Here is a 144,179-nt window from a genome sequence, read left to right as displayed (position 1 = left end):
GATTGATGATCAACTATGAAAGACTTGGTTCTTCTCAGCAGTTCAATGATCCAAAGCAATATCAATAAACTTTGGATAAAAAAATGCTATCTACATCTAGGAAGAGAACTATGGAGATTGAATGTAAATCAACACATGCTATGTTCATTTTCTTTTTTCCGTTTTTTTTCTCTCTCTTGGTTTTTCCCTTTTGTTATGATTTTTCTCTCCAAATAAGATGCATGAAGAAATGAAGAAATTAAACAAGTTAATATACATGTTTGACCAGAAAAAATAAAATAATTTTAAAAAGAAAAGAATAAAAAGAGTTCATAATAAAAATTATTTAAATGGTACCTTAAGCTATAAATAATTGCCCAATTATATTAGAAATATATTTCTTTCTCTGTGACAATGAATATGTGCATGTTTAAAGCATTGTAGGCTGGTTTCTTCAGCAATTCAAAAACATTATGGTTGTATCCTATTTATAGTTGTTGTAAGCACATAATTAATCTAAAAGATGATCATAAGCAATTCTCCTGAGGAGAAGTGTGGAGTCACAACCCATTTGTTTATTATTGTTAAAAGAAATTCTCCAAATAGAAAATGCTAGGAGACATTGTTTCAGTGTTCAGGGAACTGAAATATTAATGGACTTGCCTTAGGTCACGAAGTCAGGAAATATCAGATGTGGTACTAAAACCAAGAGTTCCTTACCCAAAATATTATTCATATGCTACGTTGCTTCAAGAAATGTCTAATCTTAATAAAGAAGAATCCATCAATCAAGGAGAATTTATTAAATGTTACTGTATGATAGGTAGCATTTTGGGAGTTGCTCCTAAGGAATATTCCTTCTACATAAGAAATTCTTCATTATTATCAATAAAAAAAAACTATCTGGTAGATGCAGATCATGTTTAATGATCACTACAAAGAGATTTTTGATCTGTGGTAGAGTTACTCTCAGTAGGGAAAGGGAAGGGAATAAAAAGTTGTTGATATTTAATATTTTTATTTTCCTCAGTTACACTAAAACAATTTTTTACATTTATTTTTCAAATGTTGAGTTCCAGATTTCCTCCCTTCCTTCCCTCCACTCCCAAACCCCATTAAAAAGGCACATGTGAAGTTATATAAAACATTTCCATAAAAGTCATGTTGCAAAAGAAAATATCCCCTCCCTCAAAAAATCCTTAAAAAAAAAAAATAAAGAGCAATCATGTTATCATTGGATTGCTGAAAATAGCAAAGTCATTCACCACTAATCATCACATAACATTGCTATTATTTTGTACACAGTATATTTTACTCTGCTTCAGTTCCTGAAGAACTTTCCAGGGTTTTTTTTTTAAAGCATCCTACTCATCATTTCCCATAGAACTATAATATTCCCTCATAATCACATACTCTAATTTATTCAGCCATTCCAATTGATGGGCATTCCCTCATTTTCCAGTTTCTTGCCCTGAGAAGAGAGATGCTATAAATATTTTTGTACATATAGGTCCTTTTATTTTTACTTTTTAAAAAAAATCTCTTTTGGGATTCATGCTTAGTAGTGGTATTAAGTCAAAGCATACACATGATTTTATACCTCTTTGACCATAGTTCATATCTTTTAATCATTTAACAATTAAAGAATGACTCTTTTTTTTTAATTCTATCCATTTCATTCTATTCATTTTGACTTACAGTTCAACAGCTATTGAGATTGTTATAAATTATGACTAACATCAGATGTTTTAGTTGCCTCTCCCACTTTCCTACATTTAAAAAATGTTTGCTTTTTAAAAAAATATGCATTGCTTTATGAATCATGCTGGGAGAGAAAAATCAGAACAAGAAGGAATAACCATGGGAGAGAAAAAAATACAAAAAAGAAGTGAACATAGCATGTATTGATTTACATTCAATCTCCATAGTTCTTTTTATGGATGTAGATGGTATTTTCTATCCAAAGTTTGTTGGAGAATGACTGTTTTTTGTTTTTGTTTTAAATAAATAAATTTGACTCCGTTCTCTCCACATTTGAGAAATGAGGCTTTCATCACAGAAACTTGTTTCAAAATTCTCTTCCCAGTTACTATTGCTAATTATATTCCCCCCCCCCCCACCGTTTATTCTATTCTTTCTTTCCTTTCACCCTGACCCTCTTCAAAAATGTTTTGCTATTGACCACTCCCTTTCCTAAAATTCCCTTTCTTCTATCACCCTCACCCCCCTCCCCATATTCTCTTCTCCGCCTACTTTCCTGCAGGATAAGATAGATTTCTATACCCATATTGAGTGTGTATATTATTTCCTCTGAATCAGTTCTGATGAGAGTCCCTCCCTCTCCCCTACTCTCTTTCTCCTACACAGTAAAAGTTCTTTCTTGACTCTTTTATGGCAGATAATTTATGCCAGGAAATAAGCATTTATATAACACCTCTCACACGTCAGACACTCTGCTCTTGGATCTTTACAACAAGTCTGGGAGGCAAGTGCTATTATGATGCTCATTTTACAGATAAGGAAATTGAGAAATAGAGATTAAGCGACTAGCCCAAGATCACACAGCTAGTCAGTGTCTAAAGCCACATTTGAACTCAGGTCTTCTTGACTCCAGACCCACAGTTCTATTCACTTTCCTAGCAGCTGCCTCAGTAGAAGCAAGAATCTGTTAAAGGTTAAAACACTCCAGAAAGGCAAGAGGCAGTTTTGTTTTAGTATCGGCTACACTAGAAACCTGGTTTAGTCCTGACTCTAGTCCGTAACTAAGTCACTTTGTAGGCAAAAAACCTAGTTGGGACAGAATACTACCCTCAGTGCCAGGGGAAGATTCCTGTCCCCACAGAGTTTACAAGAGGATAAGTCAAACACAGATGATTATAATATGCCCTTATATAAAATGCATTCAAATTGGTAAACCAAATCCTGTGTGAGACCTAGGATGATGACCCTTAATGTCTATGGGTCTCAGTTTCCTCCTGTGTAAATCGAGGAGGTTTTATGTGATGATCTCCTAGGGCCCTTCTAACTCCGGTTCATTGTCTTTCTCTGTTTATCGGTTTCCTCCTAGAGAAGAAGAGAACTGGACACAATGATTCAAGGTCCCGTTCAGCTCAAAATTCTATGTTTCTATAAATAAAAAGGGATTTAAAGAGGCATTTATCTGGAAGGGAAGAGATCATCCCATCCAGTAGCACTGAGTCACTTGGAACAGCTCAGGTGCCTCCTTGCCAAAAGAGGCTCAGAGGAAAGAGTGGACACAGGACATCATCAGTGGCCTGGAAATGTCAATCATGTGGGACTAGAGATTCGCTCAGAAGTGGCCAGACAGCAGGGATAAGAATTCGAGGATTGGGAAGATGAGAAAAGCAAAGCCAGGGGAAAATAGGAGCCCTTTGCAGGGGGAGACAAGAGGGAGGAGGGAGAGCACCATAGGAATATTGGAAATTAATTATCCGGCTTGGAGACTTCTGAGCCAAACTACAGGAAGAAATCTGCTCTTGCTCATCCCTATTCTCTCCTCTCCCTACATCCAACAATCCTATTCTGGGCCCAGGATTACCCTCTCTCATTATACAGGATTCTCCCCAGACTACGGGAGAGCCTTGCTTTTGCCCTTGGGAATACTTTGAAATGATTTCCAAAATCAATCCTGCTTTGAAAACTGGATCTGGGGGCAGCTAGATGGTGCAGTGGAGAAAGCACCAGCCCTGAAATCAGGAGGACCTGAGTTCAAATCTGACTTCAGACACTAAACACTTCCTAGATGTGTGACTCAAGTCACTTAACCCCAAGTGCCTCAGGAAAACAAAAACAAAACAAACAAAAAGAAAACTGAATCTGGTTTTTGACCAGGAGGGAAAGAGAAATTTGGGGTAGGAATCAGATAACTGTTAGTAACAACAGTGAATAATCCAATATATTCATAACTTTTAAATCATTAATGATCAAACACATATGTCCCATGATATTGTTAAAAGTAAAAGCTAAGAGATAAATAACTTCTATATATGCTGCCTAAGATACTGCAATGCATTATGTCTAAACTGGGCAATGAGAAAGATTGCAAATCTGGGTGGTTGGAGCAGTGAGATGCCCTTGACAGAGAAATTGCAGGAGGAATAAGTTTTGGGGAGATTATAAAGTCAGGTCAACAAATATTCATTAAATACCTACTATGTGCCAGGTACTGTACAAAGGGATACTGATATCAAGCAAGACAAAAACAGTCCCTAGCCTCAAGAAGCTCACAATTTAATGAGAGAGGCAACTTAAAAACAAATATGCCTAAAGGAAGCTAGGTGATGCAGTGAATAAAAACTCAGGAAGACCTGAGTTCCAATCCAGGCTCAAACACTTACTAGCTGGGAACCCTGGGCAAGCCGCTTAACCTCCGTTTGCCTCCGTTTCCTTACCATAAAAGGAGAATAATAATAGTACCTAACTCTCAGGATTATTGGGAAAACCAAATGAGATCATTGTAAAGTGCTTGGCACATAGTAGGTACTATAAAGATGTTAAGCTTGTCTTAGGGAACAAATGCTACACTCTCCTCCAAACATGAAAGTCAACTCCCATTCCAACTGATTTGATTCACTCCCAAGTCCAGGAGCAAGTAGAACGCAGCGCAAGGAGAGAGTTTTCATCCTGAACAAAACATGGAAAGATCTTAAAATGATTTTTAAGTTTACAATAAAGGAAAAATTAAATGCAAGGTGAAAATGCACAATTACCTCCAAGCTCATGACAGAAGTTGCCTCATAAAAGCAAAACTCCGATTGTTAGCTCTTTCACAGTCTTCCCTAGTCCCCGTTACCAGTGATGTTCTTTCCTATGGTCTCCCAAGTAGCATTTTGTTTTAGAGGAAGATTTATATAATATATTATAGAGTGCTGGACTGAAACGCTTTTATCTGTGTGAAGTAAGGACTTTACTGAGTCAATAAACATTTATTAAACATGAACATTATGCTACCAGGGCAGATTTTTGTCTTCTCTGACACTTAAAGAATTCCTCTCTTTTAATTATTTCCTATTTATGCTATCTATGATTTGTTTGTACTTATTTATTTGTTTGTGCCTCCTGATTAGATTGTAAATTCCTTGACAGCAGGTCTTTTCCTTCTTTTTGTTGTACGCCAGTGCTTAGAACAGTACCTGACACGTTGTATTCTTTTTATTTGTTTTATTTTTTTTCCGATTAAATATATACATTTTTTTTTTTTTTGCTGAGATAATTGGGGTTAAGTGACTTGCCAGGGTCACACAGATAGTAAGTGTTAAGTGCCTGAGGTCAGATTTGAACTATCTACTGCACCATCTATCTGCCTCCTACATTAATTTTCAAATTGAACATTTAAAATAGTGAAATGTGCCATCAAATGAAAGAGCAAAATGTCCCGAACTACCACCATTTCCATCTTATTTATCTACAACACTTTTAAATTTTTTTAAAATTTATTTATTTATCTTTAATACATATTGTTTTATGAACATGTCAAGAGAGAAAAATTAGAACAAAAGGAAAAAAACATGAGAGAAAATAAAAAACGGAGAAAAAGAGGGAAAAAAAGGTGACATACATGTGTTGATTTACATTTAGTCTTCAGACACATTGTATTCTTACTAAATATTTGGGGCAGCTGGATATTGTAGCAGATAGAATACTGGGTCTGGAATCAGGAAGACCTGAATCCAAATCTGGCCTTATACATGTACTAGTTGTGTGACCCTGGGTAGATCACTTAACCTTATGTGCCTCAGTTTCCTTTGTAAAATGAGCTGGAGAAGGAAATCGCAAAGCACTCCAGTATTTTTGCCCCCACCCTCCCACCCCCTAAACCCAAATGGGGTCATGGAGAGTCAAACTTGATTGAAATGATTGAATAACAACAACAATAAATGTTTATTGGCTGAGTGATCTGAGGATTGAAAATTTAAGTAACTTAATGTTACCCAGCCAGTATTTATCAGACGCAGGTTTTGAATCTAGATCCTTCTGATTAAGTCTCCCTCTTTAGCTGATATATCCTGCTGCTGTACCTCTATTACTTTATTTGATTGTGCACTGCTTGTGCACAATTTTTTTTATTGATAATGGATTCCAGTCCAATGTCCAATAAGGTATGGTCCCAGTCATAGACTAAGCCCACTTTTTGAGCATCAGCCAGATGAGTAGAAAGATTCACCACTACTAAATAGCTCAAACTCGAAGTCATAGATGAAGAGACTGAAATGTTCTTTAGAAATCAGCTGATACAATCTCCTCATTTTACAGATGGAGAAACCGAGGCCCAGAGATAGGACTATTTCCCAGAGTCATATAAGTAGCAGGATTCAAACACAAGACTTCGGCATCAGTAAAAGAATTCCTTTTTATTTTCAGCAAGCTCACAAAAAGCTCGCCATCGAGACATTCCTCTTGAGAAAATCCAAGAAGCTACGTGCAGCCCCTTCCCCCTCTCTCTGTTGGTCCTTCCCTTAGCTACCATTCCAACCCACTGGATGCAATCTAGGACCGCGTCACCCACAACGTTGGGCTCCTGTTCTCTGGGCTGGCAGTTCTCGGGCTTGTTTTCAGAAACATCTCAGTGCCAGTTTCGCAAGGAGATGATGGGATTTGGTTCCTGGAGGAGGACTCGGTGGTGAATGAGTCCTATTGTGCTCACCTCTGAATGAAGAATACCCCTTTTAAAGAAAGAATTCAACTGTTTTTCACAGAGAATGAAGACGTAGACCCAAGGAGAGGAGAGAACAATACAGATCATTCTCCTTTCATCTCCTTCATCCAAGTGGGGGTGACCGATGGGAGTGAGAAAGGCCAGCCCAGAAGAGTGGAGACAAAGTGAGAATTTCAGAAGGTCCGGACTGTGGTCCACTAGCCATGATAGTAATAACAATATCTAACAACAGTTTTTTTAAGCACTTTACAAATATTATCACAATAATTTTGTGATGGGAGTAGGGTTATTATCCCCATTTATAAATGAGGAAACTGAGACAGAGTTACACAGGGCTACACAGCTAAGATTTTAACTCGAATTTTCCTGAATCCAGGTCCATTGAGCAACCTAGATGCCCTACGTGTAATTGTTTTGACATATTCTCTCTCATTAAATTGGAAGCTCCTGGAGGGCAGGGACTGTTTTTTGCCCTTTTTTTATACTGAAATCACTTAGCACAACTGGCTGCTTGTCGGGTCACACTAAGTCTATGATATCAAGCAAGTCTCCTCTCTGGACTTTGGCTTTCTTTATCTGTAAAATGAATTTAATGCTAACTCCCATCAAGCAGTAGTTCTCAAAATGTGATCCAGAGAATCCTGGAAGGCTCTGCCACCCTTTCAGAGGGTCTACGAATTCAAATTTAATTTTTATTTCTGGTATAGTAAGTATCTATAAAATATAACCCACACAAGCAAAAACTCTTTGGACAGATTCTCCATAATTTTTAATAGCATAAAAGGATATTGAAGACAAAGTTTGAGAACCATACCTTAAAGAGTGAGAAGCATTTTGATAATAGTTGTTTTTTCAGAACTAAGGGGCACATAAAATTCTATCATTTTAAAACCTAACTCCCTTTAGCAGCAGTAGTTCTCAAAATGTAATCTAGAGAATCCTGGAAGGCTCTGCCACCCTTTCAGAGAGTCTACGAATTCAAATTTAATTTTTATTTCTAATATAGTAAGTATTTATAAAATATAACCCACATAAACAAAAACTCTGGACAGATTTTCAATAATTTTAATAGTATAAAGGAATATTGAAGACAAAGTTCGAGAATCATACCTTAAAGAGTGAGAAGCATTTTGATAATAGTTATTTTTTTCAGAACTAAGGGGCACATAAAATTCTATCATTTTAAAACCATAACTCCCTTTAAGCAGTAGTTCTCAAAATGTGATCCAGAGAATCTTGGAAGGCTCTGAAACCCTTTCAAAGGGTCTATTAATCCAAATTTAATTTTTTTCTAATGTGGTAAGTATCTATAAAATATAACCCACATAAACAAAAACTCTTTGGACAGATTCTCAATGATTTTTACTAGCATAAAGGAATATTGAGGACCACTCAGTTTGAGAACCACTACCTTAAAGCATAAGAAGCATTTTGATAAAAGGTGTTTTTTTCAGAACTAAAGGGGCACATATTCCAAATATTGATAGTCTAAGTGCTATACTGTCAGTAAATCAGTCAACAAGCATTTTTTAAAATTGCTTATTAAGTGCTGGATATTGTGCTAAGCATTGGGCAGCTAAAGAAAGGCAAAGTACAAAAAACTAAAACCTGCCACAGATTCCAATGGAGCATGTGTATAAATAGCTGGAGATATGTATAATAGATACAGAGTAGATTTAGATGGAAGGGAATCATTAGCAACTGGGAGGGACCAGAAGAGATCCTCTGAAGAATGTGGGTTTTGATCTAAGCATTGAAGAAGTAAGCCTCAAATGAAATAAAATATTAAAAGAGCTAAAGGAGGCCCTCAAGTATGTCAGGAAAGGATTTATGAGAAATAAAAGATATCTCCAGTCCTCAGCACAGTGTATATAGTAGGTTATTTAAAAATTATTATTATAGCTTTTTATTGACAAAACATATGCATGGGTAATTTTTCAACACTGACCCTTGCAAAAACTCCTTCCCTCCACCCCCTCCCCTAGATGGCAGGTAGTTCCATACATGTTAAATATGTTAAAGTATATGTTAAATACAATATATGTATATTTGTACAATTATCTTGCTGCACAAGAAAAATAGGATTTAGAAAGAAGGAAAAAATAATCTGGGAAGAAAAACAAAAATGCAAGCAAACAATAACGGATGTTATGTTGTGGTCTACACTCATTTCCCAGTCTTCTTTCTCTGGGTGTAGCTGGTTTCCTTCATTATTGAACAACTGGAACCGATTTGGTTCATCTCATTGTTAAAGAGAACCATGTCCATTGGAATTGATCCTCATATAGTATTGTTGTTGAAGTGTACAATGATCTCCTGGTTCTGTTCATTTCACTTAGTATCAGTTCATGTAGGTCTCCAAGCTTCTCTGTATTCATCCTGCTGGTCATTTTATAGTAGGTTCTTACTAAATGCTTCTCAACTTGACTTACACTTCGGAACTACAGGATCATTGATTTAGCATGTAGAGAGATTCCAGAATCTATGGAATTGAGCCCTGTTGTTGTACAGCTGAGGAAAGTAAGATTTACAATGTTGCAATGGATAAACAATTTATCTTTTTTGATTGTTAAGCCTCTCCAAACCTAAGTGGGCTGCTCCCTAGCTAGTTGACATTAAGACTGTCCTTGGGACTATATAGGAAGCCCTTCCAGTTTCTAGGTAATAGGCAAATTTGTGGTCCACCATCATGGTCTTCAAGGATCCAGGGTCATTTTCACACCAGGATGAGATGCTGGAGGACTTTAATGGAATGAAGGATGCATCCCAAGTTGAGTTGGAAGAGATCTCAGAGGTCAACTAATCCAACCTCTGCATATTACTGAGGAGGAAATGGAAGTTCCAAGTGATTTGTCCAAGATCAAAAATGGCTGAATTTGTTCATTCTTGATCCCAGATATCTGGCTGTAAGCATATATCTCAAAGAACTCAAAGGGAGAGGAATGGGCTTCATAGTTACTAAAATATTCATAGTTTAAAAAAAAGAAAACAGTGGATACCCATCCATTGGAGACAAATTGTAGTATACGAATATAAAGCAACATTATTGCTTGTAGGGCAGCTAGTGGTGCAGTGTTTAGACTTGAGCCTGAAGTCCAGAAGACTCATCTTCCTGAATTCGAATCTAGTCTCAGATACTTACTAGCTGTGTAACCCTGGACATGTCACTTGACCCTAGTTGCCTCAGTTTCCTCATCTGTAAAAGGAGCTGGAAAGGAAATGGCTAATCACTCCAATATCTCTGCTAAGAAACCCCCAAATGGGTCATAGGAAGTCAGACAATGACTAAAACAACTGAACAAACTTAAAAAAAAATACACTATTGCTTATAAAGGAAAATGTTGAAAAACATTAGAAATCTGATTAAAGCTACAATTGATACTGATTCCATAGGATTGCCATCCATTTTCTCTCTGCAGAGAGGCAGTAGATTTTTGGTCTTGAATGAAGCATACATTTTCAGAATTGTTAACTTTTCTCTATTTCTTCATTAAAGGGGAGATTTCCACAATCCTGATGATGTGGAGTGACAGCAACTTTTTGAAAGTATCATAATAAAAGTCACATATGAGGAATTCAGAGAAACTTAAGAAAACCTTTTTGAACTGATGCAGAGAGAAACAGGAAGGATTTAAAAAATGATATATAAATGACTGTTAACCTAAAGAAAAACAATACCAAAAGACATCAGAATTCAAAATGATGCAATACCCAATCTTGGCTATTAACCATTGATGATGAGAATATTTTCCTTCTCGCCTTAAAATGTGCTGAAATATGCCCGTGAAATAAATGCATTGTTAATTTGTTTTGCTTAATTTTCATTTTATGTCCTTTTGGAGGTGGGAGATGGAGGTCACTGGCAAGTGACAACAATTTTAAAAAGCAGAAAGTATGGATCAATTTTTTTGAAAAAGAAAAACAAACAAGAATCAGAGAATGGACAAGAGTGAAAAAATCATTGGTCTTGTTTGTTCTTCATTCTCAAAGAGGACCATGACATCGGGAAGGTGATGTGAATTCCAAGTGAATTGGGTTTAAATGAGGGAGAGCTGTGCAAGGTCACCAACTTCATTTTCTCCTCTAGAGTCATCTGGGTCCATGGCCAGATATGGAACAAAACAACTGGACTTTTGAGGTGATCTAGTCCAAACTCTTCATTTTTACAGATGAGGAAACAGAGCCCAGGGAGGTCACACAGGAAGTATTGTAGAGTGGGATTCAAATGTGGGTTCTGCATTATTTCCACTGCTCCAATCGGCAGTTATGATTTGCCCAGATAGAGACAGGATCGACAGCAATGAACTTATGAGTTTCCCAAAGAATTCAAGTCAATTTGTTAGGAATGTGTGTGAATTGACTTCCTTCACATATGTTGCCTTTGTCTTTCTATCCCAGATTCCTCTGAAGTCTACTCTAGCACCAGGGATAGATTGGAAGAAGCTGAAAGGCAGCCTCGTCTACCAAGGGACACAACCAATAAAACTGGCTGGTTCCCTGGTGCAGGATCCTTCCTATCTTACCAACTTTAGGGAAGTCTTGAAAAAAAAATGACTTCTCAGTCATTTCCAAAACAGCTTTCTGAATTCTGGCCTTCCTCTTCATCTCCCTCCTACTAGACTAAGCCTCTTGTTCTGGGATCTTAGTCCTAATAAGTGAACTTTTGCCTTATCCTGCCTATTTTCCAGCTTTGTTTTATAAATTATCTTCCCCCCCCTCCATTAAAATATAAACTCATTATGGGCAGAGGCTTTCTTGATTGCCTATTTTTATATCCCAGTATTTAGCACAATTCCCAGAATATAATAAGAACTTAATAAATATTTTTCATTCATTCATTAACATAAATTCTCGATGGTAGGTCCCAAGAGAGATTACAAAACATTCCCATATTTTAATTCAATTGTATTTTATTTTTCCAATTACATGTAAAGATAGTTTTCCGCACTCAGTGTTACAAGATTTTGAATTCTATTTTTTACTCCCTTATCTCTTCCTTTCCCAAATCAGAGAGCAATCTGATATGTTATACACGTACAGTTATTTTAAACATTTTCTTTTGTCATTTTTGAAAGAAAATAAGAACAAAGGGGGAAAACCAAGAGAAAGAAAAAGTATACAACAAAGGGTGAAAAAAAGTATGCTTCAATTGGCATTCAATCTCCATAGTTCCCTCTTGGGAGGAGGTGGCATTTTTCATCCCAAGTCTATTGGAATTGTCAAATTGCTTATTGTCCAATTGTCCAATTGTCCAAGTATATTGAAATATTGATCCAATATTACTCTGATACTGAAAAGATCTAAGCCTATCATAGTTGTTCATCACATAATCTTGCTATTACTGTATACAAAAATATTCTCATTTTCCAATTTTTTCCCCTTCTAGGACCTATTTGTCAAAAGTTAGTCATGACAGTATGAGAGTCTAACAGTAGTACTCTTGGATTACAATGAGAGATGAAAAGGAACAAACATTTATTTAATGCTTATTGTGTTTCAGGCATTATGATAAGTGTTTCCCGAATATTTCCCCATTTGAACTTCACAATAACTCTGGGAGGTAGTAGAGAGATCGCACCTCTAGAATCCCTCCTTTTTTGGTTTGGACCTGAAAATTGTTCATTTTGATACTGAGCAGTTTAAATGACTTGCCTAAAGTCATACAGCTAGTATACATCAAAGGTCTCAGTCTTCCTGACTTTGACACTAATTCTTTACCCCTTCCATTGCTGCTCCTCCAAAACTTAGAAGATCACAATCTTTCTGCTCTCTGCTCTGAACTGATAATAATTGAAGCATGGTGATCAGATCAGAGCACTATAATAAGAACATGGATGAACAAACCAAGAATGTCCAAAAAATGAGAATAACAAAGCAATGAGAGACCATTCCCTATAAGCAACAATTAGAAGGATTAAAAATATTTATCCTGAAAAAGAAAACTTAAGGCATATATGATGGCCACTCTCAAAGATGATTTAATTGGAGACTAATCATTTAATCTCAAAGATCAACAAGAAAGGGAATTAGATCTGTTCTGCTTGGTTTCAGTGGGTAGATCTATGAGCAATGGGTTTACATTGTAAAGAGCTGGTTTTCTTCTCCATGAAGGGAAAACTTGCTAACATCCAGGCTGTTCAAAAGTGGAATGAAGAATCTTGGGAGAGATTGGCTTAACTCTCACTTAAACTTGATGACCAAGTTTAAGGATGGAGGAGAGGGCATTCTTGATCATACATAAGTGGGATGGAGTGATATTCTGTGAAGTCATGGGGTCTTAGTATTTCAAACTGGAAGGGATGACTAAAAAATCATTCACTTCTAACCCACCAACATTCATGAAGGTTATGTAATGTGTCCAATGTCATCATAAAAACAACGAGTAGCAGAGCAAGGATCTGAAATAAGGATTCCGAATCCAGTCTTCTTTTTTTCCATTATACCACAGCTGATTCTTTTAAGTGATGTTCTAGATCAGATAAAGTGGGTGGAAAAGGGGGGCACTGTTTTGTAAAAAGAAGAGATAGTAGAGAATGTTCAATCAATCAACATTAATTAAGTACCTACTATGTGCCAGACACTGTGCTCACACTGTCCAGGCCTCTCTTCAAATGAGGTCAATAAGTTGACTCAATTTATTTATTAATATTATTTAATTTATTTATTAAGCTCCCATGAGAAAATATTCTGAATTGAGGAGAGAAAAATAAAAAACAACAGGTCCCAGCCTTCACACATAGAATCATGATGCCCATTTTATCCTCTTTGTGGCTTGGAATGAAGTGAACAAAAAGCTAAACACATTTTGGAAAGGGAACCCATTTTAGTGATCAGCTGATTTGATTTGGATCATGCTACAGGATTTGTCTGATTCAGATTTAGCTCATTGACTTGGACGTTAGTGGAAAGTTTCAGAGTGGAAAAAAATATAATTTAAAAAAAGAAAGGAAAAAAAAGTTTTAGCATGTACTTCAGTCACCATTCAGCTAGATGGCCCAAGAGAGAACACCAAACCTGGAGACAAAAAGAGCTGAGCTTAAATCTAGATCCAAACACTTGGAAGTTTTGTGACCCTAGGCAAGTTACTTAATTTCTGTTTGCCTCAGTTTCCTCATCTGTAAAATGGAGATAATAATAGTAACTGCCTCACAAGGTTGTTGCATGAATTAAATGAATCATTGTAAAGCACTTAATAGAGTGCCTAGTAAATAGTATATAAATGCATATTCCCTTTCCTTCCCTCTCTTGTAATTCTTTTATATTTATTTATTTGTATACCTCCTATATCCCACCAATAGAAGCTCCAAGAGGGCAGGAACTCATTCAGTTTTTGACTTTGTATGCCTGGTATTTAGGGTTTTTTTTTTTTTTTTAAACTAGACCTGTGATTTCACTGGTGTAGGGAACAATTATTGAGAAAATTTTTACCAGTACAGTTCAGTTGTCAATCCATGATTTATAGTCTGAGAATTGTCTGAGTAAATGAGAAGCTAAATGATTAGTTCAGGGTCACCCAGTCAGTGTGTGTCAGAAATGGGGCTTGAACTCAGGTCTTCCTAGGTCCACAGACAAATTTCTATTCATTGTTCCAATTTGTCTCCACTTTGCACCAAGTAAATGTTTCACTTATTTTTTTGTTGGATAAAATTAAATTAAATTAAAATGAGTATCTGTATCCTGACTCACGCCCTTAATAGTGTGGAAATAGTTGTCATGGCTGGGAATGCCCAATTGCCACTGGGAGATTTGGGCAATCCCTCTTTAATAATCTTTTCATTGTCTATTTTCAGGTAATCCAACAGGTCATCTGAAAACCTCCCTTGGTCCCAGGGATCAGACTTGTTCCAGGTCTTCTTTCCCTAGGAAATGCCTTTGGGGCTAGTCAGATAAAGGAAGCACTACTCATATTCAACTGCTCTTGGCATTTTCTTAATTCCACTCTCCCCCAACAGGGTTGGGTCCAAGGGTGAAAACTTGTTCTTGAGGAAATGTATTTCTCCAGCAAGGTTCAAAGTTGATATCCCTTTTGGAGAGTGAGGGAAATTTAGAAATGTTTCTGTTTCCTAGGAAATATTAGAAAGTGAATAAAGGTCACCTTTTCTTTCTGCAGCCTTTGCCACCTTCAGAATCCCTTACCACAGTACCCAGTGGTCTCTCATGATCGATATTCCTAAAACACTACCCTGATCAACAGTTTTCAGTGGCTACCTTATCCTATCAACTCTAAGATACAACTCTTGATCTTCAATCTGTTGTTCAGATACTTTCATAACAATATGGCACCCACCTGCCCTTTCAGACAGTTCTTGGTACTCCCTTTCATACAGTCTTTGTTCTAATCAAATGGGCTGCTGTTTCCTATATATAACATTCCCTCTCTCACCTCTGGGTTATTTCACCTGTGGCCTCTTCTGTCTGAAATAGAACTAATAATCCATATTATATAGTGTCTTTGAAGACTAGAAAATGGTGAAACACTCCAATGTCTTTGCAAGAAACCCCAAATGGGATCATGAAGAGTCAACATGACTGAATTGACTGAACAACAAAAAGAGCAAAAGCAAACTCTCCCAACTCTTTGAGAAGGTGTTTTTTAGCTTTAGGCAGAATTTGGGCATAGGTCTTCCTGATTCCAGTCTTTTCTTCTTTATGATATCCTGACTTTCTTACCTATGATACTCTGAATAATACACCATCCTATCATCTATAGAATGATAGTTTTGTTTCTTCATAACCCATTTTCATTCCTACAATTTCTTTTTCTTCTCTTATTGCTAAATCTAACATTTTTAGTATAATATTTAATAATAGTGGTAATAATGGGCAACCTTATTTCACCCTTGATGTTATTAGGAATGCTTCCAAGTTATCCCCTTTACATATAATGCTTGCTGATGAATTCAGAGACTTGTTACTTATCATTTTAAGGAAAACTCCATTTGTTCCTATGCTCTCTAGAGTTTTTAATAGGAAAGGGTGTTATATTTTGTCAAATGCTTTTCTGCATCTTTTGAGATAATCATATGATTTCTGTTAGTTTGGTTATTGATATGACCAATAATTTCCCTGATATTGTATCTATGTTGGTCCTCTTTTCACCTTCATCTCGTAGAATCCCTAGCTTCTTTCAAAGCAAAGCTCAACTGCTGCTTCTCCCATAAAGCCTTTCCTCAGTTAGTGTTCTCTACCTCTTAGAAAGTATATACTTTCTGGAAAAAAAAATATGCCCATCTTGTATCTGTGTCCATGTTGGAAGTTTGGTGGAGTAGTGAACTGAGTCAGAAAGATATGAGTTCAAATTAAGCCTCAGAAATTTATTATGAAACCCTAGCAAGTCACTTAACCTGTTTACCACAGTTAACTCAACTGTAAATGGAAATAAAAATAGCACTTAGCTGGCAGGGTTGTTTTAGGACAAATGAGATGATATTATGATGAGCAGAACCAGGAGATCATTATACACTTCAACAACGATATTGTATGAGGACATATTTTGATGGAAGTGGATTTCTTTGACAAAGAGACCTAAGTTTCAATTGATAAATGACGGACAAAAGCAGCTACATCCAAAGAAAGAACACTGGGAAACGAATGTGAACTATCTGCATTTTTGTTTTTCTTCCCGGGTTATTTATACCTTCTGAATCCAATTCTCCCTATGCAACAAGAGAACTGTTCGGTTCTGCAAACATATATTGTATCTAGGATATACTGCAACATATCCAACATATAAAGGACTGCTTGCCATCTAGGGGAGGGGGTGGGGGGAGGGAGGGGAAAAAAATCGGAAAAGAAACGAGTGCAAGGGATAATGTTGTCAATATAAAGTAATCATTAAATAAAAATTAAAAAAAAAAAGAGATGATATTATGAAAGTATTAGATACAGTGCCTGGCACACAATAAGTGCAATATAAATGCTTATTCCCTTTTCCTTCCCTTTCTCCTTCTTTCCAGACATCTGCAAGTTCCTTGAGAGTAAATTCATTTTTGTCTTTATATACCCAGTATCAAGGGCAGGACATTATGCATAAATAGATGCTTAAAAATAACTGTTTGGACATATATACATATATTGTATTTAACTTGTACTTTAACATATTTAACATGTATTGTTCAACCTGCCAACTGGGGGAAGGGGTGGGGGGAAGGAGGGAAAAAGTTGGAACAAAAGGATTTGCAACTGTCAATGCTGAAAAATTACCCATGCATATAACTTGTAAATAAAAAGCTATAATAAATTTAAAAAATAAATAGATGCTTAATGAATGTTTGCTGAGTTGAATTGGCCCTTCTGAAGAATTTGGAATTGTGCCCCTTATCCAGGCATTCAAGACTACTCCATTCTTTTCCTTCCCTTGATTCCTCAGCAAAACTCATCGACCCTGTGGCCTATTCTTCCAAAAGCAACTCTCTGGATAATCTGATAGAACAATCTTTTCAAAGGCCTTAAGTATTTTGTTACAACTACCAATAAAATGCATTTTGGTGGGATCCCCGAATACATTGAACCGAAGGAATAAACTCTAGCATGAATATATTCACATATATGCACAATATAGCTCATACCTGAGGACACACCTTTTCTAGGTCCTCCAAGCTCCATTTCTGTCTCCTTCCCTCCCATTGAAAGCACCCTTTACCTACCTCTTCAAGCCCATAGCTTTCTATATTCCCCTCACCTATGAAACCCCTGCTATCCAGAAATGTAAGGATGTTTATTTACATGGTTTATCCTCATGGCACTGTCCCATTAAAAGGAATTCTGGCCACAGTGGGAAGTACGGGGAGAGGATGTGAGAATAGATACAGAGATTTCAACAGTTCTAAAATCAACACTCAGACCAACTCTTCTGCCCATTCCTAAGGACTGTGGGGGTGGCTAGAAAATCTCAGGGGAGCATGGAGGCTACAAAGCAGTCTTGGAGGGTGCCCTTTTCTCTGGGTCCTGAATACCAACGGTCTTATGTGAGCTAGCCCAGTGGGACAAAGAGAGTTAAATCCTGGGTCTCAATCCTGTTAAGAAAATGTGCAATTTACCACCTAATCCTTCTGGTTTCATTTCTTCCCAGCCAGAAAGTATTGTTTGAGGCCACACACTTCACCACTAAGCTCTCTTTGCAGCCCCATCTGTTTGAGAACCAGCCGAAACAAGAGGATTATTTTCACTGTCAGCATTCCATTGAAAGCTACCAAAGAACAGTTGATGTGTCTGACTATGAATTGGAAAGCTTGCAAGGTAAATGCTAGTTTAAAAAAAATAAACATAGAACATTAGTATAGTCAGAATACTTCCTTCAGATTTCAGCAAAGTACGACCTTCTGTACAAGATCTTTTCTTGAACCTCTCTTGACTAGTAGTATTTTCTCCTCTACTCAAAGGTTTTTTCATCCAATCTGTTTTAGATAGATTTTATAGAAACCTATAACTATACATGTTGTCTCCACTATTAGGATGTGGATTCAAGGCAAGAAATGGTCTCATTTGGTGGTTGGATCATTGTAAATGCTTAATTAATGTTTATTGATTGATTGATTGAATGCCAAATCCTGTCTGTGACCATTGTTCATCATAGTGCTCCAAAACTTTTTTTTTTTTAATGGCTAGATCTACAAATCAGTGGGTAGATGGATAGATATATAAATGAAAGATAAATTAAGTCAAAGAGCACACAACATGCTTCACAGCACCTAAAACATTAAAGTCATGGATAAGGCTAGAATTTAAAGATTTTTCCAAATTGATACCTTGACTATTAACCCCAGGCTGACTTCCCTTCTTACTTGGATCCCAAGGATCAGTCTACAACACAGAGTCTACTCGTGAATGTGAAATGGAGATAATGTGCCTAGACAGTGGCTTATCTAGGGAAAAAAAGATGTGGTTTTTAGTGGATTGTGAACTTAGTTTCCATCTGTATGTTGTAGAGAGAATATTTATCAGGTAGCCATATAAACTTAGTTTCTCCTTGGAAATCTTCTGGCTGAGGTTTACATGATCATTTATTGGGGTGTTGTAGAGAGAATACTTTTCTGGGTGAGGAAACCACAAGTAGCCATTATGGTTCTGTCCACCTCTTAGATTCCGTGATTCTGAACCAATGAAAGAGGAGACACCAGAGTGGAAGGGGATGCTCTGAAGCTTGAACTAAAAATTGGCACATTGGTTGGCCAACACCCCAGCTTCCAAGAAAACCATCCACCCCTTTCTCAGATGACCAGAAAGGAAGGATTTGGCTCCAGCAGTTTTGATCTCTGCAGATGTGGCCCAGGTCCCAAGTCTGAATGAATGCCCTGTCACCTGTATGAGTTAGTTTAGTCACCAAAATGGATCCCCCTGGACATAGCATAGACCAAGTCCAGTGGTGACCCGCCAGTGATTTGGGAAGCCCCCCCAGCCCAGAGGTGTTTGTGTTCCTGCCAACAAAGCAAGAGGCCAAAAGTGGGCGTGCCCAGGTGCACCAAATAGAAGAGGTTACTTTTCTGCCCCTTTGAATTGGGGGGAATTACGCAAGAGATTGTGTATACACCTCTCTAGAGCTTCAGCTTTCACTGGATCCTTTAATCGCTCCCACTTGGCACTCAGTCCCGACTCATTTGTTCATGCTTACTCTAGAGTTTCTCACATGACAGCCATTCTGACCTCCCGGGGTAAGCCCAAGGCTGAGTAAATGATGATTGTCTGGAAGCTTGGGGTTTAGTTTCCCCTCGGCAGGCCTCCTGAGCCTTCTCTCAGCCCCAGATGCTTCAGAGTCTCAGCCCAGGAAGCCAGCAACGGGTCTGTGCACTTCAGAAAGGAGATACTGAGGCCACATGAACTGAGGGGAATCTCAAGGGAGGAAAGGTTAAAGCATTCAGGGACTGGGAATGGAAAGGAGCAGCAGCCCTTGGCCACTGTGAACTCAGTTTCAGTCCCATGAATTCAGAGTAGACTCATTAAATCTTAATTGGTGGTTGAATATCCTCAAGAGTGTTCTTTATCACAACATCATAGACAGAGCTAGAAGGCAACTTAGAAGCCATTCAGTCTACTTTATAAATGAGGAAACGAGGTTCAGGAGTTTTAATGATTTCCCCACAGTCCATTGATAGAGAACTATCAGAATCAGAATTTGAATCCAGTTCCTTTGAGTTTATCCTGAAGGGGGAAAGGATTTGTAATACCTAGATGCCTAAAATGAACTATGAACTCATTGGTTCAGACATTTCCTTCTGTGATGATGAACACAGCCCATTTATGACCTCTTATCCAAGTCTCCAATCCTACCAAAAACAACCCACTTTGCTTTCCAGATCTGTAAGATATCTTATATATGTGTAGCATGATATACTTTTTATACAGCTAGGAAGGTCTAGGGTCAGAAAGACTTATCTTTTTGAGGTCAAATCCAGCCTCAGACACTTAGTAGCTGTCTGATCCTGCTAAATCCCATAAATCCATTTACCTCAGTTTCCTCCTCTGTAAAATGAGCTGAAGAAAATGGCAAAGCACTCCAGTTTCTTTGTCAAGGAAGCCCCAGTGGATTCATAATGACTCTAAAATGGCTGAATGACAACAGTATACTTTTTAAAGCTCAATTGATTGACTGATCCAGGAAAGGATCCTTCAAAAGAAAGTGGCTGTTATCAATTTTATTCTATTTTAATTCAATAAGTATCTGTTAAGTGTTCACTAAATGTCAAGCACTAGAGATTCAAAGACAAAATTAAAACAATTCCTGTCCTCCGGGTGCATAACTATATATTGATATTTGTATCTATTAATTGATATAAGATACAATTCGAATCCTTTCTGGGACAAGGGAGGCTTTTGAATCTCCGTAGCCCAATTTCTCCCATTTTATAGATGAGAAAACTAAGATGAACAGAGTTAAATGACTTTTCCAGGCTTACAGAGCTCGTAAGTGTTTGGGGCTAGGTTTGAACTCAGGAAGATGAATCTAGAATCCATCTCTCAGTTCAGGCTTTTCTTTGGATGGTGAAAGCACCTCCTTTTCCCTGCTTAGAATTTTCTCCCTCCTCGAATGGCTGGGTAAATTGTGGTATATGAATGTTATGGAATATTATTGTTCTGTAAGGAATGACCAGCAGGATGAATACAGAGAGGCTTGGAGAGACCTACATGGACTGATGCTAAGTGAGATGAGCAGAACCAGGAGATCATTATACACTTGGACAACGATATTGTATGAGGATGTATTCTGATGGAAGTGGATTTCTATGACAAAGAGACCTAACTGAGTTTCAATGGATAAATGATGGACAGAAACAGCTACACCCAAAGAAAGAACACTGGGAAACGAATGTGAACTATTTGCATTTTTGATTTTCTTCCCGAGTTATTTTTACCTTCTGAATCCAATTTTCCCTGTGCAACAGGAGAACTGTTCGGTTCTGCAAATATGTATTGTATCTAGGATATACTGCAACATATTTAACATATATAGGACTGCTTGCCATCTTGGGGAGGGCGTGGAGGGAGGGAGGGGGAAAATCGAAACATAAGCGAGTGCAAGGGATAATGTTGTAAAAAATTACCCTGGCATGGATTCTGTCAATACAAAGTTATTATTAAATAAAATAAAATTTAAATTAAAAAAAAAAAGAATTTTCTCCCTCCTCTAACTACTGAGCTCCCTGGCTTCCTTTAAGTCCCAATAAAAATCTTATCTTCTCCAGGAAACATTCTCCAACTCCTCTTAATTTTAGTGCCTTTCCTCTATTAAGTATTTCCTATTTATCCTGTGTAAATTAATTTACTTGATTAATTTATGTTAATTTACACATTGCCCCTCATTAAAGTATAAGCTTTTTGAGGGCAGGAACTGCCTTTTGCTTCCTTTTATAGCCCTATCATTTAGCAGTATGTGCTTAATAAATGTATATTAATTGATTGGCTGATTCTAAATTTATCAGATCATACATGACCATGAGATATTTTGTCAAAAGTGGGCGCTAGAGATAAAAGCTGAAAATTAAAAAGTCTTTGACCATTTTGAGTTTATATTCTAATGGATAAAAAATGTGTAAAAATAAATATGACCTAAGTGATGAGGACAATTGGGATATATGTCTTGCCGAAGGATCTCAGGAAGGATTTCTTGGAGACAGGGCACCTGAGCAGAGCCCCTCACCCTCACCCTCCAGTAGTCAAAGCTCCTTGGGAGCAGGTTCAATGTCAAGTTCAATCTTTGTGTATGAAGAGCCTAGCATGCATTTGATTAATAAATGAATGGGCCAATTGTTTGACTGAATTGGCTGATGCTTTGGTCAGATGAATTGGTCAACTCAATTAAAAAGATTTAGATAGCTGAGCCCAAATTGAGCAAATGAAATATATTGCCCAAAGGCCTTATTGGCTCTACCTAGAGCTTATTAGCACAGTGGGAGCTGTCCCACTGATACCCATTTAGGTACTAAATGTTCTAAGAAAAGTAGAAACTCTTAAACACATTTTAAAAATAAGCAAACAAAAATACATGAAAGGAGAGGCCGTCTAGTGCAGCAGTTTGCAAACATTTTGGTCTCAGGACATCTTTACACTCTTAAAAATCACTATATGAGCACCAGCCCTAAAGTCAAGAGGACTTGAGTTCAAATCTGATCTCACATACTTAACACTTCCTAGCTATTCCTGGACAAGTCACTTAATTCCAATTGCCTCAGCAAAAAAAAAAAAATCACTATTTAGAAGAGCGTCACCCACCTAAGAGCTTTTGTTTATGTGGGTTATTATTATTGATATTTACTGTTAGAAATTAAATATCTTAGTATTATTATGAAAAGAGTTTTGACCTCATAGATCCCCTTAGGAACTCGTAGAGTTCCAAAACCCTTTGAGAACCTCTAGGATTTGGAATCAGAAAATCTGGATTCAAATACTACTGCTTTGGGTAAGTGACCTTGACTATCTGAGCTTTGTTTTTTTCTTTTTTAAAAAGGAAAGGTTTGGGATGACACGATCTCTAAGGTTTCTGCTAAATCTATTGAATTCAGTCCAATAGCATTTATTAAGCAGCATGCTGGTAACTGAAGAGAAGAAGGCAAATCAATTTTGGGTCTTTTTTGTTTATTTTTTAATCCCTGCCCTCAAGGAGTTTACATTATAGTATAATGACAGCTCACTATCAACTGTATGGTGATTTAGAGCTCCCTTTGCCCAAGATACCTCACTGAATCTCCACAATAATCCCATGATTGGTTTTTTTTTTTTAATAATCCCATGATTGTAATCAAGGCAAATATCATTCCCATTTTATAAGTGGAGAAACTGAAAAAGGTTGTGGCAGAGTTTGAATGCAATACCCTGATTCCCCTAAGAACTATCTTTCTTTCAGTGAGCACATCAGCAGACACTCAGCCCTATAGATGACCTGTAGCTGACTGAGCATTGTGTCACATACATTGTGATTTTAAAATGTGTTCCCTCTCTGCAGGGAGACCATCAGCTTCCCAGGATCCCTCTGGCTGAGGACCACAGCCAAGCGACTGCTTAGTCTGACAGACTGAGGGCTGTTGAGGATTAAGATGCAAAGGGAACTGTCAGCCAAGGCTCCTTCACACCCTGGATGAAACAGGACCCCTCTTCAAAGCTTACCTCAACCCAGCCAGAGCTTCCCTGACTTGTGTACTGGCAAGGGGAGGACACACCTGAATTCAGCCGGGGCTGGTGAAATTCTTTGCAAGATTAGCCTTGTTCCCTCCCGAGAGGGCTGGGCAAAGGGGACCCACACAAAAGCGCAACAAGGTGTTGGCAGGAGTCACAGGGAAGGAAGGAGCCACCAGGAAGGTGGTGAGAGTCCCTTTGCTCTCTGCTCTGAACAGACCCTGGCTGGAGTATACCATTCCGTGCTGAAAAGCCCTTCTTAGGAAAGACAGAAACCAGCATCTGCAAAAGAGAAGAACTAGGATGGTGGCAGGATTGGCTTCCATGCCATACATGAAATGGGTGAATTAAACCCCCTCTGGGGGTTCCCAGAGGACAGCTGGCTACTTCTCCACTCAGAATGCATTTTTGGGGGGTTCCAAGGGGCTAGGATTGTTATATGGTGCTCCAGCTCATACATACACACTGATGTATTTTCTCCATTGATTATCAGTTGAAAGTCATTACTTACTTATCTTTAAAGAATAGATAATATGGTAAGACCAATGGGTACAAGCATCCCCTCCTCCCAAAAAGGGCACAGTCTCTGACAAGTACATACAGGAACTCAAGATTTCCAGTACTTGTGACAAAGGGTGTACCTTACTACTGCCAGAAATCTTTTTCTCTCCTTCATGGATGGGGGCCTTCACAAAGTTCCTCTTCCACCCAGCATGGCTTTTCTGCTGGCCTCCTTGTAGAATCCTGAAGCTGCTTTTCCTCAGGGTTTCTTGATTGTATTCTAATCCTGATGTAGATCCCTAGAAAAGTTGCTGGGATGCTCACGAAAAGTCCAAATTCTTCCGGACCTTTGTAATTCATTAAGTCCTCTCCTCCTTAAGTGGAGGGGGAGAAAGAGGATGCTCTTCTTGAGAATCCCCAAGTGAATCCTTTTTAGGGACTTCATTTGGAGATGTTCATTTCCCAGGGCTGCCAGTCATTCAAATACCCAATTCTGAACTCGTTTTTGTTTTTAATTTTGATTAAGTTTGTTCCAAGTTAATTTTATGCCTTTGATTGATTTATTCTGATAGAGTTGTCTGTGCCTTGTTCTTAGCTAATTTATACCTCTGGCAGATTGATTTCAAGTAGCTTTTCCCCCTTCCCCCTCTCTCTTGTACAAGCATACAGGATATAATTATACATTGGTCAGATAGGGTAAACTTTAGATCAAAGACTGATGTAAAAATTGTTCATCAAGAAGAGAATGAGCTCAATCAAATAACTACTTTCCATCAGGAACTTCATTTTAACAATTCATTCTAGTCAACCAAGCACATCAGGCAGGCAGAGAATACAAATAGGTTTCCTAATGATGGGTGAATTTAAAAGAGGAAAAAAAGTAGGTTCAGAAGAGGGAGGAGAATACTGGAGATAGGCATGGCAATTGCAGTTTGCAAGAAAAATACTTAAGAAAAAAGGACCAAACAATTCAGACCCCTGGGACCACATAATGGGACCATAATAGTACTATTTGTTAGACAAGTTTCTGAGCCCCATAACCTTCAGGAAAAGTTGGGAAAATGAGAAAACTGACCAAAAAGAAGAGTCCAAGGGTCTTTGAGTCAGAGATAAAAAAAAGTGTTGATTGATGAAAACCTGGAGAATGGTCCCAAGTGGAATGCCCCACGGATATGTCCTTGGTCCCTTTATGATCAATTTTATTTTTTTAAATCATCCTATACATGGCTCTTTTTAATGCTGATGTAATTCAGGCCAGTTCCAATAGACTTGTGATTGAGAGAGTCATCTACATTCAGAGAGAGGACTATGGGGAGTGAATGTGGTTCACAATATAGTATTTTTCATCTTTGGTTGTTGTTTGATCTGATTTTTCTTGTGCAGCATGATAAATGTGGAAATATGTATAGAAGATTGTACATGTTTAACATATATTGGATTACTTGATGTCTATGGAAGGGGTGGGAAGAAGAGAGGGAGAAAAATTTGGAACACAAGATTTTGCAAGGGTGAATGGTGAAAACTGTCTATGCATATATTTTGAAAATAAGAAGCCAAATAAATAAATAATTTTTTAAAAGTCTTATATTTTATAACAAGTTTCAGAAAACCAACTGCACAAGTTCATAGAGCGTATTCATATAAGCAAGTCCATAAGAGGAAACTCAGAGATTATAATTAGCTACAAGCCCAGAATGAGTCAACAGTTGGGCGTGAAAACAGTATGATGAGATGAATAGACAGCATTGAACTTGGAGTCAAAGGGACTTGAGTTCAAATTCTGGTTCTCTTATTACCCACATGAATGAATCATTTAATCTCTTTAGACCTCAGTTTCCTTATCTGTACAATGGAGAGTATGGACCAGATGACCTCTGAGGTGGGTTCCTTCCAGATCTAGAATGATAATACTAAGGTAAAAATAGAGAGGTAGATAGATGATAGATGAAAGCTGACTTGATCTAAGAATGAAAGGAAAGAAAGAAAAGAAAGGAAAAAAGGAAGGAAGGAAGCAAGGAAGGAAGGAAGGAAGGAAGGAAGGAGAGAAGGAAGGAAGGAGGGAAGGAGGGAAGGAGGGAAGAAGGGAAGGAAGGAAGGAAGGAAGGAAGGAAGGAAGGAAGGAAGGAAGGAAGGAAGGAAGGAAAGAAGGAAGGAAGGAAGGAAGGAAGGAAGAAAGAAAGAAAGAAAGAAAGAAAGAGAAAGAAAGAAAGAAGGAAGAAAGAAAGAAAGAAAGAAAGAAAGAAAGAAAGAAAGAAAGAAAGAAAGGAAGGAAGGAAGGAAGGAAGGAAGGAAGGAAGGAAGGAAGGAAAAAAGGAAGGAAGGAAGGAAGGAAGGAAGGAAAGAAGGAAGGAAGGAAGGAGGGAGGGAAGGAGGGAAGGAGGGAAGGATGAAGGAAGGAAGAAAAAAAGAAGGAAGCAAAAAAGAGAAGCATGGGTGGATCGATCAGGTTTTAAAGTGCCTTGAATGCCAGGGATAGGCAGTTTGGACTTTATCCTAAAAACAAACTAAAGATTTTTGAACAGAAATGAAGGTTGTATATATTCCACACATACATGTGTTTTAGGTTTGGTCTACTGGCATTAAAAAAGGAAGGAAGACAAGAGACAGGAGACCATTTAAGCCCATTGCAACAACTTAGAAATGAGGTTATAAGGAAACAAAAAGGAAAGAATCCATATAAAATACACTACAGTAGAGTAATCCTAAAATGGGATCGGTTACCTCCACAAATGGAAGTTAGATGTTGACTTGTTGGGGGATCTCAGAATCATAAAATCATAAAGTTGGAGCTGAAATAAATAAATGGATGAAAAATAATTTATTAAGGGCTTTTGATGGGCCAAACCTGGAGAGGTTCGCAGGATCACAGATGAGGAAACTGAGGCACAAACAGGTTACTACCTTGCTCAGGGTCATAGCAATGAGGTTCCCCTGCGCCCACACGTCTGATTCTCTGTTTCTTTGTGTAAATGGGATTCCTGGTCAGGTGTGGGTTGAACTCTAGGGACTGTGTCAGAGACTAATTTTACAAGGCAAAGATGGACCGGCGTAGAGAAGGTGAATTTAGAGGGACCTAGTGACAGGCTGGAGGTGGAGTGAGAGCCTCAGGAGTGAGTCAAAAGAGACTCCCGAGTTTCTAGAGAGAACGGTGGTACAGAGCGTAGCAGCCACGCCTTCCTTCCCCAGAGCCCTCTTGCACCCCGGGATGCTCCGGAGGCAGGCCCTCCCACGAGCCGGACCCACAGAACTGGCTGTGCCCAAGCTCAGGTGGGAACGTCTGAGTCAGGGAGTGCTGGGGATTCTGCCCCAGCTCAGCCTCTGACTCGAAGGATGGCTGCCTGACCTCTGGGGGCCTCCATTTACCCCATAAAACCGAGATAAAAATATTCCACTCCCTCTCCTGGGTGGCACGAGGATTGGGTTAATTACTGTTTGGAAAGGGAGCTGAGTGGCTGGCGGGGGTGCTGTCCGGACACATTCTGACTTGGCTCTGTGCAGGGAGGCACCTCGCCACATCGCAGCCAGCAGAGCACCCCATCTATTAGCACTTTGGCCAAGGTGCTCAAGCCTCAGGTGAATTTCCCTCATTTTTCCTCTGAGTGTGTGTGTTTTTCCCCCCAAGTGAGATCAAAAGCACCACGGAACTTTATTTCTTCTTCTCCTTCCCCTTTCTTTCTCTCCTTCTCTCCTCTTCTTTATTTTCCTCTCCTTTCTTTCTCTCCTTCTCTCCTCTTCTTTATTTTCCTCTCCTTTCTTTCTTTCTTTCTTTCTTTCTTTCTTTCTTTCTTTCTTTCTTTCTTTCTTTCTTTCTTCTTTCTTTCTTTTTATTCCTTCCTTCCTTCCTTCTTTCCTTCCTTCCTTCCTTCCTTCCTTCCTTCCTTCCTTCCTTCCTTCCTTCCTTCCTTCCTTCCTTTCTTTCATTCTTTCTTTCCTCCAACAACCGAAAGTTGCCTGAGCTTCTTGGGTGACTAAGAATATCAGACGGAGGAGCCCCACCCCTGCTGGCCATCATTGGGAGACCTGGCTGGGCCAGCAAGACGACCACACCACGGGGCATCGGGGCTGATTTTTCTGGAGGCAATGGGGTGTCCCTGTTGAGAAAAGCATCCGAGCTCGTCGGGGCATCTCCGGGCAGCAACCATGACAACATCAAGAGAAGACGCCTTGAACCGAGCCCAGTCTGGCGAGATGGGAGAGCTGAGGTGGGTATGGACGGCTGACAACTCCCGGGAGGGAAGGGCGACCTCGCGTCTAAGGGCAGGATCCCTAATCCAGATAATCGCAGCCATTCCTATAGCAGGCAGTGGCTTTGACCCTGAATTGGAGGAAGGGGATGAGGGGAGGCGGGTCTGGCTCTATTGGAAACCAAGAATGGATTTGAAAAGAAAATTAGAGATTTGTTGTTTCTACTAAGTGTGGGCTAAGGAGACTCGAGGTTCATGTATACAATGAGAGAGTTATCGTTGGGTAGAAGGAAGCATCTTGAAGCTGGGGTCAGAAGATATCAGTTCAAATCCCATCTCTGACACTTAGTGCCTTACAAAAGTGGGGAATTCATTCATTTCTCTAAATCTTGGTTTTCTCATCTGAAAAATGGGGGGTAACAATAACGATCCCATTTGTTGTAAGGCATAAATGGAATAACGCATATGAAGGCAAATTATAAATTGTAAAGCTCAATGCAAATATGAAGAATTGCCAGGATTTGCACCATTTTTGAAGGCCTTAGGGTTGGTCTTAGGGTTGCTAGATTCTTTTTTTTTTTTTTTTTTTGCTTTTTCTGAGGCAATTGGATTAAGTGACTTGCCCAGGATCACACAGCTAGGAAGTATTAAATATCTGAGGCTAGATTTGAACTCAGGTCCTCCTGACTTCAGGGCTGGTGCTCTAACCACTGCACCAACTAGCTACCCTGGGTTTCTAGGTTCTGTTAAAACCCTGTTTTAGGTTGGTGGTGTTTTCTATACTAGAAAATACTCAGGATAACTTGAGTTCTGACTCAACCATTGCCTCTGCTTTTGGAATAGAATTATAGGACATAAAATCATAAATTTAATTCAAAAACTACTTTCTAAGCATTTACTCTCAGAGCACTGTGCAACCTCAGAGGCTAGTTAGTTCCCCCTCCTCAATTTGACACATCTGAAAATTGAGGCAACTTGTCCAAAATATAGAGGGTGGCCTGGCCCTCTGGTTGTACAAGTGAGAAAATTGAGTCCCAGAAAAATTATTTCCCCAAGGCCACACCAGGTGCTAAATGACCCAAGTGAGATTCAAATCAAGGTCTTCCACTTTTAAAACCCGATACTCTGCCCTTTGACCTTGTTGAACCAGTCACTTAGTGTGACCATGTCCTTATCTGCTGAAGGGAATTAATCACATTTAACTCCTTTGGCCCAGGGCTGTTTTAAGAAGTATTTTTTTTCTTTTTATAAAACTTTTTTATTTTCAAAACCTATGCACGGATAATTTGACAACACTGACCCTTGCATAGCCTTGTGTTTCAGATTTCCCCCTTTCCCCCACCTTCCTCCCCTAGATGGCAAGCAATCCGATACATGTTAAACATGTTAAAATATATGTTAAATCCAATATGTATAAACATATTTATACAAAAGAAGTCATTCTTGTTCGCAAAGTCCTTTCCTAAATGAAGTTCAGCTGTCATTATCCATGGCCTCCGTGATCCCTAGTGTAAATACAGTCAGGGCAGCCTAGCGGCCTCCTCATTTCTCCTAACTCAGCCCCTGGTCGGGAGGCCATTAAAAAATCTGGGGGCGGAGCCAATTCCATCCCAATCTACGCCAGGGAGCCTGGATCGCCTCTTTCAGGTTCCTTAAGGCCCGGGGAACCCCCGGATGGGCCGGGTGCAGGCAGGGCCGGGACCATGACCCGGAGAGGGCCGCCTGGCTCCGTGTCCCGGCCCTGCCTGGTTTCAGAGCAGCTCCTCTCAGTCTTGGCGTGTTCCCGAATGGCTTGTCAATGTCAAAAGAAGCCATGCGAGGAATTCATGGCATGTGGTTCACCCCGTCCAAACGTGTAATTAGCCTAAAAGACCTGGCTGCTTCCCCTCAGCATTATATCACCAGGAATCAGATTAGTTTATGTGTGTGGGACACCGTGAAAACTTTGAAGGGTTAATTAAGGCCCAGGGAGCCCATCCCCAGCAGCCCAAGAGCCAGAAATTTAATTATTTTCCAGTGTCAGTCTGTGGAGGGAGATCCCCACACGGCCCCATTTCACCAGGGTTTGGAGCTGGAGGTTCAAGGACCCAAATCCCCAGGCCGGCCGTCTGCTCTTGTGACCTTGGACCAATAATCTCAACCTTTGGAGCCTCGGTTTCCTCATCCGACCCTTTAACTCTACAGATGACCCTGGGTCGGGCCAGTGGCCCAAGTTCACAGAAGCAGAGAGCTGGGTCGAAGACTGAGGCTCTGTGACTCCAAGCTAATTCTTCTTTCCACCATACTCCACAAAACATGGGCTTATAGGGTTAGAAAGAAAAATGGACATCTATAAATTGAGAGTTAGACTCAATGGCCTTTGATGGACAAGGGAATGGGCATTTATAGAGCACCTATTGTAGGCTAGTCACTGTATTAAGCTTGTATTATATATGCATATATATTATTGTGTATATATGTATATATATATATACACTGTATTATATATATAATTTATAATATATATAATATAATTCATAATATTAATTATAATATATTATAATATAATGATAAAATATATTGTAGATACATAAATATATTTATAATAATTTGCAGTATAATATAATTCATAATATATAATATATATAATATATTATAATATAATAAAATATATTGTGTATACATAAATATATTTATAATAATTTGTAATATAATTCATAATATTGATTATAATATATTATATTATTATAATAAAATATATAATATGTACATAAATATATATGTATATGTATGTGTTTTTAGATATAGATATAATCTTACTTGATCCTCACCACAATCCCACCAGGTGCTATTATCACCCCCATTTTACATTTGAAGAACTGAGACATACAGTTGTCCAAAGTCACATAAGTAGTAAACTTCAGAAGCAGGATCCCCCGTCCCTAAACCCCGCTCTCTGGCTACTACTTTATAGCTGCTTACATTCATGGTTTTTGAGAATTCACTTGGACAACCCCTTAATTCATTGTTATAAATAGCAAGAAGGAAGAAGGAATCACTGGATTCTTGATTCTTTGGAGTGCTGAAGGATCCACAGGAGTTTTTCCGGGCTCAAAGCCTGGGCTCCCACAATGCATTGACTTCAGAGAGGAAGGAGAATCAAAATGTCTCCCAGTTCCCTTGGGTGCCCTAATTTCCATAGTGTGGTTGCTCCCAGGTATACTTACCTGCAGAGAGGCAAGTAGTAATGCCAGAGGTCAAAATGAGTTCAGGGCCTAATCTGGATGTCACAATCTGAGTCAATCTAACCATGCAGGCTTTGTGGACATTATTATCAGTCAACTGTAATTACAGATAAAATAGTTTTATTAATCAGCTTCCTAAGGGGAGTTTGTTTATCTGATGGGTGTATTTGTGCGTGCGTGGAATGTCTAAGTGTGTGACTCGAATTGAAAAAACCCCAATTTCCCCACGGTGCTCTGAAATTTCAACAAATCCCCCGAGAAATCCAATTCCATGTGTGAGAGTTTGAGAGGTGAAGTAGAAAGAAATCCCAGAGCCGGACTTCAGTCTCACTTCAGGCTGAGAGTTATTGTGAGACTTTAAAGGAGCAAGTCGTTCACCTTTCTGAAATGCTGCAGAGATGAGGGGGCAGACTGACTGAGTTTTAAAAGAGGCAAGATAGGGACAGCTGGGTGGGGCAGTGGATAGAGAAGTCAGGAGGACCTGAGTTCAAATCTGGTCTCAGACACTTAACACTTCCTGGCTGTGTGACCCTGGGCAAGTCACTTAACCCCAATTGCCTCAGGAAAAAAATAAAATAAAAGAGGCACGATGAGGGACTGAAAAGTGCACTAAGTTTGCACTTGGTTCAGATCTCACCTCAGATACTTCCTGGCTGTGACCATGGGCAAGCCACTTAAGACTACCTAAAATTTGATTTTCTCCTATATAAAATGGGAATAATAATAATTGTATCCACCTCCTATCATTGTCATGGGGATCGATAAAGTCAATAAATACTTATTTATAGTTCACATAATGCTAAGTGCTGGGAGGTCAAAAAGAGGCAAAAGACAATTCCTGTTCTCAAGGAGCTTACAATCTAATAGGGGAAACAAACAAACAAATATATACAATCAAGCTATATACAGGACAATATGGATCTCTTGACCTTCTTTTTCTCCTTCTCCTTCTTCTTCTTCTTCTTCTTCTTCTTCTTCTTCTTCTTCTTCTTCTTCTTCTTCTTCTTCTTCTTCTCCTTCTTCTTCTCCTCCTCCTTTTTCTTTCTCCTTCTTCTTCTTCTTCTTCTTCTTCTTCTTCTTCTTCTTCTTCTTTCTTCTTCTTCTTCTTCTTCTTCTTCTTCTCTTCTTCTTCTTCTTCTTCTTCTCCTCCTCCTTCTTTTTCTTTCTCCTTCCTCTTCTTCTTCTTCTCCTTCTTTTTCTTTCTCCTTCTTCTTCTTCTTCTTTCTTCTTCTTCTTTCTTCTTCTTCTTCTTCTTTCTTCTTCTTCTTTCTTCTTCTTCTCTTCTTCTTCTTCTTCTTCTTCTTCTTCTTCTTCTTCTTCTTCTTCTCCTCCTTCTTTTTCTTTCTCCTTCTTCTTCTTCTTCTTCTTCTTCTTCTTCTTTTCTTCTTCTTCTTCTCCTTCTTTTTCTTTCTTCTTCTTCTTCTTCTTCTTCTTCTTCTTCTTCTTCTTCTTCTTCTTCTCCTTCTTTTTCTTTCTCCTTCTTCTTCTTCTTTTTCTCCTTCTTTTTCTTTATCCTTCTTCTTCTTCTTCTTCTTCTTCTTCTTCTTCTCCTCCTCCTCCTCCTTCTTTTTCTTTCTTCTTCTTCTTCTTCTTCTCCTCCTTCTTTTTCTTTCTCCTTCTTCTTCTTCTTCTCCTTCTTCTTCTTCTTCTCCTCCTCTCCTCCTTCTTTTTCTTTCTTCTTCTTCTTCTTCTTCTCCTCCTTCTTCTTCTTTTTCTCCTTCTTCTTTCTTCTTCTCCTTCTTCTTCTTCTTCTCCTCCTCCTCCTCCTTCTTTTTCTTTCTCCTTCTTCTTCTCCTTCTCCTTCTCCTTCTCCTTCTCCTTCTCCTTCTCCTTCTCCTTCTTCTCCTTCTCCTTCTCCTTCTCCTTCTCCTTCTCCTTCTCCTTCTTCTCTTCTTCTTCTTCTTCTTCTTCTTCTTCTTCTTCTTCTTCTTCTTTTCTTTCTACTCTACTCCATGGCATTCTATCCTATTCCAGCATTACTTTAATCTCTTTGATTCCAAAGACTTGGTGAAATAAGGTAAATAAGAGAGAGGGGGCACTATAATTCAGAAGGGGGGGAAAGGCTCTCTAATGAGATGAGATTTTAGTTTTAAATGGAGCATAAAGGAAGCCAGTATGCAGAGATGAGGAGAGAGCATTCCAGGACTAGGAAATGAGACCAAAAGAAGAAATATCTTGTTCTTGGGACTACAAGAACGATAGAATAAAATTGCATCTACCAGGCACTTTGCAGAGATTAAGTTGAAATATAAAGGTCAGCTATTAGAATTATCCTTTTTGTGCTCTCAGGTTCTATGAGCTAGTTTTCAGTATTGAGTTGCTTTTCAGTATTAATTCAATGGGGAGTCCCAATCAGAGCTCCCACCTCCAAATTCATGTCTTTGCCCCAAATTGGTGGTCAGAATGGATATAATTTAGGACCTTATCTAAATGTATAACTAATGTGTACACAACCTTAAGTGATTAGAAGGTTCCTGTTAAATGTGCTCCATTTTGAGTCAAGAGAATTAAATTTCTCTGGTTGGATTCTCAAGCTGTACAGACTCTCCCAAAAGGTGGTTAGTTCTACTTTAACTTTATTTAAGGTATCCAAACTAAATTGGTGTTCTTGGGGTTCTTAAGAAGCTATAGTTCTGTCACCAAATGAGAGGGAAAGTTTTGGTTATTAAGAGAAATTGGGGTTGTCCAGACTGGGGATCTCAACTCTACTCCTTCTAAATTTATGTTCTACATGAATGCTCTGAATTGACTTTCCTGGCATGGCCTGTGTTTGCAGACTGGTTTTGTAACTCATAGTTTTGTTTTGGCTGGGTACACTTGACATGAAATGAAAAGACAAGTCATCCTCTCAAAAACTTAGGTCCCAAAGCTGCCATCTACCATTAACATAAGTGGCCCTCAGATCATGTGCAGAGAGGTGACTACAGAATACAAGCAATATGCATTCAATTTAATTCAACAGACATTTATTAAGCGCCTATTATGTACCATGTCAAGTGAAAATACTATGGATATGCAAACAAATCCACATTATTGGGAAGGTCAACATACACATACACACAAAGGAAGAAGAAGAAGAAGAAGAAGAAGAAGAAGAAGAAGAAGAAGAAGAAGAAGAAGAAGAAGAAGAAGAAGAAGAAGAAGAAGAGAAGAAGAAGAAGGAAGAAGAAGAAGAAGAAGAAGAAGAAGAAGAAGAAGAAGAAGAAGAAGAAGAAGAAGAAGAAGGAAGAAGAAGAAGGAAGAAGAAGAAGAAGAAGAAGAAGGAAGAAGAAGAAGAAGAAGAAGAAGAAGAAGAAGAAGAAGAAGGAAGAAGAAGAAGAAGAAGGAAGAAGAAGAAGAAGGAAGAAGAAGAAGAAGAAGAAGAAGAAGAAGAAGAAGAAGAAGAAGGAAGAAGAAGAAGGAAGAAGAAGAAGAAGAAGAAGAAGAAGGAAGAAGAAGAAGGAAGAAGAAGAAGAAGAAGAAGAAGAAGAAGAAGAAGAAGAAGAAGAAGAAGAAGAAGAAGAAGAAGAAGAAGAAGGTCAAGAGATCCATATTTGAACCTTGGCTCTTATACTAACTATGTGAATTTAAGCAAGTCCCTTTAGGTTTTTGTTTTTTTTTTTTTACCTTTCTCACAAGACTACTACAAGAAAACATTATGTAAATGTAAGTTTTAATGAAGGGGAAGGGAGCTTCATGGAAGATTTAATGGCACTTGAACTGAGCTTGAAGGGAAGTAGGGATTCTACAAGAAGCAAGGGGAGAGAGCAGGAAAAGGCATGGAGACAGGAGATGGAATGTTATATATACAGAGAAGAGCAAGCAAATCCATTTGAATGAAAAGTAGGGTGCTTGAAAGGAAGTGGAATAGCCTAGATAAGTAAGATGGGGCCAGATTGTGAAGGCAATTAAATGCTCAATAGAGGAGTTTGAATTTTATTTTAGAGGAAATAGAGAACCACTGGTACTCCTTAAACAGTGCAGGGAAGTGGGCAGATCTGTGCTTTGGGGAACTATCATTTGGGCAGCTCTGAGGAAGGTAGAAAAGATAGAATCTAGAGGCAGGTAGATCAATTAGAAGACTTGAAAATGAAAGGGGATGATGCTAATTTACCTGTGACCTGTTGATATTCACCTGCGGTAAAAGAAGAGAGAAAAGTCAAGTAGATTTTTCTCTTTAGTCTAAGCTAAGACCTCCCTTCCTCCCTTTGATAGGGAGTGAGGAGTGCTTTGAGGAGGAAACATGGAGAGCAAATTGGGATGCTCACTTTTTAAATTAGCAAACAGAAGATCCTTTTCCTCCTCATCAGTGCAGAAGTGGACATTTTCCACCAATGTCAACTCATCTGGCCAATTTTAGGAAGTTTCTTTGAGGATGATGGCAAAAGAGACAGCATTTTATAAATCTGAAAGTCTACTTAGAAAAAGCAGTATAATTTAGGGCAAAAAATCACAGAAAGAAAAAAAAATGGAAACAAAGTAGTTTCCCATTCACTAAGATCATGTGGTGTAATATTTAGAGTTTGGGGTCAATAAGACCTGAGTTCAAATTCTACCTTTAGACACTTATCGCTTGTGTGATTCTAGGCAAGTCACTTAATCTATAAAACGAGATGGTGGGGCTTAATGTCCCCTAAAATCCCTTCCAGATCTAAATCTCTTATCTTCTGAGCTGATAGCTTAGGAAGATCATGGAACATTATTGCACTTTAAGAAACAATAGATAAGAATTCAGAGAACTGTGGAAAAGCTTTTATGAGCTGATATAGGAGTAAAATAAAAGTAATTAAGAGAATAATCAACACAATGAGTACAGCAGTGCAAATTAAACATAAGAAGCTGATGAATTATGGTCAATTGTCATAACCAAACATGGTCCAGGAGAACAGATAATGATCTACAATTCTCAATTCTTCTGCATTCAGTAAAGAGGTGAGAGACTATTGACACAGAGCAGAATGGTGTAAACATGACCTGTTGTAATCATTATTCCTTTGAAATGCTTGCTGATGGATTTTGTTTCCTTGTAGAAAAAAGGGGTCAATGGTCAGAATTATATAAGAATATGATTTTTAGAAAATAAAGGGCATCATTTATTTTTTTTTTTTTTTGCTTGACACATCGCAAGTTCTTCTGATTGCTTCCTTCTTTGCTTGCTTGATTTATCTTAGAAAGAGCATCAGCTTTGCAGTGGTATGAGGCACTCTAATATTGTGGTTGATGCACTGGAGGAAAAATTTAGAAGACTGGGCTTGATTCCCAACTCTGGTACTTACAAACTGTGTGGCCAAGTCACACAATCTCTGAACTTCTATTTCTTTGTCTCTAAAATGAGAATATGTAATACTGGCCCTGGAGTCAGAAAGACTCATTTTTCTGAGTTTAAATGTAGTCTCAGATACATAGCAAGTGTGTAACTCTGACCAAATATAACTCTTTTTGCCTCAGGTTCCTCATTTGTAAAATGACCTGGAGGAGGAAATGGCAAACCACTCCAGTATTTTTGCCAGGAAGACCCCAGAATGGGATCATGAAACAATAGAAAAATGTCTGGACAACAACAACATTATTTATCCCATAAGGCTGTTGTTGGATTAACATTCAATTAAATGACTCAGATTAATCACTTTTTGAACTATATAAATGTGAGCTGTTATTATAAAATGCTTTGCAAAATTTATAGGACTATATACATGCCAGATGTTATTACTGTTAAACAGGTTATTAATATGTTTGGTGGTCTCCAATGGGCATTCAAAGCTACTTACTTTTCCCTTGGAGAAAAGAAAAAAAGTTGTTTTTTCAACAACTTCTTAGAATCAAATGCTTCTTTTTCACCAAGTCCTTGGAATCAAAGAGATTAAAGTAATATTGGAATAGAATAGAATGCCATGGAGTAGAGTAGAAAGTGATCATGGAAATGAAGCCCTATCAACTCCGATAGCTTTCCAAATATATTAAATACTATGTTCTGAAAGTGGCAAGACAAGACAAGGAGGTTTCCCCTCTAAAGCAAGATGGAATCCAGCAACAATGTACAAAAATGTCTTCCCCCTCTCCATGCCCTAATCCTACAGAGGGTCAGTTTCTGAGGAGAAGGAGGGCAATTCAATCAATGTATCTTCCTTATAATTATACAAGATGGAGATCCCAATGAGTTGATGTTGATGTGTATCTAGAACATGAATAATACTTTTTCATTACTTTGAAGAGCCAGAATTTATCAATGTGAGTTCTTCCTTCATTGATGAAGTTCATGATACATGATACAGCAGATGATCTTTAAGAGTGAATCTGAATTCAGAGGGCCACAAAACATCAGGTCTTTATTTTTTTTTCTTAATTTTTATTTAATAATTACTTTATATTGACAGAATCCATGCCAGGGTAATTTTTTTTACAACATTATCCCTTGCACTCCTTTCTGTTCCAATTTTTCCCCTCCCTCCCTCCACCCCCTCCCCTAGATGGCAAGCAGTCCTATATATGTTGGATATGTTGCAGTATATCCTAGATACAATATATGTTTGCAGAACCGAACAGTTCTCTTGTTGCACAGGGAGAATTGGATTCAGAAGGTATAAATAACCCGGGAAGAAAAACAAAAATGCAGATAGTTCACATTCGTTTCCCAGTGTTCTTTCTTTGGGTGTAGCTGCTTTTGTCCGTCATTTAGCAATTGAAACTCAGTTAGGTCTCTTTGTCAAAGAAATCCACTTCCATCAAAATATGTCCTCATACAATATCGTTGTCGAAGTGTATAATGATCTCCTAGTTCTGCTCATTTCACTTAGCATCAGTTCATGTAAGTCTCGCCAGTCCTCTCTGTATTCATCCCATCAGGTCTTTATTTTAAAAAATCCCAAGGTAACACATTCCACTTAGGGGCAATTTTTATTGTTTACCATTGTTTATTATTTTATTTTACTATTTCTTTATTTTATTTACTAGTTCTTTATTTATTTTACTATTTTAGACTTACCATTATTTATTTATTTTACAATTATTTTGTTATTTACTATTATTTGTTATAATTATTCCTTATATTAAACCTCTGAGAATTCCATTCATCGATCCTAGTTCTATTCTCTGGGTCCAAACAGAATATATCTAGCCCTGCTGGCACATGGCAGTCCATCAATATTTGAAAAAAGCTCCCATATCCTAAGTCTTAGGCTAAACATGCACCGTGCATTTGACCAACCATTGCATGGCAAGTTCCCTATTCCCTCACCATCCTTGTTGCCTTCCTCTGAACTTGCTCCAACTCATACATTTCTAAAACAACAAATACCTAGAATCAAGCAAGCAAGCAAGCAATTAACAAGCATTTATTGAGCACCTGTCACGTACCTGGTGCTATGATCAATGCTAGATCTGGGGAACAAATTTTTTTAACAATTCTTCTTCTCAAGGAACATATACCATCTGTACTAGGCACCAGGGACACAGTTCTTGCCCTCAAGGATCTTCCATCCTGTTGGGGGAATGCATTTCTGCACAGAGAAGTATATGCTATATTTGGGCACAGATAAATATATGCATCATTGGAAACTCTTTATCTGAGAATCTTTACTGGAAGCTGGAGCAAACCACTAAATTCTCTTCTCAGCTTCTCCATTGATTCTATACGGTCCTAAATGAGTCACTTCCCTTCTTCCCCTCCTTCCCCTTGGATAATCATAGTGGCCATTCCCAGCTCCATGGGGGAAGCTGTCAAGATGAAAGAAAGCTGTGGTCATGACAATCATTATAGGAGAGTCCTTGGGTTATCCTGATAGGGATGCCACTCAGTGCTATAAACTGAATCAGGACTCCTGGGCAGGGTGGGGAAAATGGGGAGAGAAGCAAAAAGCACATAGCAATAATAACTGACAAGTAGCATCTGTTCTGCCCACTCCTGCCCACTAATTGATAATTTCAGAGATCTGCACACACCCTTTATGCCACAATATATAGAAGCTGATTGGAATATTTCTATGAGAAAATGTAATTTTCTTAAATGCCTTGATTATAAAAATTAGTTTCTTTATAAGATACTTCACTCTTCACACACGAAGAAACAAAGTAACACACAAACAAAGCAACAGAGGCAAATGGAGAGATGAGGTAGAGAGAAAGAAGGAGAGAGAAAGAACATGGGAGAGAAAAGAGAGAGAATGAGAAAGAGTGAGAGGGAGGGAGAGAGAGACAGAGAAAAAGAGAGAGAGAGAGAAAGTATGTAGAGAAACAGAGAGAGAGACAGACAGAGAGAGAAACAGGAGGGAAGAAGAGAAGGGAAGCAAAGAGAAGAAAAGAGGAGAGGGGAGAAGAAAGACTGGCGTACCATCAGCAAACAACTATTATTTGAATGCCTACTATGTACTCAGAAGTCCTAGTTCAGGACACCAAGTGGTATCCCTATCATGATAGATTATGGTATCCCTATCATGATAATCCTACTTCAGTCCTTGGACTCTTTGAGTTAGTCAGTCAGCAAACATTTCTAAGTACCTACTATGTGAATGATGATAGTCTTTTCTGACCCTCTTTCCTTTCCTCTTAATTCCAAAGGCTTTTTCCCTGGGACTCGATGGCCAAATAATCCACGTTAGACAAAGATAAGGGCAAGGGAGAGATTCAGACAGAGTTCTCCAGGAAAATTTTGAGGAAGCAGAAATCACTTTCAAGCTGAGGGCATCAGGGAAAAGAAAGAGACTTCTTACATAGTATTGAAGGAAGAGAAGGATTCCTAGCCCAGGACCAGACAGAAGAAATACTAGGTGATAAACTGATGCTAGAATTGAGCGAACTGACTAGAATTAAATTGAATTGAACTTGAAGGTGAAAATGTCAGTCAAGGGGACAGCCTGTATGAAGGCAAGAAAGCAGGAGGAGGCATTGTCAAGCCAGTAGTTTCACTGGGCTTGAATGGAAAGAATGATATAAAATTAAGCTGGAAAAGTAATAATATTATCAAGAAATAAAGACTGAATTTATAATTCCATCAGAAATGGAACTCCTGGGTTAATGAAATTCTAAAAATGTATTATCTGTAACTTATAGTCTTAGATATTTGCCTAAAGGTTGAGTAACATGCCCAGGATCACACAGCCAGTACTGGGGGGTTGGGGGAAGGAAGAATTGCTTCAATTCAGGTCTGCCTAATTTCCAGGCCACAAGTCTATCCATAACATTCTGCTGAATCCCAATGCTAACAATAATAATGAACATTTTTAGATTATTTAGAGTATATTCAATTATATATTAGTTCATATATAAAACACATAAATATATTTATATAACGCTTTCAAGTTTGCATAAAATTTTTTACTTACATAATATTTCATTGGTATAGAGCAATAAGAAACCAGTAAAGATTATCAAGCAGGGGAAAACACATTGTGATGTTGCCTGTATTATCTGCTCTCTCTATTCCTGTTGACTAACCAGTCTCTTCCATTTTCTATGTTAGACCAAATGTTATATTTAATGGAAGAGACGATATCCTCAGAGTAACTCTCAGTAATGAAAATGTAGCCATATTTCAGATTCTAGTCCACACACACACACACACACACATCCTTTACACTACAATATGTAGAGCCTGGTCATAATATTTCTATATGAAAATGTAATTTCTGAAATCAGAAAAACCTGAGTTCAAGTATATCTTCAGACACAAACTATGTAATCCTGAGTAAGTCATTTAACTCCAATTGTTAGAAAGGAGGAAAGAAAGAAAGAGAAAAGAAAGGGAAGGAAGAGGGAGGCAGGGAAGAATGGAGAAAGGAAGGATGGAGGAAAGGAAGGAAAGAAAAGGAAAAAAAGAAAGGAAGGAAAGAAGGAAGGAAGGAAGGAAGGAAAGAAGGAAGGAAGGAAGGAAGGAAGGAAGGAAGGAAGGAAGGAAGGAAGGAAGGAAGGAAGGAAGGAAGGAAGGAAGGAAGGAAGGAAGGAAAGAAGAAAGGAAGGAAAAGAAACCACAATTTTTAAAATGTTTTGACTATAAAAATTAGTTTCTTTATAACTGTATTTTTTACTGTACACACACACACACACACACACAAAACACACACACACACACACACACCCCTTCATCTTGTGACTTCCTTTAGTTCTATTAATGATATTAGCATCTTGCAATCATTCACAAATTCTTAGCATTATCTTTGATCTCTTCCTTTTCCTCCCTCCCCACAATCACTTATGACATTATTTCTATTATCTGCCTGATCTTTCCTTCTACTTCCACTATGGCTTCCATTCTCCCTTATCCAGACTATCAATCAATCAATGAACATTAATTAAGTATCTATCATGTGCCAGGTACTGTACTAAACACTGGGAATACAAAAAGACAAAATGCATTCCCTGCCATCAAGGAGCTTACAATCTAAAAGGGGAGACAACAAACAAACAAATGTATACCAAAAAGCTCTCTATAGGATATATAGAAATAATTAACAAGTTTAAGATTAGTTTTGCTCCAAAATTCATTTTGAAAATGTGAATTTATCCCACCCAATTAATGAAAGATTAGAGTATGTTAGCTTATGCTCTATTTCACCCACAAGAAATATGGCAAACTCAGAAAACTTCACTACTTCACAATAACTCACAAGCTACAGCGTTTCCTATACTTACCTCCATAGCAAACTTCACGTCTTTTTCAATGTAAAGAGCTATATTTAGTGTATATCTTCTGGTACAGTAGGGGCTATAGGTGAAGGAAAGCTGGTCCATATATGGCTGTCCCCCAAGGCTACCCTATCATCCTGACCATTAATATTGACAATTTGTGAAGCCCTGTGGGAACCAGGGCATAAGGTGAGCAGCAGGAACTCTTTATTGTAGTATGTATGTGTTTCTTAACCCTTCAACATATATAAAACTATGCTACTGTTTTTTTTAGGTTTCTATCTTTTTCTGAATGTGTCACTTGGTGAAGTTTTTGAATGTTGTGACCCTAATTCCATTTTATTGCTTGACTTTGTACAATGTGGCGATTTTTAGGAATGTGTAGGTCAGCATTACAGCAGGACTGATTTACTCCATTATAATGTCCTCCTAACAGGTTTTCCTACCTCCAGTCTCAACATCTTCCCTTTCCCCCTCCATCTCTCCCTCCAATCTAGACACTTTCTTATCCTTGACTTCTCTCATTTATATTCTCTCATTAATACTGCGTAGTGGCCCCATCCAACACACTAGAAGCCTCTTCCAGATGTGTAGATAATGAGTGAAATAATGAAACACACAACTGTTCATCAGTTATCTTTTTCCCTTGCTTATATGACTGACCCACCTTCTCTCAAGGTCATGCAAGACTCAGGTGGGAGGATTCTTCCCATGTTCCCAAAGCTAGACATTCCAGTCAAGCTTAACAGTCCTTCCCTGACTCCTCCCCTCTGCTCCTGATTCCTCCTGGGCTGGCTTTTGTGCTTGGACCATGAAGAAGCTATATCCATGGCCCCAGACTCAGACCTCTAACAATTAAGTCCAAAGGATGCTTTCAATACCTTTTAAGGAAGAACTAAGCTAGTCTACATGTTCCTGCCAAACTGATTTGCAGTCATGGGGCTTTGCTAGAAGATTACTGTCATTGGTTCAGTTTGAAGCTTGGGATGCAAGATGACAGCGACAATCCTACCTCTCCTCTTGCTCAATTATAAAACCAAATCATTGTTCATGAGTCACATGCTGAAATCTATAAGCCATCCGCACAATTATATGTCTAGACAATAATCGTTCTTCATCCATCTGATTTGCCCTGTGTGGATAGTTAGTCTGAAATCTTCAAAATAATTATGGATCTCATGTAGGATAGTCTCCATTATTCCAGGGCTTGATGAAAATAGAAAAATGGCATTTGTAAATGGAGAATCTCTCTGGATGTTTTTACAAGGCATCTTTTGATCTGGGGTTGCTGAGTTTCCTCTGTGACAGTAGCAAATGTCCCCAGTGATCCCTTACCGGATGCCTCACTTGATGTTAATAAGGAGAGGGCCATTGAACAAAATTATCTCTGTTGTTTTATTTTTTGAAGAATCTTGTGTGATTTCAATATATTGGAAAGCACCTTGCTGGAAGAAATTCTGAAGTATTATTTTGCTCCTACTAATTCGTATTCAACAAACTGTAGTAACAGGATGAGGAGGGGGTTTCCTCATTCTCTACACCTTTCTGTCAATTGTGTAACTGTAAATATGTACAGGAATAAGTAAATGAAAGATAATCTTAGCAGGGAGAGAACAATAACAATGAGTGGAGAGATTAGAAAGGACTTCCCAGAACAGGTGCTGGATAACTGAGCCTTGAAGGAAGTTACAGATTCTAAGCAGTAGAGATAAGGAGAAGTATATGACAAATTCGGGGAATAGCCTGGACAAAGGCATGGAAGCTAGAGAAATTTGTAAGCTAATTTGGCTAGAATATCAACTGGATGAACTTTCTGAAAAAGTGTGATGGAGTCAAATTATTAAGGACTTTGAAGACTAAACAGAAAAGTTTGCTGATTATCTCAGAGGCAATACGGAGCCATATGACAATTCTTGAACAGAGCAATATCATGGTCAAACCTGGGCTTTCAGAAGATTCTTCTGGCAGCTGTATAAAGGAGGGATTGATCCTTTGCAATGCCTGAAATAACTTGGTGATGTGATCTGATCTCTAAAATGTTATTTGTTTTTGAAGCATGTAGGTGAGTAGGTACAGGTGTGGGTATGTATGTGGGTGTAGGTGTTCACACATAGTATTTCCAATAAAGGCAAACAAAACGCAAACCCTGTTTTTATATTTCGCATGTGGTGTACTTTTGATTAGTCCTCTGGTTACATTACTGGCAGGGTCAAGAAAGACTGTCTGTGTTGTAGAGGATGTTATTAGTACCCCCATAAAAAGTCTGTGACACTGTATTTGACATGAACAATTAGGGAGAGATGTAAAAGACAACATCGGAAAGCTGATGGGTACCTATAAATCAGTCAATCACTCATTCCACAAGGATTGACAGTCATTTACTATACATCGGGCATGGGCTAAATTTGGAGGAGACAAAGAAAGGCAAAAATATATAGTCCCTACCCTCAAGGAGCTCACATTACTTTTTAAAAATTATTTTTATTCATTTCATTTTATATTTCCCAATTATATATGAAAATTAACAATTATTTTTTTAAAAATTTGAGTTCCAAATTTTGTCCGTATCTCTTACATCATTCCTTCCTTGAGAAGATAAACAATCTGATATTGATTATAAATGTAAAGTCATGCAAAACATTTCCATATTAATCATGTTGCCAAAAAAAAAGAAAGAAAAAAACTTTTAAGTATGTTTCAACCTACACAGGGTTCAACAATTCTCTCTCTCTTGAAAAAGAAAGCATTTTCATTATGGGTTCTTTGGAATTATTCTGGATTATTGTCTTGATCAAAGAAACTAAGTCTTCCACAGTTGATCATCCTTACAATATTGCTCTTACGATGTATGTTTTCCTGGTTCTGCTTACTTTAGTTTGCATCAATTCATGTAAACCTGTCCAGGTTTTTCTAAAACCGTTCTGCTCATCATTTCTTATAATGCAAAGTAATTCATTACAATCATATAGCCTAACTTGTTCAGTCATTCCTCAATTGATGATCATCCCCTTGGTTTCCAATCTGTTGCCATCATAAAAAGAACTGCCACAAATATTTTTGCATAAAGAGGTCCTTTTTCCTTTTCTTGGATCTCCTTAGGATTCAGATCTAATGGTGGTGGATAGGAGCTCATATTCTAATGATAGAGACAATATATAAAAAACTGTTCACATACAAGATATATATATATAATATTGTATTATATGTATTGCACATATATGTATATATGTATTATATTGTATATTATAATATATATTATATAATATGTATCTATTTTGTATGTGAACAGTTGTTTATATATAGTTATATATAATATATATATAGTGTAAGTGAAAAGCAAATTCAGTTCTGGATCCTACTTCATTCAATTACTCATTCATTCATCCTGGTGTATCCCTGGAGACCTCTGGACACCTTTTGGAGGACTTCCTCACTTGTATTTTCTCTTCCGTTTGTCCTCATGCTGGAAAAAGACGAAATTGTAACTAAGAACTCTGATAAATTTATGTAAGGGATAATTTACTGTGTGTGTGGAAAATCTCATCTCTACCTTAGTCCCTTACAGTGGGCAGTCTACCTTGGTTAGGGGACATCAAATTGGAGGAGCGGATGGCCCATTCCTTCAGAAAGCATAGCTGACAGTCCCTGACCACCTCTACCCATGCCCAGGATCAGACTTCTTATTTCTATTTATTTATTCCTATATGCTATTTACTATCTAAATGATCCTGAGAAAGTTATTCGACCTTTACAGATCTCAGTGGATCCACTGAGTAGAAAAAGCACTCAACTTGGAGTCAGGAAGACCTGAGTTCAAATACAACCTCAGACACTTACTAGCTGGGAGACTCTGAGCAAGTTGCCTAAGCTCTGTCCGCCTGTTATCTCATCTGTAAAATGGGGATAATAATAGCACTTATTTTCCTGGGTTGTTGTGAGGATCAAATGAGATGATATTTGTAGAACACTTTATATGCCTTAAAGTGTGATATAAATGCTCACTGTTGTTCTTACTATTATCATTATTATAATTATTATCTGTAGAACAATGGGGTTGCATTAGATAACCTCTGAGGTCTTTTCTAGCTCTAGGATCTTATGATCCTATGAACTACCAGGAAGAGAGGGAAGAAGCAATCAAAGGGGGAAAGGGCACCACAATGATAATCTTCTGGGAGCAGTGGCTGAGGGGTCGGATAAGGGGCCAGAAGTGAATAGTACAGCAGAGGAGAATAAGATATAGAAAAAATAGGCTGATGATTCACTGCAGGGACAATGCCCCTTTCGATGCTGGACTCTAGGATAAAGCCCTAGCCATCCCTCCTTAGTTACAGTTCTATCAGAAAGTCAAGAAAATGTTATGCATTACTAGTAGTGTGTCTATCAATAAGTCCCTTAAACAGTTGGTATTCTGGGCAATTCCCTTTCCCTCTATAGAAAACAAGCTCTATTATTGACTTTGTAACCCCATTAGCAAGTACTGCACACTGGACCAAATAGGGGCTTAATAAATGCTTGCTAATTGATTGCTAAGGACAAGAAGCTGATATATCTCTGTGAAGATAGTTTCCACCCTGGGATTTCTTCATGCAGGCTGCACCAGAAATACAGAGGATAAGAGTAAGGGGGACTGGGTGGGAGGGGAAGACACCATCATCAAGATAATACCATCCTCAAGAGGATGGCGTGATCAGAGCTGTATTTTAGGCAGATTAATGTGAAGGATAGATTGGAGCCTAATTGAGGTTCTAAAGACAGGAAGACCAATTAGGAGGTCATTGCAGTAGTTCAGGGGACAGATGACAGTCTGAGTGAAGAGGATGGGCAATGAGAGTGGGGGAAAGGGACCAATCAGAAGTAGACACTAATGATGATAATAGCCAGCACTTATATGGCATTTTAAAGTTTGTGAAGCACTTTACATAGATCACTTTATTAGATCCTGACATCAACCCTGAAAGGCAGATGCTATTATTATCACCCCCATCTTATGGATGCAGGAGCAGCCAAGTGACACAATAGATAGAGTACCAGACACAGAGTTATTAATACTCATCACCTTGAGTTCAAATCCAACCTCAGTCCCTAACTAGCTTGCCAGGGCAAGTCATTTTACTTTGTTTGCCTCAGTTTCCTCATCTGTAAAAGAGCCAGAGAAGGAAAGGGCAAACCATTCCAGTAACTCTGCCAAGATATTCCCAAACGGGATAGTGAAGAGTTGGACATGACTGAAATAACAGCAACAACAGCCTGATAGCCCTGAATAATTAGACTGGCCCCTCTAGGTCTCTGCAGTTTATTCATTCATTAAATGGGGGGGGGGGAATTACCCCAAATTTTTTTGTCCTTTTTGCAGGGATTATAACATCAAAAATAAAACAGTGACTACCCTCAAGGAACTTACAGTCTCTAAGGGAAGAGAACATCTTAGAGGGTTGCCCCAAGCCTTACCAGGTTGACTTTTCAACTAATACATTTTCAAAGGCCTTAGTTTTATTTTCTTGCTTTTAAGAAAACATTCTAGCCACAAAGTTTTTTATCACAAGACTACAGTAATGCTTTAGGGAACTCCAGAGTTGTCTGATGTTCTTGGGTATCCTCAAGAGAGCAGCAGGAAGCAGCGAAGCTCCTCAGCCAATATGGCAACCAGCACAATTGAAGGTAATGGGCTCAGCCAGGTAGTGCAGTAAATATAGTGCTGGATAGTACCTGGAAGACCTGAATTAAAATCCTCCTTCAGATTCTTATTAGCTGTGTGAACTTAGTCAAGTTATTCATCTCGGTTTGCCTGTTTTCTTATATATAAATGAACAAATAGATGGACTCGAAGTTTGCTTCTAACTCAAAAGTGTGAACAAAGACATTTGAATGTGAAGTCCTTGGTCGAAAAGGCATAAAATAATATTTTGAACCATCACTATAGCTTTAGGTTAATCAGAAAAGGGGAGACTAGGAGAAAATAATTGGAATGGTTGCTTTCCATCAACATACTTTATCCAGGGAATAACTTTTAGCAAAATTAAAGAGAAACCCGACTCCAATCAGCTTAGTAGAGTAAAGATGCCTGGTTCAAAACTGCTTCCCCTGCCTGCTTCAGTCTCCTTTGCCGAACCATCATCTATCTACCACACTCTTAATCTGGGTGTCTCTCCTTTTCTCTCTCTGTTGCCATCCCTGTTACCTCTCTATGCAGGTGATTCCCAGCTCTCTACCTCCAGCCTGAACTCCAAACCTGCACTGACAATTTACCACCCACATCTATATTAGGTGTCCCATAGGCATCTCATATCCAACATGAAGCTCATCATCATCCCCCTAAAAACTCACATCCCTCCTGAAGCTTTCCCATTTATCTTAAGTACATAATCTTACAATTATCCTTGATTCCTCCCTCTCCTTAACATGGTTGCTAAGTCTTATCCATTTGATCTCCATGACATCTTTTGCACCTGTCTCCTCATCCCCAATCTCTTGGCCAGATCCTCATCATCTTTCAGCTAGACTACTTTAACAGCAAAATTACCTTCCTTGCTTTCATTTTGTTTCTTCTCCAAAGATTCTCCTCACTTGAGAATTATCTTCCTAAGGCACAGTACTGATCATCTTCCTGAGCTACTGAAAAATCTCCATCAGTTCCCTCTTAAATAAAATACACATGTCTCAGCTTGGAATTAAGAGGCAATCTGTCTTCTGTCTGCCCTCTCTTTAGCCTTCTTTCACAAAGCAGCCCTTCACACACCTAACAATTCAGCCCAACCGCTATTGATTGTTCTCCCAAACTCAACAATCCATCTCCAGAATGGGTCATTCCCCGTACCAGGTATGCCCTCCCTTCTCTGTTCTGTCTCAGAATCCTCATCTTCCATTTAGGCTCAGATCAGGTGCCATCTCTTCTGGGAAGCTTTCCCTGATCCACATCCCCAATTATTAATGCAGACTCCTTCCCCAAATTACCTTTTATTATTAATAGCTATCTATTCAGGAGGCACCTTGGTAGAATTAAAAAAAAAATCAAACCATCAGTTTAGGAGTGGGAAGCCCTGACTCAAATCTTGATTCTGCCAGTAGAGTAAACTCTTTAAAAATAGAGGGTTTCATTTTGTGTTTGAACGTCCAGCACAGCACCGGCTACATGGGAGGCATTCCATTAATGTTTGCTGATTGAGTGATTGTCATTTACAACTTGTGTGACTCGGGACAAACCAATTAAACTCTCCAGCCTTCAATTTCCCAATCGGTAAAATATTGAGAGCGTGAGTCCTAAGTGCCAGTTCTTACCTGAGACCATCCTGATCTCATCAGCCGATGCTTTCTTTCTCAGTGTGCATGTAGAAGAAAGAAGAAAAGAAAGGAAAGAAAAAGAGAAAAATGTGGGAAGAGAGTGGAAGGGGAGAGAGAGGCTTATATTGTTAGAAGCTCTAGTAGGAGTGTCTGAAGCAGATGTGGTGGCCATCTGTGGGACCCTGGGCAAGTCCTAACCTCTCTCACATTCAATCTATAAACTGTCATAGCTATAATCTATAAAGTCAGTCTATAAACACTTATTAAGCTTATTGTGCACAAAAATACAAATATACAAAATACACCCCCAGAAGCTCCTCACAAGACAATCCTGCTCTCAGGGAGCTCCAAATCTAATGAGGGAGAAAAATATAAATGACTATGTACCCATAAACTATAGGTTGGGTAAATTGGAAATAAGCAAAATGGGAAAGAGACTAGGCTTAAGGGATATTAGAAAAGGCTTTTTGTAAAAGGTGGTGTTTTAACTGAGACATGAAGAAAAGCAGAGAAATCAGATGGAGGCAGAGACCAGAAGAGAGAGCATTACAGGCAGCGGCACTAGCCAATGGAAATGCTTCTCCTGGATCCAGCATCACAATATTGTCCACATAATCACAAGATTATGTAGAAGGGATACAAGGTGAGAGAAGTAGAGAAAGTGGAGGAGGGATAGGTATAAAAGTGTTTGATCACCCTAGATCTTATGTTTGCTCCTGGAAGCACTGGACTTTATTGAGTCAGGGAGTTATATGGTTTTGTTATTGTTGTTTGTTGTTCAGTCATGTACAACTCTTCATGATTCCATGTGGGATTTTCTTGGCAAAAATACTGGAATGGTTGGCCATTTCCTTCTCTAGCTCAGTTTATAGATGAGGAAACTGAGGCAAAAATGGTGAAATGACTACTAGGTGTCTGAAGCCAAATTTGAACTCAGATCCTCCTCCCACGCTCAGTGCTCTATCTACTGTGTCACCTAGCTATCCCATATTAGATCTGTTTTACCTTAGTTTCCTTATCTGTAAAATGGGGCTAATAATAGCAACTACCTCTAAGGCTTATTCTGATGATCAAATATGATGGGGAAGGAAATAAGCCTTTATTAAGCACCTACTATATGTCAGGTATTATCTAAACACTTTACAGTTATCTCTTTGAGCCTCATAACATCCCTGGAAGATAAATGCTGTTATTATCCTCCTTTTACAGATGAGCTAACTGGGTTTGCCCAGCGACAGACACACAGCTAGTAAGTGGCTGAGGCTGGATTTGAACTCAGGTTCAGCTGATTCCAGACCTGGTGCTCTGGTGCACAGAGCCACCCAGCCACCACCATATAGCTGGCGTCTATATAATAAATGTTAGTAAGTATCTGTTGAATTGCTTTGGTCCGATGGTCTCTTAAAATTCAATGGGATCTCCCCTAATCAGGGGCTGTTGCTGGTAGTGGTGCTGCTGCTGGTGCTGTTGTGTTGGTTGTCATGGTTGTTGCTGCTGCCGCCATTTCCCTTGTATTGGCTGTTGTTACTGCTGCTGTTGTTGCTATTACTGTTGTGTTGGTTGTTGTGTTGTTGCTGTTGCTGCCGCTGCCATTTCCCTTATATTGGTTGTTGTTGTATTGCTGCTGTTGCTGCTGCTGTTGTTGCTATTACTATTGTGTTGGTTGTTGTGTTGTTGCTGTTGCTGCTGCTGTTGTATTAGTTGCTGTTACTGCTGCTATTGTTGTTATATTGGTTTGTTGTTGCTGCTGCTGTTGTGTTGGACACAGCCGTTACTGTTACTATTGTATTGATTGTTGATGTTGCTGCTCTTGTGTTGGTTGTTATTGTTGTTGTTGCTGCTGCTGCTGTGTTGGTCGTTGCTGTTACTGTTGCTGTTGCAGTTGTGTTAATTGTTGTGGTTGTTGCTACTGTTGCTGTTGTATTGGTTGTTGCTGTTACTGTTGCAGTTGTGCTTGTCGTGTTGCTGCTGCTGTTATATCAGTTGTTGCTGCTGCTGCTGCTGCTGTTGTGTTAGTCGTGGCTGTTGCTGCTGCTATTGGCAGTAGTAACATGTAGTGGCTGGCTGTTGTTTGTTGTTGAGTGGCGGTTGTCGGTGGGTTTATTCCGTCTCCCCACCGTCTCCTGGTCCTTTTCCCTCCATGACCTGCCAGGAGCAGGGCACTTCAGAAACACCAGTGGCGTCAGCCCGGATGGGCAGGAATCCCCCCCTGTTTCCAGAGGCCCTCGGGGCCAGGGTGGGTTAGGGTCCGGTGCCTCGTCCCCAGCCTGGGCGGCCAGGCAGCCCCATAGAACCAGGATAAAGGTAACCTTTCTGCAGTGAGCCCCAGCAGCTCCCCCTGCGAGGAGCCGCGTTATACTGGTCAGACTGTATGTCACCGTCATCAAAGGGGCTGTGCGTGCAAACCTGAAAAACCAAACGGACCTGTCTGTAGGTGTTACTTATATCACAGAGCTGCAGGTGCCTCCAGCCCCACTGGCCGTTGCTGTAGGAGCTGCTTCCCTGCCAGTCCTCCTTGGGACCTCAGTCGGCCCGCTTAGCAGCAGAACTCTTAGCCTGTCTTCTCACGTAAGAACCATTTTCTTTTCTGCTCCAGATTTTTAGTGGGGGTTCTGGGTTCAGGGGGGGGGGGGTGCTTCAGGAGGACAGCCACCTGTCACTGCTCTGTCTTGTTTGTCCCCTGGAGAGGCTGTCTCCAGTGAGGGGCCTTGAACTCTGATGGAATAAGTCCTTCAGGAAGGCCCATTTCCCTAGATGGTGGTGGGTTCTGAAGCATCTAGGACCATTTGATCGCAACAAGAGGAGTGCTTGGGAATCCCTCCCAAAACTGAATTCTATTCCTTTCCAAGATTTCCTTTCCTTTTTTAAAAAGTGACATGGGGGATGGTTTCCATAGACCTTGATCATTGGGCCAAAGAGAAGACGGATCCGTGGAACCATCGCCCACCGTCACCCACCACCCCAATTGTCCCCAAAAGAGCTAGCCTGGCCCAGGGGAAGATATCCTGGGGTTGGAGGAAGAGAATCTGGATTAGAATCCTAGCTCTGTTATTTACCACCTATGTGACATCAGACAAGCCACTGCCTTTCTCTGGGTCTCAGTTTCCTCATCTGTAAAAAGAAGGAGTAGACTAAATGACCTCTAAGTTTCCTCTATCATCCTTCACATGTCCCATCTCTCCAAAAAAAAATTATATTTTGGTTTCCATGGATAATTTTTTTAAAGATCTAGTTCATCAAAAAAATTGCTTATTTTTAAAAAAACTTCTTCTGCCTCCTCAACTCACTTCAGAGAAAAACATTCCCAGCCACATTTAGGTTTGGGTTTTTCCACACTCTCTAAGTCTCCCAGACTCAATGAACTGTGCAGAACTTCTAAACGCCTGTTAGTTGGCCCTCTGCTGGCACCTGATGATAGTGTATGGTTCTGAACAAGCCTCTGCAGGATCCAAACTATTAAATCGTATTTTCAAAACTGGGGGCTCTAATTCCAGAGCTGGAGTTTAGGGTTGATACCCATGGCCAGTGGATTCTTGAGAAAACCCCTGAGCCACATTTCCCTCTCCTGGGTTCTGACTCCAAAGAGATCTGTAGCTCGATTTGAGGATGGGGAAGTGGTCGAACTTGGATGGGGAAAAAAAAAACACATTTTTATTTTAATATAACTGATTTCCTTTTAGTGCCATGTGGTTTATTTTGTGCATTTAAAAGTTTCATTCTGAGAAGGTGTCTATAGACCTCACCAAGCGGACAATGGGATTGTTATTGTTTGTCCTTCTTTCTCGAAGAGGTCCGTGACATCAGGGAAGGGATGCCATGACATGCAAGTGAATTGGATTAAAGTGAGAGAGGGCTGAGCAAGGTCACTTGCCTCATTTTCTCCTCTAGAGCCTTCTGAGTCCAGTCTAGATCAGGATGGCTGGAGATGGCCCTGGATGCAATGCGAGACCTTGGCCATTTTAAGTTGAGGCCTTCAACAGGTCAAAGGGGTACATGATATGGGAAAGTCTAAGACCCCTTCACTAGATGATATCTGAAGTCCCGTAGAATCAATGATGCTTACCTAAAGTAGCGTCAGAGGCAAAACTGAAACTAGAACTTCTGACTCCATAACCAGTATTCTTTTTACTATACCTCACTGATTTTAAAGATTATTCAATCTAGCCCCTTCATATTACAGGTGAAGCTGAGGTCATTATTTTTTTTTTCATTTTAAATATGAAATTAGCCCCTTCATATTACAGATGAAGCTGAGATCATTATTTTTCATTTTAAATATGAAATTATCCCCTTCATATTACAGATGAAGCTACGATCATTGTTTTTCATTTTAATTATTAAATTATCAATAAATTAAATCCCATTTTACTAATTTGATGATTAAATTATAGACAGGTTTAATTTTATGCATGTGAGTTTTATTATTAAATTATTAATAATTTTAATTTTAACTTTGAAAATTTGTTGGTACCTTTTGTTTATTTTTTAAATACCAGAGGTACTTTCTCCCACACTGCCAAAATGAACCTTTTTATATAGCAAATAAATCACCTGCAGTACATGCTGCATTATACATCCAGAGTCCCCTACCTCTCCACTGAAAATTATCAATAAATTAAAATCCCATTTTACTAATTTGATGATTAAATTATAGATAGGTTTAATTTTATGAATGTGAGTTTTATTATTAAATTGTTAATTTTAATTTTAACTTGGAAAATTTAGTGATGCCTTTTACTTATCCTTTTTAATACCAGAGGTACTATCTCCAACACTACCAAAATGAACTTTCTTGTACATCCAAAAAAAAAAGTTATGCAAAATCACCTGCAGTGCATGTTGCATTGTACATCCAGAGTCCCCTACCTCTCCACTGAGTAGAGGGAGATAGGGTTTTCACTTCTGTTCTCTGAATCTAAAACTGTTTGTTAGAGTGAATCCATCTGCCTTCAGTTGCCTTTTGGTGCTGGTTTCATTGACATTGAAGTACTTGGTTGTATCATACTCCTGGTATTCCTCTCTTTGCTTTATTTAAGTTTTCCCGTGTTTTTCTGAATTTCCCATAGTCCTCCTTTCTCATGGTACAATAATATTTCATTATGTTCCCATGCCACAGTTAAGTCAATGTTCCTCTTCAATAGACGGGCACTAACTTTGCTGTAAATAATTTTGTATATATGGAACCTTTGTTTCTGCCGTTGACCTTCTTGGCACCTGTGCCCACAGTGGGACTGCTGGGCCAGAGAGTATGTTGTTGCCACGATTTCTTGGAATTTGCTAGAACAGGATGCTGTGTTCAAAATTTGGCCGCGTGGTCTGGTCCTTTCTTGGCTGACGTACCCACTAGACTTTACGCCCACGTTCGGTCCAATCCCCTTGTCTCTTGGTCACAGTGGTGTTCACTGTGGAGAGGGCAGTCACCACCTACCCTGAAGACCAGCCAGATTCCTCAGGTGAAGAAGAAAACGGGTCTGTATATGAAAGCTCTCACTGGTTTTGTTTCTAACAAAAGAAACAAAATTTGAGAAAACTTTTCCAGATTCCCCCAGTTATTAGTGGATTCCCCTCCTTCTCTAATCACTTTTCTCTGCACCAGTTTGTATTTCCTAGACTGGGGGAGGGGTTCTTTGCCTATTCTGTATCAGAGATCTCTGGAAAAGGATGGGGAAGCCCACAGACTCCTCGGAAACATTATTAAATGCATAAAGTAAAATAAGTGAGAATTACTAAGGAAAAGCTAGTGAAAAAAATAATGTCATTTTTTTCCCAGTCCAAGTAGAATCTATACATGGACGTCTTTAGGAACCTGTGAGCCTACATTAAGAATCCTGCCTGCTAGAATGGATTCTCCTTGAGGATGAAGATTAGGTTTTGTCTTTGTATCCCCGGTGCCTAGCATAGTGCCTTCAAAATAGCCCTTGATAAATGCTTATTAAATTGAATTTACATTCGAGAGAGACAGAGAGAGAGAGAGAGAGAGAGAGAGAGAGAGAGAGAGAGAGAGAGAGGAGAGAGAGAGAGAGAGAGAAACAGAGGGAAAGAAACAGAGAGAGACAGAGAGAGAGACAGAGAAAGACAGAGAAAGACAGAGAGAGAGACAGAGAGAGACAGAGAGAGACAGAGAGAGACAGAGAGAGAGACAGAGAAAGACAGAGAGAGAGAGACAGAGAGAGACAGAGACAGAGAGAGACAGAGAGAGACAGAGAAAGATAGAGAGAGATACAGAGAGAGAGAGACAGAGAGACTGAGAGAAAGAGAGAGAGAGAGAGAGAGAGAGAGAGAGAGAGAGAGAGAGAGAGAGAGAGAAAGAGAGAGATGAGGGATTCATTTAGGATGCTTTCTTTCTCTGGTTTCTTGGAGAGGGAAAAACAGCCTTAAGGGCTTGATACAATCTGACATTGAGAATGGAAACAGTGTGGCTCAGAGGGAAGAGCACTTTAGTTTGGAGTGAGAGGTCCAAGTGATCTTGAGCAAGCCGTTCACTTTCCAGGGTCTCAGTTTCCCCATTTGTAAAAAGAGAGAGGTTGGACTAGTTGGTCTTTTTCTAGAACTGTGACCCTATGATCAGTCATTTAATCGGTTTCCCCATCTGTAAAATGAGGGGGTTGGACGAGCCGGCCTCTAAGGTTCCTTCGGATTCCTAAAAACCTGCTGAATGCAAATTGGTCCCGAGACAGTTTTTACCCTCGCAGAGTTTACTGTCTAGTCGTAAAGAGATGCCACAATTTTAACTCTTGCACCCAATATTATCTGATGCATTAGATTCACAATGCAAAGGTTATATGACTTCTGTGGGTCACTATTGCCCCACAATAGTGGAAAGAAGTTACAAAGCTATTATTTTAAAGTAATATGGCTAACAGAGCTATCCCCGAGAGGAAAGAGCTGGTTCAGAAGCCAGTAGGCAGTCCCTCATTGAAGCTCCGGCCCTCAAGGATGACCAGCCAGGATTGTTATAGAAGGATTCTTAATCAAGTATGAGTTAGCAAAGGTGGTGTCTGAAGTCCTGTGAGATTCTGTAATCTTAGTGAAAGAAATCAGGAAAGGTTCATGGAGGTAGTGCTTTGAGCTATTAGCTCTTCTAGTGGAAAGACAGAAAGATAAAACATCACAGAATCCAAATGTTAATTTTTACCTATGTGACCTACTCCACCTGCCTAGATCTCAGTTTCCCTATCTGTAAAATGATGGGATTGAACTCTAACATCCCTCAAATTCCTCAAGTGAAGAAAGAGATTTCACATGTGATGAGACAGAGGGAAGGCACTCCTGGAGGAGGGTTCAGCCTGAGCAAAAGCATTGAACACAATCTCAGGATTTTGGATGGTTAATATTCCCTCAAGAAGAAAGCCCCTTTTTTCCTTCCCATTGTGCATTCTAGCACGCTCTGCCACTGATGCCTGAGAATAGCCAACATTTCTATAACTTTTTAATATTTATAAAAATCACTTAAATTACCTCATTTAATCCTCACAAGCACCTTATACAGAGGTGTGTGTGTGTGTGTGTGTGTGTGTGTGTGTTTTGAACATGGCCAATGAAGAAATTCATTTTCATGACTATATTTTTCTCCTTTTTTCTTCCCAAAGGGAGGTAAAACAGAAAAAAAAATTCGTTCAATGAAAAAAAAAAAATTTAAAAAATGTTTCATCAAGTGAAATACTATCTAAATATCCTCTTATACTTGTCCGATATTTTTGTCCAAAAGCAGGAATTATTTACATATTTTTAAATAAATTGTGAAGTGGGTGCTATTGTTATTTCCATATTATAGATCGGTAAACTGAAACTTGTCTTAAGATCACACAGCTAATAAGTGAGAAGGGATTCAAACACAGGTCTTTCTGAAGCCTCTATTTCATGCTACCATTACTTCCCACATCATTAGCATCCTAGTGCTCCTTTCATCAATGCTACTTCTAGATGCATCCATGTGAGCTGGATGCATCCAGCTCAAGTAGGTGCATTTTTGAGCACCTGTCCAGGGTCAGGAAGAAATAATCCTTCTCCAGCTCCAACAACTATTAAAAAAACTACAGAAATGTTGGCTATTTTCAGATTTCAGTGGCAGAGCGTACTAGAATGCACAGTGGGAAGAAAATAATGGGCTTTCTTCTTGAGGGAATATTAACCATCCAAAGTCCTGAGACTGTCTTCAATGCTTTTGCTCAGGCTGATCCCTCCTCCAGGCTTGCAGTCCTCCCTTGGGCAAGTTCCCCCAAGAACTCTCAACGACCAAGCTCACTGCAGCCTCAGTCTTGTATGGACTGTGTAGCCTGGTTGGACTTTCTGCAGGGCACCTGGTAAGCAGGCAAGACTGCTTGACCCATAATGGGTTGCTTCTGGATTTACTGGCTGTGCTGCTGGACAGGAAAAGCCTTGGCTCCTTAGTTAAAATAGCTATGGCAAGAAACACACCTCCCTTCTGTAACTGGGAGACATGGTGGGAAGAACATCAAATTTGAGTTAGGGCACCTGGCTCTGCCATTTACAGCCTATGTGATCTTGGGCAAGATAATGAACTTCTATGAATCTTAGTTTCCCATTCTACAAAACAATGAGACTAAATCATATGACCTCCAGGGTCCTTTCCAATGAGCTTATGATTCCACGACCAGAAGACCTCTAAAGTTCATTCTAGCTCCCAGGAGCACTAGGAGATGCACCCCCACATGGATTATTCCTGCCTCTTTTTTGCTCAGTAGCAGGAATTGTACTTTTGCATTCATTTCTGGGCTCCCATGTTGGGGAGGATATACAGAAGAAAGCACCCAAGATGGTAAAATCTTCTTATTTATTCCATTTGAGCATCAGTTGGAAGATCTGAGGTTTTTACTTGGAAAAGAGAAAACTCAGGGGAAACACGATAGCCAGCTCCTAGTATCTGAAAGGTCATCCACGCAGAAGAGGGATTAGCTGAATTCTGTTTGGCCGCAGAGGACAGGACTCATGGAGAAGAGTCTGTTTGACATTTTTAAAAGAATTTAATCTTCTCTTTAACCTATATTGGATTGCTTGCTCTCTTAGGGAGGAAGAGAGGAGAGGAGAGGGAGAAAAATTTGGAACATAAGATTTTGCAAAGGTGAACGTTGAAAACTGTCTTTGCATGCATTGGGGAAAATAAATACTATTAAAAGAAAAAAGAAAGATGTGAAAAACAACCCCCCCCCAAAAAAAAGAATTTAGTCTTCAATAGTAGAATGGATTGCCAGTGAGTTCCCCTTCATTGGAGGTCTTTGAGCAGAGATTGGATGGCCACTTGCTGGGATCACTCTTTGGCTTTTAAAGTCCTTCATGATCTGACCTGCCTCCCCTTTTACCTTCCCATTTCTTTTTACACCTTGCTCTCCTCCATATATACACTGTGATCAGTGACGCCAGCTTCCTTTCTGTTCCTCCCTCATGCCATCCCCCATCTCCAGACCCCTTTTTCTGGGTCTCCCCCATGCCTCAAACTCTCTCCCACCTCATCTCTTCCTCCTGGCTTCTCTGGATTCCTTCAAGCTTCAGCTAAAGTTCCTTCTTCTATAGGAAGCCTTTCCTCATTCCCCTAAATACTAATGCCTTTCTTCTATTGCTTATATCTAATTTTTCCTGAATTCAACTTGTATGTACACTATTGTTTACATATTGTCTCCTTCATCAAACTATGAGTCCTTTGAAAACAAGGACTGCTTTTTACCTTTTTTTTATCCTTGCATTTAACATGACACATAGTAGGGGCTTTAATAAATACTTGTTGACTGTTTGAGTGACCTCTTCTAAGGGTTTTAGTTTGGACTGGATTGCTTCTTTAACATCCTATAATTCTGTGATTCTAAGACTTCCTTATAGCATCAGGATACCTGTAGATGTAACCTGCATAGCTAACCCAGTAAGATCTGTTGGATCAATTGATATTGCCTGGAAGGAAAAGAATATGGGCACAGTTATTGTGTTTCTGATTCTCAGTGGGATCTGGCTGAACTGAGCTGGAGATGGAGAAAGCCCTTGACTGTAACTAACACACACACACACACACACACACACACACACACACACACACACACACTCCACTAGGAAATTTAGGCTTCTAACAGCTACCAGATGCAGTTCCACTATAAACTAATTGAAATAGTAAAGAAGTCATCCCATTTCCTTTCTCTGGCTGAGATTTTATTCTGTATTAATTAGGGCTCCATCTTTTAATGGGATTATTCATGCTCACTTGGCTGGGTTATCAACAAAGAGAGAAAACTAAGGAGGGAGGGGAAGACTAAGCAGAAAGAAAAAGAAATGTAAAGAGTATTAGGACTGGAAGAAGACTTAGTTTCATTCCTCATATTATGAAGGAATTTAATTAGATTCTTTTTAAGGTCCAAAAAGGGAAAATGGCTTAGTCAAAAACCACAGGAAGAGACCTCAGAGCCCATCTAGTCAATCAGTTCATCAATAAGCATTTATTAAGTGTCTAAGATTAAGTTCAGAAGATGGAGGATGGGGAGGTGGAATACAAAGGCATAAAAGAAATAGTTCCTTCCCTCAGGGTGCTTACAATCTAAGATAAGACAATATCATAATCATTATCTCTCTTCGTATCTCTCTCTCTCTCTCTCTCTCTCTCTCTCTCTCTCTCTCTCTCTATATATATATATATATATATATATATATATATATATATATATATATATACTTACTATGTGACAAGCACTGTGCTAAACCCTGAAGATACAAACAAAAAAAAAGACAAAAATACATCCAGGAACTCCCATTCTAATGGAAGAGAAAACATGCAAACAGAATGAATAACTAAGAATATACAGAACAGCCAATGAGATTCAAACTCTTGTCCATTAGTGGTAGAGTAGGATTTGAACTCAGGTTCTTCTGTTTCCTGGTTCAGTGTTTTCCCCACTTTACCACACTACCTTCTGAATATAAAAACTATAGCCAGTACAGAGAGCTGGGATTTGGAATTCTCCGAGGTCTTTTCAATGATCATCTCTATTAAGGCGATTCTCAGGTCTATTCATCCAGACCTTACCTCTTTCCTGAACTCCAGTCTTGCTTTTCCAACTCCCTGATTGGAACATGGCCAAACAGAGCTCACTGTCTCTTCCCCCCAACTCCTCTTTGGAATCTCCCCATCATCTGCCCGGGCTCTCGGGTTCACAACCTTTGCCAAAGCCTGTCTATTTGACCATTGAAGCATCTCTCAAATATATCCCCTTCTCTCCTGTGATACTGCCGCCACCCTTGGTGCAGACTCTCATCCTGTCACACTTGAACTATGTCATTAGCTCCTGATGGCTCAGCCTACCTCAAGTGTCCCCCCTCCAACCCATCCTTCCTCCAGCCACCAAAGCGATTTTCCTGATCATGTCACCCACCTCTCCTACTCAATAAACTTCAGTGGCTCTCTATTATCTCTGGATCAAATATAAAACCTTCTCTATTCTTTTAAAGCCATTCACAACCTCACCCCTTTCTGCATTTCAGGTCTTTTTGATCCTCTTGCCGTTCTTCCCACAAAATACTCCATCTTCCGACCCTATGCATTTTCACTGGCATGCTATCTCGACAGCTACTCCATCCTCTGCAGGAAGCTGTGTCTTCCTTAAAGTTAGCATCCCTGAGATGATCCCCGATTCATCTTGTATTTATCATTTGTACTTAGCATTTACATGTGTCCTCCCCCTATAAGTTTATGGGCTCCTGGACATAGTAAATACTAAATGAATGGTTGACCCCATCCCCATGTCATTATTACTATTAGAGACTCACACTAAGTAAATTTAATCCAGGAGTCCTGCTATGCTCTAGAATCACAGAGACAAATGCACAGAGCCGAAAGAGATCTCCAAGATCATCCAATTTAACCCCTACCTCGAACATAAACTCCTCTAAAATAAGAGGTCTGGGATATCTCTGTGGGTCAGGCCCTGACTCCAGTTGTGTCCCTGACAACTGAACCCATCAACTAAAACGAGCCAGTCTCGTTAGGAATTCACGGCCTCGCTGGCTGGGAGCTCCGAATCCGAGATCTGGTGATTCCCCAACAAAGGGCATCTTGTCGCTAGCTCATCCTCCCATTTTTGTGGTCGTGTCTCTCTGCTTCTAATTCTCTACCTCTTCAGTCCCACCAGACCTCGGACCTAATGGCCCAGAGAGAAGAGAAGCATGTTTTCCCTAGAGCTCTTTAGGCGTGTTTTTCTACAGTCTAGTGGAGGGGGACCTGGCTTCAGGCCCCCAGGCACTTTCCCCCCACCTCAACCACCAGCCATGTGTAGAAAACCAAAAAGCTCATGGGAAAGTCTCAGGCCAACCTTAGCCGGTCCAGGCTCCTCTTTGCAATGATCTGCGGAGAGATTCATGACCACGATAACATTCTGTGTGCATTAACCCTTTCGTTGCTCCCAAGGGTAAAAATGCCCTCACGATTTCAGTTGTGTCTGCTGGGAATATCAGGACGCAAAAACGGTTTGGTCTTTGTATGAGCAGAAATCCTCACACCGAGGTACTAATCTGCCCTGAACGCCCACATACCCCATACACCGCAGAGTCAGATTAGTCCCACCCTAGAGTGCTGGCCTTGGATCAGGTAAGAAATGGGTTCAAATCTCATCTTGGGCACAACCTAGCCATGTGATACGCAGATTTCTTACACTTTTCATGTCCCTCAATTAATTACTCTGTTTTTGTTGCCCATCTGGATCAGTGGACGGCAAATCCGTACCAATATCTATACTAATGAAATCACAAGGATAGACCATCAAAAAAGAAAAGACATCTTGAGTTCATTGAGCCAACTGATCAGTAAGACTTAGTGATAGGAAAGGTCATAGTACGTCTACAAACTGTACCACATGGATAAACACATGATTCCCATGTCCAGACCTGAAAGAACTAGGCAGCAAGATAGTGCCATAGTTAAAACCCTTGAGTCAGGAAGATCAGAGGCTAGCCTCAGACAATTACAAACTGTGTGACCCTGGGCAAATTCGCAAATCTCTATCTGCCTCGATTTTCTCATCTATGAAATGGGGAGATTAATAGCTCCTACCTCTCCTGATTGTTGTGAAAATAAAATGATTTAATATTTGCAAAGGGTTTTTGCAAACTTCAAAGCACTATATAAATTATAGTTATTATTATTAAATAATCATTAGGTTTGAGATCAGTATATACCTAATTTTTTTCCCTTTTCTGTTTGATAGTCATGAAGTTGTGTGTCTCTAGGGCTACTGAGTTAGGTCTATTTTCTGAATATGGGAGACAGGGTATATAATTGGCTATAGATGGAAAGTGTTGAGGGGGATATATATGAATGAGACTATAGATGAACAATTAAGGGGGTACTCAAAACTCTTAATGGTTCCCCATCTGTCCCTTCTTATGGGGATCCTTTCCATCAATCTGGATTGAAACCTTTGTAAGTCTAAGGGTCCCATCTACCATACCATGCTACCTGTGTATTACATTGTGAGTATCTTAAGAATAAGGGCTGTACCAGGTAGATAGTCAGTCAACAAGTGTTTATTAAATATGTACTAATATCCTGAAAAAGGTCTCTAATATGACAATTATGTTTCTTCCTTGCAAATACATATATGTATACACATATATACATATATGTATGCATGTATACACATATAATTTCGAATGCTGATTACATTATTTGTCCATATGCCTACTTAATACCAATTCTTAAATAGCCTGAAATTAATCAAAAGATTGTCCCTGAAGAATGAGAAATAAATTGGAATAAAACTTGTATATGCAAATTTTAATTATTATCTTTAAATGTGAGTTATTAAATAACTATATAAATACCAAAAAAAAGATATTTGCTGAGTTAAACACTACTAGATACCGAGGATACAAAGTAAAGCAAAAACACCATCCCTTTCACTTCACTCAAAGGACTTAGATTCATATCAAAGAGACAACAGTGGAAATAGTTGTAAACATACAAGGAAAATAAAGTGTGAATGGGAGGTCATCTTGGTTTTATGTTTTTCAGCTCCAGTTCTTCCCCTTCTTCTACTTTCCCCCTCACCCATTGAGAAGCTAAGAAATATGAAACCATTATAGCTATGAAGTCATGCAAAACATTTCCACATTAGCCATGTTGCCAAAAAAAAAAAAAAAAGTAAAAGAAATAAAGTGGAAAAAATATGCCAAAGGTAATCTTAGAAGGAAGATTCTAGGGAGGGGAAAGACTGAGGAGAGGATTGGCTTGGAGAATTGGTATGGTTGAAGTCCATCATCCTGTAGTGAACCAGCTGATGATATTCTTCAAATATAGCCAGGATTGTCCTTGGGTGAAGATTTATTAGACAGAGCCCATATTCAAGATTTTTCCTGCTTGTTAAGGCCTTCAGAACTCAATGCTTAGCACACAATAAGCACTTAATAAATGCTTGTTAATCTAATTTTACTTTGAAAACCCAAGGACCATTGAGTAGGGAATGGCTGAATTACTGTGGGACATAAATGTAATAGAGCAATATCATCTAGTAAGAAATGCTGGGAAGGGGGAGCCGTGGGGTAGTGAACAAATTTATCCTCAGAGTCAGGAAGATCTGGATTCAAGTCGCTACTCTGACATACTGGCTCACACTTTAGAGGTTATGTTTTGTTGAATTATGTAGGACTCTTCATGACTCCATTTAGGCTTTTCTTGACCAAGATACTGGAATGGTTTGCCATGTTCTTCTCTAGTTCCTTTTAACAGACGAGGAAACTGAGGCAAACAGGATTAAGTGACTTGTCCAAGGTCACACAGCTATTAAATGTCTGAGGTTACATTTGAATTCAGGTCTTCTTGACTCCATACTGGTGCTCTATCCACCGTATCAACAAGAGGATGTATAGTCCTAGATAAATGATTTAATCTCTCAGTGTTTCCAGGCAAGTCTCTAAGGCTCTATTCTAACAACTGCATTGGAACTCCATTAGAGCTCTTTACACCAATAAAATCATAGGTCTGCTTGGGGAGAAGAAGCCAAAAAAAAAAAGGATATATAGGAGGAATTCAGAGAAGTATGGGAAGATTTTGCAAAAAGGGAGGAGAGGGGAGACACACACAGTAAATATGACAATGTAAGTGAAAAAAAATCACTGCAAGGAAGTTGAACTCTGAGTAACTGAAAAAAATCACCCATGTCTCCATAGAAAATATGAAGAAATCCAAGGCAATCCCAATAAATTTTGGACAGAAAATGCAATCTGCATACAGAAAAAGAACCATGGAGATTGAATGTAAATCAACATATATTGTATTCACTTCCTTTTCCTGCTTTTTCTTTCTCTCCCGTGTTTTTTTTTTTCCTCTTTCCTGATTTTTCTCTCCCAATATGATTCATAAATAAATGTCTATTAAAACTTTAACTTAATTTAATTTTTTAAAAAAGAAAATATGATGAAACAAAGTGTGTCTAGTTCTACTCAGCATGGAGGTGGAGTACTCCTCGGGCAGAATGTCACATACATTGTCAGCTGGAGTCACTTGTACTTAGTGTTTTAATGGAACCATCTGAAAATCAGGAGGAAAAGAGGTATTTCTAGAAAAAGCAGTAATATTTTTAAAAGGAATTGATAAAACTATTATTTTTATTTTCATTCATTTATTTATTATTTTAAAAGAAAAAAAAGCAAAAAAGGGCTTTAATAGAATTGTGATTTTTTTTTAACCAACCAAAGCGAGTACAAACTCCTGTGCCAGGCCTTCGAGATCCTTTGCAGTCTGGCACTACCCTCCCTTTTTAGCTTTACTTTGTTTTCCTCCCTCTGCCTCTCAATAGTCCATCCAAACTGGAGGACTCCCTGTCTTCCCTGTACATTCAGTGTTTTGCTGATTCTGCCTTCTTTTTATATCCCTTGCTTGTCCCACCCTCTCCCATCTCTGGACCTTTCCTCCTTCCTCTTTTCTATATCCTGCATTTCCCTTCCCTTCTCTCAAATGTGGCTACATTCCCTGTGTCTGGAGGGTACATCCCTGCCATTTCTATTACAGTCTCTCCCTTCCTCCAACTAGTGTATTGCTTCCTCCATGAAGTCTTCCCAATTCTCTCTGAAGTTAAAAGCATTCTCTCTCTCCCCACATTGCTTACAGCATGAATCTCCCCTTCTCATTTATCCACTTCTTCTTTATTTTATCATTATTTTGTGTAAATGTCTTAGGATCACAAATTCTAAGACAAATTTTACCTTGTCCGCTTGGATTGTTATACTTTTTAAAATTTTGGAGTCCTAGTCTGCAATTTCTAGGGCTGGAATGGACCTTAAAGAATGAATTCAATCCCTTCCCATTTTACAGATGAGAAAACTTAGTCTCAGATGTCTAAAACAGGCTTTGAAACTAGATTCTAAGATCAGGATCCCATCTGCCATACCATGCTGCCTGTTTATTAGATTGTGAGTGTCTTAAGACTATACATATGCTTGCATCCTCTGCCCTTGGTATCTTCCTTTGCATACAGTAGGCACCTAATGTTTGCTGTTGAATGTCCTGCTCTTCATTTTCCCTTGTTGAAATCCTATTTATCTTTCTAGGTCCAGCTCAAAAAGTTTTCTCTTCCTAAGAGCCTCCTTTCATCCCCCAGCTGAAAATGTTTCCTTCTTCAGCCCTGAAATACTCCTTTCTTTCTACTTCTCTTGTGGTCTTCTATTTTATATTAGAATTATTAGGCAGAACTAAGTGTTTTTCCTTTCTGTAGCCCCACAGTACTCCGCCCAAAACATTCACATGATATATGTTGGTATATTAGAATGTAACTTCTTGAAGGTAGGGATTTTTACATCTTTGTCTTTGTATTTGCAGTGTCTGACATATAGTATCCATTAGATAAATAAATATTTGTTGATTGATTGATTGTTGAGAGACTAGAGCAACAGACTGGAAAGTAGAGGGTCTGAGGACCGGCCTTCTGCTGACTCTTGACTTAATAGACTTGGACCAAAAGCCATCCCTGTGCTTCAATCTGTGTTTACCCAAGATCTGAATATTTTGAGATGCTTCAGTTGGGGATTGGGTGTACAGAAGGGAGGGAGTGATAGATGGGGGAGAGATATTATAAGGAAAAACAGTATATTATAGCCTTGAAATCTGGAAAGCCTGGATTCAAATCCTACCTCTGACAAATACTGATCCTGGGCAAGCCTTGAGACCTCCCGGTGCCTTTAAACAGCTCTCTAAAGCTGTAATTCCAAGGGAGTTTCCAATCTGCATTGATGGAGACTTTCCATTAATAAGAGTTCCTATGCTGATGAAATTGCAGATCAGGACTCTAAAATTTTACAAAGCATAACAATCCAAAAGGGCACAAGATAAAATGCCAAGGATTATCCTATTAGTGGGATTATGTGCAGTGAGCAGTTTCCAGATGACTTGCTTCCCTGGCCATGTTGTTTCCCATCTCATACACGTGTTCCTCTTTCAGAGTGATGTTGGACTCAGTAACCCACAGCACCTTCCTGCCCAACACGTCCTTCTGTGACCCCCTAATGTCGTGGACAGACCTGTTTGGGACTGAAGAGTACTACCCTGGCTTTGAACATCAAACAGGTATGTTAAGGTGGGGGATTCTATGAAAAACCTGGAGTTTGAAAGACTTGAAATTAACCTCAGTTATTTTCTTGTTGGAACAATGTCACCAGGAGGCTTCTGCCCCTGATCAAAAGGATCTCCATATGATCAGGACAAAGATCCAGAGGAAATTATAAAATCATGGATGTTGAATTAAGAGAGATCATAAAGATCACATAATCCAAACCTACCATTTTTAGAGACAAAATATATTTAATTTGTGAAAGAAGTCCCTTTAAATAAATCTACAGCTTATTTTATCAGCAAGTAGTTCTAAGCAGTGGATGAGGCTATATGTTTTTCCATACTCTTGCATGATATGTGTATTATTTATTTTTATTATTCCTTACTTGTTATTAAAAGGCCACTAGGTAATTGGGGAATTTCTATACAGTTGGGCCCTCAAAACTGCAAAATGATCGTGATCCTTATTTTCTACTTTCAAGATCTCCTAAAAATACCTGGCAGTATGTCTGCCAAAACAAACCCAGAAACACATGAACAAAACTATATAAAAATTTTATATAAATAAATCAGATTTAAATAATTGGAGAAATATTAATTGTTCATGGATGGTCAGAGCCAATATAATAAAAATTACAATTTCATTCACTCCTACCATTTTACAAATTACCAAAAAAGAAGCCCAAATAGGTTATATGATTTGATAGAGATTGAACTCGAGTCCTCTCTTTCCAAATATAACACACTTTCTACATACCCCCATGTTGCTTACATTATAATACTTAGTACTACTGACTTGCTATGAGGTAAGGGCGGGGCAAGGAAACAAGTATTTATTAAATGTCAAGCGCTATACTAAGTGCTTTTACAAATAGTATCATAGTTGATTCTCATAATTCTGGAAAATGGGTGCTATTATGACCCCCAGTATTATTGCTGGAAACTGAGGCAGACAGAGGTTAAGTGACTTGTTTAAAATCACATAACTTATAAATATCTGAAGGAGGATTTGAATTCAGTTCTTCCTGACTGCAAGATTGTGTTCCATCTATGGCACCACTTAGCTGCTAAGAGATTTCGAGTATTCCACTTTATTCCACTAAGATATAAACATAAGAACTCACATCAGCTTTGCAGGACTAAGTCTTTTGAGGGATGCATTTTGAGTTGAATACACACGATTTTAATTTTCCCTACCACACTGACAGAGTTTTGGGTAGCTGCATTGAGTAATGATGAGAGAAGTAAGCTGGTCCTGGGACTGTCAGAATCATAACCCACATACACACAACCCCGTACATGCAGAGCTAACAGGGGAAAAAGGCAATTGAGAGCCAGTAAGCTCCTGTGCTCTGCTGATATTGAATGATCAGTGAGTGAATCAGCAGAATCATATTCTCAGGGACAAGAACCCTATTCACATCTGTTACATATAAAGAGACCCTCTGCTAAGTAGTCTTTTCTAAATATCTGAAGCCAGATTATATATAAAATCATAGGCTTAAAGATAAAAGAAACCTCCAAGGTTGTGTAGATCATTTATGCCTGATGAAAGTAAGGCTTTGAAGGAAAGGTAGCATGATTTACCCAAGATCATACACAGAGTAAAGAGGAAAGCTGAGATTTTAACCCAGGACCTCCAACTCCATTTCTAAGACTTTTTCTGCTGGACCATGTTTCTTCCTCAGATAAATTTCTTGGGTTGTTATTCTGGGTAGTTTTTATACAAGGACAGCTGCAAAAACTCATCCAATCACCTTTCCTTAAAATTCTAGCAAAGGCTGAATCAAGTAATCAGCAAGTGTTTATTAAACACTTCCCATATGCTGGCCACCATGCTGAATACTAGGGATACAATGAAAGGCAAAAACATATAATTGTACACTATTTCAAAGTCCAATTCTTTTTGGGCAACAAAATAACTGTATGGATATGTATACATATATTGTATTTAACTTATACTTTAACATATTTAACATGTATTGGTCTACTTGCCATCTGGGGGAGGGAGGAGGGAAGGAGGGGAAAAATAGGAACAAAAGGTTTTGCAATTGCCAATGCTGAAAAATTACCTATGCATATATCTTGTAAATAAAAAGCTATTAAAAAAAAGAAAAAGAAAAAGAAAGGCAAAAACACGGTCTCCATCCTCAAGCAATTCAACATTCTAATCAAGCAGACAAGTATCTACTAGGACTAATCAAGATATACAGGGAGTAAAAAGAAGGGAATCTCTGAAGCAAAGCTCTCAGGAGCCGGGGGCTTGGGGAAGACCTCATACAGATGGGATTTAAATTGAATCTTGAAAGTCAGAGTAAGTCTGAGCTGAAAGGGGAGAGCAATCCAGAAATGGGGGACACTTGGTACAAAGGCTGATTGAAAAAGACAGGAAGAACGGCAAGTAAGCCAGAGTAGATTGATTGCAGAGCGAATAGAATAATATAGGGTGAATGGAAAAGGAGGGAGAGGTTAGATTGTCAAGTGCTCTAAATGCCAGAGGCTCGAAGCTCAGTCCTGGAGGTAGAAGGGAGCCACTGGAATTGTGCTGAGTAAAAGCTGTGTCAGGAAGACCAATTAGCAAGGAGTCCTGGTGTGAGAGATGAGGGTCAAAACAAGAGCGGTGGCTGTGTGAGTTGAGAGGAGAGAGATACTAGAGAGGATGTAAAGGTAGAAATCATCAGATTTGACAGTGGATTGAATAGATGAGATGAGTGGCAGCATGGAGTCAAGAATGACAACAAGGTTGCAGTCCTGGATGATTGGAAAGAGGGTGGTTCCCTCAACAGAAAAGGGGAAGCTCAGAAGAGAAGTGAATTGTGGGATAGGGAAAGGCAATCAGTCTAGTATTAATTGTGTGATTTGACATGTCCTGAGTACATCCAGTTTAAGACGTCCCAAAGGCAGTTGGTGATAGACTCTAGCTCACTGAAGAGTAAGGTTGAACGTATCTCCTCCAGAGAGATTGTAATTAAACTCTTAGGAATTAATGAGATCATTCAGTACATCCAGTTCAAGATGTCTAAAGGGCAGTTGGAGATGGACTCTAGCTTACCGAAGAGTAAGGTTGCATATGTCATCTCCAGAGAGATTGCAATTGAACTTTTAGAAACGAATGAGATTGCTAAGAGTTTGAATATAGAATATATTATATTATTATTATATTATATACAATATAGAAATTTCCTTAGTACAATGCAGATCAGAAAGTTGTATCAGTTCCAGAAAGAAGAAAAAGAAGATCTGTCTGAAGCTGCTATGTGCCCCAGTTTCCCCATCTGTACAAATGAGAGGGTTCATGGAATCACAGAATTTCAAACTTGGAAGGAACCTAAAAAGGTCATGGGGATTCATGAGCCACTTTCTCACTTGGGTCTATGCATATATTGGCAAGGAATGGAAGAAGGGAGGAAGGAAACACAGTGGTGTGATGTATTTTCTGAGTGTGGTAGCAAGGTAGACATTAACTACACATAGAGGGCAATGAGAGCAATATGAATGGCTGAGGTTGGGTAAGTGAGTGGGTCTGTAAGTTTTCTTATTGGCAAATCGGAATTCAGAGACAGATCGACAGCCATAACCTGAAATTCAAGCTGGTTCGAGATGTCCATTGAATCCTAATGTCCATTTTCGCCATGATAACATCCTTTCTTGGGCTACCGTAGCCCATCCATCCCTACTACTCCAGAATTGATAGAATCTGGACTAAACACACATCCCCATGCTGTGATTCCCCAGTGGTTTTGGTTTCCAAAGGAAACTCAGCATCCACACAGGCCATACCATCCTGGAGCAGGAATCCCTTTTAAATGGTTCCGTAACATCATCTGTCCAGTCTCTGTTTGAAGGCCTCTGGAAAGTGAGAACCCAGCATTTCCCAAGACATCCATTCCTCTATTAGACAACTCTCTTCATTAACAAGGTTTTTCTGACATCGAAAACCTAAATCTGCTTTTTTAGCAAATCCTGTCTGTTGCTCCTAATTCTTCCTTCCAGGACCAGACAGAATAAATCTAATGCTTCTTCCACGTGGCAGCTCTTCAAACCCTTGAAGACAACTCTTGTGTCCCTTTAAAGCTTTTGCTGTTGAGATTAAACAATCCCAGTTCCTCCAATTGCTTCTTTGATAGTATGGCACAGTTTGTAATAAGAATAATAGCCAGTATTTATATAAATCTTATCTGAAACCAGATTTGAACTCAGGTCCTCCTGACTTCAGGGCCGGTGCTCTATCCACTCCACCATGTAGCTGCTCTTATTTATATAAATATTTACAAACACAATTTCATCTGATCCTGACAAAAACCCTTGGAACTAGGTGCTACTATCGCTATTTTACAGATATAGAAACTGAGGCAGACACCAGATAAGTCTCTTGTCTAGTGTCTCACAGCTGGAGAATATCTGAAGGAAGGTTTGAACTCACAGTTTCCTGAAGTCACATCCAGCACTGTAACTACTGCACCATCTAGTGGCCTCGTCTCTCATCTTAGTCACCTTTTCTACACAAATTCCATCTTATCAATGTCCTTCCTAAAACATAAGAGCAACAATCGAACATAATCTTCCAGATTGGTCTTACCCAGGAAAATGTGAGCTCCATGAAGACAAGGACTGTGTAGGATTTTTTTTCTTACTTTTCATTTCCTATTCCTAGCCCTGAACTTGCTACTAGTAATTAAGTGTTTGCTGAACAGAAATAATTAGATTCCATTGACTAAGGCTGCAGTGGGACTATTATTTCCCTTGGTACAATTCAAGTTGAAACTAAATGGTCTCGTTAGACCCCATTCTAAAATTCTCTGGTGGTGGAGGGAGGGGGCAGCTAGGTGACTCAGTGGATAGAGCACGGACCCTGAAGTCAGGAGGACTTGAGTTCAAATCGAGCCTCAGACAGTTAACACTTCTGGCTGTGTGACCGTGGGCAAGTCACTTAACCCCAATTGCCTCAGCAGAAAAAAAAAATCTGTAGTAGGTTGAAGCAACTAAGAGTCCAGGATGGATTGAGGTACAGTGGACAGAACTCTTGACTCAAAGCTTCTGAGGTCAAATTCTACTTCTAATGATCACTATCTGTGTGATCTAGGACAAGTCATTTAATCTCCCTGAGCCTCTGTTTTCTCATCAGTAAGATGAGGGAGTGGGGCTTAGATGACTCCTAAATCCATGAATCCATGATGATGGGAGAGCCTTAATTCATTCACCCATTCTCATAAGGGAGCTGTCAGAGTAGCCTATCTTGCCACAAAATGGTCTCATCACAGACCATTTCAAAAGAAAGCAAGCTTCCATGCTTTTCTCTCTATACTTGTTACTGCTAAGTAATGCTCCTTCGGGAAGGATAGCACTTGACTGTCTAGCTAGGTTCTTTGAATTTTGATGGAAAGCCTCCAGGGAAAACTACTTGGGTGAGGAAGGGAGGTGATTCTGGGTGGATGCTGGCTCTTAAAGTTCCCTCTTGGCACTGAGTAAGTCTCCTTGGTGTTTTACTGCAGATATGTCTGCAGCTGCTTTACATCCCAGCTTCCCCTTCTATAAAATAACCCAATCTATAAAATTACGTTTTGCTAACTCCTAACCTTCTAGGCCTCCCTCATTTTACAGAGAGAGAAGTTGGCTGGAAGATCTATTTAAAATGTGAAGGAAAATAAGTCACATCCTCAGTGAGATTCAAACTCCCAAGTTGCCCAACATCTCGCTTCCCTTAGCTTGAACCTGCAAACATTGAGTTCTCAGAGCTAGAGGATGAGGAAGAGTTTTCCCTGGAGATTTATTTTCCTTATATTTCATTTTAATAGAAGTTTGTATATAAGGATTTGAAGTTAGCAAAGAACTTTGTACAAATTTTCTTAGCTTATCCTTATATTAAATCTGGGAGGTAGGTGCTATTATTATCCCCATTTTATAATAGAGAGATCTAAAGAAAACAGAGTTTATGTGACTTGTCCAGGAGCACATCACTAGCAGCTGTCAGTTAATAATATTTATTTTCAGCTTCTATAAAAAACAGGCACAGTGGAAAGCACTGGAGAGTCAAAAAGAGGTGGATGTGAGTCCCTGGCTTCAAGGTACTCCCAATCTTATGGGAAGATTAATTTATACTGTACAACCAAGCTACAGAGAGGATAAATAGGAGATTATGAAAACAGAAAGGCCACTAGGATTAAGAGGAGCTGGAAAAGTTCCTTTCCGAGGTGGGATTTTACTTAATATTTGTTGTGGTTGTTGGTGAGGCAATTGGGGGTAAGTGACTTGCCCAGGACCACAAAGCTAGTAAGTATCAAGTGTCTGAGGCTGAATTTGAACTTAAGGCTGGTCTCTATCCACTGTGCCATGTAGCTGCCTCCCAATTTTAGCTGATACTTAAAGAAAAGCAGGATAGCCACTAGGGGATATGAAAGAGAATATTCCAAGAATGAGATACATCTTGAGTTTGGATTTGAACTCAAGGCTTCTCGACTCTGAGTGCAACTCAATCCACTGCACTACCTAGCTGCCTAGGAGAAAAGACACATGGGAAGACTGACCCACTGAGTGCTACTCTTGTCCAAAGGAAATTAAGATAGGAAAAATTAGAGGCCTTGGGTTCAAATCCCACTCTTTGATACTGTCTGTCTGACCGCAGATCATTTAACCCTTTCAGTCTTGTTTCTTCATCTATAATGTGGAAATAACAATGTTTATATTACTTGCCTCATGGGTAATTTACAAAACTGAATGATCATTCTAATTCAGAATTCAAGAAACATTAGACTTTGGGCTATTTTTACAAGAGCACTGTCCTTTCTGACCTATGTTCAAATCCTACTAAAGACACTCCATGATCTTGGACAAGTCACTTAATTAGCCAGTCTGTTCCTCAGTTTCTTTCTTTCTTCTTTTCTTTCTTTTTTTCTTCTTTTCTTTCTCTTTTCTTTCTTCCTTTTTTTCTTCCTTTTTTCTTTCTTTCTTCCTTTCTTCCTTCCTTCTTTTCTTCTTTCTTTCTTTTTCTTTCTTTTTTTCTTTCTTTCTTTCTTTCTTTCTTTCTTTCTTTCTTTCTTTCTTTCTTTCTTCCTTCCTTCCTTCCTTCCTTCTTCCTTCCTTCCTTCCTTCCTTCCTTCCTTCCTTCCTTCCTTCCTTCCTTTCTTTCTTTCTTCTTCCTTCCTTCCTTTCTTTCTTTCTTTCTTTCTTTCTTTCTTTCTTTCTTTCTTTCTTTCTTTCTTTCTTTCTTTCTTTCTTTCACTGAGGCAACTGGGGTTGAGTGACTTGCCTAAGATCACACAGCTAGGAAGTGTTAAGTGTCTGAGGCCAGATTTGAACTCAGGTCCTCCTGACTTCAGAGCTGGTAAAGTCCACTGAGCCTCAGTTTCTTCATATGTAAAATGAAGTAGATTGATTTGATGGCTTTAAAATCTCTTCCTTGCCAACTCTAACTCTATGATCCTGTGATCAAAATAGCCAAAGTGAAAGTAAAATTCATATGCATTTATTAAGTACCAACTATATACAAAGTTCTATATTGGGTGCTAGGATAAAAAGGCAACAATAAGTCCTTTCTCTCCAGAACCTCTATCATATATAATCTAAAGTCATGAAACTATTTCTTTTTGTTAAAAAAAAAATACTCTAATTTCATTACTAGTAAAACTCCTCCCACCTCTGTTTTCTACCACCATTCAACAATTATGACAAAACAGAGATGTCTGATTGGATGCTGGGACATAAATAACATCCACTCCATCTCACATTCTTCCTATCCCCAGTCTTGAAAGCAAAGCAATCACAAAGCCCCTTGGTGAACCCCTAAATCCTACCTCCATAATCCTAAACTTTTGTCCATTTGACTAAGCCTGGGAAACCAAGGGGCAGAGGTTCATTTCTTGTTTTGTATTTGGTCCGCCATCTTAGTCTCTGACTCTGGTTAGCACACAGCTAACAAGGCACATGTACCACCTTGGAAGGCGAAGAAGAAGAGATGATAAAAGGCTTTGGAAGCCATGACGGTTCATGGCAAAAGTCGGGCGTGGCCCCTGGGACTTGCAGCCATGAACTCTCTCTCCCTTGACATGATTTGGCCAAGAAATCCTGGGCATCCTCTGTCTGGTCAGATCTGAAGCACACTGGGCTGTGCAAGACTTCAGGACCGTCCGGGGAAAATGGCTTCTCGGTCTTCATCAGACACATTCCTTATGCACTGTTGGGCCAAATCCTTTTCCAAGGAGCCTGCCAACCTCTCCCTTCTTTCCATTTGTGTTTCTTCCATTTCTCCAGGGTCTTTTTTCCACTTAAGCTAAATCATTCCACAAACTTGGAAGGAAAGGGGAGAACGGTCTTGTGGATGGGGTCAGACCAGTTCTGTGAGGAAACCTGGAAGCAATTTATCATTTGGTTGGGCTTTTTTTTTTCCTCCTCATAAAACTATTCCTTTCACTTACAAAGCTTTAATTCATTGGACCATACACTGCATTATCCTCTTACCTTAAGCACTGCCCCAGGCAGAATTCTTTCCCAACTCCTTATGCTAATAAATCATTTTAATTACAGGTACAAAGATGTCCAACCTAGGTCTTGACCCAGACAGTCTGCCTCTTGATGTATACTTCTTCGAATTACTTTGTTCTGGGCATTTCTCTCCCCAAAGTTGAGTACCTTGTGGGCCCCCTTTTCTGAATCCTGATTTAGACAAAATCTTACAACAACAGCCCAAACACCAGTCATGTGGCTCTCCCGCTCAGGACTGTTTACAACTACCTGAAGAAAAGAGAAGTCATATTTCCACTCTTATTGGGGGGGAAAAATCACTTTTATTGGGATTACATTTCAACATGTGATCTATGAGCAAGTATCCCCAATTATGCAGTGAGATTCATTTTGTGACTCCAAGGAGATCACATCACCCTCTCTGAGTTCCTGATCCATTTCCCATTCATATGGCAAACAGCTGTCTGGGGATCCTAGGGAAGCAGGTCCCAAAAGGGACTCTGAGTCTCACGCCTTTCCTAAACAACCAAATGAGATAATATTTATAAAGCTCTTAGCCTGGCACCTGACACATAGTTGTTGTTGTATAAATGCTTATTCCCTTTACCAAAAAGTCACATAACTTTTTACTGGTCAGTCCAAATGCACAAATTATATATATTATTTTTCTATCCATCTACATATACATATATATATATATCCATTTAATATGTATATATACACAAATATATATTTTATAGACACTTGTATATACACTACACATAACACACATTCATTCATATGTGCACACAACACACATATACCTATTTTTGCTCTGTTTTAAATTCTGCCCAACTCTTTGTGATCCCATTTGGGGTTTTCTTGGCAAAGATACTAGAGTGGTTTTTCGTTTCCTTCACCAACATCCACTTATACATATATGTGTATATATGTGTGTGTGTGTGATACATACACAGAGCTAAGAGAGCCAGATTTGGAGTTCAACCTGAGTAAATTATTTAACTCTTCTTGCCTCAGTTTATTCAACTGTAAAAAAGAGCCGGAGAAGGTAATGGCAAAGCACTCTAGTATCTTTGCCTAGGTTCACAGACCAAAATGGCCCCAGGGATTACATAGGGATTCAGTAGTATTGGGAAGAGAGGAGATCATAAAGAAAAGGGAGCGGCTACACGGACTGACATGAACTCTATTCCTTCAAAAGAAGCTAGTACAAACCACATGACCCTACTAGCCCGATGTGGCCCATGAGTAGTCTCATTAAAGAGCTCATCAGGTGATCAATAAAGACTTCAGCCATCCCTAGGAACATATTTTGCCAAGAAAAGGCAAGAGAGCAAAAGGGCTTCCTTTGATTTCTCTTCAACTTGTAAAGTTTCAAAGGATTCTCTACTGGAGAGTCCTGGAATGGGGCTGGAATGAACTGGGATCTCTCATTTCGTTGCTAACCTTTTGATTTTGACCAAGTCCCTGCTCCTGTAGGGACCTCCTTTTGCTCACATGTAGAATAGACTGAAAAATTCCCTAAATACACTCCTATCTGTAACATTCTAGGTTCTAAGGTTCCTCTCAACTCATATTCTGTGTTCTTCAGTCTAGGATCATTGAACCATAAATCAAGAGTTAAAAGTGATTGCAGAAGTGATTTAACTTAATTATTTTATAGATTCTTCAGAGGCAAATTGGCTTAGCCAGGGTCACACATATAATACGTGTGTGTGTGTGTGTGTGTGTGTGTGTGTGTGTGTGTGAATCAAGACCTTTTCCACTTCTGACATTCTATATTCTAGGGCTCTTCTACTCAATATATTTCTTTGACGTCAAAAGACTCAGGTTCTAAATCTACCTCTGATACTTACTATCTGTATGACTTTGGGCAAGTCACTTAATTTATTTCTACAACTAAAAAACTTGAGGACCAGATGGCCTCTGAGACCAAGTTCACATCTGACATCATGATTCTAGGGTATCTTAGAGGCAACTCAGGGACACTGTTGGAGTTGTAGTGTGGAAGCCCCAAGTTCAAATCCTACCTCAGATACTAACTGCCTGTGTGACCCTAACCTGTCTTAGTTTCCTCATCTATAAAATGGGAATAATGATGGCACCTCTATCTTAGAATTGCTGTGAGGATGAAAGGAGATAATTATGCAAAGTAATTTATAATCCTTAAAATGGAATTATTATTATTTTCCAGATTCCTAATTTTTGCTAGTTTATAGAACTGTTCTATCTCAGTTTCCCCCATTTGAGGAGGGTCAATGACTGCCTTCCCCAACATAAGCAGAAATCCACTAGGAATTCTTAATCTTGTTTGTGTCATGGTATTTTAGGCAATATAGTGAAACCTTCTCAGAAAAATGTTTTTAAGTGCATGAAATAAAATTTAATCATATTAAAATACAGTTATTTTAAAAGTTCACAGACCCCAGGTTAAGAATCTCTGAATAAAAGACTCTTAATTGTATTATAATTTTCTCTTCCGATTAGCTGAATTGGTTTTTGTTGGATTTTTTTTTTTTTTTGAGTGACTGTTACTGGCATCGGTTATAGGGATTTGTTTGGTTTTTTTCCTTCTGCTCCTAAAAGCATGTCATGATTTGGCTTTCTGACTCCTTCCAAGACCAGTGAGATTATATACAAGGCAGGCTCTGTGGGGAAGGGTTCAAAGGCTTGAGCTGTGGAAGAAGGCTTCCCTGTGCCAGCAACACCTTCCCAGTCAGTGTCAGTGCCCGCTCCCCACCCAGGCATTTCTCTGAATCACTAAAGCCCTCCTGGCTTCCAGAAATAATCTGATTCTCTTAAAAAGCCAAAGCAAACAGGCCAAAGGGAGGGAGGGAGGGAGGGAGGGAGACTCAAAGGGAATCGTTCCATGAAAAAGAAGAAACCACCGTGGCTCTCCAATTGCCAGCAACATCTTAGCATAGACAGGGCCAAGCTTCAGGACCAACTACTGAAAAATCTTCAAGGTTAATAAATATGGCTTTGCCAGGAAAGCAGGAGAGATAGAGGGCTCCTTAGGATGCCTTCAGGTAGAAACAAAGAGGAGAAACAGCAAATCCTTGCTTTTGGGGTGCTGTTGTTTCAAGAGGGACCCTTCAAGGGGGACAAACATTAAAGAACCTGGTAAGCAAACAGGACTTCCCTCTTGTCCCTCCATGGGTACCTTCACTGATTTTCTCAACCATCCTTCATTGTGTTTTTAAGAAGAAATCAAGTTATAATAGCTCCTCTGGGCTCTCTCCACATGGGTGTCAGAATGAAAGGATAAAAAAGCATTTATCCGACACTCCAAGCATTGTGCTTCAGCATTGGGTATACCAAAAAATGAAAAAATAAAGCTAAAACTCCTGCCCTCAAGGAACTTACATTCTAAGGGGTCTTCTGAGAAGGGTATTTTGGTTCTGAACATTTTCAGGGATGCTAAGTAAAATCAAAAGGAAGTTGATTAAAGCACCTTTCCAGGAGCCATGACATTATTGATTTAATTAAGGCTTATGTTTGATATATGAACCACAATTAGTAAATAAGTGCTCACTATGTGTCAGAAGAGAGATTCCAAGAAAACTAAATTTAAAAAAATGCCCATAATCCCTCACATTCTAATGGAGAAAACAACTTGTAAATACAAAATATAGAGAGATATAAGATGTGTGGAGATAAATGTGCTTGTATATTGTTGTTGTTCAGTCCCGAGTCTTCATATCCCATTTAGGATTTTCTTGGCAAAGATAATAGAGCGGTCAGCCATTTCCTTCTCCAGCTCATTTTACAGATGAGAAAACTGAGGCAAGCAGAATGAACTGACTTGCTCAGGGTCACATTGTTAGGAAGGTCAAATTTAAACTCAGAGCCAACTGACTCTAGACCTCAACTCTATCCACTGAACCACCTAGGTGCCCCCAGAAAGTTGGTGAAAGTGATGCCTTCTGGGAACAGTATAGGGTAACTCATGGAGATCATCAATTATAGTTTGAAGGACCATACTAAGTACCCTGAGTAGTCCATATTTGCGTTGTTGTGCTCAGTTCTGGGAACCAGAGTTTGAGAAAGATATTAATAAATGAGGATCTGGAAGAGGGCATCCAAAGTATCATACCTGAATTGCTCAAAGGGGCTGGGGCTCTTTATCCTAAGGGAGGAGGGACAGCCACATCATGATTAGGTTTAAATTCTGGAACATCTGTCATATGGAAGGGGGAGGAAGAGGCAGGAAGTGGTATGGGCCGGATGGGTCAAATCATTTCAATCATTCCATCCCCTCGGTACTTAATGAATATAGTCCAGAGTTCTGGAAGTATCAGTATCCCACTACCTGCCCACACGACCAACCGTTCTGATTCTAGCCCAGTCCCTGAAAGCATAATTTAGGCAAGTGATCACTATGGAGAAAAGACTGATCATCCCCACCAGCTGCCACCTCTGGATATCACTAAGAGACAGATAGCAAGTGTCCTATCAAGTCAAACCACCGTATCACCCTGATCACCGGCTCCCCAGGGGAACAACCCAGGACCTGCGAGTAGAAATGTCTTCAATATCGCTGGTTCTGATTCCAGTCCAAGCACCGCAGCCATCACCCAGGAAAACAATACTTGTAAAGACCTGACCTATAATTACCTGTACAGGTCCTGCAGCCAGAGCTACAAAGACCCTGAAAAGAAAGTTCTTCCCCCCAAAGTCCTGGCAGCAACAGAAAGAGATATGATTTAATCATGTGAATCATTATCCTTAATCATAATCAATGAAAATAGCAGTAGAGACCTGCCTACCTGCTTTGCCCCTAGGACCATGGGACCTTTCCATCTGCCTTGTAGCTAAACTCTTCCATAAGTATTACCTCCCTCATTAGAGGAGAGCCTTCTTTATCTTAATGTTTTATCTGTGTGCTCTAGACTTAGCATAGTGCTTTAAGTACAAAGGAGGAGTTTAATTAAGGCTAGATAAGAATGGGTGGCCAGGGAGACCTGGTGAAGACTTGGGCTTTGAACTTCCAAGGTCTCCCACTGTGTCCAGAGCCCTCTCCAGTCATCCTGATTTATCTGGCCACTGGACCCGATGGCTCTGGAGGGGAAGGGGAGATGGGTGACCTTGCCCAGCCCTCCCTCTCTGAAATCCAATTCACTTGCTAGTCATGGCATTCCCTCTCCATGTCACTGTCTTCTTTGAGAATGAAGGACAAACAATAACCAGAGCTTAATCGATGACTTTTTTTTTTTTTCATTCAGTCACTCCTTTTTTCATTTGGTGCCGGGAGCTTTGGGCAGAAATAGCAAAGGGTTCCACATATTTAGACTTAACATCAGGAAAAAGCTCCTAATGTTGAGAGTTGTCCAAAGGGCCAGCAAGATGGTGTACCCAGGGCCCACAGTGCCAGGTCTGAAATCAGGAAGACTCCTCTCATGTTTAAATCTGGCTGCAGACACTTACTAACTGTGTGATCTTGGGCAGGACATTTAAACATATTTGCCTCACTTTCCTTATCTGTAAAATGAGCTGGAGAGGAGAATGGCAAACCCCTCCAGTGTCTCTACCAAGAAAATCCCAAATGAGGTCACAAAGAATCGAAGGCGTCTGAATAACAATAAAAGAATAGGATGGGCTGCGTGGCTGATAATGGGTTCCCCTCATTGAAGGTCTTCTTGAAAAGACTAAATAAGCATCTCTTGGGGTTATCATGGAGGACTTCTTGTACCACATGCCCCAGGGAGCCTTTCTCCTCCTACCATTCTAAGATGTGAGACAGTAATGATTTGCTGTTGTTGCTGTTGTTATTCAGTCATGTTCAACCTCCATGATCCATATTTTCTTGGCAAAAATACTGAAGGGGTTGCTCATTTCCTTCTCCAGATCACTTTATAGATGAGGAACTGAGGCAATGACATGATTTACCCAAAGTCACATAGCTATTAAGTATCTGAGGCTGGATTTGAATTCATGAAGTTAACTTCTGGATCCCAAGTACAGTGCTCCATCGAGTTCTCCAACTAGCTGCTCCCTAAAGATAGACACAGCCAAAGTACTTTGGTGATTAACAAGGAGAGACTCTAAGCAGTTTTATTGGACTTTTCCTGCAGCTCTTTGCTAAGCATTCTATCCCTTCTTGCTCTTGCTGCCCTGCATGCAAAGGCCTCCCATCCTTGCTGATTTTCCTGGCTTCCTCCTTCCCTGGGCTATTATGGGTGTGTTGGCAACTTGGCTTCTGCCTTTGATCAAACTCTGACAGCTGCCAGCCTCCCTATCCCAGAATCCACTGGGCGTCTGTCAGTGCATCGGGTTCCAAATAAAAGAAGAATTGGGTCAAGCGGGAGAAGGTCCCCTCTCGACCTGTCTACCCCCCTTGCCCACAATGTTCCCCTTCTCCTTTCCAAGAGACTTCTGCTATGGTGAGATAGGGTCTCGAAGGGGATCCAGGAAAAATCCAGCACACCAGAGAAGACTCTGTGGTAAAGGAAGGCATAAATTGGCAAGAGAAGCTCAAGAACGGCTTGCCAATATTAAGTAATCTCCCAGAATAGACCCTGAGAACATCTAAAGGAAAACAAAGTACCTTTTTTTCTTCTTCTTCCTTTTTTTTTTTTTCCCTAAAGTACTTTATACTGGAGACGGGCCTCAGGATTCTGAGCCCATGGCAGGATTCCATTGCCCACAAAGTGATTCTCCTGCCTTCACTTCCATCTTGAGGACCAGAGTCATAACTAGGGTTGGGCAATCTGTGCATTGACCAAAAGCACCAAAATCTAGAAAAGAAATCTTAGAGCAATAGCCTAGCACCAGAATAATAATTAAAATAGAAAGATACCAGATTGAACACATGCTTCCTTCCTCCAGGGGATCTCTCTGCACCCAGCAGGAAAGAGCCTTTGTTACGCTCTCCTTTTATCTGACTTAACTGAATTTATCCTTAAACAATTGGTTTGAGCGATGCTTATCCCTAAGAGGCACATTTTATAAAGGGAAAAAAAGATTTTGAGGCGTGAAAGAAACAAAAAGAATTGTTTATAGTTTATCAATCCTTAGATTGACGTGATCAAGACCCCCATTTGGATTTTGATTCACCCAATCTTCTCTTGTTTTCTCCCTTCTTTAAAAGCTATTTTGGCCCTAATAATACAACTGAAAAACTTATTATGGCCACGGATCTGAGAGGACAAGTAAGAGGATGGTGGGATTTTTAGTTAATCTTTGCCATGAGACAAGGTTCAGGAAGAGCCATCCTCTGAATCTCTCATCAATCCCCTTTCCCTTTTCTGCCTGCCAGCCTGTGACTCCTACTGGACATCCGTCCCCCCGGAGTACTGGACGAAGCGCCACGTCTGGGAGTGGCTCCAGTTCTGCTGTGACCAGTACAAGTTGGACGCCAATTCCATTTCTTTCTGCCACTTCAACATAAGTGGGCTTCAGCTGTGCAGTATGAGCCAGGAGGAGTTTGTGGATGCCGCCGGGATCTGTGGGGAATACCTGTACTTCATTCTCCAGAACATTCGCACGCAAGGTCAGTGTTTCGGGGTGTGAGGCGACCACTGACTAGCTGTGTGACCTTGCCAAGTAACTGGGGTCTCTTGACCTCTTGACCCTATTTGTTAAGTGAAAGGATGGGGCTAGGTGGTCTTTGAGACCCTCTACGACCAAGATCATTTGGCTAATAATAATATTCCTTTCCAAATGTTCATATAGATTTTTTATTTTTATTTTAATTTTTGAAAGCTCTTTATTTTCAAAACATGCACAGATAATTTTTCAACATCGACCCTTGTATTCCAAATTTTCCCCTCCTTTCTCCTACCCCTCCCCTAGATGGCAAGCAATCCAATATATGTTACACATGTTAAAATATCATATAGACTCTTTGTGTTCATCTTATGGTAGAGCCTTCCAAGCTCATGTTAATTTAATCAGACACAGACACGCTGTACATTGACCTTGACATCATGGTGTCATTTTGGTTGGCTTCAGTTACAAAAGACAATAACAAAGATCTATGGTTTCATGATTAATAATAATAATAAGCACTTAGATTACACTTTAAGATTTGCAAAGCACTTTATAAATATTAATTCATTACCATAATTCTGGGAGGGAGGTGCTATTATTATCCCCATTTTACAGATAAAGAAACTGAGCCTGAGCGAGATTACATAATTAGTAAGGATCTGAGACACGAGTTCAATTTGGAATATCTAACTCATTGTCACAATCCTGGAAGGGAGATGCTATTATTATCCCCATTTTACAGATGAGGAAACTGAGCCTGAGAGAGATTACATAGCTAGTAGGGATCTGAGACACAATTTCAATTTGAGGCATTTTGACTTTAAATCAACTCTAACCCTCGTTTTCCTAACCAAGTAACTCTAGGGGCAGCTGGATGGAAGCTAAACCTAAAATCCGAAAGACAAACTCAAAATTGGTATGACTTTGGACAAGTCACTTAACCTCATTGTGGCTCAGTTCTGGGAAAATAGGAATTAATAATAATACAGATTTTCCAGAGTTGCCGCAAGAAGTGAGATATCTGTAAAGTGTTTTACATGCTTTAAAGCATTACCTAAATGTCAGTTTATTATTTTAATTATTATTGTACCATCCTGAATTTTGAGTGCTTTCCATTCCTATCTGGAAGCAGGGGGATGAACTTAATGGTCTCCTGCAATTCTAGCCCATCGGGACAGGAAAAAATCAAATCACAGAAATCGTTTAGCAATCCTCCACTTCTGGGTGAAATGGGCAAATCATGACAAAATCAGCATAATTTTCACATTTAGCCTAAAAATAATGCTTCCAGAGGGTTTCCCAACCTGATCATTTTCTTCATCTTTAGCAGCAGGACTAGACAATGAGAATTCTCGGTTAGAGTAATAACCAGAGGCTTTTTGAGCTCAACAGTTATCAAGGAAAGATTTGGTTCTCAACAGTAGATACCTGATAAAAATCCACAGCTACAAAGTCCGGAAAAAATGGGTTTCTCTCTCTCTCTCTGTTAACCCAAACATTCAATAAACCAGGACCCTGTTCTGATGCTCAAGGATTTCAGGTCCCATTGTAGTTCCTTCCCAATGTGTACAAATGCCAAATGGCCAGAAGGTGGCGCCAAAAGCATCTCTAAGTAGTCAACTACTCGACCTTCGTCAACCTTTTGGGGAATGAACGTTTTTTAGTTCAATCAATCAATAAACAAAAAAATAAAGAATCTACTTACTGTGCGCCAGGCGCTGCACTAAGTGCTTAGTCGGTCATAGATTAAGAGCTGGAAAGGACATCATTAAGTCTAATTCTCCATTTTATACACAAGGAAATCAAGGACTTTCAACATTAAGTGATTTGCCCAATGATCATCACATTCAATTGAACTTGAATCTTCCTGGCTCCCAGTCACTGGAGATAATGATCATAGGAAGATGCAAAAGGTCATCTAGCCCAATCCCTCTCATTTTTATAAATGAATAAATGAGTCATAGAGAGACAGAGTTACCTTTCCCGAGGTCGCACGAGTAGTCAAACCCGGACCCCCGATACCCAAACCAGCATCTTTCTTCTGCATAATAATTCACATTTATATATATTTGATTATTTCTAGAGTCCTTCCCTACATGGCAGGTAGAGTGAGAATGATGATCCTTTTTACAGATAAGTTCACTGAGGTTAAGAGAGGTCATATGATCCACTTAATTAAGTGTGCACTCTATGGCTGTCTATCAAGAATGCTGCAAAAGGGATTTCTCTCCTGGGTGGGAGGCTAGACAGATGGTTTCTGACTTGCCTTCCATAAGTCTATGATTGCTTACTTTATACCAAATTGATTGAAAGGAATTTGCAGTCCTGCCACTATTTATTTACAGTTTAAGTCAGAGGCATCAAATTCTCAGAATGTGGCCTGGACCAACTGGGAAATGTTTAACAAAATAAATAAAAATACAATATGAAGGGAGGAGAGGAGGGAAAGAAAATAGGATTCATAATGAAGATGGATTTGAAAGCAGCCCTGAACTTTAGAATTGTTTGGGACCTTAGCAGCCATGTAAGTGAGTAGCTGAAAAAATATTCCCTCTCTGATGTTGTGGATAAATAGCCATCCAACCTTTGCTTGAAAGCTTCCAGTGAGAGGGAACGTAGCCCCTTTATAGGGTCTGTTAGGAGATTTTTTTTTTCCTGCCATCAACCTAAACTTGCCCCTTTGTAATCTTAGTTCTGCCCTCTGAGTCCAAACAGAGAAAGTCTCCTCCTTTTTCTAGGTGATAAGACCGTTATCCTGATTGCCTTCCACCAGATACTGCCCAATTTGCTAGTGGCATTCTTAAAGTGGAAAATCTGAAACTGAGCATGATATTGTAGGTATTCTTAATTGGACTGGATCCTGGATCTTATTTCTGAAAGGGTCTAGAGTAGGGTCCTCAAACTTTTTAAATAAGGGGCCAGTTCACTGTCCCTCAGACTGTTGGAGGCCAGACTATAGTAAAAACAAAAACTTTGTTTTGTGGGCCTTTAAATAAAGAAACTTCAAAGCCCTGGGTGAGGGGGATAAACATCCTCAGCTGCTGCATCTGGCCCGTGGAGTAGTTTGAGGACCCCTGATGAGAATCTTTCTGGGCTCTCATAACTCTAAATTCAAAAGTTCATTGATTCATCCCCCAAACAATGTCATCTTCCTGCCTATGGCCTGAAGGTGTGCATACACACACACACACACACACACACACACACACACACACATATAAACTTTATATATATATATATATATATATAAACTTTATATATAATATATACATATATGTAACTTTATATGTAATATGTATAACTTTATATATAACTATATATACATATAAACTAGAACAGGGCAAATGGAAGCAAATGACTTTGTGAGACAGCAAGAATCAGTCAAACAATTGAAAAAGAATGAAAAAAAATGGAAGAAAATGTGAAATATCTCATTGGCAAAAACCATTAAGCCACCAAAGGCCTACAGACCTTTTCTCACCAGGTTATCTCCTTCCTACAGAGGATATTGATCTGAGTAAGTGACTGGTTTAGGGGGATGAAATTGGTTACTACAACCACTACAATTCATCACCTCATAGCCATCTCCCAGGGGAGGCAGATCATTGGAGAGGGAAAAGAAATAGAGTCTGAGTTAGAAGGGATATTTAAGATCATAAAGTGCCAGACTTTCTCACTTTACTAAAAAAGCTTCATTTTATAGATGGGGAAACATAAAAACAGAGAAGGAAATTACTTCTCAAGATCACACAGCTAGTTACTGACACTGAGTTAGGACTCAGACCCCCAAATCTCCAAGTCCAAATTGATGAGAAATGTGTCAAGTGACACATTACACCTCCCTGACATCAGAAGGAAAAGAATGTGGCTGATGTCTCCTGGAAGTCTGAGAAAATTCTCAACCCAGTATTTTTAGATAATAGGAAAATAAGCCCTAGATTCTGATCCTAAGACGAGAGAGAGAGAGAGAGAGAAGGAGTTGGGAGGGAGGGAGAGAGAGAGATGGTAAGAGACACAGAGACAGAAACAGAGAGACAGAGACAGACAGAGATAGAGAGAGGGAAGGAAGGAAAGAAGGAAGGAAGGAAAGGAGGGAGAGAGGGAGGGAGGGAGAGAGGAAGAAAGGAAGGAAGGAAGGAAGGGAGGGAGGGAGAGAGGAAGGAAGGAAGAAAGGGAGGGTGAGAGGGAAGAAGGAAGGGAGGGAGGGAGGGGAGGAAGGGAGGAAGGAAAGAGGGAAACAAGGAAGGAAGGAAAGAGGGAAACAAGGAAGGAAGGAAGGAAGGAAGGAAGGAAGGAAGGAAGGAAGGAAGGAAGGAAGGAAGGAAGGAAGGAAGGAAAAAAGAAAAAGAGAGGAAAGAAGGAAAAAAGAAAAAGAGAGAAAAGAGAAAAAAGAAAGAAAGAGAGGGAGAAACAAAGAAACAGAAAAGAGAGGAAGGAAGAAGAAATTAATATATATGTACACATATGAGAAGATAGATAACTCAAATTAATTTTTAAAATAAGAAGATTTATAAAGAGTTTTAAAGTTTGCAAAGTATTTCACATATATCATCTTATTCAATCCTCTCAACAACTTGGGAGCAAAGAGATATTATTATCCTCATTTTAGAGGTATGGAAACTGAGGTACAGAAAGATTAGCCCAGAGTCACATAGAATTCAAACTCAGGTCTTCCTGATTCCGTGCCCAGCACTCCATTCACTAGCCAACTAGCTACTTCTCCATAATTATATAACAGAGTCCTTTTTTTTTGTCAATATTACATCCATTCCATTCCATTCTACCATCACTCATTAAGCGCCTACTATGTGCAAAGCGCAGAACTTGGTGCCGAGGTTACAAAAGATGAAAAATAACCCCTGCATTCAAATTGCTTCTATTCTACTGGATGTATATCAGAAATATTGTAAAATTTGTCCAAATGAAAAGTGTTGATTCAGTGAACAATCACAATTACAAAATACCTTCTTTTTGTCATCTAGCTACTTATCACTTTCCACTTTTCAGAGCACTCTACATCTCCTCTCTTATTTCTTCACATTTTCCCAGAATCTATGGGAGCTAGTGAGTTCAAGTACAAGTATAGCAGTAGTTCAGTGTAACAAACAGAGAACTGGGTTAAGAGTCTGGAAATCCTGACAGGATCTTGGACAAAGTCACTGAATCTCTACCCTAGAAGATTCCTGGTAAGTCACAAAATGCCTGGGGAATTTCCCGCAGAAGGAGTCCCTTGAATCTAAGCTGATAGAATAGTTTTATTAATCACCTTCGACAGATGAAGCAACTGAGATCCATGTAAGGCCGTGTACGTTTTTCCTGCTCACAAAAGGAATCCAGATCTTTCTGGAATCGTGAGATAGAAGGAATCTTGGGAGTGATCCAGCCAGTAGTCAAACCCATTTTGAAAGTCGGTTCCTGCGACCACATATTGACTCAGAAAACCACAAATTGACATTATCTATATCGTATTGATTTTTATTTATTTTGTTAAACATTTCGTAGTTACAATTTAATCTGCCTTAATCTTACCACAAGAGTTTCATGGCCCTCAATTTGACACCTCAATTTGTTCTAGTTCAACCTCTTTAGTTTTGCAGGTGGGGAAAATGAGACTTGTTAAATGAGATCAATCAGTACAAAATGTTAGGGGTGGGATCAGAACTTGGGACTTTTAATTCCAATTCCATTTTTTTTCTACTCCCAAACCAGGATATTTTAAAAGTCTTTGGAGACTTTAAGACTTTGGGGGACACCCTATAAATGATTCTCTATTGACAATTCATTTGATAGAGATAGCTTGAAAATACTCCTATCACATGTTTCTTGTACTTTGATACCCAGAATTGCACAAAAGCAAATGATTTACAATTCAATCTAGATGGAATATATGATTAGCCTTCAGATAATGAAATCTAATTATGTAACATCTGGAACAATCATGTTGTTTTGTAAGCTTACATTGTCCTGGGTCATAGAATTTAGAGCTGAAAAAGAAATTAAAAGATGCTCCCAAGTGCCTCATTTTACAGATTGGGAAACTGAGACCAGGAGAGGGGAGAGATTTCACATATAATTAAGTAGAAGAGCTAGAATTAACCTAACTTTTCTGCTTCCCAATCCAGTGTATGTTTTTCATAACATCTTATTACCTCTGGTATTTGGAGTTTACTCATCTACTTGGTATAGTGGCTTATAACTGGGTAAACTGAGAACAAAAGTGATGAATGATTATTTAATGACTGATTTGGATCTAGTCTCCAGATTCCAGAGCCAATCTATTCAGTCCAAAATAATTGAATGTTACTAAGTATTGATATTTTGTACCGAGGCTGCACTTGGACTGTTGGATAGCCATGGTTTAGGGAGCCTTTTTCAGCAGCCTTTGGAAATGAGTCCATTGTCACCTGTCTAGAAAGGCAGTATGGCATGATGAATAGTGCACTGAACCTAGAACCAGGAAACCTACTCTTACTGTCTGGATGGCCATGAGCAAGTCATTTAATTTCTCTGAGCTTGGGGAAACTCTCTACCAAGACTCATCTACCAAGTTATAGAGAGACTGCCACTTGCTTTGGTGAAAGAAATTTCCACCCCAAAATCCCGGATCATTGACTTATTGTCACATATTTAGGATGCTTTAAAAATGGACCTATTAGAACCAAGTCACCTCCTGTAGCTTATATAAAAGTGTCCCATCAATGGCGTAGTCTATTCTCGATTCCTTCTCCCCCTAGTCCCTTCGGGCCCCAGAATCCTTGCCAAATCAAGTCTGAATTGTTTGTTATTATTTGTGGTTTTGTGTTGTTTGTTTTTTGTTCCCTAGGCTATTCCTTTTTTAATGATGTTGATGAAACAAAGGCCTCAATCAAAGACTGTAAGTAAACATGTTCTAAATTGCCTAGATCGAGGTTAAGTGGGTTGTAATATATATGTGGGCATGAAGTGGGGCGGGGAAAGAGGGGAAGAAAAGGTTCATTCTCTGGCTGAGGCTTAAACAGAAATCCCCTTTTGGTTTTTCCCCCCTGCTTACTGAAAATCTAAAAAATGCCCAAGTTTGCTTCCTTGCCTTAATAAATGAAGTCTGTTTAATTTAATATATCATAATACCCAAAGGTCATTCAGGACTTTAGAACCCACATTCTAGATCTTATATAGGAATTAGAACTCACCCCTAAATAAAACTGACTGTCTTGGGAACTGAAGAGAGAGGAAGAAAGAAAAAAAGAGAGGGAGAGAATCTTTCTAAAGATTGTCAGTTAAATCAATGGAGGACCCTTTGGGATAGTCATTATAGAGGGCATGCTGGGTATCCAGGAAAGTATTAAACTAGATGGGCCCTCCAAGTCTAAGAGTTTGGGATAACAGGAAGGAAGGAAGGAAGGAAGGAAGGAAGGAAGGAAGGAAGGAAGGAAGGAAGGAAGGAAGGAAGGAAGGAAGGAAGGAAGGGAGGGAGGGAGGGAGGGAGGGAGGAAGGAAGGAAGAGAAGGAAGGAAGGAAGAGAAGGAAGGAAGGAAGGAAGGAAGGAAGGAAGGAAGGAAGGAAGGAAGGAAGGAAGGAAGGAAGAGAAGGAAGGAAGGAAGAGAAGGAAGGAAGGAAGGAAGGAAGGAAGGAAGAGAAGGAAGAGAAGGAAGGAAGAGAAGGAAGGAAGGAAGGAAGAAAGGAAGGAAGAGAAGGAAGGAAGGAAAGAAGGAAGGAAGGAAGAGAAGGAAGGAAGGAAGGAAGGAAGGAAGGAAGGAAGGAAGGAAGGAAGGAAGGAAGGAAGGAAGGAAGGAAGGAAGGGAGGGAGGGAGGGAGGGAGAAATCACTGTGCTGCCCCCTCCAAAAAAAAAAAGTCAGTCCTCTTATGGTCATTCCTCTAGTGATCAGCTTCCCTCTTTTAGTTTAACTGGACCAAGAGACAGGTCGACTCAAAATCTTTCCAACTTGGCAGGACCTGCTGGAGATTAGGCTCTGCTACAATAGCTTTCAAGACTTCCATGTCATGGTACGGTATCAAATAAGGATGGGATAATAGGAACAGAAGTAACAGAAGTAGGAATAATAATAGTAACTTTTCCCTTTTGGGCCAGTTCTATGATTCCACCAGCATAGGAAATTCCTTTGTATGGGAACTCCCAGTGTAGCTAAGATCAGCAACACATCTGTAATTCAAGGAAGTATCTCCTACCAATACAACAGATAATTCTCTAAGACTATAGGTTCTCTAGAAGTCAAGTGATTGGCTCAGGGTCACAGAGCCATTAAGTGTGAGATGTGCAACTTGAACCCCAATCTCTGACTCCGTGTTAAGGAGAAAAAGAAGGAAAAAGAAGAGGGAGAACAGAAGGAGGAAGAAGAAGAAGAACAATAACAACAACAACAATAACAACAACAACAACAGAAGGAGGAAGAAAAGGAGAAGGAGGAGGAGGAGAAGAAAAGAAGAGGAACAAGAAGAAGATGATGAAGAGGAAGAAGAGGAACAAGAAGAAGGAGAAAAAGAAGAATAGGAACAAGAAGAAAAAGAAGAGGAAGAGGAGGAACAAGAAGAAAGAGAAAAAGAAGAGAAACAAGAAGAAAAAGAGAAAGAGGAAGAAGAGGGAGAAGAAAAAGAAGAGGAACAAGAAGAGGAAGAACAAGAAGAAGAAAAGGAAGAAGAAGAGGAAGAGGAGGAGGAAGAAGAGGAACAAGAAGAAGAATAAGAGGAACAAGAAGTAGCAGCAGCAGCTAATTTAAGCATTTCTTATGATTTGCCTCTTTGTCCCATAAATGAATTCCATTAATAGAATGATTTCTAAGTGCTATTAAATTTGGTTAAAAGAGGTTTTAGTACCCCAAGATTTAACACGGAAACACCAAAACCCTAGAATTGTGTCTCCCAAATGATTTCCAAAAGAAACGCCTCCTCTATACACCAGTTTCCCTTTGGCAGTGACTCTATGTCCTCCCAGGACTGTCCTCACCCTCAGCCCGGAACAAGAGACAAGCTTCTTTCTGCAGCCAAGGCTGAGGTGAGAGCCTTCTAAGAAGGCAGGAGTAAGGGGGGCCTGAAAGGTGGGCCAGTCCTGGCTTCCCACTGTAACTGTCTTCCATATGCAAGTCCGCTTCAGTCAGTCAACAACATGGTGCTTGGTACAACAGGAGGTGCTGAATAAATACCGATTGGTCAGTCCAGCATTTATTAGGTGCCTTTTGTGTACCAAGTAAAAGGAAGCATAACCTCGTAGAAACAATTCAAGACACATTTAATTATTAAATGCTCACTATGTGTCAGGTACTGTGCTGAGTGCTAGGGATCTACTTCTTCCCCCACTCCCCCAAAAAAGGGCAAAAAGAGCTCCTGCCCTGAATGAGCTCAGAGTCTCTTGGGTCTCAAGTGGCACCTCAGACATAGATTGGCCGTGTGACCCTGGACAAGTCATTGAATTTGTGCCTGCAGAATCATTCTGAGACTATAAGAGGCAGAGATTTGTTGATCTGCATCATAAGAAGGATTTTCCTTGCAGGGAAGCTCCCTACCCACTGATGACATCACAGGTCCAGATCCAAAATGTTTTTTTTTTTAAAATATCACACTTTTTTTAGGCACTAAAGAAATAAATATTAAAGCTCCACAGTCCCTGCCCTGGGAAAACTTGAATTCTACTGAGGCGGGAAAGGGATGGTAGAATGTACTGACATATAAGTATAAATACAGATTGATGGAGATGAAGGTTTACAACTGAGGCAACAAAGGAGAGATTTCTTGAAGAGGGGAGCTCTTAACCTGAGCCCTTAGAAAAGTTAAGGAGTTAACAGAGTCCTAGAGTCAGACTCTTCTCTGCATAGAGTGGGCAGTTAGCCCTATCCTGGTGTTGAAAGCCCTGGATTTAAAATTTGTGAACAGGGACAGCTAGGTGGTAGAGTGGATAGAGCACCAGCCCTGAAGTCTGGAAGCCCTGAGTTCAAATCTGGCCTCAGACACTTGATACTTCCCGGCTGTGTGACCCTGGGCAAGTTACTTAACCCTAATTGTCTCAGCAAGGAAAAAAAATTGTGAACAGTCATGGCCAAAGCCCTGAGATATTGGGCCAAGAGAATGAAGCTTCCGTAGGTCTCAGTTTTCTCACCTGTAAAATGGCCCTATCAGCACCTGCCCACCTTCCTTTAGGTATGGGCTGGTAACTCGTCAGGTATTCCCTCTCTGAAATACTCTGGAAGTACGGGCTATATACATATCTAGATGCTACATATCAAGGTCAATGTTTGCATGTCCCCACAGACTCGCAGAATGTTAGAACTGGACGCGACCTTAGAGACCACCTAGTCCAAGCTCCTTATTTTACAGATGAAGAGACCGACGTTCAGAGAGGTAATGTATTTTGCTCAAACTGACGTAGTCAGTGATTGGTCAGCTGGGTTCTGGCGCCCAGTTCCTTTGGACGGCCTTATTCCCTTTAATTTTTTCTACTGTCCTGTGCTTTCTCATGATTGTGCTTTCCCTTCTTCCTTCCCTTCCACCATCTGTTCATTCATTGGTCACATTTTCTGAGCGAGCTGCTGGGCTGTGGGGATCAACGTGAGAGGAAGTCTTGGTCCTCAGACAGATGGCAACTAGTGGGGGAGATTAGCTAGTTATATGATAGATCAATAGATAAATACGGATGATGGAAACATGGGTGAGAGAGAAAGAGACAGAGAGAAGAGAGACAGAGGATAATGAGCATTTATTAAGCCCTTTATTATACTCAATGTAGGAACTGAGTGACAAGGAAAAGAAATAAATTCAAGTAAGATAGTGCCCACCCTCAAGACAACACATAAGGAGGGAAACACAGGGCCAGCGTGGAGTGTAGACAGCTGGGAAGTAACAAGATTAGGGACTTGGTTCTGGAAAAATAAGAAATGTAAATAAGTGAGCATTGGGCCAGGAAGGACATGAAGAGGGTCAGAACTTTGACCCAGAGCGTGAAAAATCTCAGAGGAAAAAGGGTGGTTTCTCAACTCTGTGCATCTGCCAGAATTATAATAATAATAACAGTATTTAAGTAACATTTTTAAGGTTTGCACACCATTTAATATTTATTATTTCATTTAATCCTCACCATCCACGTGGAAAGTAGATTGTTATCCCCATTTTACACATGAGGAAACTGAGGCAGAAGTTAAAGTGACTTGTCCAAGATCACATTGCTAGTAAGTGATTAGGGTAGAATTTAAACTCAGATCTTTTAGGCTCAAAGTTCAGCCCTTTATTCACTTATCCACCCCAATAATGTAGTCTTGGGCCTTATTTCCCAAATATATGATAGGGCCCCAAAACAAGTGCTTCCACCTATCCCACAGCCCAAGGTCAGTCCTTAAGATCATTCCTGACCTAGAAATGCTTTCTTTCAATTCAACAAATATTTATTAGGCCCTTGGAACTTGAAAAGCCTTGTTAGTTACGAGGGATGCAAAAATAAAAACACCCTCAAGAAGTTTCCATTCTCCTCAGGGAGATCCAATAGGCAGACACCAAAGTACGATGCAAAGTAGATAGAAATGGAGGCAAAGCAGAGGACCACCTGTTCCCAAGCATATAGTAAGTACCTCCTACTGATGATGGCAGGGATTGTGCAGGAGCTTCAAGCACAAAGACAAAAATGGAATGGCTTCAAGGAGCTTGCGAATACATATATAAACTGAGTGACAGCCAATAATAATAGTATTTATATTTGAAGGCAGCTGGTTGCTTCAATGGATAAAGTAGTAGGCCTATCGTCAGGCCTAATTTTAAATTTTAAATTTTGAATTAAAATTTTTTAATTTTAATTTCAATTTTTTTAAAAAACATTATTTAATTTTTAATTTTTAATTCAGCCTCATGATGGGGTTTCAGCACCAAATGTTGGGGAGAGGGGATTTTGGACTCCAAAAGCATATCGGGGTCTCAAGCCAGTGACAGAAGCTGTCTCAAAGAATTTGTGAGCCTAATTCTCCAAATCAAGAGGCAAAGATTTTATTATGCTGCTAACAGCAGCGAAATCCATATGGAGTTTTAGCAATTAACAAGAGGATGGAAGCTCCAGTCGCTGACAGGATTCACAATTAACCAGGGAGAAGACCCCATTAAGGAGGAAGATGCCATTAAGGCGTGATTAGTTCCTAATGAATCCTTGACTCCATAAGGTGGGCTAAATTCCTAGAAAAGGAGTTTAGAAGGAGGATTACAAACTTGATTGGTGGGCTAAATTTTTTTTAACAATAAACATATTTAATTCAAATGAAATGTTAAGGGAACAAAAGAAGAATTATGACAATATACTCATCTGGTTCAAAATTTCATGGAACAGAGAAATGGTCACACATCCCACAAAAGAATTTCTCAATAATATGCAAACCCCTGATAGAACCCAAATGCCAAAAGAGAGAGAGAAAGAGAGAGAGAGAGAGAGAAGATTATAAGATATATTATGTTTCTCTATTCCTTTTCCCTAATTTCTCAGTCTTGCTCTGGTCCTGAGAAATGAACCTACATATATAATCATAGAACAGAAGAACATCCCTAGTGGGCTAAATTCTTTTTTTTTTTAATTAAAGCTTTTTATTTTCAAAACCTTGGGTTCCAGTTTTCCCTCCCTTTCCCCAACTCCCTCCCCTAGATGGCAAGTAATCCAATATATGTCAGACATGGTAGAAATATATGCTAAGTCCAATATATGCAATTTATACAATTATCTTGCAGCACAAGAAAAATCAAATCAAACTGGAAAAAAAGAGAAAGAAAATAAAATTGGGCTAAATTCTTAAAGAAGTTTTTAACACCCTAAAATCCAGTGCACTTGCATGCTACGGTATCATCCACGATGTCACGGTCCTCTTTGAGAGAAAAAAAAAGCAGGACAAAAATAATAAGTCATAACATAAAGAGAAGACGTCAGGAAGTTCCTGGAGGACCATGACAGGGTAGATTAAAAGTTTTAAGGGGGAATCTGCAGTAAGAGTACGTCTTTTATAGGGAAAATATGTCAGGGACTGACATCATAACATGGCTTTCTGATTGGACACAGCAAACTGATGGTTTTGAAAAATAGAAGGAACAAAAGGCCTACTTAAGACCAGATAATCTATTTAACACTTCCTGGCTGTGTGACCCTGGACAAGTCACTTAACCCCAATTGCCTCAAAAAAAAAAAAAAAAAAAAAAAAGATTCTTAAAAAAGAAAAAAAAAATTTTAAAGACCAGGTAATCCTATCAGTGCTCCTTGCTGCAGGGAATAGCTGGGTTTCCAGATTGTATACAGTGATTCAGACTCAGAGGTCAATGCCCATCGGGTTACCAAGGACTTCATTACCCAGAATGTGTGAACCCGGACAAATCATTAACCTGTGTCTTAATCCACTGGAGAAGGAACTAGAAAACCACTGCAGTATTTTGGCCAGGAAAACTCCATATAAACTCATGAAGAATCAGACATGACTGAACGACAGCAATAACAACAAGCATTTATGTAGTGCCTACTGTATGCCAGACACTGTGCTAAGTGCTTTACAAAAAATTACATCAATTCCTCCTCACAACAACCCTGGGAGGTCAATGCTATTATTGCCCCCTGCACAGGGTAATTTCACAGGGAGACCCCAGCACTGAAGGAATCAAGAAAGATCATCATCACTCGGGATGCCCGAGGAATATTTAGCAATAGGGTGAAGATTTTCAGCTTCTATTTCCCAGTTCTGATCGGCCCTTTCTGCATTAATAGCCTGGCATATGGTAGACTTAATAAGCTTGTTAAATTAAGTTGAATTGAATTGTGCACTCTGATGAATAAGCCCGGGGCAAGCTTTATTACAAACAGATACGAGTTGCCCTGTTACATTTGAGACATTCACCAAGGTCCTGTTCATTATCCACACATACAGGGTGACTGACTGTCAAAGACTAATTCAGTTCATTAAGGATTGACATTATCCTAACACTCTCTCTCCTTCTCCCTCCCTCCTACTGTGCCTCCATCCTTCCCTCCCTCCCTCTCTCTCCCTGACACATTCTATGTCTGTCTGTCTCTGTCTCTGTCTCTGTCTCTGTCTCTGTCTCTCTGTCTCTCTCTCTCTCTCTGTCTCTCTCTCTCTTTCTCTCTCTCTCTCTCTCTCTCTGACTTTCTCTCTCTCTCTCTCTCTCTCTCTCTCTCTCTCTCTCTCTCTCTCTCTCTCTCTCTCCTCTCTCTCTCTCTCTCTCTCTCTCTCTTTTCCCCCCTCTCTGCCTGGGCAGAAAGGGGATGAGGAGGGGCCGTGGCCAGAGCTCAGTTCGAACCCTAAAGACCGGGAGGGGTTAATGGGCTGCAATCCGCGGAGGGGCGCAGCCCGGCAGCCGAAGGAGCGAGCCGGGTCTTGCACCGCATGAAATGGGCCCGGACTGAGGGAGGGGTCACGTGCTGCGCTCGGCCCTGGTCTGACCGCTTCTGGGCCTTGTGTTTAACCCTCGGCAGCAAAGTTTGGCAGGATCAGTGCCGATCGTGGCCGGTCAGGAGAGCGCGGCCGGGGCTCAGGGAGAGGCTCCGGGCTGGTTTGAGCAGCCGGACATTTTTAGCCCGGAGTGAGAAGATTAGAGGAAAGCGCGCTCTCCACCTGGGCTGGGCGACGGGCAGGAGTTAGATTTGGTCTGTTTGGGAGCTCCGAGAGCCTGATGTTGGCTCCGAGGAAGGAAGAAACACTCGGCACCTGTCCGAGCTTCCACAAGTGGCCCGGCTGTCTCGGAAGGGAACGGGGCCCTGGGCACCCAAGTTCCCAAGCAGAGGCTGGATGCCCAGTTACTGAGGTGCTGGGGAGGGGGCTCAGCTCAGACAGGCTAGATGAGCTCCGAGGGGCTTTCAGAAGCCCCACCCTAGATGCGGGTGGGGAGCCCACCCCCAGGATGGAGAATAGCACGTCTAGATCGGACTTCAGTGTCAGGGATGGTTAGCAGGAGAGGGGCTGGGAAAGGCCCCAGAAGAGTCAATCATTTACTCTCTGTCTCCTCCCCTCTCCCCCTCTCCTTCCCTTCCACCCTCCATCCATCCTTCAGTCCATTTACTAAGCACCTACTATGTGCTCAGCGGATTCAGCTCATCATGGCTGCCTTCAACCAGCCTCGGGCCAATGTCACCAGTAAGGCAGTGGATCGGAATAGGCTCCATGCTTTCCCCCAAACCACCACCAGAGAATTCCCAGGAGGTTTAGCTTAAGCCAGAGACACCGACCCAGGGGATAGAGCTACACAGGGGTCCTTAAACTACGCTGGCGGGCCAGATGTGGCAGCATCTCACCCTCACCCAGGGCTATGAAGTTTCTTTATTTAAAGGCCCACAAAACAAAGTTTTTGTTTTTACTAGAGTCCGGCCCTCCAATAGTCTGAGGGACAGTGAACCGGCCCCTATTTAAAAAGTCTGAGGACCCTTAAAGGGGCTGGGCTGGGCTCATCTTCCCCCTCCCACACTTACTTAGCTGTGGCAATTGAAACAAATCATTCCATCTCTAAAAGCCTCCGTTTTCTCATCTGTAAAATCGGGATGGGAATTCTTGCTGAGCCTAAAAATAAGCAAACACAAAAATATCATTGATTATATTTATAATTGAAGATCTGACTTCAAATTTCACCTTAAATTCCTACTAGCTATGAGTCATTGGTCCAATCGCTTCACCTCTGTGTCTCCCCATTTCTAAAATAATTAATAGTTCCTAGGCAAATATATACACACTCTGTAGAGATAAATATATGTGAAGGAATAAGCATTTATTAAGTACCTATTATGTACCAGACACTGTTAAGTGCTGGGAAAGACAACCCCTGCCCTCAAAGAACTTTCAGTCTAATGGGAGAGACAACTTGAAAACAGCCGCTGTGGTGGACAGAGTAAAAACTAGGAATTATGATAGATCTTCTAGGTTCTGTAAAGGGTAGAATGAGGCAGTATTTGTCAAGCCCTTTAGACACCTTAAAGTGCTATAAAAATGCTCATTAATATCATACCTCCCTCCTGAGGTTATTGTGAAGGAAGCACTTTGTCAACCAAAACCCACTATAAACAAGGAAGTTGCAATAAAGATAAGAATTGTTGTTAGTGCCCTATGTTTGGCATACATTGTGTGTATATATACATATATACACGGGTGATGCAGAGGATAGACTCTGCTCCTCATCCTCCTCAACTCAAATCCAGCCTCAGACACTTACTAACTGTGGGACCCTGGGCAGGTCACTTAACCCTGTTTACCTCAGTTTCCTCATCTGTAAAATGAGCCGGAGAATGAAGTGGCCACTTCAAACTCCAAGATCTTTGCCAAGAAAATCTTAAATAAGCTCACAGACACAACTGGAAACCTCAACAGTACACATGCATCTGCATATATATGCATACAGATACATATAAGACATCCAGGTAGCACAGTGCTGGACCTAGAATCAGAAAGATGTAAATTCAAAAGTGGACTCACATACATCCCAGCTAGGTGACTGTGAGCAAGTCATTTAAAATGGGGATTATAATAGTATTTATTTCCCACAGCTTTTGTGAGTATTAAATGAGATAATGTTTGTAAAACATTTAGTTCCTGACATATAGTTGTGCTTAATAAATGCTTATTATGTCATTTCATCTCATGTGTATGCATGTGTATACACACATATATGAACACTTGTGTATGTATGTGTGTATACATGTACAAGTACACACACATATACATTCATCTTTGAGAAAATAATGTAAATATTTGAAGTTTATAAAAACTAGTTTTCCTTTCGGCAATTCAGCACAATTTACTGTCTGCCCACAGGTTAATCATCCACCTTTGTTTATCTTCATGGTTGAGCTGTTTTTCTCTCTTATTAAAAGATCAAACAGCAGATAGGTCAGCCACACTGCCCGGCTCTGGCTTGCTGAGATGTGACTTTGGATCAGGCAAAGGGGCAGGACTTTGGATCCCGGGAGCGCTGGGCTCTGGCCACTTTCCCTCTGTGAGCGTGACCTAACCTGTGTAGCTTAAGCCCCCTTCCTCTCTCCACAGATTAGAAGCCTTCTCCTCTGTCACTTTATGTTTCCACGGGCATCAGGGGAGGGCTCTGTCTGTCTGTCTACATCCTATCTCACTTGGCAGCCCATTGAAACTACATTATTAGAGACCCCCATCCCAACCTGGGGGTCTCCAAACCTAGAGACTATTTATTTCAAGGGAATAGTTTGTAAGAGACTCCTTTGTACAGACACAGGCAGAGAGGGAAAGTTTGAAGGAGGCAAACATTGGGTTTGTTCTCCTGGAGATTATAAGAGTGTGACACAATAGCACATCCTGAGCTTTACTAGATGTCTATGGCAGTGGTGGTGGGAGTCTGTAATTCTCATCAGAAGATCTAGCAAATGACCATCCGCTCTGCCTTCTCCATAGGAAACACTTCTCCCTGGTTACTATTGCTTCATATCTGCTATCTTTCCTAATAACAAATCTAATAACAATAATAAATCCTTCTCTGATTCATTTTACAGATGAGGAAACTGAGGCAAATAGGGCTAAAGATTTTTTAATTGGCTACTATGTGCCGAGCACTGTGGATACAAAGAAAAAAGAATCTCTGCTCCCAGAGGAATCTAGGGAGGGAATGGAGACCAATATGAACAAATAATCTATATATGGGGGAAAAAAGAAATAATTAAGATGAGGGCACTAGAATTAAGAGGCTTTCTTCTGAAGGTAGAATTTTAGTTGGGCCCTGAAAGAAATCAGAAAAGATGGATGGAGAAAATGGAGAGAGAGGGTTCCAGGCATGGGGATGGACATAGAAAATGTCCACAGATGAGAAATGGAGCACAACAATCAGGACTGAGGAGTCCATATTTTGAATGCCAGACAGGATTTTGTATTTCATCCTAGAGGCAATCGGGAGCCACTGGGGTTTATTGAGTAGGGGGTGACATATTCAGAACTGAGCTCTAGGAAAATCACTTTAGCTACTGAATGGAAGATGGATTGGAGGCGGGCAGACTCTCTAGGGGCTGTTGCTGTAATCCTGGCTTGAGGAGATGAGGAAGGCAGCAGGTGATGATGGTCTCAGAGGAGAGAAGGAGAATTGGAGAGATGTTGCAAGGCTGAGATTGATAGACCTTGCCTGCAGATTAACTATGGGACGGTGAGAGGGAGCACTTGAGGGTGACTCAGTACCTTGAGACCCACTGTGTTATTATGGTTCAGAAGAGTTTTTAAGCTTCTCTTGCTTTTATGTCAGACCTCCTCAAGGACTGTAAGTTCAGAGCAAAGGATTGTTTGCTTTTCGTTCTGGCCTCAGAAATTCTCCAAAGTTTCCCAAACCTGTAGAAAACAAACAAACTTCCTCAGCAACCTCTGCTTTCACTCTTTTTCTGCTCGGCCCTGGTCTCGGCTCTTAGACCCAACTTCTTTTGGACAAGAGCCACCGCACTGAAGCAACAGTGGGTTAAGCAGGCCGGGCAGGGCTTCTCCCTTATCCCAGTCCGGTTTGGACGGGGCAAGAACAAGTCCCATGATCCCACAGGTCCCTTCTTTCTCTCATGTTCCCTAATGCTCACCTTATGTTACAGCTGCAGACTCATCGTGTTTGAAAATAGGAAGCCTAAAAAATCAGGAGAGCCATAACCACGGCAGATCAAGTAAGTGCCATTAGAAATCCCCCTGGAAGGGAAGCTTCATAAGGAAAGAGAATGTCCCCAAACACGCTTTAGGGTCCCCTCCACCTCACAGGAACTCAAATGCTCACTGGTGTTCCAGTCGGGCTTGGGATGAGGAAAAACCTTGTATCCAGGAGCTCTCCCAGAGGAGCCTGGGCTGCCCTGGGAGACAGGGGGTTCCCTCATCATGGAGGATGAGTATAGTCTGAATGACCTGGATGGGTTGGACAAGACAACCTTAGAAATCCCTACGCAGGTATTATGTTGGCGGAAAGGGACCTGGATTTGGAACCAGGAGATAGTCAAGGTTGGGGCAGTGGTTTGCCTTGCTCGGTCTCCTCAAGGGTGCAACCTAGGATGGTTTACCTGTCATTTGCATGGCAGTTGGCCAGCAGTAGGTGGAAATGACTGGAAGACACAATTTCTGGGTCTCTGTTTTCTCATTTGAAAAAGTGAGGGAGGTTGGACTAGATGATACCTAAGGTTCCTTATTCCTTTTTTTTTTTTTAAAAGCTTTTTAATTTTCAAAATATATGCATGGATAGTTTTCAACATTCACCCTTGTAAAGCCCTGAGTTCCAATTTTTTTCTCCCTTTCTTCCCTGTATCCCCTCCCCTAGATAGTAAATAATCCAATATATGTTGAACATGTGCAATTCTTCTACACATTAAATCCGTGTTCTCGAGATGAGTGACTTATGCACCAGCACACCGTTAGTAAGTAGCCAACTCAGCCTGCAAATCCAAATGATCTGTCTTCAGATCCAGCCTGTGCTCTTGAGGGTCTAAGGCTCCCTAAAGTTGAGCAACTTCCAGGGAACTCTTCAGGTCAGCCCTTTCTAAAGGAGAATCCTCAAATTAAAAGGCAAACCTCTCCTTTCTCCAGTATGACTAGTGTCTGGTGCATGAATGTCGTTCAGGAATTATATGATAAGAAAAGATGGGCTGGTGTCGTGGTGAGAGATAAAAAATAGAGTTCACTAATATCAGTCACCCGACAAGCAATTATTAGGCACTTACTACGTACCAGACACTATGCGAAGAACCTAGGACAGAGAGGCAAAGGGACCCTTAAGCTCACATTCTAATTCTATATTTAGTGATAAGGAAGGTTCTGATAGGGAGAAGCACCTTAGAATGGGTGGGATGAGAGAGAGCCTTGAAGAAAAGGGAAAAAGCCCAGAGGCGGACACTGGGAGGTAGAGATGGGCTCAATCAGGGAAAAAGCCTCAAATTGTGGCTTGAGAAGCAGCAAGATCAGCAATTCTGCATGGTAGGATATGGAAGGAGTGGGATGATGTTAGAAGGCTAGGAGAAGAATGAGGGGCTGGTTTCTGAAGTTTTGTCAGATGACAAAGACTCACTAGAGTTTATCGGGAAGGGGTCAGACTTGGACTTGAAGAAAATCGCTTTGGCAGCTGATTAGTAGACGGACTGGGGGAGACATCAGGGAATGGCCCCATGGGCTCAGATTTATGGGAAGTCATGGACAAACATGGCAGAGGGACGGGAAGGGATGAATGGGCCCCTTGGGAAGGAAAGCAAGCCCATGCATCCTCGGAGTATGGAGGACCTAACTTGTTTTTCTGCCTTTCCCTTCTCCCAAAGGCCTCCAGAGTTCTCACCTATGGGAATTTGTGAGAGACCTCCTCCTGTCTCCCGAAGAGAATTGTGGCATTTTGGAATGGGAGGATCGGGAACAGGGTATTTTTCGGGTGGTGAAATCGGAAGCCCTCGCCAAGATGTGGGGACAAAGGAAGAAAAACGATAGGATGACCTATGAAAAGCTGAGCAGAGCCCTAAGGTAAGATAATATCCTGCCCCATGGCTCCCCTCTGGGCACGGTTACATAAGCCAGGGATGACTTTATTTTCCTGGCATTTTCACTTGGGAATGGAAAGGTCATGAGACCGGGCTCCTGGCTTTTTTTGGTGGCACTTAGATTAAGGGCTTAGAAGAGGACACTCCTTGCTTCTCATTCCTGGCAGCCTTTAAGGAAGGGATCTATCTCTTGGAAGGGAGACGGTCTCGCAAACACACACACACATACGTGTTTCTGAGCAAGAAGAAGGCAGATCAATCACACAGGGATCTGAGAGCTTTCTGTGTAAACTGATCAGGTACATGGTTTAAAAAAAAAAAAAAAAGCTAAGAAATCTAAATAAAGTTGCCCCATCAGAGAGGCCCTAAGCTTGAGAATGTTGACTGACTGGTAGTAAGCATTTTTCCTCAGCTGTGACTTTCTCCCCAGTTACCTTTCTGTTGTTTTTCCCCCTCCCCTTTGTTTGTTTGTTTTTTCCAGATACTACTATAAAACAGGAATTTTGGAACGGGTGGACAGAAGGTTAGTGTACAAGTTTGGGAAAAACGCACACGGTTGGCAGGAAGACAAGCTATGATCAACTTCACTCAGCCTCATTTTATGGATTTCCCCCCCTTAAAAAAATCATCATGCGACACATCTGAAAGTCTCTCTCTCTCTCTTTCTCTCTCTCTCTCTCTTTTTAACCTGAATACATTCTGGTGAAATTTCTCCATATCGGTTTCCATCTGGATCGACAGGTTGCCGACTGTTTCGCGTGGTAGCCACAAGGCTATTTGAAATCTAATTTGAGGGGGAGGGATGATTTGAGGGAGGATAAATTTATTTTGCAATAGTTGACTCCTATGGTTTAAATCAAGCATCACTTTTAACTCATCAAGACTCTTGAGAGCAATAAAGACGATCAGAATCTCTGGCTCAAAGCCAAACTCGGTATAGGATTGGGGGGTAACCAGGGTTTTTTTTACCCAGGATTTTGAAATTTCAAAAGGGGCTGAAAATGCAAAGTTCCTCACCTTCAATAGTTGCCTCTTCCTCGACCGTTTACTCAACGGGCATCTATCTATACCCCGTTCCCCTGCCTTCCCTCATCACCCCCATCTCTATAGCAACTGGCCAGTATATTAGCAATGCACACTCCCTTCCTCCTGGCAGCTGTATCCCAAGGGAGCTCTTCCTCCATCCCCCCCTCTTACAGAAACTCCTAGTTAGGTTTAGCTCCTGGCCACTCACTCACTCACAGCTCCTCTTCAAGAGCTTCCAGGCAGATCCCAAGGAACAAAGTGCTTAGAGACAGAATCCAATGAACTACAGGTGAGAGGAATTTAGGTCCAATTTTCCTTGACTGAAATCAGCAGCTGGAAGAGCTGGGCTAAGTCAGCACGACTTGACGGAGAGATTCCAGTCGGAGGACCCAACCGCTTCTCAACTGTGAGACTTTGGCCAAGTCACACTTCTCCGGGTCTCGGTTTCCTCATCTGTAAAATGTGGATTATCAGACCTTGCCTGCCTACCTCACAGGGTTGTTGTGGGGATGGGTTTCATAGATATAGTACTTTGTTACCTCAATGTGCTATGTAAACATCAGCTATTGTTCTAATGTCAGGGAATTTTCTGTTGGAATCTTTACAAACTGCTAACTAATTAGAGTTGATCTGATCTTACAAGAAGATGTTTTGGGCCAGAACCTGAAACAATTTTCCTGTTTGAAAAATAAATTTTACAAAAATTCAGCTTTAGCCATGAATCCAGCATACAAACTAAATTTAGCAGAGGTGGTTAGTAGAGTTCTCAACCATCTTTCCAGTCATGAAATAAACTTTTAAGCATCTTTCTAAACATATTAGACCTTTACAATTGACTTTATAAATATTTGTTGTTGAGATTTCCCTTTCTCCTGCCCAATTTTGGAATGAGGGTGTGCAAGGGGTTCATTAACTGAAAAATAAATATTTTCCCCTCCTCCCCCCCTACCAAATAGCATAAATTTTGTTCCTATGCAATCAACAGGAGATGAGTTCTCCCACTTTGAACTAAGTTCTAAAAAGTAAAATCTTTTCTCTTTGTGACAAAAACATCAAACCTTTACATAACTGGAAAAGTCCTATCATTTAAAGGCAATCAAAAGGTGCATCAGTTTTATTTTGTTTGATTACCTGATTGGTCTCCCTCCCCCACCCATCTCAAAAGTCCAGATTGCCACATCAAAAATAGTAAAAGTGAAGGAATACTGACTCAACAAACTTCAGGGAGATCAAGTCTGCACCGACAGTTTTTTGCTCTTCCTCAGCGACCCATAATTCAGTGGTCTGTGCCACGTCTTCTAGCTACCGAGCCAAAGGAAGGAGGCATCTCAGAGCCGTGATATATGGCGAAAACTACAGTGGTCAAAAGGTTAACCTCAAAAACTAATGTGTTTAAAAGAAAAATGTGAATAACTGTAAAGTAATCTATTTTTGGATTCATTTTTTTCCAGGCAAATAGTTTGTAAACAATGTGAATAAAATATTTAATGTGAAAATGTTTCTGTATGGTATTCTCAAAACAATATGCCAAAATCATGATGGATTATGAAAATTTTTCAAGGGCTTTAGCTTAATGTCATTGATTTGTGTTTAAATACTGAATTTTAAATTTTTAAGGGATTTTTCTTTTTCTTTTATCCCAACCTGACATTTTGTCAATGTTTAGAGCTCTGAGTGAAGAAGTTTATCTATTTCTTCTCTAACTCAGTCCAAAAGAATTAAAGATTTCATAGGGAACATGAAATGAGAGGGAAATGGCAGCAAATTTATTTATTCTAGCCATCTTTCTTTTTTTCAAATTAAGAAACAGAAAAAGTTCAGTTTTATAGAATGAATGAGGCCACAGTCACTAGATCACAGCCAGTCAGGTTTAGGAAGGACCCCAACAGGTTTGGGTTCATTTAAATCAACATAAAGCTAAACAATGATGCCCTCTGCAACACAGCTGGCACAGTACCTGGTAGGTATTTAATAAATGCAGATTTTATGATTACAATGGACTCATTAATGTCTCTCCAGCCTTTGCTTGAACACCGTCATGAGAATGAACTTATCAGCTCCCACCGAGACAACTCCACCAGGAGACAGCTGCATTGTGAGGAAGTTCTGGGGACACACGGAGAACATTACCTTTCCTAAGCCTGCCTCAGTTTCCTCAGATTTAAAATTAGGGGATTGGACTCAATGACCTCTGAGGTGTCTTTTAAGTCTGTGGCCCGTGGTTCAGTGTCTTCAGCTGAAAAATGAAGGGACTGGCTCAGGGGTCCTTAGTCTTTTTTGTGTCAGAGATTCAGCCTCGCCCGCCCCATACACACACATCCACACCACGTTGGCAGTTTGTGGAAGACTAAAGAGCCTTCTCAGAGCAATGCTTTTAGATGGATCAGATAAAATGTATAGGATGACAAAGGAAACCAATCATGTTACAGTAGTTTATATATGTGTGTGTGTGTGTGTGTGTGTGTGTATAAATACAATTTTAATAGTGTGTATGTATTATGAATATTTAACATGTGAGTATAAATGTGTGTAGATGAAATATACATACATAAATAATTATACATAATAGGACATGAATATATACACAATATACATAATTATACATAATAGCATATGTGACATAGTATAATAATAGCATTGAGCAATATATATCACAATGCAGTAATAAATATGTTTAATATGATGCATATTATATAATATATTCATTATATTATGACATAATATATCCTATATCATTAAAATTATATACATGCACATATATATGTATATATATTTATATAAACATTTTTTTAAATTCATGGACTCCAGATTAAGAATCTCTGTAATTGAGAACTCTATTACGACCCAATGAATCACAACTGCCTTCCACTTTAAGATTTACAAAACACTTTAAACAAATTATTCCATTTGATCCTCATAATAACCCCAGGAGTTCCACAGATGTTTTACATCTGTATATTTACATCTGTATGTTATTCTCAAAAGCAATATGCCAATTTTTTTTTTTTTAACAGATGTTAGGGCCAGAGAGGCTCCCACACTAGTAAGTGTTTGAGGCAGGTTTTGAACCCAGTTCCTCATTACTCCAAATCCAGAACTCTGCTATGCCATACAATAGGGCTATCACCCTCTTGTTTCTGGATGCGAATTCCAGATTGAGGGGAGAGGGAAAGATTGAAGAAAGGATTTTTGAAAAAAAAGAGAATGAAAGGACAGCCGTTTTAGGGAAAGACCACAGGCTCAGGAGAATAAATAACTGGTGTAATCACCTTGTTTTAATAATGAGGAACATGAGATATTTATAAAGCACTTATTATAGTATCTGGAACACAATAGGCACTTAATAAGTGCTTGTTCCTTTTCTCCTTGAAGTAATTTGTACTACCGTTTAACTTCTCCCCTTCCTCCAGAATGATTTGGTCTCAAGAATCAAATGGGAAGATCTCTGATGACTCATGTTACCCCATGGACAAGTTAGTCCCCTGAATGCCCTGCTAGATACTTACCCTTTGTCTACAACCTCACTACTTCCATAGCAATGCAATTTCTAACCTAGTAAGCTTCCTGTAGAAGCTCATTCACCATCCCACTTGTCACCATGATCTCTGGACACATTAAAATCTCCATGCACAGGACTCTCCTCCTTTTTTCTTCCTCTTCAGGGGCCCTTGCCCGGTGTTATCTGTCCCAGGTCTACCATCTTGAAGAGTAAGATTTTCTCCAGTAGATCCCAACCATAACTACCTACTGCAACCTTGTGGGTACCCTCTGGCACTCCCTCCTCAGCAGCTCTTCAAGGGGCTTCGAGAGTGAGGAGAGGAAGACATCAATACCCGGCCTTTGCAGGCTCTCGTGGAATGAACACAAAGGAACATTAAGGAGGGTGACAGCAGCTGGGAGTGGGGGGAGGCTTCAGGGGCCATCTAGTCCATTGACCTTCCCTGTGTCACAGACCCTTCAGGCAGAAGTATATACAACCTTCTCAGAAGATTGTTTTTAAATGCATAGGATAAAGACATAGAAACCAATTATATTAAAATCCAGTTATCAAAATAGGTTTTAAAACATGTTCATCTGTGCCCAAAAATAAAACTGTGCATACCTTCAATCCAGCAGTGTCTCTACAGGCTTGTATCCCAAAGAGATCATAAAGGAAGGAAAGGGACCCATATGTGCAAGAATGTTTGTGGCAGCCCTCTTTGCAGTGGCAAGGAACTGGAAACTGAATAGACGCCCATTATTGGAAAATGGCTGAATAAATTATGGATGTTATGGAATATTATTGTTCTATAAGAAATGATTAGCAGGATAATTTCTGAAAGGCCTGGAGAGACTTGCACAAACTGAGTGAAGTGAATAGAACCAAGAGAACACTGCACACAGCAATGAGATTATGTGATGATCAATTCTGATGGATGTGGCTTTTTTCAACATTGAAGTGATTCAGGCCAATTCCAATAGACTGGTGATGGAGAGAGTTTCTGCATCCAGAGAGAGGACTGTGGAGACTGAGTGTGAATCACAACAGAGTATTTTCACCTTTTTGTTATTGTTTGTTTTTTCTTTTTCTTTCTTGTGTTTTTGTTTCCCTTTTGATCTCCTTTTTCTTGCACAGCATGATGAATATGGAAATATGTTTAGAAGAATTGCAAACAATGAAATGGGAATCTTAATAAATTCTAAAATTGATATAAGTTAGTGGAGTAATATGACACTCCCAAAACTAATGCTAAAGCAAGTTATAATGACAAGTATTGTGTGTGAACAAAATCTTCCAGTGAAGTCTCTCTAGCTGCCCTCAATGAAGGCAAGACAACCATGGAAGTTATTATGGACATGTGAGTCCTATTCCCATACCAGATGTCCTTTGAGGTCCCCTCCAACTATGAAATCCTGAGGCATTATTCTAAATCTATAAGGAGACACAATCTGCTCACATTATGTGTTAGATTAGTCTTGTCAAAGTGGATGAAGGCCAGACCGGGAGTGTGCTGGTATTTGGTAAAACTATAAATGGGACTGGATGGTGCTATTATAGCCGTAGCACATGATTTCTAATCCTGAGCCAAGCCATTGCTGAAAAGTCTCAAAAGGACTGACCTCTTAGGAGCTATGGGTAGCTCAAAAATCCCCATTTGGACCTGTAATATTATGCGTTGAAATACAACGGGCCTGCAAAGCAATATTTGGGGTACCAAACCCAATCCGATCGACAGGTTTGTATTCTGGGATCCACTCAGCAATTTCCTTGCTGCCACTAAAGCCTCTGCCTGAATCTCTAGCCCCTTACTCTCATCCCACCATTTTGTGGCAATAAACAGCAGATCTCAATTCTGTCCAGCCCCTGAAGAGAGAGTATATAAGAAAGCAGGAGCATATTCTACCCGAGGCAGTAGCATTCAGCCTGAGAATGAGAGAACCAGGGCAGAGAGGAGTGACATCTAACCAGGATGAGCCAGGCAAAGGCTGATTAAAAGAAATTTAGCAAAGATGATGAGGCGACTTTGAGGTTCATTCCTTGGAGAACTGCCATCAGGGAGGAAGGAGTAAGAAAGTAGACAATAAAGAAAATAAGGGAAGGGAGGAGGCTAAACTAAAATTACCAAAGATCCCAAGAGAAGGAAAATTCAGTTAAGAAGCTAGAGCTCAAGCAGAAAAAATCAATAGGAAAGATATTAAAACAAAAGACAGGATCGTCACACCAAATAACTGCAAATGTCTCTTAGTAAATATTGCAGAACAAAGGAAATCAAACAGAAGACAATGTTGATTCTCAAAGGAGCAAGATGTTCCAAGTGATTCAAAAGAGAAATCCGATTCTTGAAAGAAGTTCAAGTATAACAGAAGAAATTTTGTCTTCCACAGCAGAAAAAATTACAGACACAAAAAATAAAAACAAAAACAAAAAATCCACAAAATCCCCTAGAATCCACAAATGGAATATCTCTCCAAAAAAAAGCAAAATAGAGAATAACTAATTGGAATAAAAATATACCAAAATGAAGGACAATTTGAAGGAAGAAAAGCAGAAAGCAAGAACACTAAAAAAGCACATGATCCCTACACAAGTCAAACATGCTGTTTTTGAAAACAAGATGTATAGAGAGAATTTAAAGATTATAAGCCTTTCAGAAGAACATGATCTGTTAAAAAAAATATATGAACACCCTGATGCAAGAAATAATATAAGAAAATTTCCTGAATATAGAAAACACATCAATTTAAAGAATCTCCTCCCCTCCTGAAAAAAAAATACTTATGTTGTAAAAGCCAAGACACATAGTGATTACACTGAACAATTCCAACAACAAAAAAACAAATTTTGCAAGCAATCAGGAGAAAGACCTTCAAATATAAAGGAAAGGAAATTCGAATAATGTAAGGCTATTCTGCACCAACTACAAACCACATAGTGGAGGGAAAAATATATTTTGAAAAACAAAAGAGAACAAAATGACACATCCTAAAAACAGAGCCTAACCATCAGTGAAAAAATATGGATGTTCAATAAAACAGATTGCTAAACAGATTATTCATTAGAAAACAACTCAAAACACAGAAAAGGTAAATAAATGTAACTGCAAAGAAATGAAACAAATTACTCCAACTCATTGACATCTATGGGGTTAAACAAAAGAATAATAGAAAAACCATTAAGACATTTCTTTCAAAAAGTATATAAGGCAATAAAGATAAAAGCGACAGTAAGAAATGATAGTATAGCAACCAGCCTGAAACATCATGCCCTAAGTCTCACAACAAATCAATCGATAAATCTTATAAGATTAAACTGCAGAATGCTAACGTGCCCACAAGGGGTGAGATGAAGGAAGAGACTGAGTGACGTGATCCATTGAAGTCAATGGTAAAAAATAAAGAGGAATTAATTCCAACAATCTCTCAGCAAGAAGAGGGGTTACAAAAGGATGCCCAAAGTGAAAGGAGGGATTGAAATGGAAGGAAAGGTAGAAATCTTGATTCAGTGGACGGAGAGGGTCTCACTGAAGAACATACCCACAATGTAAAGATGGGGACATGACAATGGCTATAATCTGCAGCGATTTGGTTCTCAGGGAGATCAGCACCTCTCAGAAATAGAGGGATAGGAGCTTCTAAAAGCAACTGGCACCCAAAAAGGTGGGAGGTCATGGTTCTGGAGAGAAAATTCCATGGCAAATAAAAATTATCACCATTTTTCTTTGATATTCTCTTCCAAGTTTGGGGAACATCATTCAATTCCGCTTCTTCTCCTACCCAACTATCCCTTTTCACTCTCCTATATTAGATCCCCATTCAGGTCAAAACCATTCAATTTGGGTGCTCAGTTCTGGGTCATTTGAGGACCTCATCGACTGCCATGGATCGGAGCAGAAGATGCTCAAATAGGCTCCTCCCCACATTTCCTGTCTTCTTCCACCCCTTCTCCTCCCACCTACTCTTCCATCTTGTGCCACTGGTTTCTTTGCTTTTCCTCCAGGAAGACACTCTCATCTTAATCTCCAGGCATTTTCCTCGGCCCAAAAAGCTTGCCCCTCTCATCTCTGCCTCCTGACCTCTCTGGCTTCCTCTAAGTCCCAGCTAAAATAGCCCTAACCCTTCTGGTGACTTCCTGTCTTGTATTACCTATTAGATATCTTGAACTGGTTGTCCTGTAGACTTCTAAAACTTAGCATGTCCATAACTCTACTCACCTTTTCCTTGACACTTTCTTCCCTTCTGAACTTTCCTATTACTAGAGAAGTACCATCATCCTCCCAGTGCCCAGGCTTATGACCTAGAAGTCATATCCTTGACTGCTCATTCTTCCTCCTCCCCCCTAATAGCCACATTCAATGTGTCCAAGGCCTGCTCAATTTTACTTTTATAACATCTCTTGAACTTGCTCATTCACCTTCTGAAGCTGCTGTCTCTCTGGCACTTTGTTTTCATTGTCTTCTGCTTAGATTCTAACAATAGCCTGCTGGTATACCTGCCTCAGGTCTCTCTCCAACCCAGTTTGTCTTCCAATCGGCACAGACCTGACCATGGTACCTCCTACTCAATAAACTCCAGCGGATCCATATCACTCATAAGATCCAGTATAAAAACCTGTTTGACATTCAAGGCCCTTAATAAACTGCCCCTCCCCACATTTCCTGTCTTCTTTCACCCATTCTCCTCCCACATACTCTTCCATCCAGTTCCTCTGGCTTCTTTGCTTTTCCCCAAACAAGACATTCTTATCTCTAAACTCAAAGCATTTTCCTTGGTCAGAAAAGCTTTCCTCATCTCTGCCTCCTGATCTCTGGCTTCCTCTACTGCACAAGCAGCCCCTAAAATAGAACCTTCTACAGGAAACTCTCTTAATTCTAATGCTTTCTCTGTTCTTTTTAATTTGTCCCGTCTACATCTCATTTGTACATTATTGTTTGCTTGTACTCTTGCTCACTGGATCATGACCTTGAGAGGAGGGACTGTCTTTTATCTTTATGTCCCCAGGGCTTAGCACAAAACCCAACCAGAGTAAACATACAATAACTTTACTGAGCAACTGACTGCAGGGAGGGCAAGAGGCAGAGTTGGATTTTGTGATCAGGGATATGTAGAAACTTGTTCCATGGAGCAAAACTTCTATTCTCTTTACCTTTTTTAGGAATGGCTACTTCCAAGTGAGGCAAAATGGGGGAAAGGCCAGGGAGCAGTTTCTATAGAGAGTAATAGAGGAAATTCAAAATTTTAGGAGCATTATTTTGATAAATGATGTGAGGAAGCTTTCGGAGAAATGGATAATTATCAAGACCATGAAACAAAGAATGAAAATTTAGGAAAAGCCAAAAAAGGCAAAGAACTCATGAAAAGAGCAAAATAAGGAAATCCTTTTTTAAAAAGTAATGGCAAATTAAAACTTAAATTAAGTTGAAGGGGCAGAGAGAAGGGATTTAAATGAACAACTTAACCGAGAGAAAAAAAAGAGGGGGCGGGGGGAAGGAATAATAATTTAAAGAAAACTCTAAAAAATGGAAAGGGACAGAAGGAGGGAAGAAGAAGGCTTGAGATGGAGGGAAGAAAACCTGAGGAAATAGGGTTGTTTTAAGGTAGAGTAGGCAGAAATATCTTAATAATAATACCAGCTTAAAAAATAAAGAGGAAAAAACACCCAAAAATCCTAATTTGGAAAGAATGAGAGGCTGATCTAGGGATGACTTTCCCATTCCCCACCAGCCTTCTTTGTCCCCTCTGATCTGGAGCTGTTTGGTATTATGTGAACCCTTTTTGTTGGTGGGTCCTTCCTTGTCTTCCAGTCAGTTGTGATACAGTGCAAAGGACACTGAATTTGGGAGTCTAGACCTAGCTTCAAATCAAGCCCTGATATGTGGAATCAGTAAACCCAAGATCAAACCCTGCCTCAGACTGAGCAGCTCTGTGATCATGGGCAAGCTACTTGACTGAAGTTTCCTCAAATGTCAAAGAGGTATAATAAAGAATAGCAGCTGTGATGAGGATGGAGATCACACTCATAAAGAAATTTTCCAGTATTCGTGTTAAGGAAATGCCACATGTGGTTATTATCACTGCAATCCTAGCCCTGCCTTTTACTACTGTGTGTCTTGGAACAAAACCTTCACCTCAGTCATCACACTTGTCCAATGAGTCGGGAGGACCTGCTCACCAGTTCTAAAGCTGTGATCCATGATCTGCTAGAGGGGTGTCAGCCAAGGATGGAGCAGCTCTTCAGTAAAATGTAAGATCCTTGAAGGCTGGGCTTGGATTGTTCCCAAAACCTATCATGCTGCCTAGTACACAGTAAGCAATTAATAAATGCTTAGTGAATTGTATAAGGATTCAGTGCAGTTGACAAGTTTTAATGTCTACCTAATCACACCCAGAAGAAAGAAACTAAACACAATTTGTTTTCTTAATTGGAGATTATTTTATTGTAAAATGTAAATATGGTTACAAATCAATCTGTTTAAAAAATCAATACTTCATATTGATACTGCAAACATAATTCCAAGGTTAAAAAAAAAAAAAAAAAGACCTGGAAGATGACAAGCAGAAACAATGAACCAAACACAAATGATGGGAACAGAATAATTTCCTGAAAAAGAGTGCTCCAAAAAATGTTTTCTCGATAAGAAAACTGATTTCTTCTTTAAAAAATGATTCATCTAGAACAAAACTTCTTAAACAGTGGATTGCAACCCCTCATGGGGCCGCATAACTGAATGTGGGGGTTGTGAAAAATGTGGCAACGGTAAAAAAGTTTCTGAATGTATCTTACAGTATCAAATAATCCATCAATATTTAATTCTTTATGTTAAACAAGCACATCAATATCATTAGTATGCAAACTTGCTTTCTTCTTTAATAAATGGTAAAATTATACATATGGCAAAGAGTTGTTTTAAAATAAATTTCTTTATGATTTATTATCAGTGTTTGATTTGCATACCTATTTTATATGCCCAGGGTTGCAGAAAAATTTCCCAGGCAAAAAGGGATCATGAATGGAAAGCTTAAGAAGCACAGATTTAGAAAATGATTCTTCTTATCTAAGAGGCAATGAGGTGTGATGAAAACATCAATTTTATGAGATAATTTTTATCAGATAAATTGATAATTCCACTAAGTTTTCTTCCTGGCACATCACATGAAATCGACAAGTCAATACCAATACACTTTCTTAAAGGCACTGTATCAACCTTCACTTTCAACATAAACACAAGAAATTACTTTCCCCAAGTACTAACCTTGGGTTCCAAATGGGCAATAAGTATTATTTATTGCAAAATGTGAATATTTTTTAAAAGCAGGCCTTTTTATGGGCATACTTAGCATATAGACGTGCTGTGCTGTGCAGCAACTGACCCCGAGTATTAACCTCTTGGAGCTTCTTCTGTAAAATTCTTTAGTTGAAAAGAGATCTTCCCGATGATCTCAGAGATTCGATTTTTCCTTGGCAGCCAAATGAGAGACAGACTGGGTATAGGTTCGAATCACATTCTATTTAAAAGAGCAGGGCAAATTAACTTATCAGCAATCCCTAAGGGCAGCAGCTGCATTTCCCTCTTATGACATTACTATTCTAAGACATTCTCCTCCAAGGTCCTGCCCCTTACTGTGTGTGACCCTGGACAAACTCTGTAACTTCCGGGGGTCTCAGTTTCCTCAGCCGTAGAAGTGAGTAGGTTAGCTAAGGGATATAAGGGTTCTTCGAAACCTGAATCAATGATCATGGGGGCCAAGTGTGGCTGAGTCAGTGACATTCAGCCCGGTCCTGTGACCAATGGCTACCTAACTTAGTCTCTGTTCAGAACCTGTTTTACCAAGTAAGGGAAAGGGTAGGAAAGTCAGCAACTGAACTAAAGTGATCACACTAGTTGGTCTCCAGCAGTGAAAGGGGGATTTCTCAGAGTCAGCACTCTGAATCATTGCTCTGTCACAACCAAATGACTCCATTAAAAAATTGGAAACTCCATTTCGGGATTTGGTGAACCTAGACTTTGGCCAGATCTAGTCACAGAGGAGCCAAATGGAAAAAGAATAGTAAAAATTAACCAAAATTCAGAAATCACTTTGAATTGGAATTCATTTATAATTAATTTGTAAGCCATCTTCTTCTCGATGATCTTGCCATGAGACAAGACAGGGGCGATTACTGTTCAAATTTAGGGCAATGCTGCTAAAGCTAGAGCTCTACTCTCCTACTACAACCACCAGCCTGTGCAAGGGCTTACCTTCTGTTGTTCAGCGTTGTATTTATCCAAAAGCGCCTGGATCCGGGACCCATAGTCTATATGAACATCAGTGAAGTTTTTTACCTGGAACCAAAGTAAATCAATTCAAAGCTGCACGAACCACTCCACAACACAAGCCCTAATCTAGGGGTAAGGAACAGGTACAAGGGCTGCCTCCAGATCATGCTTAAGCCCATGATTCCATGGATAAGGGGGATGCTAAAGGGAGCTTAGTCTTCTCCAGAGTCCTAAAGGAAGGCATTCCCAGCAAGAGCCTTAGTCCAGCCCCAAGCGCTGGGGAGGGGAGCAACTGAGAGAAGTTTCTTTACTGCAGAGGCCCAGTAAAAGATAGATAAAAAAATATATACAGTTGTCTCTTCTACACCGCAACTTTCCCCATCATGGTTTCAATAGTTTATGGGTCAGCATCAGAAATTAAATGGGAATTTGGGGGAAGCTTTGTGGAAGACAAAGGCCAACCAATGACAAAGAACCTATGACTAAACCCAATTTTTCAATAAGATACTGTAAACATCCCATAAAAGAAAAAGAAAAACATTTATACTTCTCTGGTGGGAAGAGAGGGCCAAAAAAATTTACATGGATTTTCTACGTCATGGGGGCACTTGCTTTGTAGAAGGAATAACTATACTGCTTTTGGTCAGACCCTATAGCTAAGCAGTCAGTTGTAGGCACAGCCATCTTAGATTAAGCCGTATTTTGGGCCTGTGAAGGTGGTTTAGGAATAGAGGCAGAACTGGAAGGATTCTCAGGGATATGGCCAGCTTTCTCTATATCCTGAGGATTGGAAAAAGCCATGGAGAGAAGGGGTGTGGGAGCCTTCAAATGTCATAATGAAATGACCAGGACCAGAAATGAGGAGGTATTTTATTAAAGGTTATTTTTTAAAAATGCTTTGAGAAAACAGTTTCAAATTGAGTTAACTTCCTCTGGAGGCAACACAGTCCTGTCCAGCTCAGTAAATTTCTACTGAATTGCTTACAAAGGGTCAGCCACTCACATTATTTGGAAATCCAAGGTTTAGAAACCACATTCCCGCTGGTTACAACTACTGAAATCTGTGGTCAAATCTGTATTTTTATCAGGTTTAAAGGCACTGTTATCAATCTTCACTTTCAACATAAACATGAAAAATTACTGTCACTCAGAATCTTGCACAACATGGGACTGTAGTCATGATAAATCAGTGAGAGAATTCCTTCAATTTTAAGAACTTAAAGAAATCATGGCTGAGTATTTTAAGCATGGGCCTGAGGATCAAGGGGGCTGCCCACACCCTGGAAACCCTGGAGAGAAAAAGAAAGGTCCCAAGTGGCCTCCTGATCATTAGATCAAAGAGTAGGGAGGCTGCCTTTGCTCCAGAATATCTTTTCCCAGCCCTTCTAAGCCCTCAAAAGCGTGGTCCCCCCCAGCAAGCTTGGCCAGGATACAAAGATCACTCACGGCTTTCTTCTGGATGAAGAGCTGGGCGTTCTTCAGGTGCCCCGCGATGTTCTCACACAGGCGCTGGCGCTGCTCCTCATTTAGCACTCGGACAAAGAACTCTCTCACCTGACAGAGCCACAGGAAGCCAAAGGGTCAGCTCATCCCAGGGAAAGACTAACAAAGCAGCCCGGAGGAAGGAGCCTCGGCTTTCTTCCTCCATGGGCTTCTGCAACTGGCTGACTTTTCCCAAGTGGAATGGGCTCCAAAGCCACCCAACGAGTCACTCTGGGAGGGAAGCTCCAGACCATGGAGGTCATTTCCTAAGGAACACCCGATACCAGAAAGCTCTGACAGAATGAGACAGCAGCCGCTGGCCATTACCTGGGTGACATTATCCTCATCGGAGCTGTTGTAGCGCTGCACATCCCCTGAGGTCCTATAGCGGTGCTCCAGAGCCGGGGGATAATCATGAGGAGCCCCAAAGCTATTCGGGTAGTAATTGGGAGCCCCACCTTAGAAGAACAGAAGATACGGTCAAGGCGTAAAACCTGCACTTGTGCATCACTCTACCCCCAGAATTGGAGCCTTCTCACTAATGCCATTTTTAATAACATGCACACTGAAGCGCCCCCAAAGACCAGAGGAAAATATACCAACCTGGACCCACGCCTGTCCAAGGTCAAGGAACAGGAGAGGTCCAATTAAGCATCTTAAAAAGGTTTACCAATATATAGAAGAACTGCACATATTGGCTTAAGAGGATAAGGGGGAGAAAAAAATTGGAACACAGGGTTTTGCAAGAGTGAATATTGAAAAATATCTATGCATAGATAGATAGATACATTTCCCCCTAGGAAAATAGCCTATATTAGCAGAGTATGCATACGGCTCGGTAAAAAGAAAATCATATAAGAACAAATATAGCTAGAGTACAAGCTCAACTAGAATTCCTGGAAGAGATGAAGCATGAATTTTAAAAAAGAAAAAAATAAAAAATATTTTTATCAATGAAATGAAAGTAATTAGAGAAAAAAATGGAAAAAAACGAGAGCTACAGATCAAAGAATTAGAAATAATAGTTTGGCAGGCACAGGAAGACCAAAGCTTACCCAAGCAACAAATTCCCTGAAAAATCAGAACGAACCAAGTAGCAGCCAATGACTCCACAAGGCAACCAGAAACATTAAATCAAAGTCAAAAGAAAATGTAAGGAATCTCACAGCTAAAATGACTGACCTGGAAAACAACCTGCTTACATTCTAATCTGGAGAGATGACATATGTCACCTCAGAATCCAGTCACCAGGAGATATAAAGGAATCTAATTAGACAGAGGGCCTGGGAATGGATTCTAGTGATCTTCACAGAATGGAAAGAGAGGGGAAGAGAAAGGGAAGGAAAGATGGGGGAAAGTCTCTTGTATAACTAAAAAGCACAAGCAGAAAGGGGTCAGAAGAGCAGGTGACACTTGACACTCTCATGTAAAGTGATCAAAGGAGGATCCTCAAGGGAGGGTTTCCCGTCATTTGGGAAATAGTTGAACAAATTACAGTCTATCAATGTGAGTGAATACTACAATGCTTTAAGAAATGATGAAGAGGATGGTTTCAAAGAAACCCGAGAAGACATGTGTGAACTAATGCAGAATAAAGTGAGCAGAAGCAGGAAAACAATATATGAAGTAGCGACAAAGCTGCAAAGTCAAACAACTCTGGAAGACTCAGGAAGGCCGAATCACACTGCAGAGGTCTTATGATGACGCCTGCTACCCCTTTCCTGATAGAGACACGAGGAACTCAGAACGCAGATGAAACATATTTTGGGAACGCATGGCCAATGGGAGAACTTGTTTGGCTCAACCAAAAACGTTTTCCTTTCTTTCTCAATGGGGGAAAGAAAAGGTGGGAAGAAGAGAAGGTGGATTTTCATCGATTGAAAGAAATAAATCTTTCAAAAAAGAAAGAAAAATATTCACAGAAATGGATGGGCAAAACAAAAGTGAAAGGGACACAAAGGAAGAATTAGGGCTAATAAGAAATAATGCAGGAGAAATGGTATAAAGGATGCCATCAAAGAAATCTATGCACCACAAAGCAAGGAAATACATATCCCTGGGGGAAAAAAGAAAAAGAAAAAAGAAAACTATCGGTTCCCCTGTGTCTCCATTGGTATTCTTATACTGTAAAGACAATGTGAGAGGAAGGTCCCAGCACACTGCATAGATCCCCTGTGACAAACTTAGGAGGAAACAATAGATTCCCAGATCTATAAGAAATAAAGAAATATATTATTCAAATGTAAAAGTTCTATTGCATACTTAACTGATTTTGCTGATATTAAAAGTTAAGATCAAAATAAATCTTGCAAAGTCATATATGGTCGATCACAGACATGTGTTTTGTATACTGAGAGGGCTAGAAAAGGGAGAAAGTAAAGTTCCATTTCTCATAAAGACACTCAAGAAGTCAAGAGGGCAGATTAAAGTAATTAGTTATCTAGCTGTATATGAAATATCAAAACAATCTGTTATAAAGTGGAAAATTCAAGGAAGTGATAGTAAATCAAAGATTTTTTCCCACTGAATCGACTTCCTTTTCTAGCAACCAAAAGGTAAGGAAAGAGGCACCATGGGAAGAACATGAAATTTCCAGTCCTAGGAGGCATGGGGTTTTCATCTGAGGTCTGCTCCTTATTATCCAACATGCTCTTGTATCAACCATATCTGAGCCTCATATACCTCATCTAGAAAATAAGAGGTTTGAACTCAATGGCTTCCTGAAGGTGACTTTCCAGGCTAAAATCCTGAGACTGCAAATTTAGAAGTCAACTTCTCCTTGCCTAGGATACCGAAGAGTTTGGGGGTTACCTTGGTTGTCAGACATGCACATGGGTCCGTCTCTTTGGTAGTTGGCCACTCGAGTTCGGTAAGGACAGTTCACAGGTATATGAAGGTAGTTGGGTCCTAGGCGGTGGCGGTGAGTATCAGGATATGCAAAAAGACGGCCCTAAAATAATGAATTTGGATTTTTAATTCTAGTTGTAAAAGTTTATTTATTATACTTAATCAACAGATAGGAAGATAATTCCATGAAGCACAATATACAAAATACTGAAAAGTCCTGCATGTACCCCACCGAGGATTAGATCTATTCTTTATTTTAAGCATTATCCTTACTGAAAAGTAGTTTAATCTCCATGATGTATCCCAAGTTAAGCTACTATTAATTTTAAAATCTATTCTACACAGATTTTTTTTCAGTTTACAAATGGCCAACAAAATCAAATCATTTACTTAACTTTTTTCTCCCATGAAAGTTTTCCATCACAAAAGTGTTCTATATTTACAATTAGCTGCAGTGCTGTTGGTTAAAATAACAAAGCTGATGTAGACAAACCTAATCATAAAATATTAAATGGTGGTCAAAATATTCTTTTACTATGGCAGGAAAATGTAGACAGACCATGGGAAGAGCAAGGTTCTGAAGAAACAGAAGACAAGATCCCACCGAGGTGCCACTCCATTAGTTACAGCCCAAGTGCCTTTGTTTTTACAATGCAGTTGGATGTTATACAACCAATTCCATAGGATGGTTGTGAGAAAAGGGGCTTTGCAAACCTTCAATACTATTGTTAGAATTATTCGTTTGAGAAAATTATCCAGAAAAGACAAATAAAAGAGACCTTCTCCTTCAGAAGACGCATAATGATATGGAGTCAACTGTCTCACAGAATATTATTTTTCAGTTTTGTGAAGAAATGAAGAATTGAAACTTAAAAAAGGAACTTGCTGGCCTAATATCATGCACTTAATAACTTAAATTATTGGGATTAAAATCCAGCTGTGCTAAATTCTACTTCAGTGTTGCACCATGCATGAATGGGCTTTAAGGGAGGAAAACTGCACAAAGTTGTCAGTCTCACTCTCTTCCAGAGTCACCGACGTTCAGTGACAAGACAAAAGTTGATGACTGTCAATGGCCCAGAATGCAGCGGATGACCTTGCCATCTTTGATGTCTGCCCAAGCTCTGAGCACCCAAACAGCTGGCTACAGTCGCCTTCACGACCATTGGAACAAAGTGTTCTCATTCACTCATTCCACCAGATTATACTTGGTCTGAAACCAGCTCCCCAAATCAGTGCAAACGAGCGAGGATCTATTTTTTTTCTGCTGTTCCTGCCAATAGCACAGTCCAGGCTCTGTCTCGGGCTTGAAGCTTCACTAATTCCTTAGCTCCAAAGCCAGTCTCCTAGAGGCAGGGCAATCACTCTATAAACAAAAGCAAGACCACAGCCTCGTTCATACTGTCCTACATCACCACAGTCCTAGTGTTTCTGGGGCCACTTCACATAGGAAGGAAGTTTCTAATACAATAGGAAAAGGTCCGAATATCCAACAACAGGAAAACAGTTAAGCAAACTGTAGCATACTGCCATAATGAGACATTCTAAAGTCATTAAAAACAAATAAAAGTCTATGAAATAATCTGAAGTTTGCCCAACACAATATACAACAGAATGTGACATATTCACCGTAACAACACAAAATCCCAACAAAAATCTTATCAAAGATTGGAGAAAATTTTGACATATCACAAAGAAGGTTTAATATTTAGATTTACTGGGGCAGCTAAGTAGTGTAGTAGATAGAACATCAGCCCTGAAGTCAGGAGGACCTGAGTTCAAATCTGGTGTCAGACACTTAACACTTCCTAGCTGTGTGACCCTGGGCAAGTCACTTAACCCCAATTGCCTCCACGAAAAAAAAAAAAGCAAAAAAAAAAAAATTAGATTTATTTTTAAAGCTTTTCCATTTTAATAATAATAACCAGTGTGTTAAGATATATTTTTACAGAGGCAGCTAACTGGTGCAGTGAATAAAGCACCAGACCTGAAGTCAGAAAGATCTGGGTTCAAATCTGGCCTCAGACATTAAATGCATCCTGTGTGATCCTATGCAACTTAACCAAGTGCCTAGCCAAAAAAATATATATATATATATGTGTGTGTGTGTGTGTGTGTGTGTGTGTGTGTGTACACACATATATATAATTAGCATTATTATATAAAAAGCAGGATGTAATGAATATGATAGATTTATAAAAACTTCTGATTAAACCATGGTTCATGGGTATAGTTCAAGAAAACAGATAATAGCTTAGTAATTTGTTAATTAAACCAGTCCTTTTGCCATTGAAGTCTTACCTAAGAAAGTAATTACTCACATTACAAGAGTGTAATATGGCTTGAATTATGCCAAATACACCCAATTTTAAGGATTATAATTATTAATTCTATTTATAATTATATACATATAATTGTAATTATTATTAAGGACAACAATTAAGGCAAAACCAGTGCATCTTAAACATCAGCAACAGCAACTCAATTATTAATTTCATCAGTATTTTCTGTTTACAAGTGGAAAAATTTAAAGGCCACATTAACAAAATAATAAATTAATAGAAGAGTTTTGACCAAAGCATGCTCTTGCCTACTAAGTAATTGTAGGCAATAAACTGCTCAGCCCTCCTTCAATGATGAGACTGCCTAATCAATCAATCAACATTTATTGTTAGGGCTATGGGCCAGGTACTCTGTAAAATGCAAACAATTTCTGAGACACTTTTGAAAAAGCAAATACCAGAATCTTAAAACCCAATGGCTTCTTGCTCTAACAATATTCATCACTAGTGGATTCAAGGAGATGGGTTAGTTGAGGCAGCAAAAAGGCCTAGTAAATGTGTCCAGTCTCCATTTCTTGGTTCCATCTTGCTCGTTGTCCCCCATGTCTGGAATGCTCTTCTTCCTCCACTCTGGACTTCTTACCCGCCAGCTTCCTTTAAGTTCGAACTAAAATCTCACCTTCTACAGGAAGCCTTCCCCTCCTGCCTCATTCCAGAGCTTCCCTCTCTTAATTATTTCCTAATTATTCTATGTAAGGGCTTCCTCTCTATTTATTTGTTTGCATGCGGTCTCCCTCATTAGACTGTAAGTTCCTTAAAGGCAGGAACTGTCTTGGGGCTCTCTGTATCCCGTGCACGTAGCACAGTGCCAGGCAATATAGTAGGTAACAACTGGTTACTGACTGACTGACTAATGCTCTCATCCCGAAGCATTCCCGCCTTAAAACCTCCCCAGCTTCAAACCTAAGGTGAGACTTGATGGTCGGTCTAGGGCGCTCCAAACAACACAGAACCCATCCGACTCACCTGCAGCATTTTATCAGGACTCGGTTCGATGCCTGGCGGCATGCTGCTGGGGTCAAAAGCGAGCTGCTCCACCTCTGCGAAGTAGTTCTCAGGGTTCCTGTTTAAGACCAGTTTACCCACTGGGATAAGGGGGTAGTCTTTATGAGACCAAACCTGGAAATGAGGAAGCATCAAATACAAGAGATAAGCTAAAAAGTGCAAAAAAACCAGTTTTTGAAATCCTGGCACCCTAATGACAATGACAAATGATAAAAGCCAAGAGATCATTCTTGGGGCCGCCATCTACACAAAATTTATCTTTCACACCTTTCACAAAACTTATCCCTTCACAAACAGATGCGATTCCAAGCAGTTCAGCAATGATAATTATACACTGAAAGAACATTCAACTAAAATTTCTAAGTCGATAATATCCTGTTTGCTGCTAGTACATAATTTTCCTTTCATACTCCACACTCAATGCAGGGGAAAACAAAAGTAAGGAAATGTTAGGCCATCTAAGTCTTTAATTTGCTTTACCTTAGTGAGGTCAAATGGATTAAATGGAAATGCTTCTGCTTGTTCAAAAGTCATGACCTGGATGTAAAATGTCCAGCTTGGGTAATTGCCTGTAGAAATGGCATTGAAGAGATCTCTCAGGCCATAATCAGGATCTTCCTGAGCAAGTCTTCCAGCCTCTTCAACAGAAAGATTTTTGATTCCTTGGTCGGTCTGAAAGAGAAAAACAACACAAGCATTTAGACCGAGTTTAATTGGTAAAGTTGTCTAAAGTTAACAAACCACAAAAGAAAGGACTATGAGGTCATAAATAAGGGCCCCTCACTAATTTCCATGATAATTTAATCACCCATGGAGAACATGTTTGAGTATCATCATTTCCAAATTTCAAATCCATTATCAGGCCCTTAAACGCCATTTTCACAACAGCCGAAGAATCGTGTTTGTCTATATCGAAAATTTGTTCTATAAAAGCAATTCTAGCAGATGCTTAATAAATATTTATTAAAGAAATGAATGTATATATACTTTAGATTGTAAGCTCCTTAAGGACAGAATTAGTCTTTTGACTCTTTTTGTTTCCCCCATGATTGGTATAGTGCCTGACATAGAATAGAATTTAATACATATTTAATGACGGATATATAATTTTATTTTTTCAACTAACTGCTACAAAAGCATATTTCCATAGATCTCTGGAAGGAAACAGAGGAATAATATTACAATGGAAAATACAAGCAATATTAAAAACAAAAGAAATCAATAAAATTTGTTTTAAACAAAAGTAGATTGCCTCCACTTTATGATATTCGAATTAGCTCAGACTGTAACTAAGTAGATTTTTTCTTTTAAAGAAAATTCTCTGAAGTTCTCAATGACTAGTACTTATCATCATGCACAGCAGTATTTTATGAAGAAAAGGTCCTTTTAAAACATTCCATTTAACCAGAGGCAATACTAGGCAATAAAGCGACCACTTAGACTGGGTAACAAGAGACCTGAGATCCAGGCCCAGGTCTGCAACTAACCAGTTTCTTTACTTAGGAATAAGCGCTTCCTCTTTCTGGGTTTCAGTTTCCCCATCTGCAAAATGAGGGAGCTGAACTAGATCATTTAAAGGGTTGTTGTTATGTTTAAAATCCTATGATTTAGTATCTTCCAAAAACAAATAATTCATTTTCAATGAGGAGGGGGAAAAAAAAGGAGAATTTTGCTTCGGCCCTTCAAATAATTCATTTACTTTTACCTTTGTACAAGAGGAACTAAATAAATATTTATTGAATGAAAGCTCTAAAAAATCCTGGTAACTATATTTGAAAAACTAAGAATCACCTTATAATGGAATTTGCAGTAAACTGCATTTCCATCAGCATTAACCAGTTTGAAGGTGTGAGATCCATATCCATTCATATGACGATGGCCATCTGGAATCCCTCGGTCACTAAATAGGAAAGTAACCTGAGAGGCAATAAGTAAGAAAATTTAGTTTAAGGCCAAAATGGCCATACAGATTCTTAACCACGTCTTAGCAAAACGCCCAAACTATATGGTGCACAGACCCGCCTATTACATGCTTATTTCCTGAATCACAATTACGCCATCTTTTCTTTACATATCCCAAATCCAATGAAACCTTCATGATATATGAAATGATAAATCTGTTGCTTCTGTCAAGCTAATTCTAGTTAAGTTACATTAGCAATTTAAAGTTTCTTTAAAGAAAAAAAATCAGATTATTCTCCCTCCCTAGGAAATTAGAGGAAGCCCCTCAAGAGAAAACATAAAAGTCATCCCCATATGATTTCCCAAATCCCATGAAATAAAGAATTAGTAAATTCTCCCTCAGACGGAAGTCACAATGCAGTTAAAGACAGCTATTCCTACCTGATGCAAAGATTCGGGGCGAAGACTCCAGAAGTCCCAAACCATGTCGGCATCTTTAAGGTGGGTTTGAGGGTTCCTCTTCTGACTATGTATGAAGGATGGAAACTAAATGGGGACAAAATGGGGGGAAGATGCAAAATCAGGCTATAGAAATGATGGCTTCTTTTCCATACTTGCTTTGAAGCTAAGTCATAGACTGTACTGCAAGTTTAATCAGAAATATTGATTCCAGTCAATCAATAAGCATCTATTAAGTGCCTGCTATGTGCCAGGAACGAAACAAAAGGCAGAAAATACAAAAAGGGGAAGAGAATCCCTACTTTCAATCTAAAATAGCATCATGTAAATGAATGGAAGGATAGGAACTCAGCAGTGGACTCCACTGGGGTTGAGAACTCCAAGATGAGCCAATGTAAGTTAGCACCTTCTTAAAGAGTTAGCTTGATCACTCACGGGTTAAATGAGTTGACCAAAGACACCTGATCAAGTCTGAAGCTGGACTTGAACCCAGGACTTCCTGATTTTAAAGCCAACTATCCAGCCTTTATATCAAGATGCTTTTCAACTGAGTCAGAATCTTGAGACTACAATGAAATGTTCTATTAACTATATCCAGCTCAGCTATTGACAAAATTGTCTCCAAACTCTGATCTGCAAAATTACAGTAGGAGAATCTGTTTAAATTCTACATAAAGTCTGAGACGTCTCCAGCATCCCAGTATAAGCCCTTCACTGTGTGCCCTGAGAAAGGAAGCCCCTTCTCTCAGGGTCCCTGGAGCCCTGCCAGGGCAGATTGCCATGATTATTATGATAATTAATATCAAATCCCAAGACGAAGAAAGCTATTTGTTCCTTCTATCTTGAAACACAAGATTTCATTTGCAATGGACCTTCTAAAAGCCAACCAGGCAATCTCTGACCAAAGGCCCTTTCTCTTTGGTCTTCTCCACTGTGGGGTGTACAATAGGTTCCCCTACCAGAAGTGGGTCCCGGATGAAGAAGATAGGGGTGTTATTTCCTGTGAGGTCCCAGTTGCCTTCTTCGGTGTAAAATTTCACAGCAAAGCCTCGAGGGTCACGGACAGTGTCTGCAGACCCGGATTCTCCGGCTAGAAGATACACCAGTAACTGAGGTCAGAAAAGAGAGTCCTCTGGGAAGACCAACACAACCCTGTGCTTCATTCTCGTGGGGTAGTAATGAACTGCTTAGGGTTCTAGAGGATCACTTCTCTACTTACGATGTTAATTCACTCTAGGAAACAGGCAAATAAGAAAGTGAAAATTAATAAGCATGTGTTATTCTCTTATTAGAACATGGACTCCCTAAGAGAAGGCATTGCCTGTTTTGTCTTGAATCCCGTGACTAGGACAGCACTATGTACAAAATAACCACTTAAGAAATGCTCTTTCATTTATTCATTCAAGTAAAATAGTAATAAATAATAACAAATAAAATAAAATGAACAAAAACCCAAATGATCTTAATGATAAACTTTAAAACCTTGAGCTAATACTAGTGTTTTTCAGTTCCACAATGAATCAAAATTTCCAGATAAAAAGCTTAAAAAGGGAACTGAAAATTAAGGAAAGTTATGAAGAGTTAGTAAACAGCAAATTATGAGTTTAAGAGTAAGCAGAATTAAAATAAAGTTCCCAATTTGTAATTAAATTTGTTCTTTAGTAAAAAAGAAGAACTTCAAAACATATTAAAACCATATAAGAAACAATATGGAGAGGGGAATAAAATCTCAAATCTGGAGTGTTGAAGTAAAAATTAGTGCTTGTAATGAAAATCTCAACTAATTCTAGGGATTTTCAGTAATAGGTAAGGAAGTAACTGCCCCTAAGTACTACTATTCAAGATTCCAGCAGGTAAGATGCAAGTAGTTTCCTAACAAGTATCAGGAAGTTTCTGTTATTTTGAAATTTTGCTCTATTTTTCAAAGTTCCTTCTCCAATCCCCAAAAAAGGCTTGTTTCTGCATGAGATGATATTTTTTGTCGTCGTTCAGTCATTTCAGTTGTGACCCCATTTGACGTTTTCTTGGCAGATGGCTTTGCCACTTCCTTCCCCAGCTCATTTTACAGATGAGGAAACTGAGACAAACAGGATAAGGAGACTTGCCCAGGGTCACACAGCTAGTGAGTAGCTGAGGCTGGAGGCAATACTAATTATAAAACAGACAGTGCAGATCAATAATGATCAGGTAACTAAAACTGATAACTTACCAACTGTAGAGAATCTCACAGCGATTGGAGTCCTTTTCCCAATATGCTCAAACACCTTTGCCTTGCAATATTTGGTAATGTCATGAGTGACCTCAAAATATCCGAATGCTCCTATGAGACAAATACACAAAACATCACAAGTAAAAAAACGAGTTCCTCTCTTGTGCCTGCCTATGAGAAGTGGGAAGTAGCCCTGACATCCAAGACTTTACAATCTATATATGTAAAGGAAACAGTGTGTATGTGTTTAAATGCTAAACCAGGGGCACTGGGCCAGAATTCAGGGATTTAGTTAATAGGATCTAAAATGTGTTGGAAGAAGCTTCATTAAGATACTAACTAGATCTTGAGCTGAGGCTTACAGGAAGAGTAGTGTTTGTAAAAACAGAGACAGAATTCTAGGGTGAGGGAAAAACCAGAAAAGGCACTTTAGGGGCAGGAATGATATTAGCCATTCAATGAAGATGGCATAATGCTGAATTTAAAATCATGATGAAAAATCTTGCAAGACTGCTCAAAGAGATGAGTGGGGATGGGTTACATGATGAGATTCAGATCTCTTCCAATAGAGGGAGTAAATTAGCAAGTTTTCCAGCAGAAACTCCACAGGGAAGAGAGATTCAAGTCCCCATGCTGGATTTGGACAAATTATGTCATTATTAAGACAAAGGTATAAAATGAGGGCTTGAGAATGCCCATTCTCAACCCAGCCAGCATAAAATAATTACTGTACAATAGCTAAAATGCAGCTCTCACCTGCTCCTTTAGCATGGACAACTCTCTCAGGAATTCTCTCTCGGTCAAAGTGAGCCATTTCATCGGTGAAAACCACATCTTGAACGAGAAGGGGTCCCCGAGGTCCCACACTCAAAATATTAAGTTTGTCTCCTACGGGATTACCAGATCCTGTGGTGAGTTGTGAAGGACTCTAAAAAGAAAGAGGGGCATAGAAAAATCATCTACACTTAAAAAGGACATTTAATTAGTTAATATCAATATGTCCCCAATTTACATGATCAAAATGGGTATTTTTCCCACAATTCTATACCTTTCCACTTGACCCATGAAATGTATCATCCCTACCCTCCTGCTCAGCTGTGATTTTTCAGAACACTTGCTAAAATTTGCATTTGTATTTCAGCCATGTTCGGTAAACATCCCTGCTTGGCCATGCTGCTTGTTCCAAAGCAAACAAAGGCTTCTGAGACTCAGCTCATGTCTCTCCTGAGGTCACAGAGTCTGACCCAAAGCCATAGCACCCTCCCTCCCAAACTAAACCAGAAGCTTTCTGTGGGTAAAAATACATACAATATATACATAAATATATAATACATGTAACAATACAAATACATCATATCTCTATCTCCATTTTGATATATAGTAGCTATTTAGTATTTGTTGACTAATGACATCAGCAATGAATAAATGCCTAGCAACATATTATTAAAAACTGACATTATTTCTGTCAATAAAAAGTTATTAAAAAAAAAAAACCTGACATTGTTATGGGGCTTTAAGGCTTACAAGGCATTTTATATCGACATTATTATCTCATCTGACACAAGTTCTATAAGTATTTACTACCTGAATTTTACAGTCAAAGAAATCAGAGGATTCAGTACCAGAGTCACAAGGCTGAGGGTGAAATTGAAGGAAAGGAAAGAGACCGAGCATTTATTCCCTGCCTGCTGTGTGCCAGGCACTGGGCTATAAAAGGGTTAGCCTTTTATAAACAATATCTCATTTGATTCTCATAATTATCCTGGGAGATAGGGGCTCTTATTACTTCCTGCTAGAGCTAACCCTCTGCCACACAGAACCCAGAATCACCTCCTTGTCACAAGTTTAAACCAGAGCTTCCTAAACTTTTTCCACTTGCGACTTCTTTTCACCTGAGAAATTTTTACATAACTTTGGTATATAAAATAGGTAGACAAAACATCATTCTGAAACTACAAATAAATACAACAAGGAATTCGTTTTTAAAATTAAATATAAAAATGAATCTTTCAGCCATGGATTCTTGATGCAAAAGCTGAACCACTGTGATACAAAAGCATCAGTACAGGAATTCCAAGAGATCTTCAAACCAAGACAATGGGTTCCCTCTAGTTGCCTCAATATGGATGATATGGTTAAAAGAATAAAATGTGAACAGAAAGCAGATAATTAAAAAGGAAGGAGACTCCTGATGTCTTCAAAATGAGACTCAAGTTAAGGGGGAAAGGTGAAATTAAAGACAATAACCAATAGTGGCTCCAGGGGGCTGATGATGCAACAAACTTCCTCCCTCCTCCCTGGAAAGAGGTGAAAGCTTTACAGGTACCGAATGGTGTCTCTATTATCAGACAGAATTGGTTTTATTGTTGTTCAGTCATTTTTTAATCCTGTCTAATATTCTGTGACTCCATTTGCTTACTGCCCCAAAGACACGAGAGTGCGGGGCCATTTCTTTCTCCAGCTCATTTTACAGATGGGGAAACTGAGGTAAATAGGATTGAGTGATTTACTCAGGGTCACACAGCCAGTGATTGTCTGAGACCAGATTTAAACTCAGGAAGACGATTCTTCCTGACTTCAGCCCGGTGCTTTATCCATTACACCAACCAGATGCCTGGGAATTGGTTTGAACTGTTTGCTGTTGTTGTTGGGGTTTTTTGTTTGTTTTTGATGAGAGAAGATATTGGGAAATTTATGCTATAAAATCCAAAAGACACCAATAAAATTTAAAATAAATCTAGAGGGGGAAGTAAAAGAAATTAATAATACTAAACTCAAATCTGACTCTAGTCAAGGCTACAAATTCTTGTCAAAATGGTCCCATATTATTATGTAACTAAGGACACTTTATGTCACAGAGATCCATGGTTCTGTTTCTTCAAAGTGAGAAAGTGAAGCTCATTAGGAAGCTGTGATCAAATGGCAGTGCTGAGAATGGACCTTTACTGTCTAAACATGAATCAAGCAGTGAGAGTCCTCTCAGAGGCCACAGGGAGCAAAAGAATCAGGAGGAAGTCTGAAACAGTCCACACTGTACAGCAATTACAGCTTCAGATCATTCACTTCAGGTCATTCAGAGAGATAAAGCAAACCCATGGTACAATGTAACCTGGCCAAAGGGACTGACGCATAATGTGCTCCAAGGTGAGAATTACCTCCTCTTTGTAAGGGAATAAATCATTTTCTCTTTAGATTACCATGATTAATCAAGGGACAAGAGGACCAGAAATTTTAAAAAGACATTGAACCTTTCTCTCTGCCTTTAGAGAAGACAGCCACAAGTATTTAAGGCAGCTGACTTTGTTGTGTTAAAAAAAAAAAATGTTATAAAGTGTCTGAGGCCAGTTTTTAATTCATGTCTTCCTTCAGTCACGGCGGTCTATCTACGGCCTTGCCTAGCTACCCTTTATTTATGATGAGAAGTAAATGTTCGTGATTTATTTTTGATGAGGTCCTTTTAAAATCATTTTTAAAACAACTGATCTAAAAGCCTTTCCTTATATTTCCATATCATCAGGATTTTACTGTTGTCCATACTTCCTTTTACCAACACAGATGACAATCCTTCCGTGAATTAGTCATTATCACCACCAATATAATTACATCTCACGGTTGAATTGTTCTTTAGGTTTTGCAAAGCATTTTATACACAGCACTCAGGTAAGTAGTGCTGGGAGAGTTTCTAGGGCCCCCATCATTCCCCTGTAGCCAGACCAGCGAGGAACCTTTGCACTGAGCTGAGCTGGTCAACTGTAACCAGAGTCCATCCCTGGGCACTATTTGAAGACTTTCCAACTTGGTAGGCCCTGCCTGAGCTTCCAATGCCATAAACACAGCCTTTAAGAAACTGCAAACTATTAAGAATCATATAAAAATGTTTTAGATCATGAATAATAAGAAAATACAAAATAAGATAACTCCAAGTTTTCACCTCACACCTAGAAAATTGGCAAAAATGAAAGATGGGAACAAGTGACTGGGTGGGGAGAGGAGTAGGGATGAGAAAACAGGGATCCAAATGTACTGTTGAGGGAGCAAACCAGCCTAAAGGCAATTTGAATTTATGTGAAGAAAGTGACTAAAACAGCTATCCTTTCTAACCCAGCTCATTTACAAGTCTTTCATAATCATGCAGTAAATCTGTTTCTTGCCAGTCTAAGTTTACTTTGACAAGCAGGTCACCAGCACCTTCTATATGTATGAATTAGTAGTTGAAAAGCACAGTGAAGTAAGGAGGTGAATCTGTTTTTTGCCTTCAAATAAAGGAAGAGAAGGAAGAAGAAAAGACTTCCAAAGTCAGCAAAATGGACAGAACTGCATTATCACAAATCTTTATTCTATGGGGCAAAAACATCAGTTGTCATGTCACCTGAAATAGGAGAAACAGAAAATAGCAAATTTTTCATTGTAATTTTTTTTTTTTAATGTTAACCACCAAAGCTGGAGAATGCCCTACTACTTGGTTCCATATGGGAGAGTAGCAGGCCCTCTTCAGTCCACCTCTTACACTGGCTGTTTTTGCCATACACTGGAAGCTACAGCCAAAGCTCTCATTTTGTTTTTATCCAAAATAATTAGAAATGCAGATACCATTCAACAAGTATTATGCAATGTCAAGTGTACACTTGATACTGAAAGGCAGAGGTGTCAAACACACCCAGGGCCTTCAAGAATGCTCCCAAACCAGATTAAAATGTAATTGGGAATAAATAAGTAATCAAAGAATTGCAACCAGTTCTCCAAAGAATAGCAAAGTACTAGAAAGCACCTTGAGAAAATGTTCTAAATCACTAATAATAAGAAAAATGCAATCAAAACTCCCCTGGGATTTCATCTCAACACCCTGTAAATTGGCTAAGATAAGGAAAAAAAAAGATAATAAGTCAATGAATGGATGGCTTGTGCAATGACAAGCATACTAATGCATTATTGGTGGAGTTTGGAAATGGTTCAGCCATTTTGAAGAGCAATTTGGAATTATGTAAATAAAGTTACTAAAAGTCTATATCCTTTAACTTAGAGACTCCACTATTGGATTTATACCTCAAAGAAGCCATTAATACGAAGATTAATATCTATATACTCCATATACTCAAAATTATTTATAGCAGCACTTTTTTTGTGATGGCTAAGAGTCAGAACAAAGTAGATGTCATTAACTGGGGAATGGCTAAACAAACTGGGGTACACGAATGTGATGGAATACTGCTGTACCGTAAGCAACGGTGTGTGTGATGAACACAGAGAAGCACAAAAAGATCTCGATGAACTGATACAAATGAATTCGGCAGAACCAAAGACAACAGACAAGGTAAATGGAAGAAACCACATACTAAGAAGCAAATGTAACAAAATTATAAAAATCAGTCAAACCTGAATGACAAGATATGAGAAGACACCACCAAACTACCCTGTCATGGAGGTGGAGGGTACACTGGTATTGTACCTCACACATGTTTTCAGACTTTTTCAATACATTGATCAATTGTTTGTTTGTTTTTCCTTCTCTAAAAAACCAGTATTTGTTATATATGCTAGTTCTTAGGAAAGGGCAAGAAGAATGTTATATGGGATAATTACGGTGATGTGAGAAATAGGAAGCATCAATAAAAATTAATTTTTTAAGCAATTGTGATTAAATAGCCTGCCCATGGTCACACAGAAGTGTCTGTGGCCGTATATGAACTCAGGTCCACCTGACTCCAGACCTGGTGCCTTCTATCCACTGCTATTCACTGAACTAACTTGCTATCCCTTAACATATAAAACTTACTATCCCCTAACATATAAAAATGTAATTGGGAAATATTTAGCAAAATAAATAAAAACCCAATAGGACATGGTGTTAATATGAAGCTTTCTATTTTAATATGTACATCTTTACAGGGATCCTTATGTATGGTTCTGTGGCCCTATTTTATTTGCATTTGATACTACTGTTGTAGAGAAAAGAATAGCTACAGAATATCTGATGATGTAGATCGTATATTTCTTTATTATTAGTTTAATAGCAGGTTACTGCATTTGATAGAGTGCCCAATTCCCCTAACACCAGAATCTGTTCATGAGCTAGACGCTCAATAAACTACCTTCTACTTGGGCTCACACCCTGGTTCCAAGTGTAGCTAGCCTTGCCAAGGCAGGTGTATCTCCATACCTGTCAGGAGCACACCTTATTTATCAGGTGAATTCAGAGACCAGGTAAACAAGAGCCATGAAGTGTGGAGCAATGGAGTAAGAGCTGGCGAGGAATCATGAGAACTGGGTCCTGAGAATCTTGTACAAGTTACACCTTGGCCAATCCTGGCCTCTGCTTTTCCTTCTATAAAATGGGACACCTGAAGATTTCTAAGGACACAGCATGACAGGATTGAGTGACAGAAGAGATCACCCAATCTAGGGGCTCTCACTTTTGTCCACTGTGGTTGTACCTTTCTGTTCAATCACAATTTTAGCAGATTCAGGTGGTCATATCCTCTCACATCATTTTTGATGCTTATTGACAACATAAGGTTCATCAAAACAAAAACAAAATACCTTAGAATGTTTCAGGGTTTCTTACAGCAATCTGAGAAGTGTTGATGTATAATAGATGGAAAAAAGGCTCCAAAATCACTAATCACCAAAAAGGCCAATCCAGACAACTCTTAAGTTTTCCATTTGCTTCTACTTAGTCAAAGAGGATAAAAGATAGAATTAGTAAATATCGTTGGAGCTTGGGGAAACAGGCACACTTCTACACTGCTGGGGAAGGTCTAAACTTCTGGAAAAGTTTAGAATTATTGAAAAAAAATCACTAAGATGTCCATAATCTCTCATCATCAATCTCATGATTAAACATATGTCCCAATGAGGTCAAACAAAGAAAAGCTCTATGAACAAAATATTTAACACACTTTTCACAGTATCAAACAACAGAAAAGAAAACTGATGTCCTTCCATAGAGAAGTGGCTGACAAATTCTGGCATTTGAGTGAATAATTTTTTACTGTACAAAATAACAAATATGAAGGTTTGGAGAATCATGGGAAGACAAGGATGAGCTGAAACTGAGGGAACTAAGCAGAATTAGAACATTCCATACAACAGCTACAATCATGCAAACACAAAGATGACAAAAAAGAAGCTAAACTCAAGGTAGTTTCACTGACCAATTGGGGCCCCAAAAGCACCAGGGGTAGGTGCTTTTATTTTTCTTCTTTCCAGGTCCAGTCAGTGAGTCAAGTGCTTTTTGTCTAATTGATTTTCTCTGTAATTAGAGTGAGTTGGAGAAGGAGGGGAAGGGGAAGCCAGAAGTAATGGTGATATCAAAAGAAGTTACCAACTAAATGTATTGATCTACATTAAACCTGAAACCCATCTGAAGATGGGTTTAAGAGAAGAACATCCCAGCATCTCCCAGTTCCCCTTGGTAATGCTGCCTCCAATATAGGCTGATTGGGAATCTGGGAAGTCTCCCTCAGGATCCTAGCCATGACCCAGTCCTATCTTCTCATTTTGTAGAAGTCTCTTTCCAGGTCTGACATGTCAAACAAAGCCCCCTAGGCTTTCACCTCAGTTTCCCCAATCCTTAGTTTTACTTCCACTAAGTTTTGTTGCTTCTCCACGTCCTTCCTCTCAAGTGCCATCACTAGAAGTCTAACCAGATCAGCTCCAAGGTAGAAGCAGCTGAGAAGAGTTTGCACCCATTAGAGAATGATCGATCAGCCTTTTCATCAGTCAGTCAACAAGCATTAACTAAGTACCTCCTGTGTTGCCAGGCACTGTGCTGAGCCTTTTCATATGGAGGGGAGGGGAAAAGTAAACTAGATAAAGAGTCTGAAATAGCCCCAATAAAGGAGGGTCCAGAGTACATTTCTCTGAGCACATACAGAATCTCAAAGTCAGAAGGAACCCAGAGACTAATCAATTTAACTCCTTCCTGACCACCGCATTACAAATGAGGGATACAGCCTCTGGATCCACAGGGCCTGAGTTCAAAACCTGACTGACAATTACAGTGTGATCTTCAATAAATCACTTGTCCCCCGGGAGGGGGGATCAACTATAGGGATGGATCCCTCACCTCTGAAGATCGGTATAGCTTAATGCAAAATGCTTAGAGTCCCTTAATCTCTCAATGCTCCGGGCAAATCTCTCGGATGCCAGGTTGCTTAGAAGGTGCAGAGCTGTAAAGGGAGCTCTCCCTATCAACGAAAACAAAATCCAGTCTCCATTCCAAATGAGGTGGACGTTTGCCTCGGCACCTTCCTCTCGTGGAGGGCTTCACACGGCTCTCCTTCCCGCAGTTTCACTTGTTTCCCTCGCTTCCCCCACGGCCTATTGCAAAGCTGCGACCTCTGTACCACTTGGCAACCTCGCAACAACATACTTGGGGCCAGGGCAACCCGGCCGTCTCGTGGGTTAGAAACATATGGGTGTTTTGGCCAAGGTTCCTGGGTCCCACCCTTTCCCGCGTGACGCCCCTTAATCCCCTCCGTGGACAAGAAACTTTCCTTTGAAATTCGGACATCCCCCCGCCCCAGTCCCTCAGTTACTGGGCTTCCTTTGGAAGCCTGGGGATCCTGAAATAGACATTTCTCCAACCCGCGTTCCAAGCATTGGAACTTTGCTTTAGAACGCACGGGATCCTGACATTGATCCCCTCGGCCCCCTCCGTCAGTGAGCAATGACACCTTCCTCTGAAATTGACACTGCCCCCACCTCGCGCGTTAGCGGGCATTAAGATCTTTAAAATCCTAGATCCTGAAACTGACACCCTCCCACCCCCTGTTAGCGGGCATTGGTACTTTCCTTTAGACCCTAGGATTCTGAAAATGATTTCACATTCCCGCCCCCTCCATTAATGGACATTGGAACTCTCCACGCACCCCCCTCTGTTGGCGGGCATTAGAACCTTCCTTTGGAAGAGGGTCCCCAGACTAACATTCCACCCCTGGTCTGAGGCCACTGGAACCTTCCTTTGGAAGGCTACTGGCTCGTAAGCCCCGCCCCCAACCCATGGTCACTGGACTAGTGCTAAGGAAGGCCGAGATCATGGATTCCCCCTTCCCCCCACCAGCTGCATTGGATTCTTCCTCGAAGGGGTGGCTCCCCCCGCCCCCAACGGTCAAAGGACGGCTCCTCGAGGTCGTCAGAGCCCGGGGCCGTTAAGTCTCCCGCAGCCTCTCTCCTGACATCCTCCGGCCCTCTCGGAGGATCAGCCCGAGCCCGCGGCGGGTAGGCACCTGCGAGCTCCGCTGCTCCTTCCAGCGCTTCATCTGGTCGCTGGCTTTGTCTCGGCTCTCCCCCATGGTGAAGGAGCGGGTGCACTGGCAGCTGAGGCGAACGCGGTCCGAAGTGGCTGGCGGCGCTCCGCACTCGGCCTCGCAGATTGACTGACAGGAGGCCCCGCCGGGCGCGGAAAAAGGCATCAAGCTCCGCCAATCAGCGCCCGCCCTTCCGCCGTACGGCCCCGCGATTGGCTGGCGGCCTCTCGCTCTAGTTTAGTTTAGGTGGGATCTTGAGGGGGGCGGGCGGGGGCGGGAATGCGCTAAGGAGAAGTCCCGGAGGGATTCCGAAGCAGGCGAAGAAGAGGGTGGGAAAATGGACAGAGTCTGGGCAACCAGCATTTAATGAGCGCCTACTGTGTGCAGCCATTTAGTCTTCCCAGTCGTGGCCGAGTCTTTGTGACCCTGGATGAAGTTTATTTGGCAAACATATCAGTTTGCCATTTCCTTCACCCAGCTAATAAGTGCCTGAGGCCGAATTTGAACTCGGGTCCCCCTAACTTAAACCCAGCACTCTATCCGCAGTGCCTCCTAACTACCTCTACTGCTTGCTAAACATTACCCTAAGGGACTGGGGGGAAAGACTCAGATTTAGGGGTGGGGGAGACCATCTAGGCTGCCCTCATTTTACAGATTGGGAAACTGAGGCTCAGAGGTGAAAGGACTCACCCCAAACTCACCCACCTGTGAAATGTTTTAGTCTGTGTGTAAAACTGAAATTCTGGCCTGGCGCCAACGGACTAAGTGTGGTTCTCATTAATTCATAAGAACACTCGAGAAAAATGTACAAATGTATACCATGTATCATATTGCTTGCTGTCTTAAGGAGGGGAGAGTGGAGCGGAGAGGAAAAAATTGGAGAACAAAATCTTACAAAAATGAATATTGAAAACTATCTTGGGACAGCTGGGTGGAGGAGTGGAGAGGGCACCAGCCCTGAAATCAGGAAGACCTGAGTTCGAATTTGACCTCAGACATTTAACACTTCCTGGCTGTGTGACCCTGAGCAAATCACTTAGCTCCAATTGCTCAGCAAAAAAAGAAAGAAAGAAAAGAAAACTATCTTTACATGTATTTGGAAAAAATAAAATGCTTTTGAGAAAAAAATTGTTAGCTAAGAAAAGCTCCCCCCAAAAAAGAAAAAAGAATTCCTCCTCCCCATAAAGTGATATATATAGGCTGAATGAATACTTACTATCCTACTGTACTTTTTCTCTTAAGTAAAAGATTAGATAATTTTACAATTTTTTATCATTTTTTTAGGATTAAATAAATTCTTAAATAAATAGAATTGTTAAGCTATTTTAGGGGCTCTCCTCAATGAGACAGCTTCAGATCTGGGGCACTTAAAGAAGTTACTGTCTACCTTCCACATTGTCCCTGCCATCTTTTCATAGCATAATTTACATATAATATATATTTGGGAACAGATTTGCTGGACCCTTTGGTCTATTTTCTCATTTGATCCTTACACCAACCTAGAGTCAGGAATGAACAACAACAGATGGACTGTGTTTTTTATTTTCCCAATTACAGTTGAATCTGGTTGATTAATTTGGAAATGTTGGGGCCCCACGTGCCACTAGGCCATAGCTTGATACCTTATCAGTGGTTCTCAAAGTATGGTTTAGAGAATCCTGGGGATCTCTGAAACCCTTTTAGAGGGTCTACAAATTCAAAAATAGTTTTTAATTTCCAATATGGTTAATGTCTATAAATATGATCCAGATAAACAAAAACTCTTTGGAGATCCTCAATAATTTTCAATAGGATAAAGATACTAAAAACAAAAGTTTGCCTTAGATCCACATCATTGGAGAGAATTCCTAAGTTAATCAGAACCTGATCCATAGAAGTGTTGAAGATGTATTTATGTAAATCAAGATTTTTAAATCTATACTCAATACCTAAGAATTGCTTTCCTTACAACTGGCTCTACGTGACATCAAGACACAGTTAACTGGTATTAAAAAAAAAAAAAAATCAGACTATTTGATGGGGGAAACAAATCTATCAATCTGATTGTTCAGCCAAGAGAGTCAAATAATCAATCAGTCCTCCTCTTTAACTAACGGTACTGGCCCCATTCGCAATGTAAACTTTTTTGCATGCTATTCCAAAGGTCAAATAGACATGACTGCAGTTCTCAGATAAATGAAGATACCCAAGTCAAACTATCTTTCTGACCATTTGCAAGTTGTTTTTGTATTTTCTTGAGCATTCCTGTAAATTAGGACCACTCCTATTTCTCTAGAAGCAAAACAAAGTTTTCGCACTTCAAAAATGTGTTAAATACTAAAAGTCTTCTAACTCAGCAAATGAAAAAAGCATAAAAATAAAGAGGAGATTGCAAGGGTCACGCAGACACACACATTTCATAATGGTACTGATGTTTCATGGGATATAATGGAAAGAGATGGAAAGCAGGGCTTTTTAGCCACCTAGCTGTCTCACAGTACCTTTGTTGTTCAATCGTTTTCAGTCATGTCCCAGTCTTTGTGACCCCATTTGGGGCTTTCTTAGCAGATACTGGACTGTTTTGTCATTTGTTTATTCCTGCTGGTTTTACAGATGAGGAAGCTGAGGCAAACTAGGGTTAAGGGATTTGCCCAGGGTCACAGGGATAATCAGTATCTGAGACAAATTTGAACTCAGGAAGATGAGTCTTCTTGACTCCTGACCAGGTGCTCTATCCACTAAGCACCTAGTTCTGTATAGTATAACATAGGTTATTATATGCATATATATAAATAGATATACCACACAGACTTATATAATTTGTGTGTGTATATATATACTAATTTATGAATGTGTATACACAAATACACACATACATAATTAGTATATATACACATTCATAAATTTATTTAATAAGTATTTAAATATATAAAAACAAAACTATATTATCCTCTACATATATACATTAGTGTATATATACATATTATGTATATATATATATACACACAAAATACATAGATACATATTATATAAATAATATATACAGTTATACTATTTGGGTATAAAAATCAATTATTTATATGTTTTATATATGCAGATATAAAATAGTCTTTTTATACAAAATTGCTTACACTTCTATCATAGGTACTTGGTATATAAACAAATGTTGAAATTTTAGACCATTGTTTTACTTTTATAAAAGTATTATTAACCATTTTTAAAACTGAGCCTGTAATTTCATCAGTGGAAGAAGTTCCCTGTCAGGAATTTCTTCTCTTAATGATTATGGAGAAACATCTGCTCTTCACCTTATGATCCTGGAGAAGCCTGGTTCACTAAAAATTAAATGACTTGCTCAAGGTCATCCAGTCATTGGCATTCATTTGGTCAACAGACCCATGCCTGAACTTAGACTAATAATTCTATCAGTAACAAAAATCAATGAGTTGAGTAAATTATAAATAAATAAAATTTAAGATGTGAGGTACTCTTTGTTCTCTACATAAACTTGTTTCTCTTTCTCTCTTTTTTAACCTCTTATAGTCAATGATGGTTTATAGCAGGGCTTGTTAAACTTTTTCCACTTGTACCCCTTTTCACCTGAGAAATTTTTACACATCCCTAGATATGTGTGTATATAAAATAGGTAAGCAAATTAAACATTTACTGATAATAAATCATAATTTCACAACCCCCACTTTCAATTACACAACCTCATATGTTTAAAAAGCTTTGAGCATGAAGAGCTATTTCTGTACTTCTGACCAAGAAAAGGAACAACTTGCTGGTTTCAGGTATCACCACATCCTGTGCCTCCAAACACTTTACCTAAACACTACTGAATTTACATTATCTCCATGCATAGAAGCATATTTCATTGATTGATTGGGGCTAGAATATGAAATTTAATTGAAACATTAAAATAAAAGTCATTTCATGCCTTTAAAAATAGAACACAGCAGCAAAATACTCGGAATCATCTTTTTTTTCAAATGAAGATTTTTCAAAAGGTTTTACTTTAAAAGACTGTTAAATAGCAAAGCAAACCAATATCACACACTCCTATATCCTTCCACTATACACACCCAAAACAAATTCTTTCCAGAGTCCTCTTTAATAGACTAACCCTTCACCTAGAAAAAGATGATCTATCTGAGAGCCTGTGTGGCTTCAGAAGGGGCCAAAGAACACTCTATTGCCCGACAACTCCAGAAAAAATTCCAGGAGCAGGAGGTCTGTATACAACATTTATAGATCTGACCAAGGCCTTTGATACTGTCAGGAGTGAGGACTTATGGAAAATTATGTCAAAATTCAGTTGCCCAAAGTTTATCAATATAGTACGCCAATTTCATGATGGCAAGCTTGGACAATGGACAGTGCTCTTGAGATTTCCCAGTCACCAGTGGAATGAAACAAGGCAATGAGCTTGCTCCCATTTTAACATGATGTCGTCAGCCATGTTGTCAAACACCTTCAATGTGGACAAACATGGAATCAAAGTCAGCTGCCATACACTTGGTAAATTCTTCAATTGAAAAGGCTGCAAGCCAAAACCAAAGTGGAAGGTTTTTTGTTTTCAGGTGATTGTGCACTCACTGCAGCCCCTGAAGCTGAGCTGCACCAAAGTATGGATCAGTTCTCTACTGCTTGGAATAATTTGGGCCTAACAATACCAAGAAAACCCAGGTCCTCCATCAGCAAGCACCACTCCATCTATAAGTGGAACCATCACTTAACAATAAATGGGGAAGTTTTGAACGGCAGTATGCTCTCCCGGGATGAACACATTGATAATGTGATTGATGCATGCATTGCCAGAGCTAGCTCAGTGTCTGGGAGGCTCCAAAGGAAGTGTGGGAGAGGAGAAGAATTAGACTGACAACGAGGCCGAAGGTCTACAGAGCCACCATGTTGATCTCATTGTTGTGTGTCTGTGAAACCGGGATAATATACTATAGCTATGCAAGGAAATGGAATTGGTTCTACTTGATTTGTCTTAGAAAGATTCTGAAGATCATCTAGCAGGATGAGATTGAGGTTGGTTCTCCAATTAAACTGCTAAGTATTCAAACTCTACTGCAGAGAGCACAATTCTGTTATGCTGGCCACTTTAAATGCCAAATATATACTTGCCAAAAAGACTAGTTTGTGGAAAATTCACACAGGGCAGGCACTCACAAGGATCTAAGGATATACAAGAACACTCGCAAGTTATCTCTTAAGAATTTTAGAATTGATTGTGTGACATGGAGACATGCACAGGACCTCCCAGCATGAGGTGCCCTCATCAGAGAAGGTACTGTGCTCTATGAACAAGGCAGAATTGAATTAGCCCAAAAGAAATGTAAGATGCACAAAATTAGAGAAGCTATCCCAAATATTCAAATAGACTATTTGTGTCCAATCTGTGAAAAAGCACTCTGAGATTGTATTTATCTGATCGGCCACAGTCTAATTCGATTCTAACAATTTGGTCTTCTTCAAGAACGAAGGACAACAATCAATCAACCAGTTTATCCACAATACTATAATAACTTTGAATGCTACTTCATGACTATCTTAAAAGTTAAAGATATATTTTAAATTCATCAAATAATAGGATTACGAACTTGAAGTTCCATGGAAATTTGGAGGACATATAATCTCATTTAATCCTCTCATTTAAGAAAAGGAAACTGAGGTCTAGGGGTGTTGTGTTACTTGCTTGATGTCACATAGGCAATAACTGGCCAAGCCAGAAGTAAAATTCTAGATCTGTTGTTCTGAAAAAAAAAATGTGTTGGGTGGCTCAACCACCTTGGCCCCAAGTTCTCAGCAGCCCAAGCACAATGATGGAAGCAGGGATGCTCAGAAGCAGACTGAGTTGTTCCCTACCCTTTCTCCTGAGAGGTAGGGCATGGGGTGTAGGGAGAAATGGGGCTACCCCTCCTCCCATCTCAGCAGAAATGGTGGATGGTCCAGCATGACAGCTAAAGTACATATCTTAATTAGGTAAACCTGATCCTGGTTTGGGGGCTGTCTCTACTTTGATCTTTCCTGACATTAGATGAATTAGTGTTGATCCCAGTTTAGATTCGTCTGGGATCGGAAGCCGCCTTGTGAGTTCAAAAGTTTCAACAGTTCTGAATCCTTTGCTTATAGCTGACTCACCAGAATAAAGAGAACAGTGCAAAGTCAAGTGAAATCTAAAATGCCTTTTCAGCAATCCCACAAACTGTTTTATGTCCTGATGATATTTAAAGTATCAACTTCCTAAAAAAAATTATTCTCCTATACTGTTGTTATAAATTATTGAATGCTATTTTTGTCTTCCTATCAATATAAGCTTGTGAGTATTTTTTTAAAAAGCTTTTTATTTTCTAAACATATGCATGGATAATTTTTCAACATTGACCCTTGCAAAATCTTGTGTTCCAATTTCTCCCCTTCTCCCCATCCCCTCCCCTATATGGCAAGTAGTCCAACATATGTAATACATATTAAAATAATGTTAAATCCAATATTTGTAAACATATTAATACAATTATTGTGCTGCACAAGAAACATCAGATCAAAAAGGGAAAAAAATGAGAAAGAAAATAAAATTCAAGCAAACATCAACAAAACAAGTGAAAATGCTATGTTGTGATCCACACTCACTTCCCACAGTCCTCTCTCTCAGTGTAGATGGTTCTCTTCATGTGAGTATTTTGTGTTTGACATTTCTTTTGTGTGTAGGAAATCAATACCTTCTCATACATTTTTTATTTTGGGCATTGAGTACCTTTGTACTCTTTGGGGAAACCTGGTCCTGAGGCAAAACATGAGCCTTAGACAATTTTCTTCAAAAACCCTGAGGTTGGAGCTTTAAAAATGTAGATCTAGAAATATATAGTGTGTAGGAAAAAAGAAGTCTAATCTTTCTGGGTAATCCAAATCCCCTAAGAGTGAACCCTATCAACAACATATGCATAGGTCCAATGAGAAGGCTACCTCAGTGC

At 39.7% G+C, this 144,179-nt stretch overlaps 2 protein-coding genes across 2 annotated transcripts; one reads left to right on the top strand and one right to left on the bottom strand.

Moving 5' to 3' along the window:
* The first annotated feature begins 51,507 nt into the window (after positions 1 to 51,507).
* ELF5 (E74 like ETS transcription factor 5) lies at positions 51,508 to 103,886 on the top strand. The gene is made up of 8 exons (XM_051964996.1): positions 51,508 to 51,614; positions 66,470 to 66,594; positions 82,295 to 82,528; positions 89,351 to 89,401; positions 92,768 to 92,857; positions 101,055 to 101,123; positions 102,750 to 102,945; positions 103,444 to 103,886. The coding sequence occupies exons 2-8, from the start codon at positions 66,474 to 66,476 to the stop codon at positions 103,538 to 103,540; spliced, it is 858 nt and encodes a 285-aa protein (XP_051820956.1). The 5' UTR covers positions 51,508 to 51,614; positions 66,470 to 66,473; the 3' UTR covers positions 103,541 to 103,886.
* A 9,988-nt stretch (positions 103,887 to 113,874) lies between these two features.
* CAT (catalase) lies at positions 113,875 to 137,347 on the bottom strand. Its single transcript, XM_051964130.1, has 13 exons — positions 137,197 to 137,347; positions 128,726 to 128,897; positions 127,970 to 128,080; positions 126,720 to 126,850; positions 125,743 to 125,847; positions 125,191 to 125,316; positions 123,880 to 124,071; positions 123,361 to 123,513; positions 120,017 to 120,155; positions 117,533 to 117,663; positions 117,170 to 117,277; positions 115,706 to 115,789; positions 113,875 to 114,971 (listed from the first exon to the last, which is right to left on the bottom strand). Exons 1-13 carry the CDS (start codon positions 137,260 to 137,262, stop codon positions 114,906 to 114,908), a joined length of 1,584 nt encoding a protein of 527 aa, XP_051820090.1. The 5' UTR covers positions 137,263 to 137,347; the 3' UTR covers positions 113,875 to 114,905.
* Between the last annotated feature and the right edge of the window lie 6,832 nt (positions 137,348 to 144,179).

The sequence above is a fragment of the Antechinus flavipes genome, chromosome 6 (genome assembly GCF_016432865.1).
Source record: "Antechinus flavipes isolate AdamAnt ecotype Samford, QLD, Australia chromosome 6, AdamAnt_v2, whole genome shotgun sequence".
Classification (NCBI taxonomy): domain Eukaryota; kingdom Metazoa; phylum Chordata; class Mammalia; order Dasyuromorphia; family Dasyuridae; genus Antechinus; species Antechinus flavipes.
Note: the sequence above shows the minus strand (reverse complement) of the source record. Positions and strands in the feature narration are given on the sequence as shown.

What these genes read in the sequence shown, in the direction of transcription:
- ELF5 (XM_051964996.1), top strand. Translation starts at nt 66,474, where the DNA reads ATGTTGGACTCAGTAACCCACAGCACCTTCCTGCCCAACACGTCCTTC. An exon ending in TGGCTTTGAACATCAAACAG is followed by an intron (nt 66,595 to 82,294) that starts GTATGTTAAGGT and finishes TCTGCCTGCCAG; the next exon opens with CCTGTGACTCCTACTGGACA. An exon ending in CCATAACCACGGCAGATCAA is followed by an intron (nt 101,124 to 102,749) that starts GTAAGTGCCATT and finishes CTTCTCCCAAAG; the next exon opens with GCCTCCAGAGTTCTCACCTA.
- CAT (XM_051964130.1), bottom strand. Translation starts at nt 137,262, where the DNA reads ATGGGGGAGAGCCGAGACAAAGCCAGCGACCAGATGAAGCGCTGGAAG. An exon ending in AGGAGCAGCGGAGCTCGCAG is followed by an intron (nt 128,898 to 137,196) that starts GTGCCTACCCGC and finishes CTTTCTTTTTAG; the next exon opens with AGTCCTTCACAACTCACCAC. An exon ending in ACAACGCTGAACAACAGAAG is followed by an intron (nt 114,972 to 115,705) that starts GTAAGCCCTTGC and finishes TCTTTTAAATAG; the next exon opens with AATGTGATTCGAACCTATAC.